Source organism: Perca fluviatilis, chromosome 18 (genome assembly GCF_010015445.1).
Source record: "Perca fluviatilis chromosome 18, GENO_Pfluv_1.0, whole genome shotgun sequence".
NCBI classification, from domain to species: domain Eukaryota; kingdom Metazoa; phylum Chordata; class Actinopteri; order Perciformes; family Percidae; genus Perca; species Perca fluviatilis.
Window position 1 is genome coordinate 18,981,907 of NC_053129.1, and position 144,179 is coordinate 19,126,085.

A 144,179-nucleotide genomic window follows, 5' to 3' on the forward strand; every position below is an offset into this window, starting at 1 on the left:
ATTATTTTCAAATAATGTTGTAAGCTACTAATGTAGGCCTATATTACCAAATTATTTTGATATTAATCAAATTACTACAAACTTACTGACACACATCACCTTAAATATTCGGGTCTGGGGCCCAGAGGCAGTTATACATAAATGTGTTAATAGCACGTAATTAATTACCTTGTCAAGTGGTTCATGCTGCAGAAGGTGGCGGTAATGCACCTAATACGATTATATTAAATAGAAAAGAAGAACGGCGCATGCGTTTCAGTTCCACTTCCATATTTGTAGTCAATCTGTGGATGCCCCCTAACTTGCCCTATGCTTTCTCCATGTTGAAGCTAACGGACAATAACATGAGGCGGACATTGACGTTGGTGCTGTCGCTTTAAACATATCTGAGAACCAGGAAGCAGCAGCTCCTGGAAAAACACCGCTGAATAAAAGCCTGCAGGTGGTGGATAACGTTACCGATACCGGGCCCGGCTCCCATTACAGCCAGAGGTGGTGTGACTGTAACACATCTTTAACGTTAGATGATGATGATAAAGGTTGTCGGGCATTACTGTACCTAACGTTAACGTTACATGTCTTGCTGTCAGTTGTCTGTTCCGTTGTGTCGGTTAAGGAGTCATTTACCGTTACATACCGTGAGCTAGCAGGTTAGCTCTATTCTGTAGCTAACGTTTACTTGTGTGGCAAAAAGCCATGTTTGTATCACATTTGGAACTGTGGAGAACATATTGGGAGTGTTCCAGACCTTACACGGTGTACATCTGCTCCGTCACGGCCGCACTGTACTATCTGTGGGGCCGCAAGTCTCAGGTCAGTCACTGGGTTAACATAACGTTAGCTAGCTAAATAATGACCGCAGTTACGTCACGCTTTCTTTTGTAATTTATCTTATATTTTTCTTATTTTATTGTATTGTTTATTGTATTTATTTAATCGTATTCTACTCGATTTTATTTTATTGTAGGCTTCTACTTTTTTAGCTTTTACTCTATTTGATAATTTTTTCTTTTACTTTATTTATTTATGTTTCTTATTTTTTATGTCTGTCGTAATTCGGCTAACGTTACTTAAATATATTTGTCTAGGTTACTTTTAAACTTTTATATTTATTTCCGTCTTTTTCAAACGTTTTTGGTGATCAGGCAGCACAAAGGTGAGTGTCTTTAAGATGACTTAAGTTTGCACAAGTTACTGTTATTTTACACACCAACAAAATCCTACTATGAGCTCTTATGAAAATAATAATGTTAAACAACTTGTATGGTTTGTATATCAAACTTCCCTAATGTTACTTTACTTTGTATTACAAAATTGAGGGCGCTATTATATTTGATATCAGGGGTGTTTGTCATGTACTTTTTACCACACCACTAAACACACCCTGCTTTTAAAGCTCCATATCTCTCGTGGTGGCAAAACTTTTTACCACACCACTTAAACACACCCTGCTTTTAAAGCTCCATATCTCTCGTGGTGGCTGTAGCAGTTCAACCCCTCACTCCTCCGGTGGCATATCAAAGTGTCCTTGAGCAAGACACTGAAGACACTGAACTGTCTTCCCAGACCCTGCTATGTGGCTGTCCACTGCTCCTAATTAGGATGGGTTAAATGCAGAGATTCAATTTCACTACAATGTACTGTATAATTATGTGACGAATAAATTAAATAAAGTTTCTAACCTGTGTTTTTCATTTTCATTTTGTCTCTTCTCCTCCCAGGCACCAGCCCTGGTTTCTAGCAAGGCTTTTAGCGCATTCCTCCACAAGCACTGTCCTGTTGTGGCTGAGCGCTTCAGTCCCACTCCGTGGTGCTGGGGAGGCCGGCTTCAAACCCTGGTCTGTGCCCTCCTCAAGTCCAGACCCCCCGTCACTTATCGCAAGTAGGATGAACCACCTGCACAAGTTCCCTTTGTTCTGTTCTGCTCCGTTTGCTGACCGACATTATCATCATCCTGTTATTTTTCTACACTATCTTTTATATTTGTATAGTATTACGTTTATTTGTTTCCAAACTAGCAGATCTTAACCTATAGAATGGTGAAAAGTAATTTTTGTGTTGTTAATGTACTAGTAATCCTCCCTTAATCCCCCAGTGAGCTGATCCGTACGGTTGACGGGGGTCAGATCTCTCTGGACTGGGTGGACAATTGGGAGAGTGCAAGCTACCCAGAATCCTCTACCCGCCCCACAGTATTGATCCTCCCAGGCCTGACCGGCAACAGCAAGCAGTCATATGTGCTCCATACCATTAGCCAGGCCACCCGCCGCGGCTACAGGTCAGTTGTGCTCCTCATCTGTTTGCCATCTTTCTTAAATGAGTGCCAAAATCACAAGTGAAATATTAACACCCTAATCATTTCTATTCAGTCATTTAATCAGAACTAAATTTATCTTTTAAGGAGTAACAGTGAAGTTTGAATTAAAGCAAGCAGGGAACGTCTGTGACATGACTGAGTGGAATGCATTTTATTTGCACTGAATTTTAGTGTCCAGTAGCGGCTGCAGTTGTTTACATGAACATTTCATTTTCTTTCTTAGATGTGTGGTTCAACAACAGAGGGCTTGGAGGGGAAGAGTTGTTGGTAAGTACAATGAATCGCTAATGAACTATGGTCACATTTAATTCTGCTGCTATTTCCAAAACATATTTACATATTTATTTATACATATTGGAATTTCCCCTTGCAGGATTAATAAAGTATACATTATTATTATTATTATTATTATTATTATTATGTATATATATATTTTTTAAGAATAAGACTGAAAAGACCAAAAACAATAATTAATTAAATTAAAAGAAAAAGTGTATCCAAAGCCTGATACAGCTTATATTGTACATCTGGTCCATAGATATCCATTGTTGTCCATAAACTATGAAAAACACATAAATGCACCGCACTGTTGTACTGGGTGGTGACGTGTTCCTTCATAAGGATGAACCTGGGCACTGTAGTTTATTTTAGTCAAACGTACACTGTCCTGCTGCTGTAAATACTCATTGCCGCACCAAATGTGTATTATTCCATGACTGAAAATTGTCCCCGACCAAAGGCAATTTTTACTCCTGTTTCAGTAACGTTTTCTAAAAAACTACAGTGCCTAGCTCTTCAAGAAAATCACTTGAACACAGCATGTAACACTCCTCCATTGTCCCTATGCTCGCTTCAGACGCCTGTCACCTACTGTGCAGCCAATACCTCAGATCTAGAGCGTGTGGTGCACCATGTCAAAGGACTTTACCCACATGCCCCTGTGCTTGGTGCTGGTGTGTCTATGGGAGGGTGAGTTGGTGCATGTAATGGTTTCCAACTGCTTGCTTTTTGTTATCAAAAACTTCTTTTATGGTGAATTGTATCCTATCTTTGTTTCCTTTCTCTACCTTCCCTTTACCTAGTTACCTTTTTTTTTGGGAAATTGCTGTTGTCTTTCCCTGTATTTTTTGTCTTCTTTCTCCCTTTTACAGCATGTTATTATTGAACTACCTGGCCCGTAAGCGTACAGAGTCAGGGATGGTAGCGGGTTTCACCATCTCTGTCCCCTGGAATGCACTGAAGTCCGCTGCCTCAATGGAAGAACCACTCAACTGGCTGCTCTTCAACAAATACCTCACGAGCGGCCTGTGTCATGCTGTTACCAGGTCAGATAAGTTGCCGTTTCATAACTTCCTGAGTTTAGTTTAACTATTCTGGGTTGTTGACCCTTTTGTCATTTTTTTAAATTTATTTTTTAAATAATAATAATAATTGTATTTTAAGGTTGTACCAGAATAGGTTTACATGGTTTAATTTTCAAAAAACACCATATTTTTTTTTGTACTGCACAGCTCTCTCTCACTGCTGCAGCTCCTCTTTTCACCTTGTGTTCAGGTCTCTGTTTTAGCTACAGAGTGAGACCTCTTTTCTTCTGTACTATCTTTGATTGCACTCGCACATGCGCAGTAGCTCAGATCGTAGCTCATGTCAGCTAGCTAACTCTAGAGACAGTAAAAGAAAGCCTGTTTCTCCAACTTCGGTCAGTTACAAGGCAGGATTAGCTGGGAGACTTTTAAACGAGGGCGCACATGTAAGTAATTCTTTTCTAGATTATAGTTAACTTGTGTGTGTTGTAGCAGTGCTTTGCTATTGAGAACGCTAGCGCTAGCATGCTAATGGTTGCGGTAAGCCAGCTCGTTTCAGCTAGTGACGTAGAAAGCCGTGCAGATTTTGACCAGCTCACCCGGAGACTGAAGGCAGGACACATTCAGAAACCCGTATCTCACTCAAAACAGCCTGGATGGATTTTTTTTTTAAGTTTGTATGCGTGTGGAAGCACCAGAGACACAAAATAACACCCCAAATCCCAGAAAAAGTGTTTTTTTTCATAATATGGGCACTTTAAACATCTGTTTCTTGCAGGCACAGGAAGGTTCTGGAGGAAGTAGCGGACATTGACTATGTCTTGAAGGTATGGCTTATTTTTTTTACATTGGCTTTTTTGTAGTTTCTCATACCCATTTACGTGTGATGACCTTTCCTGTTCATTTTCATTTCATCCCTCTCTTCTAGGCGCAGACTATCCGTGAGTTTGACGAACGCTTCACCTCTTTGCTGTTTGGTTATAAAACTTGTACGGACTATTACCTTGATGCCAGTCCAGACAATAAACTCCCCAATACAGCAGTACCCATCTTGTGTCTCAATGCTGCTGATGACCCCTTCTCCCCCCAACATGGTGAGTAGACAACAGGAGAAGATAGACGTTGTGTTCGGCTTACAGTATTTTTTTTTTCCCGCTTGTGGTGATGTTTCAGTATTAATCAGATGCACCAGATCCACCAGATATTTTTATACTGTGTACTAGGGATGCACCGATTGTTAAATTCTGGGCCGATACAAATCTTTATAATAAGAATTTGGCCTTTAGTCAATACCAATATTTTGTTGTAGTTGTTTACCCTTTTGTGACACGGAAACAACTGTTTTTGTGCGTTTTGTATAACACTGTAACACAGCTTTTTTCAAGTTAACATCTTCGTTAGTCCACTTTGCCGTGAGGCTAACCATACTCCCATAAAGCCAGTAGCTCATGAATGTGTATGGCCATAACGTTGTAGATTTCGGGGAGACAGACGTCAGCAAAATGACAATGGGGCTGTGTGTTGGCGTTAAACAGCTGGTCACTTCATGCAATGAACTTCATCACCTTGTTAGTAATCCCTTTAGCTTTGGCGCTGTCCGTGGGGAATTTTTTCACTTTCTCAAAAGCTGTGGTCATCAAGGACTGAGTATTGCCGGTGGCGGTTTATGTCACTGATCTCTGTGATGCTCCCTCACAGCCGACATTTTCTTTTACTTTAAGCAAACCACACGTGCGCATCTTTGACCTCTTGCGTCATGCCAGTGTTGTGTCCAGTCAGTGGCTTCTTCTGAGTCAGGAGCTGCTGTAGCAGCATATGTTAGCGGACTGTTGTCTGAGTTTGACTGCAACAAAACAACGCATAAATAAATGGCCACTGCCGTGTGTGTGTGTGTGTGTGTGTGTGTGTGTGTGTGTGTGTGTGTGTGTGTGTGTGTGTGTGTGTGTGTGTGTGTGTGTGTGTGTGTGTGTGTGTGTGTGTGTGTGTGTGTGTGTGTGTGTGTGTGTGTGTGTGTGTGTGTGTGTGTGTGTGTGTGTGTGTGTGTGTGTGTGTGTGTGTGTGGTCACTTGTTGAGCCGTTGCCAGCCAGTATTGACATCAAAACAAGAGTTACAATGCAACTACAGTTCTATGAATTCTGGGTGACCGCCAGATGTTATATTTAGGCAATAAAATGACTGAAAAGGTGGGTGCAGTGGTGTGTGAGTGGGTTTGAATGTATTTTTAAAAATGTGTGAAGGGGTTTCCACCTAAAAGGTGTGAAGTTGTCTTTAAGGTTTTCTTTTGTGCTGTGGTTAATATTTCTGTCTCCATGCTACAAAAGATGATTTATATCTTGTGTTTTAGCATGGCTAACTCACTAAATCTTTTTCACTGTATTTCTGTCTGCACAGCCTTCCCGTTGACCACAATCCAGAGCCTGCCGAACGTTGCTTTGTTGTTGACGGCCCACGGTGGACACATCGCCTTCATGGAGGGGTTTTTCCCCCGGGGTGAGAGCTACATGGAGCGCCTTTTTGGTCAGTTTGTTCAAGCTGTCTTTGAACACCCTAAGGACATCAAGAAAGCCTGCGGCATTAGGGAGGAGCATAAGAGCTGATCATCTTTCACCCCGTCACTTTGTTTGTTCTCTGAACCTGAGTGAATACAATAATGACTGCTAGCTGAGAAGAATTTAAAGGTCACTGGCGTCATAGCAGTAGAACAGCAATTTACAAAAATGATTGCCCCACTTTGCATGCTGTGATCTTACCACAGAAAATTGGTCCCCTCCATGTTTGCACAGGGAATGACCGACTGTATTTTACCATCATATTACCTCACTACAAATATGCTTATCTACCTCCTCATCGTCTCAGGTTCTCCTTTTATTGAGCAATCAACAAAGGTTTAAAGAAGTCTAGAACTCATTTTTTAAGTATTCAAGAAATCTTGCAGCCAACTAATAAGTGAATGTCTAATAATATTGTATCAACACAAAAAACAATATATACTAGTAGTACTAATATTAGTGTATGAATAAATGAATGTTTATTTAAAATAAAAAAGTCAATAGACTCTAAATAGCTTTTAATCATGTTGTTTTTCCCACAGGCCGTCCCAGTTGTACTTGGCGCACAATTAGAAAATGAGTGCTTGGATTTTAGGAAGTATTTGAAATTGTTATTTAAATTAGAACAGTTATACAGATATACTTTTTGTTTTGCCTCATAAGCTACTTTGGTTTGGTGTAACATTCCTTTAAGGACTATACTTCCCCACATTTTAGCCTTGCATGCATACTTTGCATACAATTTCTCAGTTTATACCATACAGTGAGGTAATCCTGCCAACAGTTCAGTTGTCAGAACTGTCGGTCTCAACCTGAAAACAGCCACACACCAGGAATGAACATATCTGCTATGAAGAAAAGACTTATGGAATTGTAATATAGAATTCTCATCTGAGTTTTTGATTTTAAAACAAAATCTAAAATGTAAAAGTATTGTATGCTTGTATATGCTTTTGAAGTGTACAGGTAAAATGTAAATTATGCAGTACATCAAATGCGACTGAGCAAAAAACAATGTAAAAAGTACTTGGGGTATTTGCACCTGCAGTCAATAATTTAATAGCGAGTGGTTCTGAATTTGTATGTGTTGTAATCTGCCTTTGTTTGTCACTGACGCACTTTTTTGTTAAGGTAATGAGTGATAGATAAAAGAATGTCTGTCACATCTGTATTGTGGCCACCTTCATTCCACATGATTATTTTTGATATGTACTTATAGAAGGTAATTGTGTATTTATAGAAGGTTGTGTGTGTGTGAATTAGTCAAGAATCTGTAGGTTTTTAATTATGTGTGTGTATCACCAGTAGGGCACTGATGATACACACACCATTTTATGATGCCAATACCAAGATATTTTCCCCCAGAAGCTACAGTTGTTTGACTCTAAATGTGACTCAAGATTATTGCAGCATATGTTGCTAATTGTGGGCTTATTGCGTTTTATTTGCTCTTCAGCTGCTTGCAGATGTTCACCACTTTCACTTGCCTTTGACTGCTGTGTGTTTTTTAATGGACAAATGTTTATTTTCTGTTTAAGTTTAACTTCTGTACTATATGAGCTATAACCACAATCACGGTGTGTTTGCACTGTCAGTTAAGATTCTTACCCTTCACCTGAAAGAACTTTGTGCATTATGAACTATCTATTTGTTTTTTTTGTGTATTGAATTACACTTGAATTAAAGAGTGACAATAACACAAATTGTTAATCTCAGTTTGTGATTTTACATCTGGAAATGATTGTAAGCTGAAGATGTCTGTAAAGGGAACTCATTCTCATCAGTGGCTGTGGTAGCAACAGGACTCCAGCCTGGGTTTCTTTTGATCGGCACGTATCACCGTGTTGGTCTTAATGGAAAAATGTTATAACGCATGCACTGCCTGCCAACGAGTTCGCTCCGGTTCCACAGAAATCCAAGATCCTTTTTTATCTCTGATCGGTGGGGTCGTTTATGTCGTTGATTAACCAGACAGAGTATCAATAATTAACTGCGACCAATAAAGGCCCACACCCTCTGTCACAATGCTAACCCTTCAGCCTCATTTAGAATCATTTAATGACGCTGCAGCCTGGAAAAACATCCAGTGGCATCTACTCTGTGGAAAATAGGAACTTAATGAAGTAGGCACTTTTCTAACTCTGGCAGATGTAATCAGCATTGTCCTGGTTGCCCTCAGCTTTGAGAACATTGTCCTGGTTGCCCTCAGCTTTTGAGAACTCCAGCTGTCAGTTAGTGAATGGACTTGGATTTATAAAGCACCTTTCTAGTCTTCAGACCACTCAAAACGATTTAAAATGCCACATTCACCCCATTCACACACAGTCATACACTGATGCAAGGTCCAATCTGCTCATCAAGATCTAATAATCTCATCGTTCGACACTTCGATACACCACAGCCGCCCCAGTTATGTGAATGTGTCTCTTAGAGAAAAAGCACTACCTGTGATCATATTGTAAAGACATATGGTGATCATATAAGAGTGATGGTAAAGAGAGTCTTTGAATTACTGTGGACCTTTTTCATTGGTTTACAAAAACATCAAGGTAGAAGAAGGTGGAAGAAAGGGTTTCAATTCCCTTTCCGCCATATTTTACAATGACTTTCTGATTGTCTTTTACGTCAGCATGAAATAACATCACTGCTTAATGTTTTAAAATAAAAGAAAACAACGTGGTACGCAGATTGATTTTGAGATAAAAATGCATTGAAATCACAAAAGAAAATCTCGTTTAAATGTGCATTTTGTATGATTTTTACACCTCAACTTCAGCTATCTCCCCATTCCATCCTCCTCCTCCTCCTGGGAGGAGCCTCAGGTTATCGTTAATAATTCAACACCAGAGCGGCTGAGATTGACAGATAGAGAAAAAGAGGAGGAAAGATTTAGAGTGAGAAAGAGAGAGAGAGAGAGACAGAGAGAAGTAAAAATAGTGAAAGCTGAAGAGCAGAAATGGCAATGTAAGCTGAGAAAGTGTGCAGTGGTAGAAGAAGTAATGCTAGAAAGGGTTGCAGACTGCATGCTTTTATCTGCTCAGGTGTGTCTGGGGGTCAGGCAGGTCTGAGATACTGAACACACAGGGTCTCTACAGCTGATAGTGGATCTTGTGAGCACTTCAGTGTGATTATTTAGCTCCTATGATCCATGCAGCCTCTATAGGCTGGACAGACATTCATCTACTCTCCTGATCCACACACAGCCTGCAGGTGAGTGTGACTCTGTCTACATATCACGTCATTGTGACTTTGAGAGTTGGATGTCACGATGTGTCAAATTCAGACTTATTCAGGCTTGTAAACAGCAAAATAAAAAGTTTTTGTGCCTTCCCTCACTGAGGCACTCAAGTTATTGCCATCGCAGTTTCATTAAATAAAAAGATGAGGATCTGCATGTTCCAAAAAAAAATAAAGACTAATATCCAGATAAAGAATCCATCTTAAACAAACCGCCAGACTAGACACATGCTGTCTCCAGGTTTCTATTACAGAGCACCTTATGAGAATTCAGCTGTAGTTACACTTTGCATGAATAAGTAATGAGACAGTATGGAGTGTACAGTTTGTATGAGTATAATGGTGATCAGTCCGGTATCATGTTCCTCCTGTGCAGCTGAAAAGCAGACTGAATTTTTGTTTTTAGCTCATTTCCCATTTCCCCCGGAATCATTTAATCACTACTTACATGAATGTTGTTGGTTCCTAAGTTTCATTGATCATTGTTAAAAATATGTATCAAAGTTTATCGTCTTTAAGAGAAAAAAATACCTAAAATATTTCAGTATTTCGTAGCCATTGCATCATCTAAATAAAAGAATAGAACAGCCAATACACAACCAGCAGCGTGCAGTTACTTATTGTCGCCCCGGGGCTAAGCGAGTTAACTGTGAGTGTTTTTTTCTTCAATAAATGTTGACCAGCAGGTAATTAAAGGTTATCATCCCAATCTGCCCCAGTTGTCTTTCTTTATAGCTGCAAGTTGCTAGAAAGCTTACAAATGTTGTTTGTCCACAGCTCTGTCTGTGCATGTTTGATGTGTGAAAAGTTAATGAAAATCCCTGAGGCAAATTTGAGTTGGTGGTATGTAGCGACGTGTTTTTTTATTGCCGTTTCTGTTCCCTGTACCATTTTAATGGCCATTAGGCCTTGTCATTCCTGCAACACAGGCGTGTGAACTCCTGCCACTACAGCTGCATTGTGTTATGCACTGGACTAGATGGTCACATTGTTGTTGATCGTGAATCATTGGTTTAATGGAAAAATATCACATCCAATTTAGGTGACTGCTGTCAAGATGTTTTTCAAGGGTCTAATGTTCTCATCTAACTCTTTGTCAGTATCACCTTCTGTCCAGACTTGCATCAAATAAACAATCATCTTTAATGGTGGAACAGGAGCCATTTCATATTTTTCCGTCACAGTTTCTTGGGACTTTATGATTCCCTTCAACATCATGTCTAATCTCATAGCTGTCCAATGTTCAGGGTGCGGCAGTAGTAATTGGGCCGGGGGGTCATGTGAGCACAGTGAGGCAAACAGCTCACCCACCTCTGGCTTTAAGGCAAGTGTGTTTAGGATATTGGCCCGGTAACCTTGTGCTTGTAATGATTGCGATGTTTGGCCTGTCAAAAGAAGTGTAAACATTTTTCTATTAAAAGCTAAATGAAAATGTTGGCGGAGCCTCTTATCAATGCTTTTGTGTACAGATCATCTGCATGACAAAAAGATAGTGGATCTGGTATGTGGTTAACCTATCTCATGCTGTGTCAATTCAGGGCTTTTTAATGTCACACATTATTGCAGAAGCACACAAGCAGAGAGAATAAATAAATACATTCACATACAACCTGAAATAAGTGAACTAATAAGGAAGGTTTTTGTACTATTTTGACAGCTTCTGCGCCTCGATCAGGTGCAGTATTAGATCAGTAGCACAAGCTGTCAGGGTGTGACAGCATTCAGAAAGCACCCTGTTGACTGTCCATCATTAGTCTGCATTATTCAGCGGAGCTCTTGCTGTGTGCAGGCAGCGCAGTAGAGTTCAGTGCCTTGTGAAAAAGCCATCAGTATACAAAACACACAGTCTCCCCACACATATCAGCATGTTTGGTTCTGTATTTTCTGTCTGTGTTCAGATGCATAATTTGAATTTACCTCTGATTGTGCTGCAGTTCATCTTGCCTCCCCTATATCTTTATTTCTTTGTATATCCCCCCCCCCTGTAGTCATGGAGAAGCAACTAGAAGAGCTGAAGCAGCAGCTAGAAAAACAATGTATGATTAACCAGGAGCTGCAGAGGCAAAACAAAGACCTGGGTGAGTACACTCATAACTATATCACATCAAAGAGGAACTTCACATTGAACCACACCCAATAAGGAATTGATCGCAGTAACAGACTTTTAAAAAAAAACATCTTGCCAAACACACAAATATCGGCTGATGTTAGCTCATCCTACATATATTGTATCTGTGTACGTTGGCACCAGAAAGCACTGACACATTTATTTTTTAACCATAAGATGCCCTGTTCAGTACATGTCTTAGTCACTTTAATAAATAACTTTTAGGGTTTGTCATAAAAACTTTTTATGTTAAGAAAATGAATGCACATGCTCTGTAGAAACATGTTCCTTGTGATGTTTTGTACATTGAATATGCTTCTCTGCTTTTATTCTTACAGAACAAAGACTGCAGGAGAAAGAAAAACTTTTGCAGAATCTGGACAGTCAATATCATAATCTGGGTAAGAGGACAACATGGGCACCAGGGGCGGGGACACACACACACACACACACACACACACACACACACACACACACACACACACACACACACACACACACACACACACACACACACACACACACACACATATATATACACACACACACACAGACACACACACACAAACTAGGTGACCTTTGATTCAGCATTCAGCTGCAGCTGTTTTACAGTAGTTAACCCTCTCTTTGCGTTCCTCTGTTTGTCTGTCTCAGAGTTTCCCTCTCAGAGCGGTAATGAGATTGAACCGGAGGTCAGGACGAGCCGTGCGGCTGTCATTGCCTCAGAACCGCTCCCTGAGACCCTGGAGATTACACGCATGAGGGTCAAGAAGACTGTCAGGTTGGTAATCAGTACTGATTACGACGACTGAATGACTTTTTTTATTTTATTTTTATTTGCCATTGTGACAAATCTGATGTAATTGCTGCACACGTCAAACACCCAAGTAATGTATGATGGGTTTACATGCTGCGTGGGAGGTCCCCTGAGATTTGAATGACCTTAGATCAAGATGACTTCTCTCACCTCCCATCATCAGCGAGACAAACCTGATCATCAAAGCCATCCAGAAGAATGACTTCCTGAGCCGCCTCGACGATGAGCAAACAGCCATGATGGTGGACCTCTTAGCGGTATTTAACTTCAAACCGGGAGATGACATCATTAAAGAGGGCTCTGAAGGAGACAGCATGTACATAGTAGCAGGTGGGGACACGCCCCTGTGGCTGCATGTAAATGATGTTCTAGGACTCTCTGGTTTGATTTGAAAACCCCTTATTTAAAAAAGAAAATCATCAATGCAATAGTATAGGTTGAACATATATTTAGAAAACATATTTCTCTATAAAGCAACTTTGTTTTTCTTCCACCTTTTCAGCTGGTGAGCTCCTCGTCACCCAGGCGGGCCGGAACCTCCGCAGCCTAACCACTGGTGATGTGTTTGGGGAACTGGCTATTTTGTACGACTGCAAACGGACAGCAACAGTCAAAGGTCAGCCCCTGTAATCATTACAGTGGGATTGTTTAGCTTACTATAGGTATAAATAGCATATGTGTTTTGTGTGGTACCTTGGGGTTAGTAGTGTTTCTAGCAGCTGTTTAAGAATCTGCATCTGTGTGTTTCAGTTTTCTTTAATTTAAGTCTATAACGGCCCCTTTTACTCTTTTCCAATGACAGGAAAGCCAGACTATACAGTCTTAACTTTTCATCACTGTCACTTGTTGCAGCAAAGACAGCAGTGCGTCTGTGGAGCATGGAGCGACAGACCTACAGGACGATCATAACCAACAAGTCCAAGAAGAAACGGGAGCAGCTCATGGGCTTCTTGAAGACGTGAGTTTATAAACTCAGCAGCGAGTAGAAATGATTTTGAATTTGATTTGGTTTCCTCTTGCGTCACACTGCCATAACAGTGCTTTTTCACGGCTTAATGAACCATACAACTATTTCTAACTCTGCTGCTATATTTTCTATATGCTGTCACAGGTCTCATACTCTAAAGGACCTGAATGATGTCCAGTTGTCCAAAATCCTTGACTCTATGGAGGAGGTGTGTACTTAGATGTCCCAATGTAAACTTTGAGTTTTACAAGTGGCTGTTTCTCGTGTGAAAACACAGTAGAAATACAGTTTTGGTGAGCTAATTAAACACATTTTTAAGCATCTGTTTTTTTTTAAGATAAACTCAAAAATAGACCGTCATTAAGCTAAATTCAAAGATGTTTTTTTAGTTCCTGAAATGCTGACATATTTGAAATCTCAGTAGCCTGGAAAGAAGGCATTTTCAAGGCACTCAAATCACATTTTTAGGTATTTTTAAAACAAACATATTTGATACGGTTTTGTCAATATATGGATATGACCCATATTACTCTGATCATGCTTGTTTTGTCGTCCCCAGGTGAAGTACCAGGATAAAGATGTTATAGTTCGAGAAGGAACAGAAGCGAACACATTCTACATCATCCTCAAAGGAGAGGTAGGCCTCCCGTGGTGTCATATGGTGTGCACAAACTCATATTTAAATGTTGGTTGTTATCCCTTCCTCCCTCTCATGTGTGTTCCCCTCCCTCAGGTCCTGGTGACTAAGAACGTGAATGGGCATCAGAAGCAGATCCGTAGAATGGGAAAAGGGGAGCATTTCGGGGAACAGGCCCTCATACGGTAACTATGGCAACACAGCTCATGCCTAAGGGCATTTGTTGGAGCCTTGTGCACTATCCACTGCTCTGTGCACCTAATTTTGGCTGGTTTGGCTGATCTCTGACATTATGGTTGTAGCACCTGACGATTATCTTCTAAATGTGAAAATCGTTGAGTGATGTAAAAACTTCTTCACCAAATTTAGAAGAACCTTTCCCTACATTACTCAGTGCTGTTGATGTGCAAATCAGCTAGTAGTAAAGAGTATAACATTAATTTAGTTTCTTAGTTTTCCGATTTCTTCTGTAGCAAACCTGTAGCTGGATGTTGTGAGTGTCTGTATAACTGCACAAAATCATATTCATATACAAACATGTTGTGTATAATCTACAGTACAGTCACATACTCATTGATTTGATAATATGAGAGTGATACTGGCTTTTTGTAAACATATGTTTATTGATTTTATATATTTAACAAGTTATATATAATAATGATAATAATAATACTAGTACTAAAAACAAAAACAAAATCCACATAGATAAAAACTCATTTCATGGCGTAATATGTCCCATTATTCACTGTGGTCATTTTAGAATGACATCAAAACGATGCTCATCACTTAGCTTTTTGTGCTAAATGTTCTGGGTTTATATACAATGTAAATTTACAATATCACACAAATATCAAAAATACGATGTTTTGTGATACAAGCACAACGCGACAAGCAAAACGTAGATGAACTCAACTGGTACAGAAAAAATTTTGGTAAAACTTTAAAAGTAAAATAGAAATGTTAATGTTTTTTTCTGAATGTGGTATTAAAGGTGCTGTAGGTAGGAGAAAAGAAAAGAATTGAATTTGAACATCGACAACTTCTCAGTCCCTCCCCGCTTTCCGCTAAAGCCCAAAACAGTCTCCTAAGCCCCTCCCCCCACAAGGGAGAATGAATGCGTGTGCATGAGCAGTGATTGACACGCAGTTAGACACCCCCCCTGGCCATGATTGGAGCATCTGAACAGGGAGCGGTGGCACTACAGGCTGTAGGTGGTGTCAGAGGAGCCGTTTTTTTTTTTTAATTACCTGCTTTATGTACTTCAGGTCTTACCTACTGCATCTTTAATGACTAAAAAAACAATTAGACATAAAGAAAGGAACATGAGACTAAAATATAGTAAAAATATGATCACACACATAAGATTGAGTACGGCAACCATTCCTCACAATAAAATTAGTTTGTGTCCTTTGCCTCACCCTTTCAGTTTTATCAAATTTTTGACACAAAAATCCGTTTGAGGTGTTGACAAATGTATATTTACGGTAATGACATTTTTCTGAGTTGACATTTCTTTTCCTCCTGCAGGGAAGTGTTGAGAACTGCCACCTGCAGTGCTGACGGGCCTGTTACCTGCTTCTCCATTGACAAGGAGTGAGTCTGGCTCAACACGAAACTCTGAGTGTAAATGAATGTGATGTTCCTGTTCAGTCAGGCTGTTGCTGCCTGAGAGAAAGAGAGATCCTTCAGCGAATTCCACCAGTGCATTAGTTCTCTGTCGCTGTCGCCTTGTTTGCACTGTGTGCTTTTCTAATAGAATGCAGTTTGTCTAACAATGCCTTTCTTTTAGGGTATTTGAAGAGACAATTCCTATAGAACACCTGGAGCTGTTTGACGAGTACGTACTGCAGAACGTTTTTTGTTTTATGACCATGAATCTATTTCCCCATCTTGGGGAGAATAGTGGGATGTGTAAATGACTAATACTGTCCTGATTCATTTGTTCATTACTCCCAGCTCCAAAGTGCTGCAGGAGGTACAAGTTCCAGAAAGGCCGAGGTGAGTAGTTGTGGAAGCTGATAAGACTTGCAGGCTGAAAGCTATAACACAAACATGTAAACCACACAAATGGGTTCCTTGAAATGAAATAGCATTAGTGAAAAGTTCTCTGTGTGTCTCGGTCAGTCCCAGCTCCACTCTGAGGTTTAAGGACCTGGTCCCTGTGCCATACCAGGAGGGTCGCTATCAAGGAGATCCCGTCACGCTTGGAGTTGGAGGGTTTGGTCGTGTTGCGCTGGTGAGTCCCAATATTCGCTGGAATGTAAAATGCATCACTTCTCTTATACAAACCATATTAGTATCAGTCATTTCTTTGAGTGAGTACAAAATCTTTTCATCATTTTTTTCGGGTTAAAATAAATTAGACTGAAGCCCAGTAACAACAATAGAAGGACTGGAGCTAGAATCCTAAGGGACTGTATGAAAATGATTGGGATGTGGAGAGGGGCTGAATCTAATATTTTATTTTATTGAAAAGCAAGGCCCTTCCATGTGACAATTCTATTTACCTTTGACCCTCCCCTTAACAAGTGAAGAAAATAATGTCTTAATTTTAAGGAAATAGCTTTTTACAAGGGAAGAATGAAATAAAACAATTAAATCAGAGATGAGAAAGAGACCCACTCCTATTTCCCCCAAAGTTTTCAACTACCCCCGCCCCTTTTTTAAAAAAAGATTATTTTTGGGGCATTTTTGGCCTTTATTCGATAGGACATCTGAAGACAGGAAAGAGAGGGGGAGAGAGGGGGAAGACATGCAGCAATGGGCCGCAGGTCAGAATTGAGCCTGGGCCGCTGTGGTAAGAACTCAGCCTTAGTACATGGGGCGCACGCTCAACCAGGTGAGCTACAACTCCCCCTCCACTTTAACAAAACATAAAAAAACAGATAACCCTCCCCCTATTCTGAGCCCTCTCCCCTTAATAATTTTCATACAGCCCCTAACAAATCCAAAGTATGCAGAAAGTCACAGAAAGAAAGTTCAAACTATAGTCTACAGTATGAATAGGAAAATATCAGGTAGCCTGTCGACCTTTCAAGATATTAATACCACATTCAGAAAATAACATTGACATTTCTATTTTACTTTTAAAGTTCTACCAAAATTTTCTCCGTACAAGTTGAGTTCATCTAAGTTTTGCTTGTCGTGTTGTGCTTGTATAACAAAACCTTGTATTTTTGTAAATTTACATTGTATATAAACCCAGGACATTTAGCACAAATAGCTAAGTGATGATCATCGTTTTGATGTCATTCTAAGATGACCACAGTGAATCATGGGACATATTACGCCATGAAACGAGTCAGCAAGAAGCTCATTGTTGCCAAGAGACAGGAGGAGCACATGTTGTTTGAGAAAAAGATCCTCAAAGCCACCCAGTGTGACTTCATCGTCAGGTATCTATGATCATGCACGCACGCACACGCACACACACACACACACACACACACACACACACACACACACACACACACACACACACACACACACACACACACACACACACACACACACACACACACACACACACTTTAATCCTGCTTTTCCATTCTTTCCCTGCAGGCTTCATGCTGCTTTTAAGGACAAACGATACATCTACATGGTCATGGAGTTCTGTGCTGGAGGAGAGATCTGGACCAAACTAAAAGAAGTGTAAGAAAACACAGACAACGACTAATTTCCTCATTTAGATGTTTGTTTGTTCAAGCAGAATATTGGGTGCGCTGTTACTCAGGGAGATCAACGCTCAAAGTACAGTGAAGTTGCACCTATAGTACAGTAGGGTGTTTGAACTTTCCATGTCTCTGTGATTTCAGAGGGCGTTTTGACGAGCCCATGGCTGTGTTCTGCACTGCCTGTGTGGTGGAGGCCTACGCCTACCTCCATAAGAAGAACATCATGTACAGAGACCTGAAGCCTGAGAACCTGATGCTGAACATAAAGGGCTACGTTAAACTGGTGAGTACCAATCTGTGTACAGTATGCATGTTCGTTCCTTCAAGCTCGCTAGTGTTTTCACATGCAGGTGCTTACCTAGCTGCTGGTATGATAATGTGCCTGTGTGCATGTGCATGTGTGTGTTTCTGCAGGTGGACTTTGGTTTTGCAAAGGAGTTGGTGCGTGGTGAGAAAACCTACTCATTTGTGGGTACTCCTGAGTACATGCCCCCAGAGATCATCAAGAACCAGGGACATGACTTTGCAGTTGACTTTTGGTCCCTCGGCATCCTGATCTATGAGCTATTGGTGGGAAGGTATTACATATTCACCTGCCCTTATTTGGAAGCAAGCATTTCTTCTGTCTCGTATGGTTCATATTTGACAAGCTTGTTTTATTACATGACCTAAGATTTTTCATTTTTAAGTAAAAGAATGATTTTATGTCACAAGAGGGTCACAACACAAATGTTAACCAGTAGATGGCAGCAGGGAAATATGACATCTGCACAATCCAGTATCTGCAGTCACAGGTTCAGGTTTTTTTTTTTATGTCAGACTGTCAAAACATTAAAACATCACTCTTCTCTCTTTTTAACTTGTCAGCCCTCCATTTTCAAGTTCAGAGCCTCAGAAGATTTATGCCAAGATTTTGGACGGGGTGCTTAAGTATCCACCTTACATGAGCGAGTCAGCCAAGTCCATTATCAGCAAATTATGCAGGTGAGAAGATTATATTGACTGCATGTTGATTAAGATGTAATTTACTTGTAATCCCTTATGAATGAATATGAACTTAATGTGTTGCCTGATAACTTTCTAATAAAATAGAGATCATATAATATGTATGTGAAGATTATGGATGTTTGAGTATATCATACAGTTACACCCAGTGTGAATTATGAATTATGGAACATATCTTTCACTGTATCACAATATGCACTTGTATTTGAATGTTTTTTAGATGCAAATCCCTTGAAAAGTGGAAATAATTAAATAAATGTCTTGTGTTTTCGTATGCAGACCTCGGCCAGGTCAGAGGTTAGGAAACACCAAGAATGGAATCAAAGATGTCCGGCATCACAGGTAACCATGGCAACATGTCACATGTTAGTGATTCCTCATAACCCTTGGGGTGAAAAGGCACAGAAAGCATTGACCAGTTGGCCTTTTTTATTTTTTTTTATTAAAGGTCCCATGGCACGACAATTTCACTTTATGAGGTTTTTTAACATTAATATGAGTTCCCCCAGCCTGCCTATGGTCCCCCAGTGGATAGAAATGGTGATAGGTGTAAACCGAGCCCTGGGTATCCTGCTCTGCCTTTGAGAAAATGAAAGCTCAGATCTGGAATCTGCTCCTTATGAGGTCATAAGGAGCAAGGTTACCTCCCCTTTCTCTGCTTTGCCAACCCAGAGAATTTGGCCCACCCATGAGAGAGAGACATCATGGCTTTCAAACGAGGCAAAGTGGCAGTTGGTCAAGGCCACACCCCCACTCTCCAACTTGCCCCCCCTTCTCTCCTCCTCAATAGCTACAGACACAGAAATGGCACATATTAAGGAAAGCTCATTGTGGGACTGGCTCTAGTGGCTATAATTCTGCACCAAGGCTGAATTTTGGGAAAGAGACTTCAGATACATTATTAGGGGACCACTAAGGTCTATATAAAAGAGACTTCAGATACAGTATTAGGGGACCACTAAGGGCTATATAAAAGACTTCCAAAGAGCACCATGTCATGGGACCTTCAAACTATGTTTGTTTTTGCTCGTATATTTCTCCACTGTTGACTGAGCTTTTTGATTGTAGTTATTTCTCACTCTCAGTATGTTTGACCTGTAATGCCCCTCATCTTTCCCTTCAGGTGGTTCAGCAGTATGAACTGGCACAAGCTGCGAGTAGGTCAGCTTGACGCCCCCACAGTCCGGCTCATACGCAAGGCAAGTCAAACCTAGCGGAGTTTCTTTTACTATTGTATCAAAAGTGACTTATACCATTTGTTTTGGTTAAGGAAAACAGAGCCAAAGAACAGCTGGTTTACTTCCAGAGATGATTTTGTACAGTCACTTTTAGGATTTTTAAAGCCCTTTAAAACATGGTTTCAAATCATTCCCTATTTATTTATAACATTGGCTATGCATTACTAAATGTGCAACAATCAAAGTTACATTTTGAAAAAAAAACGTTAGATATTATTTATCACTAGCAATACTGTTAACAGAAATGTCTCATGTCAAATAAGCCAAACTGTTAAGACTTTGGCAGAAATGTCAAATAAATTGTGTGCTGATATTTTCAGGGCCTTTGACTTTAATTTAAATCAGAAGAAACAGGCTGGGAGGGACTGACTAATAAGTCACGGTTAAACAGGACTGTGTGCATCTAATACATCCTCAATATTCAATGAACTAGAATCTTTTCCTCTTTCAGGGCCCCTGCTACATCAACTTTGATCGTTTCCCTCTGGATCAGACTAAAGCAGAGGAGGAGTTCTCTGGTTGGGACCGTGACTTCTGATATTTGACTCCTGATATTAAAGGTTCAAAGGCCTCAAGTGTTCAGGATAACCTCAGTTTAAAAGAAAACATGATGGTAGTATCATATTGAAATAAACATAACCCATTTCCTACTAATTGGATTATTAAATTAGTGTGGAACAGCAGGGAATCACCTCTTCCAAAGTATTTATTGAAGCTTCTATTGAACCATCTAGGTGGCAAAGAGCCAGACATATGAGGAGGTGTTGAGACAGCACAGGACATTCTGTTTCCAAATTCTGTGCAGGGAGATTTGGTGCCTGATGAAGTAGTGTGAATAACATCATGCATATGACACTCTTCACTGATTAGAATAAAACACCTGTCCATGTGCTTGCTAGCTGAGAAAAAAAGAAATCGCTTAAGTGCTTTTGTACAATCTGTACAAACGGTAAACAATAAAATTGATACTGATGTCATATCTGTATTGTACTCCATAGTTTATTGTTCTTTTTGATCTGTGTTAGTTTGAGTGATGACACATGCTTAACGGCTTTTAGCAAAGCTTGTAAATGCTTTAGTATTGTTAAAGTTGGTTTTTTTTATTGTTAACTGTCACTTTCTTGAGGAGTTTCTCCTATGTTTTTGGATAATCTGACCCTTTTTGTGGATTATTTTGTGGATTATTTCATGCACCTTGATTGGATCTTAAAAAGATCATAGAAGCATTTCTATGTTACTCAAGTTTACTAAATAAAAGTGCTCTTATTTGAGTTAGTAGTGTTTGTTTCATATATTTCCCCACCATTTTATTACAATAAAATCCCAAATGTGAAACGTTGCACATTTATTTTGCTGTTTTGGGCAAATTGCATAAGCAATGGATGAGTGAACAATGCAAAAGGGGAAATACTGTGCTTATAAAAATATTATTAGAGAGGGAAACTATGTGGAACAGAGTGCAGCGTTTACGGGTTTAATCTAGTTGGTTGCATCTGTTTGTTTGGCTCTGAAGGGGTACACCTGTCTTTAATGGCAGCAGGATTTAAGTCAGGAGGAAGGAATCCTTTTTTCCTTCCTGTTAGTGCCTGTAAATGTCCTACTGAGACTATTTTTCCACACCAGAAAAAGAAAACTGACATGAAAGCAATCATATCTTCCAAAGGGGAAAGCTACACTACCAGATGTTTCCCTCCTGCAGAAAAATAGAAAACATTTTGACGTCTAGTGGTTCACGTATTGACAGCAATGGCTCAGAGGATGTACAGTGTAGTACAAAATGATCTCTCCACAGTAGTGAACGGTGGTGTCCTGCTCCCCCTGCATGTATCAACATTTGTTTGTGGACAACCTTGTTATACCTGTAGTGCCTGTGACATGAATGAAACCAGAGGAAACAGGATTAAAGGATAAAGCTTGTGTACATCTATTCCACAGGTTTCTTGCGGTTAACAAATCCTGTGAAAACACCAAACAAACAAACAAATTGTTAATCCCTTTATCAATCTCTGACTTCCCTTCTCTGTATGTGACACTGGTAAAGTAATTTCCTAACAGCTGGCAACAGTTACTCAAGCAGTAAATTGTGTATTTGTTGAGGACTATTTTCAGCCACGGATGAGTACACATTTGGTGCTTTTTTGTGAGCACCAGGATGTTGAGTGTGGGATTAACTCAAAATAAAGTGCCTAGGTTCATTATAATGAAACATCAACCAACATTCATCATACAACAATGGAGCTCTACGGCACAGAAGAACAAGATATATCAGGCTTGGATACTTGTTGGGAGGATGAATTCATTGTTGGTTTTGGTGTTATAATGGGATTTATTGACAATAAGAAAAACATTGACTATCGCCTGGCTTTGGCATCTGCCTTGCTGAACACAAACAAGATTTAGGTGGTAGCTTATGTAGTGCTGTCAGCCCAAGAAGACAGCCCTGCCTACCAATTACATGTACCTGCAAGAGTAAAGCAGACAAGGTGCAACCAAACAGGGTAGAGGGGCGTCACAATGAAAATAATGTGATTTTAAGTAAATTTCAACCAATGAAACTAAAATTTGAAGTAGGGATAGTGCATTAATCCATGGATAAATTACCATATGGGCAAAGCATGCTGTGCAAACGCTCAATGTCATTTGAAGATCCCCAACATCATTAGCAAGGTTTCCATCCAAAGGTAGCACAAATTTTCCGAAAATTTGCTAAATAAAATGCAAATGTATGCGCGTTATGAAAATGTTTACTGAGGTATTAAAATAAGAAGTAGGTGAATTTTCTCATAAACGTCTATACAAGCTGACTTCTTTTTGGAGCAAGTGGAGTCGCCCCCCTGCTGGAAATTAAATAGAATGCAGTTTCAAGGCACTTCCGCATTAGCTTCACTTTTCAGGCCTGGAAGCTTTGTCTATCATTTTTTACAGTCTATGGTTGTATCATATATATCATGCTAGCTGCTATTACCTTTGGCTTGTATCTATTGTTATATATAATCAGTGTAAAAGCCTCCTGGTCATTTGAATCAACCTAATAGTGAATGTGTTGACTAGACTGGGTCCAAATAAACATTTTCACTCACAGAACAACAATTCAATTAAGGTTTGATGGTGTTTGCTCCTGGCTTTCTTACTCTCTGTGTGGGACGTTTCTGCTAAGCCCAGTGTGAAAGGATTGACATCCACAGCCTGAGGTTTGGTTTAGACCACCAGATAATTTGGAACACAGCTGGGCTTCCTTGACTTTTCTTCCTATTTGTTTTGTCACTATACTGTAGATGGTCTTTCTGGTTGAGGTTTCTCTGCTGAACAGTCTGGAGTTAATTAGACTCAGTGTTTTCTGTTGTTTAATGTGTTGATTAATTATTGGTTGCACTTAAGCTCAGCTGTTTGCTCTCTGCCTGGGGCTGCCTCTAATGTTCGAGAGGTCTGAGTGGGCGTCTGTCCGTCCTTATAAACGATTAGCTAGGCTGCTGAGCTGCAGTGATTTTATTTCCCACAATTTCTGTCATTTGCTCAGCGTTGTGAGAAAGACTACAGTACTGGCCATCGTTTCTGGTCGGTCGAGTCTTCACAACACATCCTACGCCAACACCATTCATCTTTCTACAATCTTTTCAAATGTCTCTTTTTGCTCTTATGCTGAATTTTGTCTTTAAGCTGAGCATTTCCTTTCCTCCTCAATTTCCAGCTCTGCATCATCACATTGCTTGTTTGTTTCCCCCATGTGGATTGGCATTTTATAACCAGGGTCTGCAGGGAAGCTGACATGTTTTGTTATGCTCATGTGCCCAAACATGCATTTTAATGTATCATTACATTGCTTGTGATATGCAATGAGCCTTATGTGTGAAGAGTGCACAAACTTGTTTGTGCTAAGCATCTCATATAAATGTGCTTATGTAACCTCTTCAATCAACAGTCTGAATCTGCATTCACATTCTATAGGACTCAAGCATAGCAAAATATAATTTTCCTCTTCACACAGATGATTGAGTGCAAGCTGTGGGAGCAGTAAGAAACCACCATGTTCGATGACTACATTACAAACAACCCTTGTAACCCTTTTTTCTGGCGACTTGGGCACAGCGGAACACAACCTACTAACATAAAGGGAGGTTTTCCGGTTCTTCCCAACTTGCTAATACTGCGTGAATGCAGCAAAAGTCCAATACAGTAACTACTCTATACATTTAGCTCTTTTTTTGGCCTCATGAGGAAAAGATTTGGCTCTAGCAGCTAAATACTCCACTATGTTCACCAGCTAGTCCCTAACTTTATCTTTCTGCTATTTTGTGCTAGCCAGTTAATCAGAGCTTTGTCGCTGATAAAAGTTGCCTGCTGCGGCTAAAAACTAAGTTGATGAGATTGACCCAAAACAAACATGTTAGCTAAAAGATGCTAAAACACTTGCAACATCTTTCACATCACAGAGTAATTCGATCATTGTTAATATAAAAACATCAATGTAGCTTTACTGTGAGAGAGCACTCCCAAGTTTTTTCATCCAGTAAGTGGGCATGTTCAGGAAAGGTAGTAAAATAATACTAGAAGGGCACTCCAAGAGTGCAGACAACCGCCTAGGCCAATAGTCCAGTCTTCTATGATATGCAAATCTGCAAGCGCAACCACAATATATTTCTGGATATATTTCCAAAATTATTAGAATTATGTCCAGAATTATGCCCCATGATGATCGCCTTCTGTTTGAAATTCGGGTAGCCCCAGAGGATTACTGGTACCCATGAATTTGGATTGTGATATAAAGTCATTTTATTTCTACAATTGGCTATGTTTTGTCGCTGTTGAACTTTACGACCATCTACTGGATTTTAAGATGTATGGCATTTATTCTGCCAAGGCCAAATATCCTATCTCGCAATGTTAACGAAAGTGAAAAATATGTGTATCTGAACCTGTGATTCGGATCGACTCCAATAATTCAGGCCAATAGCTTTTTTCGTTATCCTGCTGACAAACAGACAAACAAACAAACTAAACAGAAACATAACCTCCTTGGCGGAGGTAAAAATAGCACTTGAAAGATACATTTTGTTGTAATGCTGTCTGTGGATGCTCTTCCCCGCTGCTCGCTTCCCTTCTGTGTTTAACTGTGTAAAAGCACCTGTTCCATTTTACAGTTAGAACGCTCATCTTGTGTCAATTCATGTGTGAGATTACCTTAGAGAGTTCTCTCTCTGTTTTTCTTATCACGTCTCTCTCCTGAGTGTTTGTGCTGATGTTGCTGAAAGAATTGGCAAATATTCTTTATTCTTTTCCCACCTGTTGTAATGGGCCTGTAATAGTGTGACTTTACTGTGATGTCAAATTTTATTACCTTCTAAACTATTTGCTTCGCACTGGTATTATAGCCTTTTGCCAATTGGTTATCAGTTGTTAAATACATTTTGATCACTGGTCTCAGGGGTGAAACTGAAAGTTTTCCTTCCAAACAAATACACAGTAGTATATCTGCTGTGCTGCCTATAATTTGCAATGGCTTGTGTATGCAAAGTAAAAAAACTTACCTGCAGCATAAATATTTTGTATGCAGTGCCACAACATACTTTGCTTTCCCGCCAGTAATCATTGTATAACAGTAGTTTGAGGTTTGAGTATTGAAATAATTGCAGTCTTGACTTAAACTGCTTTTGTTTTGTGCGTGTCCTACTTTTGAATAAATGGCTCATTTAAGCTCTTCAGACACTGGTCACAATAATTGAGTTGCTCATCAGTGTATGTTTTTTGAGTCACTGTGTTTGCTGATTGACCTTCTTCTCTCTTGGTAGGTCTGGTGTGATTGTATGAATAATGCTAGCGTTTTGCTTGCTTCTGTTTTCCCAGAGGACAGAGAACAGTTGTTTCAAATTTCCCAACAGGCTAAACCTTTTTGCACACCAATCAAAGTTACAGGAGTTTGGTCATGCTTGAATTCTCTGCGTAGGAAGATGGATCTAAAGCTGCTTTCTCATTTGGCCTCAGTGATTGGTTTCCCTCTGGAACAGCTGCACTTATCAGTCTCTTACAATGTCTTATTTCTATTCTTCAGCACAAACAAATTGGTTTACATACATGGGCTGAGGAGGTATATATAGAGAGTTAGAAGGACAGGAAAGAATAGGTCTTTTAATCATCCCAGGCTATAAAGGGCAGCTGCACATCAACAGCTCATAATGGGCCTTGACGTGTCATCACAGGAAATCACAGGTGTAACTAATATCATTAATGATGGCTGTAAGGTCACAAGTAATCGCCATGCTGCTGTTGTGGTTTGCTTGGGCATCTAAATGTTTTGGAGCTGTCATTTATAATTTATATTATTAGCAGGCCCACATCTGCGGCCACACAATTCCGATGACAACTCCTCAGATTTCAACTAAGAGATAACAAATTTATATTAAAGCTCAAAATTGTTAATACATCTCCACACCAAGCAAAATAAAGGGGACATAAGCATGAGAAAAAGGGAGCACTTTAAAGATAGTAAATAGTTTGACATGTTAGGAAATATAGAAAAAAAATCTGATTCTTCCATTTTTTACTAAAAGTGAGATGAGAAGATAGTTACCGCTGTCATGTGTGTGCATTGAGTGCAGCCCTGGAGCCAGGAGGTGCTTAGGTTAAAGGCTGGAAGCGGGGGGGAAACGGCTAGCCTGGCTCTGCTCAAATTTAATTATACAGTATGCCTACCAGCATTTAGCTATAATTAACACATTGTTTGAATATGTGCTGTGACTATTTCTTGGCGAACAGTGTCCGGGTACCAGATGAAGTCAGTTTATTCCTGATCTATCATGTATGAATATGTCATATTGTTTTATTCTTTATAATTCATTACAGTCTATATGACATTTCTAGCTTAAATGTTTCCTGATCATTAGTTAATAAGCTCTGTGTTCATGAACTGATACCAAACTTTTTTGGGTATTTGATTTTTGAATTGAATTGGTGACCAATATCTAAGCATTTTCCTTCACTTCAAGTCCAAACCAAGCAACCCTAATTATCCCTTACAAACTATTTTTATGATAAAATGAATGCAATCAACTTAGGACCCCTGGTAAGAAATCAATCGTCAAAATTTTTAAGAGATCTGTCCCAAGAGCACTTTTATGAATTGTTTAAAGAAGGAAGAACTGGAACTACCTATTAATTTAACTTATCTCAAAGAGATAGTGAGAGCAGCAAATAGCAAGTTCCTAGTCCATATCCTCGCCGTTCCACTTAAGGGATTGCGCTGGATCCGCAGAAAATTTGGCTGGATGTATGTCTTTTCGTTTCCTTCTGCTTTCTTTGTGTTGGAATTTTAAACTCCGGTGGATTTATGAGAACTATGGTTAACTGCTCCTCAGCTCTCTGCATGGTAAATTGAGACAGCTAGCTAGAATATCTGTCCAATCTTGTTTTCTCCAGCACAACTTAAACAACTTTTGAATGTACATTTTCCACCAAAGCAAGTTCCTTCCCTTTACAGTTCGGACGCTCATCTTGTGTCAATTCATGTGTGAGATTACCATGTAAGGTAATCTCACACATGAATGTAATGGAAAAATGCCATTCTCTCGTTTTTCTTATCACATGTCTCTCTCCTGAGTGTTGCTGATGTGGCTGAAAGAATTGGCAAATATTCTTTATTTTTTCTTCTGTTCCCACCTGTAATAGTGTGACTTTACTGTGATGTCAGATTTTATATCCTTCTAAACTATTTGCTTCGCACTGGTAGTATAGCCTTTTGCCAATTGGTTATCAGTTGTTAAATACATTTTGATCACTGAAAGGGTGAAACTGAAAGTTTTCCTTCCACACAAATACACAGTAGTATATCTGCTGTGCTGCCTATAATTTGCAAAGGCTTGTGTATGCCAAGTATAAAGTACCTGCAGCATAAATATTTTGTATGCAGGGTTTGAGATAATTATTGAAATAATTGCAGTCTTGAATTAAACTACCTTTGTTTTGTGCTTGTGCTACTTTTGAATAAATGGCTCATTTAAGCTCTTCAGACACTGAATTATTTTGCAGCAGCCCCGTGCTGAGCTTAGCGCCGCCCAAGGGTTATTGCTTTAAAGAAATGGCAATAAACCAGAGCACGTTTGTCTCCCATCCCGGAATACTGTGTGGACTAGCCAGACCCTCCTATGCAGCGCTGTGGAGGAAGGTCTGGCAAAGCGAGACTAGCAAGTTCCCAATAAATGTCAAGGGCACAGAAGCACCCTGACATCTGTACTGTGCTATCAAATTGCAAATTGCCTAAATATGCAAATTAGTATTCAAGGTATGTTAAAAGTCACATGGTTGGGTTGCTACCATTACTATTTATCAAGGACGCCTTCTCTAACTATATATATATATATATATATATATATATATATATATACACACTACAGGCCAAACGTTTGGACACACCTTCTCATTCAATGTGTTTTCTTTATTTGCATGACTATTTACAGTGTAGATTCTCACTGAAGGCATCAAAACTATGAATGAACACATATGGAATTATGTACTTAACATAAAAGTGTGAAATAACTGAAAACATGTCTTATATTTTAGATTCCTCCAAGTAGCCACCCTTTGCTTTTTTTGATAACTCTGCAAACCCTTGGTGTTCTCTCAATGAGCTTCATGAGGTAGTCACTTGAAATGGTTTTCACTTCACAGGTGTGCTTTGTCAGGGTTAATTAGTGGAATTTTTTCCCTTATTAATGGGGTTGGGACCATCAGTTGTGTTGTGCAGAAGTCAGGTTGATACACAGCCGACAGCCCTATTGGACAACTGTTAGAATTCATATTATGGCAAGAACCAATCAGCTAAGTAAAGAGAAACGAGTGGCCATCATTACTTTAACAAATGAAGGTCAGTCAGTCCGGAAAATTGCGAAAACTTTGAATGTGTCCCCAAGTGCAGTCGCAAAAACCATCAAGCGCTACAACGAAACTGACTCACATGAGGAAAGACCAAGAGTCACCTCTGCTGCTGAGGATAAGTTCATCCGGGTCACCAGCCTCAGAAATCGCAAGTTAACAGCAGCTAAGATTAGAGACCAGATGAATGCCACACAGAGTTCTAGCAGCAGACACATCTCTAGAACAACTGTTAAGAGGAGACGCGAATCAGGCCTTCATGGTCAAATAGCTGCTAGGAAACCACTGCTAAGGAGAGGCAACAAGCAGAGGAGATTTGTTTGGACCAAGAAACACAAGGAATGGACATTAGACCAGAGGAAATCTGTGCTTTGGTCTGATGAGTCCAAATTTGAGATCTTTGGTTCCAACCGCCGTGTCTTTGTGCGACCCAGAAAAATATATATTCATGCTCCACGGGGAGAATTAATGCAGGAAAGGTCAGGATGTCACTTATCCTCTTAGTGTGAGAGGATATCCTATCCTATCCTATCTGGACATGACAGGAAAATGCTGTTATATCCAGGGTAAGGTTGAAGTTCAAATCATTCCCCTCTGGATTGTAGAGTTGGTCTTTGCTGTCAGGTTAACTTTTAGACTAGAATTTCTGATATGATTGAAGGGTCAATCGTTATAATGGGGCTTGTTTAATACAGGTTTTACTTTTCTTTTTTGTTAGAAGAAGCAGAGCTGACTACCAAACTGATTATTGTTTAGTTGTATTATTGTTTGGATTGTAGATGTTTCTTTACAGTAAAAAAAAAAAAGTACTCTAACTTCTAAAAATAATTCCACTAGTACTTGATGAATTTTTAAGGAATAGTTCAACATTTTGAGCAATATGCTTCTTTGCTTTCTTGGAGTTAGATGAGAAAATTGATATACCACTGTTATGTCTGTGCATTCGGTGTGGAGCTGAAGCCAGGAGGCGATTAGCTTACAGTAGTTAGCATAAACACCAGAAGCGAGGGGAAATAGTTAATTTGGCTCGCTCCAAAGTAAAGGAAATATGCCTACCAATACCTCTACAGCTCACTAATCAGCACACATTGTATCTCATTTTTTTTATGTGTATTTAAACAGAAATGTAAAAACAGCGACAGTTTTAGAGGGGGCTAAGCTAATGATGAAGGATCTCAATAAATATTACAGTAGATGGATTGGCATGACATTTTGTAGACATTCATTCATGGACAGTGTCTCTGCATCAGGGCCAATCACATGGAGGGGACCACACATTCCAATTTACATCCATGCATGAAATGTTGACCAAACAAGGCTAACACAGGGAACCAGCTGCCCTTAAACTGACGTTAGGATTTAGCACAAAGCTAGTACAGTTTACAGAGCCACTAGCATGGCATAGTCTTGTCTACATTTGGACGGAGCCAGGCTGGCTGTTTCCCCCTGATTCCAATGTTTATGCTGAGCTAAGCTAATTGACACAAGAGTCGTGTCATTCTTCCAATCCAACTGTCTTCAATAAAGTGTTTTAGGGTATGTCTCAAAATGTTGCACTATTCCTTAAAAGCTTTATTGTCTAGACAAGACAGATATCAGTAAGCACTGATTGAATTACAAATAACCTGCCTTTTCATGTTTCTGCAGTTACACACGTCCTATTCAGCTGAGGTCAATACATTAGCTGGGTTCCACATACTAACAAGGCAGTAAATGGGTGCCACAATGGGTGTCTCGCAATGGAGGCAATCGAACAGTATTTTCAAAATCAAAATTTTAAATGTAATCAATAGTGTGTTTTGTGGTGACGGAAGCCTGGCACAGGAGTCTATGCAAAGAAACAAAATCAAAAAAAAAAGCTAAGCAAAGGAAAAGACATTATGAGGCCAATTATAAGCTGAATAATACTGTTGAACTTGACAGTGTGCAAAGGACCTGTCACATTGAGCCATCACACACACACACACACACACACACACACACACACACACACACACACACACACACACACACACACACACACACACACACACACACACACACACACACACACACACAGTTCCAGCTCCCTCTCAAAGTGTGAGGTAACCGCCACTCTCATCATGTACCTCTTTAGCTCACGAGGGTATTGGTTGGTGGCTGAGTCACCGTTTTTATCTGATGCCACTGCAGACAGAATCTCTTATTATCCAACCAATTTCCAACAGGTTCTGTGGTCGCCTGTCTACAGGATACAAAATACTCTCTCTTTGCATCCACGTATGGCTCAAACAGCCATTTGACTGCATGGGTTCACTAATACAGTTATACATAGTAAAAGTCTACTCCCTGCTATATGTACAACAAAACTTTTAAGGGTTTCACAAAACTCTACCCAAAATGAATACCTATGCTTTTTTAATTTACCATATGAAATGAGTCTGTAGTTACAGCATATTTAAATGCTCAAAAACCAAGAGCTCAAATGTTTTTTTGTGTGTCTACAGTATATAAAGCCAGTCTACAATCAACTCAGCAGTGAATCATACTGGCTCCCATTTGAAGGGCAAAGAGTCGTGGCTCGTGTCCTCTCGGTGTAATGCAGCATCTGGGGATGTGCTTATGGTCCTGTCTGTCTGTTGACAAGGCAGAGGCTGCGAGGTGACGCACAATGTCACTCTCTATCTTCAGCGTCATTAAGTAACCTGTCAGTTTGCATTAAGGAAAACCGTCACAGACCCTGATCAGAATGGGATAGTCTAATGGTTGCAGAAATAGGAATGCCATCCTATACTGTTCAAAGGGTTCAAAGAGAAATCCTCAAAACATATGAAATAAAGACATACAAATTAAGTGGTGTCAATGCAGAGACTCCTGAAGGCGAGCCTTCTTGGTCCACGCTGTGCTTTTGAGCCATGAAGAACATTTTGTAACTTCTGACTCAGATCAGTTTGTCAGCCCTGATTCATTGTCATGTCTGTCATTGTGTTCATGCAACACCATTGTCTTTTTTTATTATCACTGAGCTGCACAGAACAGCCGGCTACAGGTTGTTTATCTGGGACAAGTGCTGTTTATTTCTTATGAAAAATAAGAGTCTTATGTGGGAACCCATCATTACAAATTACTTAAAACATGACAGCGTAGGAATGCAATATGCAAGTACAAAACAAAACAGTTATGAAAGGATTTTTGTACATTTTAGTCCCCACACACATTTTCTTTTTAAATGAGTAAGCCTTTGAGGATGAAGCTAGTGATATTATATAGCTTTCGTATTGCCAACGAACTCTACTGAAAGATCAAAACTAACATGGCCATTTTGAACTTGCAACTGTAACACGGGACTGGGATGGCAGTTTTTATCATGTGACAGTTCTGTTTAAGGTAGGCTAACGGTCGCACTTTTAAACGTGTAGTTAACGTTGTGAAAAGGAACAAAAAATATTTATGGTTAGCAAAACGTCCAGGATTGGCTTAAAATGACTTAAGTAAAACTAGTAAAAGGAGGATGTAATGTGAAGTCAGGGACTAACGTCTGTAAAATTCGGTTAATTTCAAAAAGTGAAAGTTGACAGTAGGACACGAACCCTGGCACCCGGACTCCTTATACTTTGTCACATCACTTTCTTATTTGGTCTCGTAATAATTACTACAGATACGAGAGTTCACTGCCTAATAACAATCGTAAATATGAATCGCTATGAGCTGCTTGCAGAATCGACGCCAGTTATCTGGGTGAGGATGGTCTTGATTTAGGTTATTGTTCTGTGCAATAGGCATACAACTATTAAAAAAGATAAATGTACCACATTGTTGCACTGGGTTACATGCATCTTTATAACCATAAACAGCACTGTTGTTTTGAGTCAATCCCTGATAAACTGTCCTGCTACTAGAAATACTCACAAGAGCACCAAATGTGTATTATTCACTGTTGAAAATGGTCCTCAACAAATAAACTATTTATGCCTGTTTAAGTAACATTTGTTAAAATCCACTTACAATCTTACTCATCCTTTTTTAGAACTGAAACAATAAATATGTGAACCATTTGTACCGATTTATATCTTCAGTAGGAACCTCTGGAGTGCCACAGGCAGGCTGGGAATGTCACAAAGTATTGACAGATGATCTTACACATTGTCTTTTTGGTCTTTCCATGGTATTTACATGGTTCATAGGGTTACTGGTTCAAGTCCCTGTGCCCCTTTCCATGGGCAGCTCCCTCACTCATGAACATGTGTGTGTAATTCAGGCCTGTGTGTAATAACAACACAGTGAGAACAATGTAATTTCCCCTTGTGGGATTAATAAAGTAAGCATTATTTGTTGACACTAAGTAGAATTATGCCATATTTGTCCAAGAGTTGAAAGAAAACAGTGACCTTCAGTTTTTTGCATATAAATATTTTATTCTAAATCTTCTGAAAAGTTTGTGAGGTGACATACCCACATTAACATATTAACATACTGGAAACACAAGGTTGTCATACAGTTATCAAAAGCAAAGCCTGCTATTAAAGACACATCTGATCTATAAACACTGGAAGTAGCATTTGAAGTGGCATGCAAAACTTGTTGAAATCGTGTTTTATTTATTTTTAGAAAATGTGCATGTTTTTACAGATTGGTTTATTGGGAATTTAAAAATTACAAAGTAAACTGTTTATTTTGTTTGCCTTGACATAAGGGTCTTATTAAAAATATTTTCATGCATACATTTTAGAGTGTTTACCAAATCTAGAATTAAAGTTGCGGTTTATAAAAAATTGGAGCTTGATGTCACTGATGCACATTTTCATTTATGATTCTCTGAAACCAGATAACCCTGTAATGTATTATGAGCATTAAGATGATTTATACATAATCATGTTTTTATGGCATTGTGTTTTTTTTATAAAATGAGGGCCAATGGCTGTGAAAAGCCTGTAGTTGTTTTCACAGTATACCCACTGTATACCCACTGAGCTAATTGAACTCTACTTTGCATACATAAATCACAATGTTAAATCATGAATGTGCTTACATTCATAATGAGGCTCATCTCTGAGCTCTCAATGGACATTCAACATGCTTGAACTGGGATTTTAATGCAGCCGCAGATTTAATTAAAAACTGTTACCCGGGGAAAAGAAGAGGATGCCACAATGCTGTGGGTGGAAATTAAATGAGTTTTGTCAATGCACATTCACACGTTCATTCATACACACAGAGCTAAACACAATCATGCACAGGTATCCTCACATGTGTCCTAGCATGGCCTGACATATTACATAACGCTCCATCCACAGCACTCCTTCACTTTCTTCAGCACTGACAGCTCGCCTCTCAGTGGCTGCCAATCACAGGGCCAACTGGGAAAAAGCAACAGGACGACTTCTCTTTGAGCAGCTGCACTAAGGCAAACAGTGCTTTTCCCCAGGCATTAATGCACTCATAGTATTTATTTCAGTGTATTGAAAGTCAGTACAACATACATATATGTCTTGATATTTGTGATTGCTTTTTAGAAAATTATAGTATTTTTTAGAACATGTTTGAAAGAGTCTCTTATCCTTATCTTATTTTCTTCATAATCTCTTTGTGACTCCTGTTTGACTTGATTACGCATGGTAGCTGGTGACCTTACAGTACAGTCAGTGAGTGCTCACGGATAGGACAACCTTTTTAAGAAAACCCAGAGATTTAGAACAGAAAAAGAGAGCAAACTTGAACCGACTAACACTATCGTAGACTGGTTTGCAACAGATTTGTAAATTTAGCTTGTGTGTAAAGTCTTTCCTTATTTCCTAGTAACTGCTCGCTAATTTCACACTTGAGTTGGAGTAAAGTCTTAGCTAGTAAAGACTGTAGTAATGTGCAAATCAGTTGCTAAGAAACATCAGTGATGCTTTCTAATCAAAAATTACAGTTAAATAAGCGATATTAAACTTAGCTACCGATCTTTTGTTAATGTAGGTATTACTTTGTTTTATTTATATATGCATGCATGAGGAAATGTGTTTCAGAATTAATGAAAAAAAATGTTAATGCGGTTTAGAATGAGTGGGGATAAACATCTGGCTATGCTAACCTAGCTGTTGTTGTTGCCAGATGTACAGAGCTGGGGTAAAGCCTGGCATCTAGCGCGTCTCTCACAATCAATCAATCAATGAATTCAATCTATCCCTTTTTTTTTTGTCACATGAAATCGTACGAGGTACAATTGCAGTCAAATCCATTTGATGTATCTGCTTCCGCTATCTATTTTGCAAGGGCACCGTCGCTGCATCCAGGGCTTAGAGCTGCTCAGGATTTTGTGATTGGCTTAAAGAAATACAAACAAGCCAAAAAGTTTTTTTCCCTGGATCCCACAATAGATAAGCGGTGTAGCCAGACCATACTCCAGTGCTGACACAGCACTGTGGTCTGTCAGTGTGAGACTACAGTATAATAAGTTTAAGTTTTTTTTTTTTTTTTACTTACAAAGAGCTGGTGCAACTGGTTCCTCCTGCTACACAAAACAACACTCTTTTCTACCTGATAACCCATACATTATATACATTTGGTAAAGCAGATGAGTAGGCTTGGTTTGACACATACTGTATGGCACTCTGTTTTGTAAATCACATTTCTACTCTTCTTGTAAATATACTGTATTTTAATGCTACAAACTGTAAATAGCACTATCTAATGTATTAAGAACATTACAGCATATCGTGCTGGATAAAAGCATGAAATAACACTATAAGACACACAATCCAAACCATTCAAGTGCGAGACACAAGAACCCAAAATATCCTTGCATGATGTCATCAAAAGCAGTCCATCCTGATTTTTAAAAAGGGCCTGTTTAAAATTTGAAATAAAAATGTATAATGCTGTATAAAAAATCAAAGTGAGATACTAACTTTGCCATGACATTCCTACGTTTTTTAAATAATCTTTTATTTTCAATAATCAACACTAAATCAGCCACAGGGAGGCATTTATTTAATTAAACTAATAGATCTCTAAAGTCTTAATAATTTTGTCACTGCAGTGTATACAGCAAATAGAGCTTTCTGGTGGTGTACATTCAAAATTGGCGAGGATCTCATCTTAATCCGCTGACTTTATATCTGAAGGTAGAGATGAGAGAGCTGCAACATAAACAGCAGTAAGGGGAAAGATGCAGCTTTCATTGCTACAGTACTATACATGCCGGGTTAAAATATCAGCTGCTACCCCTTTTCTGTGGTATGTACTATTGGGAAAAAAGACAGTGTTGACGCACCAAGCTTTATGTTTCAGTCTCATGAAGAAGAAAAAAACACAACAGTGGGTTTAATTTCTAAAAATAACAGAAAGCACTCCTGGTCCTTTGATCACACAGAAGAACTCTCTGATTCTTCTGTCAGAATCATGGATCATTACTTTGGTATAAGGGAGAATGGGGTCTGATCAGTGAGCCTGGCACTGTGTGGTTAATGTAACTCTCTCAACACATTAAGACTGATAGGCAATGGCTAAATCACACTGGAGACAGAAAGCTGACTTTTTCCCAGTTGTTAAGAAATTGTTTCTCCACTCGGTTGCCATGCATATTGTAGATTCCTCTTGAAATGAGTTAAATAAAAATCTCCATGTCCTCTCTATCCATTTGCTTCCTCTTCATACTATTTTTATTCCAAGATGCCCTCCTGAATATATGGATTTTTTTTTTTTACTGTGCTTATATATAACAAGTCTGAGAGCGTAAGTGGACAGACAAAGCATATCTCAGTCCTTCATGCGTCACCATCCTCACATGTTCAGTGGGGTTTTCAGTAAGGCACAAGTGGATTATTCCTTAGGGTGAAAAGCCAAATGTCAGTCTTTAGCGAGGGCAGACTGACCGGCGAATGCAAGGCATACAAATTCATACTGGAAGAAGTGTAAACTAAAAAGAAAAAGCCCCATTTCTTTGTATTAGCACAGGACTGCTGCCTCGTCAAGAAAAAGCATTCATTGTTGATTATGGAGTGTTTTTAGCAGTGAGGATCCTCTTTTTCTGATGCAGATTTCCGGGCCTCTGGAAATTCAACAAGAAATGAGCACAGATACATCTATTGCTTTCTAAGTTTGATGAATGTATTTATTTCTGTGCGTTCACAGGCTTGTTTGTGGGTATATGTGAAGAAGAGGTGTTGCTACCTCAAGTGGGCTTTCATTTCCTTCCTGCTCATGAGATACGTTTGTTGAACGCATGCCTCTGATACAATAATTTGTTCCATTCTGGAGCAGGCTTCTAATTTGGCTCAATCGCTTGCACAGCTGTCGATCACGTTGGCACAGACACAAAAAAAGGAAGTTGGCTTCCTCCTCTGATTTGATGAGACCTGTGAGAGAGCACTTCAAATGTGTTTATTTGAGTTTTTGACAATTGATCTGTTTAAGTCAAGCTTTTCAAGGTTTTCAATCAATGATTGGAACACAATCCACTTAACGAATGCACAGGTACCTTACCACAGATGCTCAGACAATAAGCACAAAAGTAGGCATGTATTTGTAAGCTCTGTCCGCTAACAGATGAGTTTCATTCAGTTTCCTGAATCTCATTTTCATGCCGCGTCTTATTTTAGATTTTCGATGATGGCAATCTCCTGCCGGTCAGCGTAATCTGGGCTGAGGCCGTTCAGGTAGAAGCTGCCATTCCTTGCCAGGGTCCCCGTGATGGGACTGAGGGAGAGAGTCGAGTTGGGGCAGGCCTCTCTGTCCTCATACAGGTTGACGGACAGCGCTCTTTTGCCAGGGGTCAATTCCTGGTTGAGGGTCGTGTTTATACCCAGCTCGGATGACAGCTTGCGCTTGATGGATGCAGCACGTTGAAACTTGTCATAGATGTCAACGCTGAGTCGCCGCCGGGTCTCTTTGAACTCTGCCGACACGTTTGCTGTCCACTCGGCTGCGTGAGCTCGAAACTCTCCAACCTGCAGGGAGATACTTAATGTTAATGCCTGCCGGTCGATCAAGCACAACATGCTCTTACATTACCGGACAATATGAGAGTGGTATCACTCTTCTCATCTTACTCTCGGCCAGAAAGCAAATATGCTTATTTCCCAAAATGTCTAAATCTATAAATTTAAGAAAGTATGCAGATTCTGTTCTCTTGCATTGCCAGACCTATCTCCACAGCGCTGTGTCAGCGCTGGAGTATGGTCTCGCTGCAGGAGTTTACATTCTGGTTGTTTGTATTTTTTTAAACCAATCACAATCGTCTGGGGCGGCACTAAGCCCCGGATGGAGCAATGGTGCCCCTTGCAAAGTAGGTAGAGGGGATAGCGGAAGGGGAGGATAAAGTCTGACCTCCGGTAAACCAGACTAGTTCCCACATAACTTTCATACAGTCTCATCCTTCAGGAACTACTTGCACTGTCATAAGAAGTTTGACTTACCCACCCATCGCTTTTGAAGTTTATTCTAAAATTGACTGCAGAAGCCTCAAGCAATAAAAAGACTAAATAAAATAAATAAAAAGACTATGTAGTGTATCTGGTTTGGTCTGTTTTTTTATGGTCCTTGAGAGGCAACGGAGGGGAGAGGAATGATCACTTAACAGTTTCTGTCCTAGTTAAAGGTCATATGACATGCTGCTTTTTGGATGCTTTTATATAGACCTTAGTGGTCCCCTAATACTGTATCTGAAGTCTATTTCCCGAAATTCAACCTTGGTGCAGAATTACAGCCACTAGAGCCAGTCTTATGACCTCATAAGGAGCAAGATTCCAGATCGGCCCATCTGAGCTTTCATTTTCTCAAAGGCAGAGCAGGATACCCAGGGCTCAGTTTACACCTATCACCATTTCTAGCCACTGGGGGACCATAGGCAGGCTGGGGGAACTCATATTAATGTTAAAAAACCTCATAAAGTGAAATTTAAATTTTCTTAATTTTTTTCATGTTTTGGGTGTGCATTTATATAAACTGGGTTTTAGTTTTGGTTGATTTAGTGTTCATGTTGCTCAACATTTATTGTTGCACCATGACCGAGACCCGGAGATTTGTCTACTGCATCAACTTGCAGCTCTGTGTTAATACAACTTCACCTGTTAAGTTTCACCTTGTGTAAAAACTTAAACGGTTTAAAGGCCCTGACACAACAACCCGACAGCTGCGGGCGGCAGAAAAGGCAGTCGGACTGATCAGTCGGCTCCCCGAGGTCCAAAAAGTGCCTTGGAAAACACACCAAAGCGACACCGACTTGAGCGTACGTTCTGCGCGTGCGCAAGACGTAATACAAAAAATTTAAACCGGAAATGACGAACGCATCACATGGGTCTAGCTTCTCCAACTGACCGATATTGGTAGCTTGTTCGAAATACAATCTTGTATTTTACCAAAATAGTTCACTGAAACGTGTTTATGAAAACATTTTAAGCGAGAAATCAAATCAAATCGACAAAGGTCAGTTTAAAAGATTTTCGTCACATTTTGAGAGGCTTTCGTCACTCAACCCCGCTCGCCATTTCTGGGTTAGCACTCCACCAATCGGATTGGTCATTGCGTCCGACTGCCCGCCCTCCAACCCGCCCTCCAACCCAGCAAGTCAGGTCGGCCAAAATGAAGGCAGACGGCCCCTCCAACGGCCCCTCCGATGGATGACGGCACGGGACACACCAAACAGACTTGAGTCACCGACCTCGCCAGACTGTCCAACGGCTGATTATCAGGTTGGTGTGTCAGGGCCTTAAGGCAACGGGTTTCCACGCAAATTTCTCGTAAAGTAATTCGATAGTCTGGATATCACCAGACCAAGCTCAATCTTTTAAGATTGAACATTAGTCTGGGGAGTCTGCTCTGTATTTTCTCTGCACAAGAGGCGTGATCAACGGGCATAGTTCAAATGACTCTGTACGCAATTGGATAGTTCTTCAACCAATCAGACCAACGATCCGGGTGACGTACTTTGCAGAGTGAGGCAGAGCAAAATCCGGTCGGTAGTAAGGCAAACACATCCTTCTTTTGTAGGAATTGTTCCAGGGCAAATTTCTGTTCCGTTTTCAGAGAAAACTTGCCTTTGAAATCTTTTAAAAAAGCAGCGACAGCAGCATGCTGCGTTTTGGTGGCCGCCATGTTGAATGTAAACAAAAAGCTGCTTGCCTTCGCTTCTATATCGTCATCGTGTTAAACCCACCAATAGCGCACCAGGTGGATAAGCCAGTTTGTGATTGGTTCCCTCAAATGTGTAACGGAAGCAGGATAGATAATCGTACAGGTTTCCAGCCTGAGCTGCAGGGCAAAATCAAATCGCCGGCAGATCGGGCTGGGTTTACCCAGTCCACTAATTCAGGATGGAACAGTGTAGGTTTCTTTCTCCAGGCTGTTGAATTGTCTATGAGGCTCTGTTTAAGTTTAAGTTAAAATTGGAGGTGTGTTTCTGTATGTAGCACATTAGACACACACAAACACTAGAGCACAAACACTTAAGTATGTGCTTTCCTGCCAATACCGATTTTAGCCGATTCCGATTAAATTTTTCCTAACCACTTTACAGCACACACAAATATTTATTTTCTATCTTTTCTTTAATAGAAGATTTTACATTTTGCATAGAACATACAACTTTTCAACAGATAATCGATCGTTATAAAATAGAACTATATAAATTACTCCTGGTGTGGGAAATTCACACACATCTAAAGTGCAATGTTATGGAAGAACCAATTCCTTCTTTTCACATCCAATATCCAACAAAAAAAATTTGATATATTTAGCAAACTAAACTTCTGTATGAAAACAGGTAGTAGCCAAATCCAGTTATTAAACTAGGCATGATGGATAATGGACGCGAGCAGACCTGTGGGACTGCGCCCGCCCATGCCACCCTGCACTGCGCATGGTCATATGACGGATGTATGGATGTATGTATGCAGTTAACATAACCATAGTTAACCATAATTCTCACATTCACATTCATCTCATTGACCGGAGTTTAGAATGCCAACACAAACAAAGCGGAACGTGAGGGACATCCGGCGGAATTACCGGCGCCACCTGAACAATCTCGGAAATGCAACGTCATAGACTACCTCTGGTGTGACATACACCCACATCACAACGTACCTCCTCTTTAGTTTTTTTGGAGATGACTCGGAACCAGTCTCCAATCATACTGAGCACAGCGGCAAAGTAGGCAAGGCCCACCAGGATCCAGAACCACACCACGGGCTTGTAGTAGTTCAGAAACTCTGAGCTGTCTGACCCACCTGCAGAACCAAAGACACAAGTGAGTTATACAAGTCTGTTACATGACCCTGGGTTATATGCGTTACTTACCAAACTGTATCATTCTGAGAGGAAGAACAAAAAATGGCTGGATTGATTTTAAGTGTAAGAAGACCTGATGCAGTCAGTTAAGTCAGGTGAGTAAAATGGGCCTTTAACTTTCATACTTTATCATTTAATGAGCCTTGGTCTCTCCATTGTAGAGTCTGTAGATGTCTTTCTGCTGTAGTGCTGCCTTGTATTGCCCCTGGGCATTTGACTCAGTCCTGACTCTAAGTAGGACCATTTTGTAAGAATATATAGAATATAAAGAGGGAGAGAAATTGAGACTAAGTATAAAATGTCCCATATAAAATAAAATATTCACTTATCTTTTCCTGTAAATCCATTAGTGTGATCTTGATGCTCTAATGGATATTAAGCAACAATCTGACAATCTGCGAAAACTGTAAGTGCATAAATACTGTACATTACATTATAAATACTAGACAGTGGATGTGTTCCATGTGCCATCTGAGTGATAAAGAAAATAAGTTCCATTTAGTATTATCTTTTCTTTGTAACAGGGGATATTTTGTTCAGTGAGATAAAAATAAAGACACAGGTTCTTTAAAATGAGATTGAATAGGCTATTAAAATATGAAACAAATGAAGTCAGTCACTTAAAGAAAGTCTTGTTGAGGGAAGAAAGCCATTCATCAGGATAAACGTTCAAGGATCCCTGTGGAGGTTTTAACCCTGAGTACTGCATGGACTTACCCAGCCTTACCTTAATAATATAAGTCCTATCCACGTGCAAACACATTTAAATGCCATTTTGGCTCCGACATGTATCAGCTGTGTCTTTGGATGATAAATGAACTGGTATGACGCAGCGCAGTCCACTCACTGTGCAGTTACTATAGATAACTGCCCATTACAGCACTAGTTTCACTAACAGTCCAGGTTTACTTTACGCCACCTGTGCAAACCCCAGTAGATAGTAATTTATAATCATTAGGCCTGCTCAGGGAAGTTTAATCTAGCAGCTAAGTGTTTATGATTTTTCCCATCTGCCTCTCCCTTTTTGTTTGCCAAGCAGGTCAAATCAAGCTAATACCACCTGTCAAACTATTCTTTTAAATGTACGGGCTGGGTGTTTCAGTTTTTTTCAGTCACACAAAAGAGGATTTATGTCTGTAATTTATACATTTATCGCATTAGTATTAATTGCCCAAGATCATTATGATTGTTTTAAGGATGCCAATTCTAATGTGCTATTGTAATTAGTGAGTAAAAAAAATCTGTTTTTGTTTTGGAAGTATTGAGTATAGATTTCTGGGTCAACAGATGGGAGCACTTAACATATTGCAGGGATTCAAATGCATAAAAAAAAACGGTATCACACATGGATCATAATGTGAAGCACAGAATGAAAAAGCAGGCCTATTGCTGCGGTGCACATGTGTTGAGTCAGCCTGGCAGAGGAACAACTATAAACACACTGATTCGAAACTGGGTGTCTGACATAAAAATGAAAGACGGCCGGTAAATCAGAAAGAAAATCAAGTGACCTTTTTCACCGGCGACAAAGTCTCCAAAGCCGATTGTGGTGAGGGTTATGACGACAAAATAGATGGACTCTAGCGTGCTCCAGCCCTCGATGTGCTTGAAGATGATGACTGGCAGAGCCACGAAGATGAGGCACCCGAACAGAATGAAGATCAGCGTGGAGATGACGCGGATCTTCGTCTGGCTGACTTTCCACTTCTGGTGGGAGAGAAAAGAATTGTTAATACAGGAATACACAACTTCCACATACAGAAATATTCAACAGAGCAGGGGCAGAGAATATGTTTGATGGTTTTATGTTACCATGCAATGTGATTAGTGGTGTAACTTGTTTGTTAATTCACCAACATGAACATTTTTTTTTTTTTGTCTACAGCTATAAGCAATTTCTTGCAGACCTTTCCTGAAATGATTGTGAAGGAAATTGACATGCTGCCGAATGTCCCACAGGCTTTTCTGTTTCTTGCTCCCTTCACATTGACCTCCTTCGAGGAATACATTTGCTGATTTTTTTTTTTAACATCTCAAACATCACCCTGCCAAGCTCATGTGACATAATGTTTGCTGTCAGATGGCACGCCCACCTGAGCTGCAGAGAAGTAGCACTTGACATGCCTGACATGCTGTAATGTTATTGAATTCTGAAATATTCCACATGCAGTCATAGCAGCAGCTATCATAATGGATTCATAGCAGTTCCAGCCTGTGCTATCAACTGTAACTATGAGAGTTTAAATGTGAGGAGCCCCGCAGTCGCTCCTTTGCATCACAGTTACAGACCGTTAGAATATATTCTGCATGCTGCTTATTTCTCTGCTTCCTTTCCACTGGAGGTGACTGCTTTCAGCTGGTTCCCTGTGTATCGTGCCCTTTTCCCTTCCAGTTATGTAAGCCCAAAGCACAGTGCCTCTGAGGGGAAGCATAAAGAGCCGGCAGACCTCAGATCACTGAGTCTGTGATGTCTAAATGTCCTTGCTACACTAAGCAAAGTACAGTACAGTAGTATACAGTTTGAAGAGACCTACAGTAAGACATACTAGACCAAATTAGCTGAAAACAAAGCATTCATATATTCCAAAGGAACTTTTGAAGCTGAAGTGCTTCCTCAAACAGCATCTTCACCGTATTGCTGCTATTTCAGCAGCTGCTACAGTCCATTGTTTGAAGTCAGCTGCCAACATCTCTCCTCCTCCCCAGGGATGGAAGCCACAGAGCCAGCGATGAATCAAAATCATAATTAACCTGTTGCTACCAAGTACCTGGTGTCTTGGAGAAATGGCAATGGTTTGTGCTTTTATACTGAAAACGAAGGCTCTTTTAACTGAAATCAGAGACTGTTTTTGTGGACTTTAATTAGAATTAGATTTTTATCACAGCATTACAGGTGTTACATCAACAAATGACAAACATGACTGCACGCAGATACAAAAGAACATCCTATGAAAATGAAATGATTTGGGGATTCTCTACCATTGCTACTGCCTAGCTGACTCTCCGCATGTAATTGTTATTTGCAACAGCAAATAGGGAAACAAAATGCCACCCAGGTTATGTATTTATTTATTAACATAATTAGGACTCAATGTTAACTGACATATTGTGAAATGTTTACTGACAAAGTATTTAATTTGTTTTCCTAAAATATCTGCTCTTGCAAAACCATGCCTGCTCATAGCAACAAAAGCACATCACAATACGGTAACTGTTGCTCACTTCAGGACTAAAAGCCTAACTTTATGATGCAATCATGTCATACTGCAACATCCTCCCTCCCCATCGTTTTATGGCTGTGTATAAATATACCTTTAAAATAGAATCACATATTTTCCTTGCTTGTACTTAGGATATTTTATCTTTAGTCACCAAACTATATTTATTTAACATCTGTAATTGGTACTCGTTTCCATTTTTTCATCTACGGTCTTTTTCTTTATCAGCTTTTATTTTTGTGAACACGTTGTATTGCATCTATCTGTATGATTAAGTCTATTATGGATTTTTGTTATTACGATTAATTATTATCCTTCCAGTAGCTGCACAGTCCTTTTGTTAAATGATGTAGATTATATGAAGCACATTTTATTCTGGTACAAGGACAAGTAAAAACAACAGCTATTAGTTTTTTACTGTGAGCAGCAGATAAAATAAACTGCTGCAATTAATCTGTTTTAGTTGTGGAAACTATAATCATCCTAACTGGCGTGTGGATTCTGTAGCTGTTTGATTGCTGTTGTTTTTCAGGGGGAACCTTTGAGTTTCCAGGAGAAACTTAATGACTGTCCAGCACAGTCCATTTATACTCTCGGTGTCCAACGTGATTAATGGTGCCTTTAAACTGCTCTGGCACAACTGCTACATGTATTTTTGCAAGCGTGCGTGTACTGTACGTGCTTGTAAATGGACAGAAGTCAATGTGTGACTTAATGTGGTAACTAAGCCTACCATCATTATTTCAAAGTGATCGATCTGTTTGCTGCTGATTTATTCCACTGCCACAAGAAATAAGATGGGAACACAAACAACGTTTTTCTTTGCTGAATTTTGAAATATTGAAAAACAACTGCAATTTACTGTTCTGGGCTTTCAGTACTGAAAAAAAAATGCCTGCATTTTAGATTGGTTTCCAGGAGTTTGTTGACATGGCAACCCAAAGTCTTCCACACCGTGGACTGACTGCTGAAGTCTGAGTAAAAAATTAATCCTGCACTTTTGAATGTGAACCTTCAGCTGTGTTGTTTAGGGGTGTTTATGTTGCAGTTCTAACTTTGACATTGTACTGTACATATTGCAGCTCTTTCTAGGAACAGCTTAGGCAATATCATTTTACAGCTGTTTGTGTGTTACCTGTATAATTAAGTCGCCAAATGTGACTGCATTAAATGGCTCATTGCACACAAGCAAACATACAGGTGATTCAGAAACAAAAAAACAAGCTCATATAAATGATGTAGCTCACCACAATCATCTTCTCTACTTTGGCGATGCCCTTCCCAAAAATGGTCCCCAACTGGTCCCCGACACCAGCCAATAAGAATCCAAATAGGGGAATCCCAAGCAGAGCGTAAATTATACAGAAGATCCGCCCACCTTCTGTGTGAGGAGAGATGTTCCCAAATCCTGACAGAGAGGAGACACAGATTGTGCATTAGCTCAACAGCAGCATTTAATTCAAAATGTCTGTATAGATTAGCTGCAACATAGCAAGGCAGTAGTGTTGTTGCCTATTGAACAGGACATTGTAAATTCCTGTAAGACTGTTATATTAAAGTGTACAGGTTGACACTTCCTGGGGTGTCATATTCCCTGAAATTGTTGGTACTGTTTTATAATGTAGAATGTGTACACTTTCCTATAAAAAAGGGGATGTTCTGTGTGTGTGTGTTTCATTTTAGAACTGTATGTGCGTACTAGACCTTTCCCTGAGAAGGTAAACATCTTCTTCACTCTATTAGTCTTCTGTGTTTTTGCTTTATATGTGAGTTTGGTTATTTAAAACAAATGTAAAGTGAATGAAATAATAATTTTACATTTTAATTTACTTTTATGCATACATCTGTGGATTAGAGGAGAAGTTTGCATGTGTGTGGCAACCTGCAGCACTAAAGTGTTCTGTTGAAACCATGTTGGCTTGCACGGAGCATTTTGTAACTTGTTGCACCGACATAGAGAGCATTTACACAATTGCAAGTACGTGGGTTTATGTGTAGGTTTTTATTGCATTACATTGTTGAAAGGAATGTGTTTTTGGTTATTTATATATATTATGAGAACTTAATTTATCTTTTTGTATTATTAATTTGCATATAATGCTCTCTTCAGCACTTTTTTGTTTTGGACTTTTCCCTGGGAAACAACAGAAAGCATTTATGCTAGATGAACCTGTACATGTTACTTTTTCTGCAGAGAACTTATGCTAGTGCCTTAAAGCGATCAAAGACAGCCCTGGGAAGTGTGATAACTTTTCTGTGTTGCACATTCTGTATCATAGTACATCGTATTTCATCAAAGCTGGCAGAAAAAGTCATATGAGTTCAAACTAAAGTACAAGAAAACTTTCCACAAAGCCTGACTGTGCTATAACATCACTGCAGGCAGGCGCAGCAGAATAGTTTGTAGCTTTGAGAAATGTCAGTAGTTAGATGTAAGTCGTGCTAAAGCACTGACTCAGACTACAGTCTATGATTCACACCCTCAGTCCTTCAAACTAATCTGATATGAATGAAAAATGAAAGGAACACCAAAAATGAAAACACGTACAGTACGCTGTAGGTAGGCCTTTAATCACACACACACACACACACACACACACACATACACACACACACACTCTCTAATGTGAGTCCATCACTGGTTCGCCTTTCATCTTCTCTCTAAACTCATCATCATGTGCAGCAGCTAGAAAAGCAGGTGGGACTTATAGAAGTCCGGGTATGGATAATGAACATTTACATCCACTTTTCTCTATAAATGCAGTCATCTGTCTCAGTTTACGAGCTGCAGGGTACCCTCTAATGAATTTTCAGTCTCACTTTGGAGTGGGGTGATACTAAATCAGAGAAAAATTGTCAGTCAAGTCTCATTAATCTCTAGATTAGTTCAATGGGAAACCTGATGCCAGATTAGATTTATTTACCAGCTCTGGATGCCCCTGCAGAACAAACGAGACACAGCAGCTCTCTTATTTGAAGCTGCACTCACTTCTTCTTTTCTTCTTTTTATATACTGAATTAAACAGATTCTTGTTTTCATGCTCACCTCATCTTTGAATGCAATCACAATAGCAGAGGTGAAAAGCAGCTTTGCAATCTCAAAGAGTTAGTGTCATGCACTAGAATAAAATGAAAATTTACTTTCCTTTTTTTTCAAATATAATGAAATAGCAAAAAACTGAGCATTTCAGCATTTAAAAGTTGTTATAAATTGTATATTTTGAGAAAAAATGAGGGTTTGTATGTAATATGTAATAAAAAAATATGGCTACCAGCATTTAGATGATATATATTTGTCTAAAACATTTTTTTTCATACAGGACTTAAATCAAAGGTTAAACACCAAATTCAGTTAAATACCAATAAGTCATTCAATTAGTTTTACACTTAACTTCAACATATATATATATATATATATATATATATGCCTGCATATATAATACATGACACTTTAGATTTCCACTTTATAATTCGCTAAAGCCTTGAAATTGACAAACCCATTTGCCAGTATGGGCCTCAACTCATTGCATTCGTAACACTACTGACTCTGTTATTTAAATTTTCAATGTCTGTCTCTTATGAAGGAACGAATCTAATTGCAGTGGACAATAAAAGCTCAATGACTTCCTTCTAAATTCATTCAGTGATGCTAAGAGAGAAAATGGCAGCACGACATTTAACTGAGGGACTTAATTAGCTTCTGTCAAAGACACAGTGTTGCTTTTGTTGTTTTGGGGATCATTTGATTGCGAAAAAAGACACAGCAGTTAAACTCTGGCATGGTGGTTTTTAGGTGGTATTAAAGTAAGCTGATTGGGGAAACATTGTCTCATTGGTATCACTGTAACTATACTCATATTTCCCATGTTGATTCAGAGTAAAGAGTAAGAAAAGGACATTTTTTCATGGTGACGTGTACATCACATTAAATGTTGAAATAAAATAAATATCAGGACTCCTGTGCTCCACTGGAAACAGCTTTATTTGCAGTATTATATTTAACAGAGTCCAATAGGGAAAAGTTGGTGAAAAAAAAATCATCATGACTTTTCTTTTACGTGCAAGTGACTATATACTATATAAGGATTATTCATTTGAGATTAATTTGATCTACTATATACACTATGGGAAATGTGAATTTCAGCAGGTATATAACAGTAAGAGAGACTAAGGAATCCCACAGGTGAAGAAATACTGGACGATTAATGGTTACTGCACCTCTTTTACTCCCGGGAGAAGGGAGGAACTTCATTTCCTCTACAGGCTATAGAAGGAAAATAAGTGGGGGGAAAGATCATTCTTACTGCTATCCAATTAAAGGCAAACAATTCAATATGTGGGTATGAATCCTTGCTCATCTCCCTCAAGCTGAGGTAAAGCCAGAAGAATAGAAGAAAGCTGAGACAGGGAGAAAACTGTATGTCTGTTTTCCTTTCTGGACTCTATTGTAATCCTTCATAGGCTGGTCCATGACAAAGAACTTACACAATAGCTTTAGGAATAGCTTCTCTGAGCAGCAACAGCCACAGAACATTTTGTACCAATCAGGCAAAATGAGAAAAAGCCAACAGACAGCGCAGCAATTATGGGCTGTTTACACTAACAAGCATCAAAGGTGATAGTTTCTGCTGCATAATCAAAGCTTTAAAAAGCACTGTGCTATGTACCTTCACCTTGCAACCTTTTCTAGAGGTGTGAGTTAAAAAACAAACAAATCTATGCACCCAAAACTAAATTAAAGCCACAGAGCTCTCTGTTGTCTCTCTGACAGCAATCAAACTACCGTGCCTCATTTTATGAGAAAACACCACTTCATCTTAAAGGCAATCATCAGTAACCCTGCCATTTGTAAAGAGCAAGCTCGATTAAATCACTGCAGCGCCTGAGTAAAAAAAACAGAAAGTCAACATAGTGAGTCTAAGGTGAGCAAATGCTTTAATGAAAAGCACAAATTTTCCAACCAGAGGGCAGAATCAAGTTATTGCACAATTGTAACTTTTTTTGATTGAGGATTGAGCTTTGACAGGATCCTGGAGACGTGAAGTGAAGCTCAATAGCTGGCCAAACAGACACGCTGATATGTTAAGGTCTGCTTAGATGAGCTAGATAAGACTAGCTGTGTGTGGGTGTGTGTGTATGTGTGCTGTGCTGTGGCCAATATAATTTTGCAACTTTGGGGAGAAGAGGTGCAAGCAGAAGCCTGGTGCAGTGCAGCAAAATGTGGAAATGGGAGCAGGAGTTAGCAGTTTGCAAGTGTAATGTCAGGCCAAAATATTGACCAAGATTGCACTTACATGTATTTTAACTCAAGGTATTGGAGAATTAGCTCTGATAGGATGCTAGAGATGAGAAATGGAGCCAACAGCCCACTGAACAGATGCACTGAACTGTCAAGATCCGCTTGAAAGAGCAAGACTAGCTGTCAGATTAGCAGTGTGCGTGTGTGTGTGTGTGTGTGTGTGTGTGTGTGTGTGTGTGTCTGTGTGTGTGTGTGTTCTGTTTTACTGATTAATAAGCACTTACAGATGGAGGTGACAGAGAATGTGCTACAGGCTAATACAGTTGACAGATCCTAGATTATATAGTACAGTAACTAAGAGCAAATTAGCACAGGCTCTTAAAAATCAGATCAGTGTCCGATTAGTTTAAGTTCTTTGAGCTACAGTTCTTGTTCAGTTAACCTTTTTTAGAAGAAGAAAAAAAAGTCCCCATTGTCTCCAACAGACACACATACGGTTGTGAATTAACAGCAGATTGCAGAGAAACGTACCCAACCGAGGCAACACAGCTTGTGAATGAGGCCCTATAATTTTGTGTAGACACGGTTTACACAACTCTTATGGTCCAAGGCTGGCAAGAGCCTGCCCAAGTGTTCAAACAAACAAGTAGGAAACCACCTGTTTAAGCTAAACCTGTTTGAGTCGTGACTCACTCAGATCTTTAACCTGACTCTTTAAATTAACTCACGAGTCGAGAGTCTCTAGTATCATTAACTCGGATCAGTTGAGTCCTACTACAATCAGGGCTTTCAAGTGTCACGCATTGAGCGTGACAGTCACTCATTGAGCGTGACAGTCACTCATTTCGGTCTTTTGTCACGCACTCCCGCCACACATTGTATTTCTCACGCGTAAAAATTATTTATAATAAATTCAACGGAGTGTCTATTTGCACCCCCGGTACGAATAGCCTCGGCCACACAGCTGAGCTATTTACACCCTGTGACGTAACAACAAAAAAACGTTGCTCGCGTGCACCGAAATCATGGCGGACGTTCATCTTCCATGACCGCAGAAACTGGCATATTAGGGAAGTTTTGTCTCTAAAGTTTATAACAATTGAATTTCTAGCGGAAAATGGATACTACAGTTGCGCTTTCTGTCTTCAGTGAAAGCATACAACCGTTAGTTTGTTAGTTAGTACCTATTTTTTTGTATACAGTATGGTTACCTAGCAACCAAGGTTTGAAGAAACCAAGTGGTAAAAAGTTGTTCAACTTCCTGAAAGAACTGCTAGGTGATTGGTTAGTGCGCTTTCCTCTGGTATGGGAGTTTGGAGTTCGATTCTCTTGTGTGGTGATCTTATTTTTAAAAATTTGGATTGGATAATTTGCATGCAATTGCGGTCAGGTTACGCGGATTCATGCATTTTCATTTTTTTTTGCGGGGAGGGAGGGTAGGCGAGCCCATGAATATGCCTGCTCTGGTTGGGTTGGTTAGGTTTAGGCAAGAGGAGTGGGATGGTTATGGTTAGGGTAAGAATGTCAGGGCGATAATATTCCAAAAAGGTGTAATATATGAGTAGTATGGATAACTGTGTGTAAATATATGCCAAGGTACTGTAAATGCACAGGGGTGCAAATAGCATACACTTCTAATTGTACCAGGGGTGCAAATAGCATACACTTCTAATTGCACCAGGGTACAAGCATACTGCTAATTGTACCAGGGGTGCAAATAGCATACACTGCTAATTGTACCAGGGGTGCAAATAGCCTCACCCTAAATTCAATATGCCGCAGCGCCCAAAATGTCTCTGGCTGCGACGGTCTCACTATGGAACCGGCAGGAATCAAACGCGTCTGGCCGTTTTACAGTTGTGCGGAGGCTCCACGCAGAGCTCTTGCAGTAGTCTACATAAGTGGCCTGATGTTTATGCTTGTGAGCTGGTGTGTGCGTCGAGCCACATGTGTGTGTGGGGGGAGTGTGTGGTAGAGGGAGAAGTGAGAGAGTGACGGCGATTATCTTTGGAGCAAGTAGCGACTCTAGAGTCATAGTGAGAGAAACAAAGTGTCTCCTCCTGTTCTTTCTGACCATGGTGGGAAATGTGTAGCAGGAAAAGTTAACCCTCTCCTTGATTTCACGTTGTTCATGGAGAAATAGAACCAGGAAACGAGTCAGGGGAAATGCAACGCTACCAAGCCCATAGACCGTGACCAAGCCACGGTAGCTTACATTTTTAATGTCTAAATCGAGCCTGCCACTTATCAGCCAAACAAAAAAAAGAAAGGGGCTACACAATAGCCAATCAGAAAATAGCACTATTTTATCTGGGTAAGATTTAATGCAGCAACCAATGACCTAAACATTCGCTCATTCAGAGACCAGAGACCCAAACGGGGCTCTGTGTCTGTCAGACGGTCTGAGATCTATCGTATCAGCAGAGCACTCACATAATGCACAGCAGACTATGGTGCAGGTAGATTATTTTCTGAAATATATTGACTATTATAACTTTATTTTTCTCAAAGTATCACGACTCCTCCAAAACTCAGATAAAAGATATATTTTGAATGTGCACAAAGTTTTGAACATGAGCAGAAATCTTGCTCTAACAAATCATATTACAGTCCAGGGGTTTATTAATTCATTAAAATGAATTAATGTATCATTGAGGTGAATAATTGTCATATGCACATTTAAGGAGGTTACTTCCTCAACAAAAGATGCAAAAGGGAAGAGTAAATGATGCTAGGCTACATGTGTGCTGACTCAGATATAATTAGAAAAGTCGACCTACAGGAGAATAAATAGATGAAAGCAATACAGAATGCCTGAGCCTAACTGCCATATATTCCATTATGTTTTTATATTTGGATTTTAATCTATGGTTACCTTTACATAAAGATTTCCAGCATAAATTGATTCAGAAAAAGGTATAAATAGGTGCATACAAATTCACCAGAATGCAGGAAATGAAGAGTTTAATGCTCAAAATTTTCTGGGGGAGGACCCCCAGACCCCCCCATTATCATAAGTAACCATGCAGAAATTGAATAAATACTTTGTATTTGGTTGAATTGTCAGTGCCATGTGTCAAATCTTTTCTTGTGTAAATCTGAGCAATTATTAATAATAACAACAAAAACACTAATAATAATAATATTAATGAAATACCCCTATTCCTGTGACTTGTCCAACCCGCCACCAATCTATTATCTTTTTTTTGGTGAGGGGGAGGTGTCACTCTTGCCTGTCTTCAAAACTTGAGAGCCCTGTACAATTCAATCTAAAATGATAACAGCGCCACACACATACCTCTTGCAACATTAGCTACTACTATTCCTAGCCATCTTAGCTGTCAAAAGCTTCATAACTATAAATTCCGTAGGCAACAACAACTCCACAACTCACCTCAAGCAACTGAGTGAGCAGAGAGACAGTCCGAGACATGTTATAGGAACTTCCCGACCCGCAGACTCAGAGCCGGAAACAGTGCAAGCTCGCAGACCACTCAAGAACCCATGACTTCTCGATGACTCACGAGTCCTCGACGACCCACGAGCTGACTTGTCAGTCAGTCGCGCGAATCAGCCAGCTACATTGTCATGAGTGGACCATTCTGTAGCAGACCAGCGAGCGAACTTCACTCGAGCTCAGAGTAAAGCAAATCAACAACAAAAGCCATTCTTTCACTTCTGAAATAACATACAATGTTCTGGACGTAGCCTAGCTAGGCCTACTGTAGGTTTGGTGTATAAATGTAGTATATTAAAATGCAATTAGGTTGAGCAGACAGTCCGAAACATTGCAAGCTCGCCTCGGCTCGCATATGACTCAAGTGACTCAAGTGACTCGCACAACCCGGATCAGTTTAATGAGTGACTCAGAATAACCCAAATCCTTAAAAGGAATCGAATTTGCCAGGCCTAGTTTAAGCCCCATTCAGCAATCGGTACACCTTCAGGTTTGACTTGCGTCGAGTACTTTGACCCTGGTATTCCTGCTTGCAGGTCGATATATTTTGTAGCTCTCAGACTTACTTTCTGTTGTTTTGAATTGCTAGTAGAAAAACAACATCTTTTGCTTTGATGCTGAGAAATAGTTTAGTTTTTGTGAAACTGTAAAAACTTAGGGTGCAAGCGAGAGTGGCCAACTAATTTTGGCAATTTTGGGGACCAGTCAAAGCGCAATCCTGGTGCAATGAAGTACAATCTGAAAAAGGAGCGTACTGTATGCAGGTTTGAGGTTAGCAAGTGTAATTCTGCTATGCAACTGCAACTTCATGCTACAATGGTCATCAACATTGCATTGTGCCCCTAACAGCTTTGTGATGAATGGACTGTGCTTATAAAGCAAAACATTTTTTCACATTTCTTGTAAAAGTCACATTTTGTACACAGATCAAAGCATTGCATGCAGCTAGAGTGAAGTATTGTCGGATGCTTCTGCAAAGAGAAAGGAATGAGGACTGAGTTGTTAAAGAGTGAGAAACGTACCGATTGTGGTGATAACAGTCCCAGCAAAGAAAAAGGAGGAGCTGATGTCCCAGAGGCTCATGTGGTTGGATGAATTTCCTGAAGGGTTCACACCTGCTCGGACTGCTGAAACCACTTGCTGGAGAGGAGGAAAAAACAGTTAGCACATAATGCACTGTCTCCCAGTGGGAGTGTGGTATGAGGTGGTCTGAGGAACATCAGAAAATTTGCGGTGTGCATCAATTATCTTGGGGAATAGATGACAGCGATGATACATATTTTACTAAAACCAATTAAAGGTGCCCTGCCACACGTATTTCATTACTTTATGTCAATGTCTGAAGTTCTACCATGGACTCTGTAACAATTTTTGTGGAAAAAAATGCCTTGGTTACCTTGTTTCAAGCCATTCTAGTGTGGTATAGAAAGCCTGCAGGAAGACTCAGCTGGATTTGTGCCAGCTCTCATTAAAGGGGAACTATGCAGTTTTTTTTAGCTTAATTTACCTTAACTGAACAGCTTCGGCGTCATTGGAATGGTTATATAACTTTTTTTCGGGTTGAATAGTGGTCGTCTCGCTTCCCCCTAGCGCCTGTGAGCGGAAAAACCGCCCTTGCAACTTGTAGCATCAGGAAGTATTGCGTGATATCAGGTCTCGTGATGTAACAAATTTCTTCACGGCACTGCACACATACAGGAACCGGCTAGCTATAAGAACAAGGTAGCGATGGAGTTTTTCACACTTTTGTCATGGCTGAAAAAAAAAGAAGCAGAAAGCTAGGAAAGCATTATCGGAGGAAAAGAGAAAGAAGAAACGGCAGACTGACCGAGCGAGGAGTCAGACACGAGTAAACATCGGACCTGCGTTTTCAGAATGGCGACAAACAGAAACCTGCAAATCCAATGCAGATCTGGCATTCTTGCTGTTGCACGTCTAAGTATCTTTGGGATAAACTCTGTTTAATCTTTGTGACCTCAGGATGTTTGTTATTGTCTGTAAAGGTTTTTATTACGATCGCTGTCTGTTACGGGCTTACCAGCTAGCTTACTAGCTGTCTAGCTCAGTGGACATGGCTCTGTGCGTTCGCCGGCTTCTATGAAAACAAATGCACATGACCAGAGGGAGAAGATGGGAGGGGGGAGAATCGCCAATGAGTTTTTACAACAGTTTTGCCAAATATCTATTCCAAAGCTGTATGGGGAGCTCTATAGAGAAACCTGCGAGCAGCTGCAGGGTCTGGATCGAAACATTTTGAAATCTGATGAAATCTGTTTGCAACATTTGTCATTTTCCCTACCTCTGTCTAAAACCAAGGACCCATTGTTTCAAACATCACTAAGAATTTTGAGGAGTAATTTATTATTGTTATGATTATTACATTATTATTGTAAACTGCATATCTGCTGTGCCAACATGGAAAGTTAAATAGCTAATGAATGTGAGGCTTAGAAACGCTTTGAGACCTTCGGGAAAAAGCAGACACTGCAACAGAGCTGTTGCTAATAAATTATAGAAGAATGATTTACTTGAGTAAAGCTTATTATTATCAAAATCATGTACAGCATATAACACAGTCCCTGTGAACTAGCACTGTCAGTTTTTACTGTACACACACACACACACACACACACACACACAGAGTTTAGGGTCACTGCAATGTCAGGGTATTGCGATTAATTATGATAGTAAAACTAAGATAGCTTCCATTAACCTATGACTGTTGAGTGTTATTGAGGCAGTAAAGGTTGAGTGTGTGAGAGATGAAATGGATGAATAATGGATAGGAAGGTAATAACTAATGTAATGACATGAGTTATGATAGGTCAAAAAAGAACTGAGTGTTGCTTAATATCCACACAAGCTGCTGATGATTAAAGGGTTGGTTCAATCAAATTGGTTTATTTAAATTATACTTACTGGATGTCAGCGTTATTTATTAATTAAATAAAATAGTGTCCTATATGTACTGAAGCAATGTAGAATATAAGAGTGTTAGAGTTTGCACCCAGTCACAGACCTGAAACTATCCTTAATCTTTTTATTAACTATAACCATGATCTTTCCCTAAACCTTTACCATACCATAGTTGACATGCATAGATTAATTGTAGGAAGTCGGACATTTAAAAATGTTGGCATTGGATATTAGCCAGGTTTTTGCAGGATTGCCTAACATCAACGTCCTGGTGTGTGGAGTTGAACTACCTCTGATGGTATCTAGCCATTTTGATAGTTTTATTTGCAAATATTTGGAGGTATCCTCCAACCCAATACAATGTAGATGAAAGCATTTTTTTGCATGGCTCTTAAAGAATCAAAAGACCTTACTGCCAATAGTTTTCATAAGGACCATTTCTTTGGTTGAAAGTATTTCCCATAAAAGAGTATAAAGAAATCCAAAACTATGAACATGGATGAATAACAATAGAGGGAAGTGAGCAAAATAGATCAGAGGACTAACCTAAAGCACAAATTATGCTTCTGTGTTACATGTAATACACATATTAAAAGTTGTGGCGAACTTTCTATAACTGTGGGTCTCAACAATGCAGGCTGATTGGTTGATCCAACATCATCCTGTTGTGAAGTTTTCTTTCAGAGTTTGGGCGTACTTTTCAGCATAGTACTGCCACTGCACACAATATTGTAGATAAACAGATTTGATCCAAGTTCTTTCACGTTGTGTCACTGCAGTGAAATTGATTTCCATTTCCTGATTTTCTTCTGTTCTTTTTTTTACATTGTGGATTGCTTAACAAGACACAGCTTCCTAATAAATGCATACATTATACCACCAATTCATTACAGCTCGTTTCTCTGCTCCTAAGTGGAAAAAATCCCAAACAAAACTAAAATATATTTTTTTTAAAAGCCCAGAATGAGACAACTAAAAGACAACACTGATTTGGTTACACACATGCAGAGGATACAAATTTACTGACATAAACATAATGAACAAAGGTGAACAGTTTTTTATCTTTTCTATCTTACCATCATTTCCAAATCCTAACAAAGGACATAGTTTAAAAAAATTGAAATTCTGAAACCCTACATCCATTGTACCTCTAAAAACATAATTTATCAAATTACACAATCAGATAGGCTTGGCTTAGTCAGCCCCTTTGTTTTCCAGCCAAAGCAACCACATTAATTCACTGTCTTGGCAAAATCCAACCATGGCCATTGGAAATGATAAGACAGAATAATGTGAACACACACTGGCTGTGCCAAACTGCCAGGAGAGATTGAATCGTCTGAGCTTTTTGACATCACTCACTTTTTAATTACTCCCTCTGAGAGCACATCTACTCAGTCCTCTGCTGACTGGCTTTTGATCAGTGGGAGCCTACAAAGGTGTGTGTGTGTGTGTGTTTGTGTGTGTGTGTGTGTGTGTGTGTGTGTGTGTGTGTGTGTGTGTGTGTGTGTGTGTGTGTGTGTGTGTGTGTGTGTGTGTGTGTGTGTGTGTGTGTGTACATAATTAAGTAAAAATGAGTGGGGGACACCTGTATTGAAGCTTTTTATCAATAAATCATCAGACGAGAAAGAGTTGCTTGCAAGGCTGCTGCACTCTTGAGGCTACTGTCTGATAGATGATGGGCAGAGCTGTTTAGTTAGGAGTGTTGTCTTGTAGAAGCACTAAGATGGCAAGATCTGTGTCAGGTATGTACTGTACAAACTGGCACACAATCAGCCTTATACCATTATGAAAGGATAAAGTGCTCTTAAATGCCTCCTACAGGCAATTTGCCCAGTTTTTGTGAGCCAATAATTAATTTTGTTCATTTTGCAGTGCGCAGTTTGTTTCTGAGGCCCAGGACTTTGCCTCAAAACAAACATTTAATTGACTAAAAAGACATTTTTGAGGACAGAAGACAGTTTGCCCTCAATTGACTTTTAGCTTTTCTTAGAGAGAAACCTGAGAGGGATTTTGAATGTTATAGGGGCCATAGAGTACAGGAGACATGGTTGCTGGCAAAGGTAAGCAACACCCTTAGGCTAACACTAAAGGGCGTACCACACTATTGTTCATCAGTTTTACAGCAGAATTTTTAAAAACACCCCAGGGTTTGTTACAAACTGATTTAATATCATAGATAGAGGAACTTGTTCATAGATAATTTATTTTTTACCCTAGCTAGCATGCATGTTTGAGACTACTTCAGCACAGCAGTGCTTTGAGCTAAATGCTACATGGAACATAAATAAAAGGGGGGGGAGGGGTTGGATTCAGGAGCTTGCTGCCTTCCTTCGTCCAGGGCTCCACATTCATTAGGTAAGTCCATTCCTGACACAAGATCATTATCTAACAGTCAATCTGATAGATGATCTCAGGACAGAACACATCACCATCTTTGAATATTAACTCAGCATGTTAAAGCCAAATAACTGCCATCTGTAACCAGCCTTTCTTAATCGAAAACAGTCTCATTTAAATACAAGCTGTGGTAAACATTATTCAATAGTAAATCCTGTCAGCTGCAGTCAGTTTTAACATGGTCAGAGCTTATACTGTAAATGTCACAGAATGCCAACACAGTGGGCAACAACTCCTGAAGTAACATGGTAGAAGAGATTCAACATCAGCAATGAAACTACAGTACCTACTTCATATTAAATTCAAACATGACTGAAACATCTAATTCGTAAATATTTAACCGAGTCACTGTATCTCTAGCAGCAAACCCAAAAGGTGGAAGGTTATTATTGAAAAACTACACCAATGCTCTGCCATAAGGAATAATGCAACGTCTTTAATAAATGTGAATATCAGGGCTCTACTGTGGTCTGAGTCGACTTAATCCCATCCCTTGCTATGCTATTGACTAACAACAGCAATTTCATTGCATGTTTTTAGTCTTAAAAGGAAATGTTTTAGACATAGTCACTCTTGAGGTTTTCTCATCATTATGAGAATTATTTTTGTTATAATGAGATCTTTCTCACTTTGTTAGAACAAGAGAGATGCTTTGTGATGACAACGAGATACCACTCCATAAAAAATATGGCTGCTCTGCACTGCTACAGTGAGAAAGTTGTGAGAAAAGATTGTTGGATCCTTGTTCATCCAAAAAATTTGACGTCCAAGTGTGACTGTTACAGGTAAATTAATGTGGGAGCAAAAAAAAAAAACAATTATTGAAATACTTGCTGGTTTACTAGTCAAATAGTCTTCAGCAGCTTTGTAGTTTGTGAACATGCATATTTTCATATAAGAGCCAATCATTAATCCTTTTGACCATATATATTACATTGTATATAATAAAAGTGTTTGACTTACATACTGTACTTACATACTGTAAAAAAATATAAGTATAATATTAAAATAAATAAATAATTTTTGTACTTCTCGGATCCCTTATGCAGTGAGCTTAAAATACTTTTTTTGTTAGAAGGCATTTTTGGTAGGAAAGGGTTCAGCTATTAATAGAGGCCAAAATTCAAAGAGGTGGACAAAATCAGTTTCCCCCAGGATTTAAAGATCTCTTAGCTCTGGTACAATAGAGGAGAAAATAATGATCCACAAGTCCAATATGCCAGCTAGAATTCCCTAAGAGGGAATTCTTTTCAGCAACCCTGACAAGTTTGGTTGATGGTGAGATCAACTAATCAATAAAGGAGGGGGTCATGACATTTTCAGGCTTGATTTGTAGCAGCATTTCTGAATTAGTTTCCAGCATGGAGGGATCACCAAACAGGCCAACGATGCACAGGTCCAGGGGACCCCTAAATGAAGTGGCTGTTATTCATTTTTGTTGTTGGAAAGTCAAATAGCACAGTCAAAATTAGAGATGTTGTGACTTGACTTTGATTTTTTTTTTCCTTGTCCCTTAATATTATTTGTAAACCCAGATTTAGTTGTAATTAAACTTTTTAGTGGTCACTACTTATTCTTTCATGTTTTGTTAAAAAACATATTGATACTAAATCAAATTAGTTGTTTGTAATAATCAGCTTAAGTATGCAGTGCACAGATCATATTAAGCAGAGATAACTAAGGATGTTAAAGGTGCCCTGCCACACATATTTCATGACTTTGTGGTGATGTCTGAAGTTCTACCATGGACTCTGTAACATTTTTTGTGGAAAAATGCCTTGGTTACCTTGTTTCAAGCCATTCTAGCGTGGTATAGAAAGCCTACAGGAAGACTCAGCTCGATTTCTGCCAGTTCTCATTAATATTCAACAAGCTAAGCTGTTTGAATCTGATTGGCTAACAGCTAGCCAATGAGAGCCTGGCTGTCAGAATCCTTTACCCAGCCCAACTGGGCGAGCTAATGAATAGTAATGAGCTCAGGCAACATGATGTCAGACTGACCAGCTTTTGTAATTGGCCTGATTTCTCTGCTTAATTCTTTTCAGTGGCTAGAGCTGACAGAGGAGGTAGCAGTTCAGTATTGATAAGTAGCCTGATGTATATATTTGTAATATTTCTTTCCATGTTTAAAGCTATAGTGCGTAGTTTCTGTCTCACCTATGAGGAATTTTAAGTAATGACAACAAAACTGTCGACACATCCACATGATCTAAGCCTTCCGTAATCGCACACCACTCCCACCCCTCCTCCACGCTGTTGCTAGTTGCCAAGGAGGACACGGAGGATAAAAAAACCATGTTGAACTCTTCAGAAGAGGTAATTATCTTCACTCGATTTTCTGTGTGTGAAAGTCACTGGAAGACACAGTTTCTAAACATAGCCATACTAAAAAATACAGAGAGAGTTTTGTGGAGTCGATAGTCTTAATTAGCTTTGTAGCAACTCATTTGGTAATGGCTTGAACGTTCATTAATATAAACAAGTTACGCACTAAAGCTTTAACTTAACATACTTATTTTTGACAACAATTTTTCTTACATACAACTGCACAGGTTATCATATGGTTACTGTAAGCCTACATTAAAAGTATGTAGCCTCGCTCTAAGAAACGACTTGATTTGATTGTTTCCTATAATCGTTCATTTAGTGTCCTATAGTATTTTGTAAAATATTTATGGAGGGAAATGTAAGTGTATATCTGCTGTGGAAGGCAGCTTAGGATAAAACTAATCCTCCAAATGAAACATTAAACGCTATTGTTAAGGTTTTGTTTTGTTGATGAGAAACATCATGGTTTGGCTTAAAATGGCTACTTCGTTAAAGTTAGGGGACCGTCATCGTCATGGTGACAATACTAAACACGTGGTTAAGGTTAGGGAACGATCACAGTCATGCTTAACAGTGAAATGAACAGTGGTTTCTTGGGTTTAAATCTAAAGCGCAGTGTTTACTCCCAATCATTGTTTCCACCATTGGCCACAATCCTCAAACAAACTACGTAGAGCTGTCAAATACCAGTAATACCCTCAGTATGTATTCAAAAGAGAAAATCTGTACCTACAGTGTATTTTCAGGTCCTGCCGAAGAGGAAAGATTTGAATTATTAATATGCAGTTGATGCTTCCACCCACCTTCACCAAATCCTCCAGCTCAGAGGAGTTTACGCAGGAGTGCATGGCCAAGAAGTCCAGTTTTTCTGCGAGGATGGCCAGCTTCTGGGAGCTCTCGTGCGGCTGCTCCAGCGCTCTGAACACCGTCGCCCCAATAATGAGGTAAAGCACCACTAAGAAGAAGATGGCTGATACAGTTTTCCACCTCATGACTGTAGTCCGGGTGTCACACTCGTCCTCTGGAGTGTTCAGCAGCACCGGGCTGACCGAGAATGACAGGCGAGGTTTGGAGTTGTGGGCAGCAGATTTTGGGTCAAGAAGGTCAGGTGCGGCCACTGTGAGGATGGAAGTGATAAACAAGAGACTGAGTTTAGGCATACTAATCAATCCATCCATCCATCCATCCGTCCATCCATCCGTCCATCCATCCATCCATCCATCCATCCATCCATCCATCCATCCATCCATCCATCCATCTATCCATCTATCCATCCATCCATCCATCCATCCATCCAATATAGACATACAACATGAACCATGTGTTTCATTCAATGTAAGAGTAGGGCTGCAACAAACGATTATTTTCAACACTGATTATGTTGGCGGTTATTTTCATGATGAATCGATTAAACGTTTGGCCTATTATGAGACAACCTGTAGGGGGACCGAAGCGGGAAATGTTACATAGTGTTGCTTTAAATGTATGAAAACACTGAAAAATAAGCATAGAAAAGTCCCAGAAAACAAACAAAACCATTCATCTTGCAATGACAATAAAGCAGAAAATCCTCACATCGAAGAAGATGGAACCACAGAATGTTTGACGAATGTCGATTATCAAAATTGTTGATCATTTTTCAGTCACTTGACTAATTGATTAATCCACTAATTGTTTCAGCTTTATTTAACAGAATGATGAATGCAAATAGGTTGTGAGGCAATAACCATCTGGAGAAAGTTGTTTGAGTACTGAACTTTAGGCCTACTTAAACTTGATCATTAAATATCGTCACGATACTGTCAATATGTCACGGATATTAAACTCATACGAAGTGTTCCAGGCCAGATCTAACACCTGATCACTATTGAAAAAGATTCTTTATAATAACCTTCAAATACCTTTACCATTACTTTAAAAGACCAATCAACAGCAGGTTTTCAGGTAATTCAGAAGTATTTGACACATGGGAACTTAATACTCTCTCCTGTGTCATTACTGTATAGCCAATAAGCCCTTATGGTACTCTAATTCTGTTTTTGTTTGTTACTATAATAAACCAGTAGAACAAATTATAATAATCTGCAGCACTTTTCATTCAATTCACTGTGGCAACATATAATTCTCCAACAGCAGCATTTACAGTTATATCTGGACTTAAATGCATCTATTTCTATATCTTAGCTTCCTCTTCTGAGATGGATCTAATGAGGGGAATCATGATTTCCACCTGGAATCAACTCATTAAGGCTTCTTAATAATAGAGTGTTCAAATATTTATTATTATATATTATATATATTAAGTTTGTACATTCAGTGTAATGAAAATGAATAAGGCTAGACAATGTTGCAACAATGAGACAGGTTATATCTCCCTGCAGGAATCATAACTAAAATTATATTTTTGATGTTGCTTTTTGGTCCCACACTACAAATACAACGACTGAATGGAAGCTCATTAAAAATTAAACACTCTTTGTCACAGTCCAGTTTCCCCAACAGCTTGCTGAAGTAGACACAATTACATAACCACACCGTGAGCTCCTAATAGCCATCATTGTACAGTAAACAACTCATGGAGAGGATCTGCTAAGCTGAAACCATGTAAAATTAACCCAGAAATAGGCTTTATAAATATTTTGTTTCTTATAATTATATTTATAGTAGGCTATTAAAGAACTGCACGATCGTGTTCTTCATTCCTGTCGTTTGAATGGGGTTTCACACGCAGAAACATTGATAAAAAGCTGCAATAAAAGTATCACACAGAGATGAGATCAAATATGAATAATATTGGCTGCAAAAGATGCCACAACTGCACTAGAAACTCACTAATAAAAAACACAGAAACCTCTATTTCTCCTCAGCCATCACTCTGTATGTGCACAGTCATGCAGACTATTTGTAAAATTTTCATCATTCAATCACTGAATTTCAACTAGTTGTTAGAGCACTTACTTCTCTACCATCTCGTCTCTATTTGTTTCCTCATCGACGGATCTTTTTCCTCCAAGAAGACGCAAATAATGATCTCCTGTTAGTGGGGCTTTATGCCTCCGGTGCTCCCACCAAGGGACGTGGCCGCTCTCCACATGGCTTCTTCGGCGAGCTGTGCTTCCCTCCACTTTACAATCTCCGGAGAAAATACATCCAGGACATCGCGTTCCCACCAGAAGACGCGCTAGGACGGAGCGTAAAAGGAACTAGTGGAACAAATCGCTTCAATAAAAGCCATGCGGGTGTTTGGAGACATTGTTGCCCAGTGAGGCGCCTTTATAGGAGTACGAAGATGGATTGTACCGGGCGGTCACAGGAGCTGTTCAACAGTGTGACCCGCTGGATGCGCTGCCCTGCACTCCCACTGCTCTGGTGTGGACAGTGTTGCTCCTGCTGTAAAAAATAAAATTAAAACAAGAGAGGAGCTTCAGCGTGCTGTCCAACACTTCAGTAGCTTCCACTCAATCCCATGCTGCAACATTTCACACAACAGATGACCATAACGTTAAAGCTGCTCCTCGCAGTTGAGATTGTGCAAAACAGGGTTGTAATAGTTTAGCATTAAATGTCCCATGACATGGTGCTCTTTGGATGCTTTTATATAGGCCTTAGTGGTCCCCTAATACTGTATCTGAAGTCTCTTTCCCAAAATTCAGCCTTGGTGCAGAATTACAGCCACTAGAGCCAGTCCCACAATGAGCTTTCTTAGTATGTGCCATTTCTGTGTCTGTAGCTATTGAGGAGGAGAGAGTGGGGGGGCAAGGGTGGAGGGTGGGGGTGTGGCACATCTCACATCTAGCCAGTAAGTACAGTAGTAGCAGACAGATGTTGCAGTGGCTAAATGAAGGGCAGTTGTCAGTGCATTAATTAAATTCATCTGAATTAGTGAGGCAGTCTGTACAGTTGATGTCCCTGTAACTTATTATTCATCATGGCATGCAGGTGTGACCAATATATGAATACACAAAACTAAGGTGGACAAGGGTTCTCATTGATTTGCTTGCAAGTTGCAATTCAGCTAATTTCTCTTTCTGTGTGTGTGTGTGTGTGTGTGTGTGTGTGTGTGTGTGTGTGTGTGTGTGTGTGTGTGTGTGTGTGTGTGTGTGTGTGTGTGTGTGTGTGTGTGTGTGTGTGTGTGTGTGTGTGTGTGTGTGTGTGTGTGTGTGTGTGTGTGTGTGTGTGTGTGTGTGTGTCAGAGCACCAAACAGCACAGCTGTGTAAGTCTTTCAATTTAATTAGCAGTAGTAGCTCATGCAAATCAATATTGAGGACACATCTGCACACACACCTTTTCTTTGACACACACACACACACACACACACACACACACACACACACACACACACACACACACACAATGACACACACACACACACACACACACACACGTAAAATCCTCCCTGGATGAATGAAGCTATCTGAGTGCAAAGTTATAAATAATTGTAGGAATAACCTATCCATAATTCCCACTTCTGCTGACATTTAAGTCTTCCAGTAGCTGAGTTTGCTGAGGAAAGAATGCTTCTTCTGCAAAAGAAAGAAGTAATAAATTGTACTCTGCAGTATGTACACGTGTAAACAATTCCACACGCGCTTGTTGCTCCACCTCTTAAAAAGGCTTTCTGTGGCTTTTGTCCAGATTTCAACAAAGCACTTGTTCCATGATAAACCATCAGAAATAATCATTTTCTACTTTGTCTTTTCCTATTCATCTCATTCATTTCCTTTTCTGCCCATCTATCTTACTCGCTTCCACTTTGAATCAGTGAAGCATCCAACCTGCACTCGCATGCTCAAAGAATGGCAGATTCATTTTGATAGTCTCACACATTGGGTGTAAGCAGCGTTTGATGCAATAGTTATATAACAATGCTGAATTATTTCTGTAATCAGTTTCAAGTCTTCGTTTTACTTCTTTATTCTTTTTATAGACACACATTATTAATCAAAGGGCTAAAATGCGTTGACACTGGGTTGTTGAATCTCCCACTCCAGCCTCTGTCACATCATGTCACTGTGTACTCAAGAAGTCTAGTAGATACTAAAGATTTGTTCAATATTAACTTTAATGTCATCCAAAGAACTAAAATACTTGATAAATGGTTTGAGTGCTGGATTTGCTTATGTTGCTATGGTTACAGTTCTGCTGTAATTATAGCAATGGATGCTGTACCTACATATTTTTAGCTACATATATTTGTTGTTGTTTGCAGTCCTGCAAAGCTTTTGCTGTTGGTTTGTAAATTTCTTGAGATTGTTATAAAGATTATAAATATTTTAGGATGCTTCTCTGGCAGCAGCATTTAATAAGATTGAGAGCGAGAGAAAAATGGAAATGTCTCTCGAGCAGCACATAACAATACTATCAATACTATCATTTTATACATATGAGCCCCTAATAATCCTCTGAGATAGAATCATTTTTTTTTATTTTTATGTCCTCAGTCCTCAGTTTATGCCTTTAACAGGGCCTCTGCTGCTGGGACTAATGGCTTCCTACCGTTAATGCTGACATGTTTTTCCAGCAAAACTACAACACTTCTGCAATACCCGCGCTGTGGAAATGTGAAAGTCAGTGTTTCTTTGCTTTAGGGCTGTTTTGTAACTTTTGCTCTACTTCAGTGAGACACTTCAGATCAGTTTTTTCTTACTCATACCATTTGAATATGAAGTGTGTTCTTTTAAACCATAGTGGATAAAGATGCTGGAAATTCATAAATATGAAATATTCTGTCCTTTACAGCAGTTTCTGTTTCTTCTTGCTCCTAATTATTTCCCAGCTTTAGTGGAATTTTAAGTGAGACAACACAATTGTATTTCTCATTAAAATCAAAGGAGAAAAAAATCAAATTAAAAGCATCTACTTCTTTTGAAGAAACTATTACAGCTTGAGACATATATGCTATATAATGACACACCAGGCGTATCTCTGAATTACCTTCCAGTCCACTTTTGTTTGCTATCTATTACACTGTGTGGTGAAGTCACACATAATGAAGTGGAGTGTAATTTGCATACATAGATAGTTACAAGATAAATGACCTGAATTCCCATTGACTTTGAAAGCGTCTTATCTATGATAATGATGTAGCTGTGCAAAATTAAATCATAGTTGACTCAACATGACTGCTCTGAAGAAATAAGCCTGAGTCAGGCTAAACTTTGTTACCCATTCAGATGACACAGTTTCATTGTTGTGTCATCAACTTTATGTGAAGAAGTAGATCAGGAGGACTTCTATGTAGGTGTTTGTGGACAGAAAACCGCTTTTATAAAAAAATAAACGCTTTTGTCTTTTTGTCCCCTCATAAATGGTCTCCTCATGAGGTATAAACTCATGCTTCAGCATCTCTCATTCTAATTTGCAGACTGTTTCCCTCGCACAGGACGTCCCCTGGAGCAGGGACATATGGCTTTTGTTACATGACTGTAATCATATTATCGGTGACATTGTTGGTTAATGGCCTCTATTACCATAATCTCTCCTAATGTAACAGCAAAATGCCAGACACTGGTAAGGTAAGCCATTTTACAGTTCCCCTGTCACCTGTTTGATAAAAGGTGGTTTTCTTACAGAAATCTGATGTTAATTAGAATTTAAAATTCTAAGCTTTGTGACTTCATCTATGAATATATTATTTAAAAAAACCACAACCTTCAATTTAAATGTTTTGCATCATATTACTGGATAATTTGAGGATGTTGTGCTTGTTATTGTGGATATTTTCTTTCAAAACCCCCCACAAAATATATATTGTATCTCATGAATAAGTACTGTAGTTTCTAAATGTTTTCATTCTCAATCTAGTGCCCGACCTGTTTATAAATGCAGAGCCATAAAAACATACTTTGACAGAAGAAGCTCAGAACACAGATAATCCACGACATCAGCAAACAGAACTGCTGAAAGTTGAATGTGTCTAATGTGATTAAACATGTATATTTTATACTCTTGTCTGCAAGCTTGCATTGTAAAGACACAGAGGGTCCAAGGTACTACAAACAAATTGCATCTCAACACCAAATCCTGCTGAATCTACCTGAATCATTTCCTCTGAGGTTGCAGTTTACTCATCCTGCAGAGAATTATCAGCAGTATTTACAGCAGAAGGGACCTTTACTGAATAAAAAAAATGATTACTTTTAGATTGGTCTATCATCTGTAATCAAATTGACATACTATATGACAATGGTGTACAAATCCACACAGGTAACTGTGTCATAAAAAAGCAGATAAATCTGTGAGGCAAGATTCATATATAAAAAAAAGTCTCTCTCCTCGGAGTGTTGAAACTTTGCTAAAGAAACAAACTAACCTACTGAGTTTAAGGTTAGTGAGTGAGACCATAAATTTAAGAAAATCCATCCAAAACATTTTTTTTTATGGTGTCCAGTTAACTGTAGCCATTTTTCCACAAAATCAGTGTGAGTGGGATCAGTGGTGAGAGCAGATAATACATTGTTTTATTCGCAGTAAACACTCATGTGGAAACAGTCTTTATAAATAATGCTGGTCTCAAGCTTCTCCCTCATTAAGTTGTGTTTAACACTGTGTGCATGTTCCATTGTTAAGCCGCTGGTTCTTGATAGATGACAGAGCTCAAAAAGAATAATTGTGGTTTCAAGAGTCTTTCATCTCCAACTCATTCGACTGAGCCCTGCGAAAATCAATCAACTGAGCGAACTGAACATGTGCAATGTGTATGTACCCTGCAAACGCACACACACACACACACACACACACACACACACACACAACACACACGGACAATAAATTAACACACAGAATATGAAGTTGCTCTGGTGCCTTTGGTCGGGGAGGAAAACCAGCAATGTGTGCTGCAACCGTATTTACTTGACAGTCTTCAGAAGATTTTCAATCAGGCATTCAAGGGGAACCTTTTGCACATGAGCATCTATCAAAGAAAATAAATGAGAGGTTGAGGTCAACAGTATGTCACTCGATTATTAAAAGTGTTACATTATCCTCTCCTGACAAACCAACATTAGTGCTAAGTGGCCAACACTTTGCTCAAATGCTTCTCTATAATAGATGCAGTATCATGTAGAACTCAGTACTCGTGTCTACATGGTTGAATGGTTGTGTAAATTGATTTTCAGTTATGCTTAAAGTGACAATTTAACATAATGATAAGCTGTAACAATAGACTGTATAAAATATAAACGTAGTCTCAGTGACGGCACCCAAACTGTAGGTTTCTGAAGAGCCAAAATGAAGCTCAAAGTGGGCGGCTCTGGCCGTCGCCATCTCGGCAGTGACTGACGTCCCTTAACTCCCGGGTAATCCAAATATGAGCAACGAGGTGGAGCGTGGATGGAGCTGAGGCGGGACGAATGAAGCCTACAGCCTCCTGTGACGGCAGCCACCTGTCAGAACTTTAAATAATTTAAACAGGTGAGTTATAAAAAAAACAATCACCCACAGCTGCCATAAAGGGGAGAATTAGCTAAAACAGACAAAACTTTTTTTGTTTCAGTGTCCAAAGTGTAACACTGTCTATTTTTGTATGTTCTGTAAATAAAAAATAAATTTCAAATAACACAGTCCCAATTGTGAGACCAATGCATTTAGGTTTGTGGCATTTATCTTCATCATCATGATAAAACACATTAAAAAGAACATTTAAATGGAATGAGCATGACAGAAAGACATTTTAAAATGTAATATATATATATATATATATATATATATATATATATATATATATATATATATATATATATATATATATAAAGACACCCACTCATATAGACACAGATATAAATACATATCTGCCATTTGGGCACTCACACAGGGCTTAGTTTTGCTCATGTGGTATAGACCAATCATATTCTGGCAAAGAGCCAAGGAGGTGGGCCTAATAATGGATATGGTAACCAAATGTTGGTCCATTAACTAGAGAAATGCATCTATGCGGCGCCTGGTTAGCTCACCTGGTAAAGCGCCCGCCCATGTTCAGAGGTTTTCTCCTTGACGCAACGGCCGCAACTCCGACCTTTGCTGCATGTCATTCCCCCTCTCTCTCCCCTTTTATGTCTTCAGCTGTCCTATAAAAATAAAGATAAAAAGAGAACCTGTGATGAGAAACATTATAAAAGCGCAAACTGGTGAAAATAGTCATTTGTTTCATTTCCTTTAACAGCGATACTTACTGTGGCAGCGAAGACAGGCAGTCGAATGTCACAGTTGGAGGCTAACCCCATCAATGGGTTTAGACATGCTGTGGGCCTTAAAAGGAATAGAGAAAATGGAAATATTACTTTGGTCTTTGGCTAAAAAGGCTACCTAGTGCCAGAGATGAAAATTGCACGGAAATAGATAATCACCCTGTACAGCAGGTTTCTATTGTCTGGGCATGTTTGAAGGTTTTCCTAGTGACTCTCACATTTTCTCTCCACTCCTTTTATTACATCAGACTTTGACAGTGTCCCAGTGTTCTTCACCCATCTCACCCACTGAGATGTCAGGGTCACCTATCCCACCAGTACACCTCAGCCACGTGGGAGGGGTGGGGTGGGGGTGGGGGGTAATAAAGATTAATGTAGAGGCTAACAAGGGTATTGCTGACTAAGCTGACACACACACACACACACACACACACACACACACACACACACACACACACACACACACACACACACACACACACACATATACCTCTACACACATTTTACTATGCAAATGAGAGGAGATAACTGCTGGGCTGTGAGCGAGAAATGTCTACGTGAGGTCTACTTAACACAAAGAGAGAGACTAATAATGTTAGTTTATTGTGCTGTTGATCACAGTGAAGGAGTGAATACCAGTACAAATCGTTTTGTTTACTGTTCGCTTGCATTTAAAATTGTTATCCAATATCTCACTTTTGATATTAGTGATATACTTACTTGTTTACTTGGCTTTGGTCTCTTCAGGGGAATTATTTATATTAGACAACATGATGTCACACAGTCACATAATTCACTTTCCCACAGAAAACGGCCGCTCTACAATAATATTAACCACATGTTTCATGTGTTGTTCTATTCATGATGATAGCAGACAGTATAGGCTCTTCCTGTGCTCTTTCCAGCCTTTTCTTCCTTCTGCAGGATCCAAGATTATTATAGGATCAGTGTGCCATCCTGTCAAAAAGGGGTTGATTGTTTGACAGGGAGGTTTGCAGAGTGCAAGACATGCGCGCACACACACACACACACACACACACACACACACACACACACACACACACACACACACACACACACACACACACACACACACACACACACACACACACACACAAACCACATCATTTTGTGGTTTCTTTAGTGTGAGTGTGCTGTAGCATGTGAATGGGGTTTTGCACCTTGCATAACAAGCTCTAGCCCAAAGACATTATTATGTGGTAGGCTTTGATGAGAAAGCACCCACAGAAGTCCTCTGTCTCCCCCCATCACAATGACTTTGTGGTTACCCATTTCCCTTTGGAGTTTTCAACCCACAGCATCCCAACAGCTCGTTATCTGGATAACACACTCATCGCGGTGGCACATACTGTACTTGGAAGGCGGCTTATGTATGAATGTTTGTGCAATATGCACGACCCAATCTTGTGATTAGGTTCTTTCTCCAACAACACCATCACTGCATCTTAAAAAAAAAAAAACTCTGTGAAAGTTAAGTTGATTTGGGTAAAAACTCATAACATATTTACTATTTTACTATTTACTAGTCCTACACCTCTCTTATAAAAATGAGTTGAAAGTGCTACAGCATTGACCAGCCAGTTTTATTGCTGCTTTTATAACACTCATTGTGCTACACATCAGATGAATAGCGTGGGTGTAAGATCACATTGCTCCCTGCCATGTACGTCACAGCAGATATAGCTTACTCTGTCGCTCACAGACACAAGGAATAGGAATGGACGAGGCGGCTCAGCAGTGTTTGCGGTTCATCTCCAGGTGCTGTCTCATTTTGTTGTGTACTTTCTACAGTCTCGCCAGGTGCCATCTGTACGGAAATTGTACTGGCAGGGAACGGATATGGGCTAACCAGATGTTAATCCATCGCCTTCTGTTTACCTGCATCAGGCAACATGTTAGACTAGTCTACAATTATCTCTTCTTTGACACGGCCACTACAGTGACACTGTTGTCTTGCTGCCAGTGGATCAAGTAGCTGCTCATAATATAAATTAAAAGATCAGTCTGGTGATATTGTGAATTTTTCAAATGTTTCCAACTTTATATTAATCCTATTAACAAGTACTATGTAGTCTGATATAGTATAGTATACTTTAAATACTTTAAATCTCCATTAATGCCCAAAAACACTGCCGTTGCACACGTTGACATGTCATTTCATTATAACAAACATGGGCAGTGTACATTTCTTTTGAGTAAAATAAATAATTTTCTGCAGTGTAGTGTACATGCTCATTTTTTTTTTTAAATGAAAGTATGTATTCATGACCTGTTTACGTCTCCAGTAGAGACTGATGGGCTAAGTGCCACAGAGAGAATAGGGAAGTCAGAAAAGTATTGAAAGACAGACTATCACATTGTTAGTTTTGGTCTTTTCAGGGGATTTGTTGACAATAAGAAAAATAGTTTACATCACATGGCTTATCCTACAAAATCAAAGGGCTAAAAATGTTGTTAGGGCGGACACAGGTTTACTATATAAGGATTGTATATCATGTTTCTGAGACTTATAATATTTGGGATAATTCACAAAACATTTTTCATGAAAGCAAACTGGTAAACAAATTATCGCTAGTAGCTAGCATAACAATTGAAAAATGCACCGAAAGTAATGGGATGACTCGGCTTACACCCTAAATCCCCCCACAACTAGAAAATTATTTGAGCTGGTGATGAAATATGTGTGTCCCAAGACCAGTGTTGGGATCCATGGAACTCAAAAGATCAACTTGTTCAGTTTTGCAACTTTAACTAGTAATTATTAATTACTTTTGATAGTCATTTTTGATACTCTGACCCCAACATTTGGTGGAGTGAGGATACCAGTATCACTATATGCTTAGTGTTAAGAAGGCATCCATAAATAGTTGTCGTGTTGAGTGTGAAATAAGGACACGTCAGACTGTTGAGCCAAAGCCTTTCCCCATAAAACACAGAGATCGGTATAACCCCTGCCGTTACCAGACCTTTCTCTAATATGGCGTGTCTGTGATATAGTTGGCAAAAAAATATGGATATCCCCCTCTCTATTTTTTTCCTCAAAACTCATCATTCTTTTTTAAGTGGATCATTTTTTACATCCCAGAAATGTATTGCAATCTGTTATGCTCCTTTGTGTCCATGTGTCTCCCCGCTCGTAGCAGCTCAGTAATCTTTCTCATGCTGTTGAACTTGAATGTTTAGGTGCAGACAGTTCAAAGAGAGAACTACAGAGTTCTTTTTTTACAGTGAAATCTTAGTCATCATATTCAAGTGACTGACAGACCTAAGAAAAGGTCCTGGTGGTTTGACACTGAGTCGGATGGGGGGGAGCATACAAAAGAAAAAAAAGGAGCTCTGCTGCTAAACTTACTTACCTACATTATTTGACATGTTGGGTGTGGTGTACAGTAGGATGTCTGTAAGGCAGGCACAGTAGCAAAAAGACAGCAATAATTTCCACCTCTTTGGCTCATGGTATTATCTACCTACGGCTACACGTGAAGAGGAAAGAATATTTGCCCTGGACCTTTTGGTGGAAGTATACTGTCATACGGTGAGGACACGAAAAGCTTTTCACATTTTGATAAGGTTGCCTAGAAAGAAGACCTAGTGGTGCACACAATATAGGAATTCAATATTCAGTGACTGAAAATGAGTATGATCTTCTCAGGGATGATGGTCAAGTTTGCTCTAAGGAAAGCTTTTATCATTCTGCCTCTACCCCTACAGAAAACATCTTCTTCTGATTGCTGCGGTTCAAAGACCAAAAATACAGTTTTTCTGAACAACCACTGTCTGCAGATCCCACAATCTCCTCACACTGCTGTGAAACATAAGTGCTGTCGGCTGTTCATTCTTTTGAAGCGTAGTTGACAACCTGGAGAGCAGCTAGAGACCAGATGGCTACAGGAATATATATTTCAGGGCCGGATGAACTTCGTAATTCCCAGAAGGGCTTCTTCTTTATTTATCTTCTTTTAAAGTGTTGCGTGATGAGTACACAACATTTTCTCACAGTGAGACTTGGATGTTATTTCACTGTGAGACTTGGATGTTATTTAAAGCTCTGCAGCTAATGTAGCTGTCTTGCCAATTACCTATGTCAATTTCCAGGAAAGAACATGGTTTGGACTGTAATTGCAAATGGTTCCTCCCCAGACACTGCAGGGATCTCAAGCCCCATTAGCTGAGCCAGTGCGTGATGTGAGATTGAAAAATAACGTGCAATATTGTAAGGGAACTACAAGGCACTCTGGTTAATGAGTTTACACTTGTGGTTACTCATAAAAAGTCATTTAATACAAGTAATCTCCAATCCATTCTGCTTATATGAGTTTGTCTTCTTTCTTTCTTGTTTCTTTTTTTAAATATACACATTTTAAACATATTAGGAGTTGAAAGGCATTTTAACATAATGTGTATCATCTTGCAGAGACTACACAGTGTTCAAAGTGATATGCTATATATTTTTTTTAAGTCAACCAATCCCATGAAAAGACCAAAACCAACACTGAATTTATACCACTAACAACTAATTCATAATAATAATAATAATAATAATTCCTATATCCACAGCGCTGTGGAGTAAGTTCTGGCTACACCACAGATACATTCTGGGATAAAAAAGAAAAAAACTGCTCTGGGTTGTTAGCATTTCTTTAAACCAATCACAATAATTTTGGGAGGCGTTAAGTTCCAGACACAGTGATGGTGCCTCTGCAAAATAGTCAGGAAGCGTGGTGGAACATTTGCAACCTGCAAAAGAAAATGCCACATAGAATATTAAATGAAGTTAACTGTTCACACAAAACAGTAACATGAGCTATTTAAATTATCTGGATACATGGTTAAACGTAATATGCTCTTACCAGTGTATCGCTGTGTGAACTTCGTCCACAGCAATCCCCACCAATCGGCCCCAAAACGCTTGGTTAAATACTTGGTAAATGCTGTAAACATATTCTATTGTAAATTTTTACAATCATTCCCCGAAAGAACCAAGCTGGCATGTTTTTTGCACGATCCAAATTTTCTTCAAAACTTGCCATTTTCAGCATGTGCTTGCTAGCTCGAAGTTTGTTGTTGTTTCCCGCAGCAAAGGGATTTTGAGAACAGCAACACACCGAGAGCAGAAGGTGAGAGGCAAAACCTTTCTCCTGGAAATGTACTTACGTTGATCCAGACTACATTTGACACCACGTTACGTTCTCATTTTAGTAGTTCTAAGTGACTCATTTTAAGCCAATCCCGGCTGTTTTGCTAATCCTAAGTATTTCTGTTGCCTAAACTTAACATGACTACGTGGACAAATAATTAAACTGCTACCGTGCGGCAATAAATAGAAAATGTGTAGTTTTAGGAGTTTTTGGAAATCGACTTATAATGTTTTGGTATGAGGATGTGTTGGACCTGCTGCCGTAAAGACTCACTAGAGCACCAAAAGTCTGCTGCTAAATATATATATATATATATATATATATATATATATATATATATATATATATATATATATATATATCATAGTGGGGGCCTGGATATATATCATAGTGGGGGCCTGGGTGTCCTCCCCCAAGGAAGTTTTGAGCATCAACGACTTCATTTCCTGTATTCGGATAAACTTTTATGCACCAATTTACAGTGGAAATACCTTTATTTAGCTTATGTGAAGAAGGGAAACACAGATGAAAATTCTAAATATATCAAAAATATAATGGAAAGTATGTTGTTGCGTGTCATTGGGCATTTTTAAGTGGGTAAATGGAAATCCTGGAGCTTTCTTAGTGGGTATACCTGCGTATACCTGCGTATCACGTAGATTACACCACTGGTGATGGACACAGATTTTCAACTCTGGATTGTCTAATGTCAAAATCATACACTCCGTCTATATTTCACACATGTATTCAGCATCTTTCTCAGGATTATTTGTGGACCGTGACAAAAAAATAAATCAGTAAAAGAAAAATCACAACCTCCTACTGCAATTTGTCAGCCACTGATTTGCCACCAAGAACAGGAGTGTGTGGTAGCAGTATACTGATTTGTTAAAAAACAAATATTACCAAAATAATATGGACTTGTCTTGTTTATTAAATTAATCTCATCATTTAAAAAAAGGGTGAAGGAATCTGGCATTACAACACATATTGGAGTAAACATGCACACACACGTTATATAAAAAAAAACATGCCGAGGCAGCACTAAAACATGCTACATTTTACTTTATTTGTTACATAATCTTCTCCACATACACACACTGTTCTCGAAACAGCCACTGCAATGTAGAAGAGAGAAAGCCTGTCACACCGACAGTAGAAATAAAAGTATGGATAATTAATAAAGCTATCCTTTATTAAAATCAAACTGAGAACACTTGTAATTATTTTATCTGTTATATAATGGTCTGTCATGCTGATAAACACAGAGATCACAGAGAGATGACAGCCTTGCCCTGAGTCGAGGCTCCTGTATTTGTTACCACGAATGACCCCTGAATTTGGAGAAATTAAATTACCCTTCTCATTTGGCTGAAATACAATTCTTGATTTAATTCAAGAATGTGATTTTCATTATCTTTGTCTCATGCCTGTAAGCAGCGGCACAGGTCTTGGGCTTTCTCAAACAAAGAGGGAGACTCCCAGTCTCATAGAATTTGGAGAAAGAGAAATGAGCATGAACTCTGAAACTGACTGACAACACAAATTATTTTAATCCAATTGTCTCCTAAGTCACTTTTGATCTCTTCCATTCTGGCTGCAGGCTAGACATCAGATGATGCTGTTGCTGTTGTGGAAGGTTACATTTGTCCTGCTTTAATGTAAAGTTGTTTCACATAACAAAGTGACAAAGCAAAGTGGATTCATGGTTTACATATACTGTATCATTTCATATATATATAATCAACTAGATGAGAACAGTTCAGTGATCTTGACCTTCTACATGTTAGATAAACGTCTTCTATATGAGTTACATTAATGCACATCTTTTGGACTATTATATTGTACATTGCATATTCTTTTTATTCTTAGTACTGTACACCTTTGCACATCCCCTAGAAAGTATTGCACATTCCTAAGTAGCTCTTTCAATTTAAACAGTTACATTGTACACATTTTTAAATTTCTAAATAGTATTTTTTTAATTTTCATTGTAATCCTTTATATTTTGTTTCTTGTCTATGCACTGAATACACCAAAGCAAATTTGTTGTTTGTGAAAACCTACTTGGCAATAAATCAGAGAGGCACATGTCAGACCCATAAGTTAATCATAAAAAAAAAGTTCATTAGTCATTTCATTTAGCCTATATTACCTAGGCCCTATAGCTAGCTAAGGTTTTCTCACATTTATTTGCAGCCAGTGTAACGTTAGTAAAAGTAATGTAATAATTCACATTAAAATGAACATTTCCGTTGATGGTGACGTAAGACGAGGTGAATAAGACTTCTTTGGGACTATTTATGTTGACGTTTCTGTCCTCATTCATCTCGTTTCCTGATTGCCCAGGCGCTACAGTTGACACCCCTGTAAACACAATGTTGCAATGTAGCTTACCATTATTGTCCCTACTTCTGAAGTTACTGCGTAGTGATCATAGACTGTATATAAAGATGTAGCGATAGGCGCTCCCCAGATCTGCTGCAGTCGCCTGGTTTGGAGGACAGGATCTTGCTCCACTTTTACACACTTTCTGACACAGCTGATAAATTAAGTGGACTTCTTTCTGCGGATTGATGGATGTCCATCCAGAGTGATCAGAACTGCGTCCGTGGCAACGCTCTGCTATACATGGCAACGCTCTGTTATGCTTATCACCGGTCTTTTATAAAGAATTAGCAGACCGCAGAATGCTGTGATTGACCAATCAGAATCAAGTATTTAACCAAGCTGTGTAATTAACACCTATAATGTTAATTATGGGACCGTCTATGCATCTCTTTTCCCCTGATGTATGAAGCAGCAGCTATTGTAAAATTACTTTGATTTAAGTAAATTCTTTCAGTTTGTGTGCGTAAAGTGTAAGTATTGTCATTACAAAGTGGCTTATTTGGCTAATGTTAACGTATGCTAGAAAGGCAATTTATTGTTAGCCATTAGCTTTAACAGTTAATCTAGTTAGAAGTTGGGTTTCAATGATGTTGTACAGCTGAAGAAGTCAGAGCTCATTCACAATGTATGAAATGTTGTTATAAGTTATTTACCTATTCTCTGTCTAATGCATTTGTAAAATGGTTTACTGTCCTTTATTAAACCACACAAAGATGTGTTTGCATTAAACAAGAATGATTTAGGGACTAAACTGCATACATGAGTGGAGTAACATAACGAATGCAGATTAATGCACAAGGGGTCATATCCAAATCATATCCTATGCACCAGATCTTAACCCAGTTAAGGGGAATTATATAATAGAAGACTGACTAGAGACTTGTATGAAGGCTACCTAAAATGCTCAACGTGTGTTTTTTTCCTTATGTCTCAGTTGAAGCCGTGACAGTAACTGTGCTTGGTACTTAACTGTGCTTAGAGGAAAAGGTGCCCACATTTAACTCATCACCTCATGTCTCATCTGGTTTTCTTGCTGCACCAGAAGCTTAAAATATATCCATAAAAATCCCTGTCAGTGCTCAAAGTTCTTTAAGCTCAACAAGGCACTATTTGTTTCCCAGTGTGGCACTCAGCCAAAGAACAGCAAGATCAACTTGCTGAATAAGGTATGAAAAATTATGAACATTGTGTAGACTGAGGAGACGACCTGTGACCTTGCTCCATATAGACCCAAACTGGAAACCGGCTAACCCTGGTCTACCATACTGCAAAATAAATCACTTTAACAGTTTCATACTGCATAATGTGTTTGTCGGTAGTATGTAGGTGGTTTCGACTACAGCCTAGTCTTCTTTTATTTGACTGTACTGAAAAGCACTATACAAATAACTTGCATGACTGGCATTGGTGTTAGTATTGACTTTGCATTATTTAAGTGGACCTGAACCAAAATGACCATCTTTCAAATATTCCTCCTTTTCTCTTTATTTTAACAACACATTTTTGATTCATACAATTATGTATCCCTGGTTATTTGTTATGCTAGTTATATATTCATTCTGACAACCAGATAAAGTATGATCTCATTTCATCATGTTTTACTTTAAATATATGATTTAACATGACCTCAATGTATGATGAGTCATTTATAGGATTCCCAGCTATTACTGTAAGCAGTAATTAGTCTTGTTGCTAGGAATGGGGATACCCAGTAAAAACAGTGTAATAGTCCTAATGGTTAGAGGCAGCAGAATCCTCTAATTACATTGCCAAACATGAGCGTGCACACACACACACACACACACCTTCCTCTTCATTATTGTTATGCAAATGAAAAAGAAAGCATGCCACTGTGATTAGCACACAAAGTGGGCAGAGAGAGAGCTATGGTTTGATGTTCAGTCTGACGGATTATGGAAATTCATCAGTCACTGTTAGTCAGGAAGGACAGCATGCATCATCTGTAACCTGATGTAAATATCCATCCTCTGTTTTTCATTGCTTTATTTCAAATTCTTTTTTACCTTCATCCGAGCAGGAGGGAGACTCTTTTGTCTCCACAAATGACCATGCGTCGTTGCCATGGTTACTAGGTCATAACAGGCAAAATGACATTTGTGGATGGGTATTGCCATAGAAAGTCAAATGTGATTCATTTAATCCATTTTGTTTCTATCGGTATTGCATTTATAGACTCATGGCATATGTTCATATACTCACTGAAATGTTTGTTACAATTGGAGTTTATCTAAGTTTATTTAACAGGTTCTTTTAAGCCCAGTGAATTGTTCAAAAATATAGTCAACTGTGATGTAAATAAAAACTGCAGATCCATTTTCCAAAGCTATTAATGTGTCAGATATCTTAATTGTGGCAATAAATCATTAAACTCTCCCACACTGCCTATATTGTTTTGGTCCAGTCCTGCATTACCAAAGTCATGACAACATGTGTTTGTGACGAACACAATAAAAGAATAAGAAGGGAATCCATATTAGGTTCTCATTCATTTTAGAGTCTGTATACAAATTAATTTTGAATGGTGTGAACTCAAGCAATGCTTTTCTTGTGTAGTGAAAAGTGCATGGTAACTGAAAATGAGGAGAAATGGCCATTCCTCTTTACATGTAACTACAAACTGTCATTGTCTGCACTGAGAAAATCTGTTGATCATTTTGAAAAGAGAACTACTTTAAAACCCACTGCATCAATCATCAAATGCACACTGGTCAATCTGCCCCACCCCCCCTTTAAGTTATGAAATCTGACATCTGGGAAAGACAAGGTTTTCACATTTCTACAATGTCATGCTAATAAGCAGGATGTTCAATGCAATGCTCGGCGCCTGCAGAGAATCCACTTCTGCTAATACAGCTGCTCTAATTCAGTGTGAAAAACACTGAAGTGTGATTTAGCACGTTCAGTGTGTGATTCAGCATTTTCATTCACAATAAATACAATTACTTGACACTTGATTAAATAAGCCTCTTCAAGTGGGAGTCATCGTCACAGCTCTGCGGGGCTCAAGAACATAACAAAAAGTAGACAAACAACACCAAGCATATCAAGTAACCAAACAGAAACTCAATGAGGTCAGTGTGACATCAGCAAGATAGAAATCTGCACAGGAAAGACAGTGGAACAGAGCACACAGATTCATGATGAATTTACAATTATTGGACAATTTGTGAGTGTTCACAAATTTATACCAATAAAGTAGAAACAATTTTACACATAAATGCAACCCAACTAGAATAATATAGATTAACAATTTCAAGCTCATTAACCCATTAACATTTGCTTTTGAAAATCTTCTTGTGCACATTTCTATAAGTTTTTAATACCTATAAATTACTCAAAATCACCACACACATTTGTAAATCTTGTTTTTATTTGTGGATCTTGAAACAATTGAAATCAATATTGAGACTCATTTTATCAAAAAACTAAAAACTGTGACACAGTGATCTTTTTTTAATCATACATCATTGGTTTACTTTCCCCACCATCAGTGAATGTGTGTGTGTGCGTTGCTGTGATTGACCATTATATTTTCTCCATAATCAGGAGAATCAGTTAAAGAGTCAGAATAATTAAATCAATTGACGGAAAACCACAGTCCCTTTTTACGTCATCAGCAGGGAGAGAGGAAGGACGCAGAGAGGCTCCACATTCATAAAACATTCATTCAGCACTTCCTTCTGCTGGAAACTAGCTTCACGTGCTGTGAATACATGAAAAAATGTCAAATACAGCATATGTTACTGTGGCTCGAAAATATTCAGGCCAATTATTTTGAGTTCAGCTGAGTATAAGCGCATGACACTATGGAGTAACATCATTTTACAACAACAGGTGGCTAATTTGTTGTGACTCAACAGTTCAACCGCTGTAGTTCAAACCTTGAGGAGCCTGAGGTCTAACATAATCGTTTATACAATTATCAAATCAATAATATTATCTGTCTTTGTGATCCGGGCCATACAAAGTGTGTGTGTGTGTTTTAGAGTCCCTTGCAGGCAGAATATGTGTGCGTGTGTGTTTTTGTGTGTGTGGTGTTGCTCATGTTTTGCTGTTAGATCTTTAAGTGTCCCCATGCTACAGCTGGCCAGAGGGTACGAGGACACAAGGGGAATCAAGTAGCGACAAAAACAACAGTTGTTTTATTCAATCAGTAGTCTTTATCTAATTTTAGATTAGAGTTTGTAATAGCCGGAGTTAAAAATAACTAATTTGTAAGAGAACAAGGTATGGTTGTTCAGGACCAATTGGTGCTGTATTTTTAGCTATGCTAGCCACGTGGCTATGGGAATAGCAATGTCTGTCTATCATTTTGGTCTGTGCACCACTATGGTCCAGACTGAAATCTCAACAACTATTGGATGGATTGCAATGACATTTTGTACAGACATTCATGGTCCCCAGAGGATGAAACCTACTAAATCTTGTGATACCTTGACTTTTTCTTAAGCGCCACCATGAGGTCAAGATTTGTGGTTTTGAGTTTAATATCTCAACAATTAATTGATGGATTTCCTTGACATTTGGTACAGACGTTCATATGTCAGGATTAACTGTAATCATTTTGGGGATCCCTTTTTTCAATATATATTCAGTACTTTGTTTTATTACCAAATACCAATTAGCCATTTCCATCAGCCTCCGCTATACTTTGTGTTGAGTGCAAATAAGCAAACGTTAGCATGCTAAAATGCTAAACTAAGACAATGAACATAGTAAACAATATACGTGCCAAACACCAGAATGTTAGCTTTCTAACATTACAGTTTAGCTCAAAGCGCATTGCCTTATTATAGTCTCACAGAGCTGCTATCATGGCTGTACACTCTTAGTCTCGTTTTGCTTTGCCTCCGTGAGCTGCTGCTTTCTAAATCTGTGTAAAAATGTCTTTCTTGTCCTGTTTCTCTTGATTTGCACTTCTTCCAGAGAACTCCAAAGAAAGAACAAAAAGACTTATTGAGGTAGTTTCTTTGTAAGAGATGCAACTGCTAAACTAAATTATGTGTAAGTTCTTTGTTTTTTTGTGCTTCGGTGCATGTCAGAGCAAATTGCATGGCTAAACAGGAACAATATGATGATGAACATCTGGAATAAGGATGAAAAACAGCTGGAGGAGTGTTACCTGCTATCTCGTCAGAACTTTGGAGCTTTGTTCACTGAACACGTTAGGATAAAATGAGTTTACTGTAATCAACAAATAAATTTGAAAAATTTCGCAGTGAAAAAAAAGAATATTCTCTCCTTTCTATGTTTGAGAAGTGATAGGGAAAACATTGCTAAATTACTTTGCAAACAGTAATTAATCAAAGGAAATTCAGACTCTTTAAATAGTCATCAATGATAGTCATCTATTCATTTTGACAGCGGTAAATAGAATCTGACCCCCTTTGATGATCTTTATTTATTATGTAGTAATTTTTGTTTTGTGTTACTTTTTTCTTTTCTCAGAGAGATTTCAAGAGTGCTTTGCAAAACACATTGATTTTAATGCTAAAAATAAAACTCAATTAATCTTAAGGACCCATCTCTTACTCCAGGGAGATACCAGTCCAAGTTAAACAACTTAACATGTAACAGGAAAATCAAATACATTTGATTAGTTATTTGTCTGTACCGAATTTTGCCAGTGTTTTTCTCTACTCAGTGCACTCAATCACTGTGGATGCTGAGTTAAAATGACTGTGTTGACATGATGTGTAAAGCCAGTGTTGCTTGCCCACACTGTTTGTCAAACCTGTCCACACAAACACACACACACACTCACATACTTTATACTCCCCCGTCGTCTGGCAGATCAGCATGAGCACTATGTGTGAAATGCTGTTTCTGTCCTGTGAAGCAGAGGTCAAGGCGGCTGTGTCCTCTGGAGACAGGAACAGCACAACTATAAGTGGAAGGAGGGATAGAGCAGGAGGAAGTCCTGCTGGGTTTATGATACATCTGTCACCCTAATGTAAAACACAACAGACTACAGTAGCTTTTACCCTAAGATGTCCGGCTGACTTTACAGCTTTATGATTTTTGCTCTTTAAAGTCTTTGACAATAAAATTCAAATTAGTTATATGTTTTGTGTTTAAAGCTGCTCTAATCAATATTTTTGTATTAACAATGGATCAAATGACTATGCGCAGTATGTTTAAGTCATAGTGACAACCTACAACGAATTATTACTGAACTTTCCCATTTACTTATTGAACGTTTAATCTTGTTTATTTTTTACTGTTTTGACTCACGCTGTCAAAACTCTCTAAAAATCGACCGACTGCTACCTGCCCAGCATCAGATGACACCCAGCAAAGAGAGCTTTTTGAACATAGTGGAGCATTTAGCAGCTAAAGAGAAAGATATTTTCATCAGGAGCTGGTGGAGACCAAAAAACAGAGCTAAAAGAGTGAATATTGGACCACATAGCTAGCCTGAAAAGCCAGACCCACATCAAGATGTTGGGTCTGGGAACTCACCATTGGCAGGGCTCAATCCGAGGGGCGGGATAAACGGTTGTCTTTCAAATTCCCACTTCGCCAGCAGCAGCAGCCATCTTCTTTGTTTTCAAGTAGCAGGGAATTCACACGGAACCATCGCAACTCTGCCGTCCTTATGTTAAGCCCGCCCACCGACTCTATACATGATGTGATTGGCCTGACCAAAATTTGGTTTTTCCAGCTCGCAAGCCAACAGAGAGTTGCTAGACTGACCCTGGCTGCAAATTACATTTGCTGCCGCTAGGGTGCGTCTAGATTTCTAGGCTACCACATAGCTAGAGTCATGAATCAAAATGAATAATGTTGCTCCGTATCTGCTGGAATGCGTAAATAGGCTGTTTAAAGAGAACTGTTTCAACTGTCTTGGCAACAAGTTTGCCAATTCAACTTCATAAGGCATGTCAGTGTTGTGTTTACAGCTTGTGCCCACTGCCTCCAGTGGCCAGAAAAACAATTAAAGCAGGTTTAAATTTGCGGTCATCTTAAAAAGGTGTTAACAAGAATAATTGACATAGGCTAGTTGTTATGCATATGTCCAATACAATAAATAATTATGTATCATGTTATAAGAAAAGGTTAATTTCCAAGATGTTAGAAGTGTTTTGATGACATATTTTGACATATCTGACAAAACATTGCTCTGTAAATACATGAATTGATTATAGCCAGAGTTCAATGCATAGTGCATTCTGTATAATTCAAAAGACATGAGTTTACATACTTCTCCACGCTGCAAATGTGAAGCAAAAGGTTAGGTCACCCTTCAGGCAAGGCAATGAGACAAGCAGCCGTGTGCTTGATGAATCTGCCAACACGCCATTAACATGGTAAATGAGGGCCTGTGATGTTTCTGAAGTGCACTGTAATTAGTGCTTACTGCAGAGGAAGGTGAAGCCCTCAGGTTTTTCTTCTAAATCATTCAGAGAGGCATTGGAGGAGAATATAATGTAGAAAAGGAAGTCATTGATGCATTGTTATGTTTAAATGATCTATATTATCTGTAAAATAAAACAAGCATGGCAGAAAGAGATATTGCATTTACAGTAAGCTTGGTTAGAAAAATGGCAGGTCATGACTTTCCTGTATTCGACTTGTCAGTAACAGAAAAAAGTACCACATTAAGTTACCAAATAAAATGCACCAGCACCACCACAAACTGACTCATCCATTGGCCCCCGTCAACCTCAGGAGACGATACTAAAGCTGCTGAACTTTAGTTCAAGGCTAGCAAGTCCCTGTAGTGCATTCAGGTAATAAGGTTGCCATAATACATTATACAAAGAGGAGTACAGTGATGAAGTCTGGTGTCTCCTCAAATTTATTACAGCCAGAAGCTTCAAGCTAGACCTTGAAATGTATGTTTTTTCCGTGCGTGTGTGTGTGTGTATATGTGTGTGTGTGTGTGTGTTTAGTATGAGGGAGACTAAAAGCACAGTGCTGTTGGCTCTTGGAAACAATGCATTTTCTGTAAACATTAATGTAATCTCAATAAGTCCTCCAAACCATGCGACCACATAGGTAGAGAGAATTTTATAAATTAGCGCCCCTAGCATTGGCAGGAAATATGACCCACAGGCTTCCTCATACCTAAATGTAATGTTTAAACACATTGTGTTTAGGCACAAAAAAATACTTGGTTGGGTTTAAAAAGGTTTGTGGTTTGGGTTAAAATCAGTACATTTGTTGGGTTAATTCATCTTCCATGCATACGGAGATGACTTAATAATGCAGGTGACATAGAACATCACAAAGTTCCGTTTGTTACGTAAAATTAAAATAACTCCGTTTATTTTTATTTTCAAAAGGGATACGAACGCCAGTCTCCTGGGTAAAAGTCCTGTGTTTGTTTGACCCAACCACCACACCAACCTGCCTTTTTACGCGGTTTGGCGCTCTTACACTTCGTCATCTTAGTTCCTGATTTGCTCCATCATAATTACTACGGCCACTAGAGGGCATAACAATAAACGTAAATATACTATGTGTAATTACTGCTTGTGCAGACTTCTGGGGTCTTTTTTTTCGGGAAAGGACGTCTCATTCATCTGGTTTTCTGTAATATTGAACAGATATGAAGCATTTTCTGGCATTGATCAGAGGCTGAAATCATACATCCGTCTAGTAACATGTATGTATATGTTCAGTATTTTGAACCTAGTGTCTAACTGACAAAAACACCTTTTCTCTTTGTGTTGGTAATGAGGAAGTTAAGTTGTTTCTTTCAAGAATGTCATGTCATGACATTTAAAAATAACAAATGTCAAAAAAGCCTACAGCTCTGAACACTGACTCAATTATTTACCGACGTTAGCATAAAGTGAACTTTATTTCTGTAAGTGCCCCAAAGAAGCCCATTCATTTAATGTTCATAAAAAGAAAGAAAAGATATTGGCTTACAGTATCTCTAGTTTTATTGGTATTTTATTGCTTTAGGCTCAGATGTTCAATTAGCTGTTGAATTTATGCACATGCAAATTAAACTTTACATAAAGAGTACACACGCTGTATGCATAATTATATGACTTTTGGTCTCTAATTTCCTAAATTTGTTCAGAAGTGTGGCTGGGTTGGATCAGTGGGTAGAGCAGGCGCACATATACTGAGAGGTTTATACCTTGACGCAGAGGTCCAGGGTTTGAATCTGACCTGTGATGATTTCTTGCATGTCTTCCCCCTCTTTCTCCCTTTTCTCACCTAGCTTTCCTATTAAAATAAAGGCCTCCTCATAATTATCACAAAATGACATAGTTCTTTCCAGGAAGAAATCATTAAATTATAATTTTGGACTTTTAAAACTAGCTGCAAATAACGATGCAAATAAAGACTGGTGACGATGCGTTGACTGCGGAGGCATCATTATGACTCACATTATTTTCATACTAATCAAGCCATCCAGTGACCCGTGCCCTGTAAGGAAGCATCTGCATTCCTTATGTTTCTTTGCTCATTTATTTTTATTTTTAACATGTCACCCATCTGTATGTACACACTCACACACACACACACACACACACACACACACACACACACACACACACACATACACACATATACTGTATATGGATAAAGTAGTTCATTTTTCTAGGAAACAGACATATTTCTCAGAACTTATTTACATTCAAATTCAGTCAGTAACTACAACATCCTCATTTCAGGTCAGCGTAGAGCAACAGCTGCTTTCCCCTTTAGTAACAATTATTTCACTCTGCCTGGTGGACATTTGTCTCTTAGTTGAAATACCACTTTTTTTTTCAAATGTGAAGTTGAATTCATGAATAAATAAAGGCATCCTTGTTCAATTCAAAATGCTGGCAGGTTTTCCTGCTTTAATTGGTCTGATACGACCAGTAGAGTTTGTTAGCAAGCTTTAGATAGCTGCTGTGTAAGTGACATTAATAAGTTAGTTTGCTTACTTTAGAGCTTCTACACTTCCTGTGCTACTATTACAAGCCTTTAAAGGGGAATCTGTTGCTGCAGAGAAAGTACACTGTCAGGGGTAACAGTAGTTTATCAAACACAATGTCCATGAATGTGAATCACCACTGAAAATCAGTGAGTTTATTGATGAAATGTTTTATGATGAATGGCTGTAATATGGGCTCAAATTGATCATGATTTCTTTTCTGACACAAAAATGCCTAATTAGCACCTTAACGTTGTGTAAATTGAGTTTTCTTATAGAATAAGAACTGAACTAAAACTTAGTGAGGACTTGAGGATAGCTCTTTCTCTCTTTAAATGCACCATATGTCTGAACAGCCTTGGGGTGCTTGGCTCTGGCACCAAGATTCCACTTCCAATCAGGTTAGCAGACTTTAAGCCTCCTGCTCTTTTCTGGCTTTAATGTCTTCTGTCAGAAATCAGCAGCAGCTCTTCTTGTCTTTTAATTCTGTCCACTTATGTGTTGTCTGTATTGTCTCTCTTTTGCACTTCAGTAGGGAAGCTTATTCTCACCATAGTCAAGTGCCAGCAGGTAATTAAGTTGTTACATGGTGCCACCATGTGGCAACAGCAAAACATTTCTTTTGAGGGATATATCACATTTCTGAGAGTTTATATGTGGACATTGTATGCATTATATTTGGAATGCTTTAGCCAGGTAAAACATTGCCCTTTTTTCCTTAGTGATGTGCAGAGTCCTTTGAGAACAGCAGGAAGATGGCTGCCCAGACTTTCTTCTCTGCAGAGATAGATGCGGGAGAGTTCCCTGAGGCAGTGTTTTGTGTGAGTGTGAATTGATATAGTACAGTTAGATAGATAGTTGTTTTAGGAAATGCATTTGAATTTTATAACAGTTTATTGAATAGCTGTTACATTATAATTCTATAAAAACAAATAATTTGGTTTTCAATAACATTTCGCTTTTTTCTTCTTTTAACAAAGAGACCATGTATGCTGAGCCATATTCCAGAGTATAAAGATGTAAAGAGCAGCTTGGCTACTGTAATAGGATCAGCAGCCCTCATACTTCCACTCACATCAGCCTTCACTACAACTAGCTTTGAGCAGGATTATTGTGCCTGTAGGTGATGCTTATTTATGTGCTGATGTGTGTTGGTAATTTGCTGATGTGTGCATTCCATTTCAATTAAAATTAAATGAACTGCACTGACTCTGTTTAAGTTTAAGTTTAAGTTTAATATATATTTAATTATTGTTTTTAGAACTCTGTATGTCTATAATATAATCAGGTTATTCCTCACAATATTACAAATATTACCATGAAATACAATTCAGTATATTTTGCAACAGCATTTGATGTCAAGATGTTTTGTGCTCAAGTTGAATCTTGAAAGAATAATGGATATTGCTAGTAAATTAGAGCTTTTTGTAGCAGATTGTGTGGCCTTTTCTCTTATTTCTCTTTTACCAATAATTTTATTCTGCTTCCCTATTTGCCTGCCTTCCTTCATCCCTCAGGCGTTGTGAATCCTCTTAGAGGTGGATTATGGGACTAAGATGTCTACACTGAGGGGGAGAGAGAGAGAGAGAGGGAGGGACAGAAGAAGAGCATGAGGCACACAGAGTGAGAGGGAGCGATACAGGAGGAGCTATAGAGAAGGATAGGAAGACAATGGAGAGGACCCCTCGGCCTGAAATGGGCCGAGAATGGGATAGAAGATGGTCTGTAACTGGGGTGAGTACACCACCTTATCTACATTTGCTACAAGACGAAAGTAACTCAAGAAATCTATTTTCTCCTAAAGGACAGTACAATGGTACAGTACATGTCATGATATCATGATATGTGTGTATGTTTTTGAGCGAGACTTAGACAGAATACACCATATAACTATTACCTGCCTTCTAATTAAGCTTAATTAAATCCAAACCTTGGTTTGGCTTTAAGAGCAGGTGACGTGCGCAAGCTTGTGTGTGTTTAAGTTACCTGAGGACAAACTAATGTAATAGACTGACGGGATCACCTTCCTCTTCATTAATCTCACTTTCGTTTATGTCCTATTAGTTGTACTGAGACAAAGGTGGTGTACTGTAAGAGATAGAGAGAACATTGTGTGCCAAAATTCATCTTGGTGGCTTAATGAATTAGACAAAACTCTATTGTAGGAGCATAATACACTGATTTTTCTCAGTTTCCCTCCTGGTAGGAAGAGCCAGCAGAGCCTCACATGGTGAAGCACACACTCCCGTGTCCCGTCGCTCTCACTGACAAGGCAGGGACAGACTAACTGGGCGGCACAAATGTCTCTCCTGTCCTTAATCAACCCTCCCGGCTGGAGCGTGTGCTCTGCTCTCTGTATCCTCATCGTGTTGCTCCCAGAGGCCCAAGCAGACGACCTGAACACTACCACTCAGCGCAATGGCGGGGGATCCCAGTGTGGGGAGTACACTAACCAGGTAATTACTGTAAACATACCTGAATATAGGCTACAAGCCAAAGTGATGTTCTCGAGCTTGTTTCCTCCTTTTACTCCAGAGATGTGTCAGCTGTGTGAAAGAGTAGCTCAGCTCTGCTGGAATCAGAAAGAAATTCATGAATGTAATGCTCTGCCAGAAATACATAAATAAACATGCAGGACAGCGGTGGGAGAAGGCATCATACTGTATTTTATAAACTGATCATACGTTTTTATTTAAAATCGTAATCTGAAAATCACCTAGAATGATAATGATGACCATCAACTAGTCCAGAATGATGTCTTTAAATACTGTCCCTGTATTAGTATGATCAGCTGCCAAAAACCAGAGGCATCCATGTTTTTATTGTAGACAGGGTTAGGTGATATGGATATCCTGGAAATCCTCTGTCATGGTATATGCAGTTGCCACATTTTTGAAATATATCAGGATTACAACTTTCTGGAAAATCAGTTTAGAAACAGTTTATGAATGGAATAACCAGATAGGAATGTATGTTTTTGTCTAATACAGTGGATTTAATAATAAAATCAAGGTATTTCAATACAACATTGCCATTAAAAAAGCCCTGTTTATAGACTTGTAACATTGTACACTTGCCTCATACACACAGGGATATCAAAGGGATATCTACCACGGTACAAACAGTAAAGATCTCTGACCGTTGAGAAATGTACCAAGATGTATATAGTCATGACATAACACGTGATATCAACACTAATTTGGCTGCAAAATAAAGTATTTGACCTGCAAAAGGTTTGAAAGCATGAAATCAGCTTGTGGCTGGTTTGTGGGGACATTGAAAATAAAAACTGACTCTGCTATTGGCAGGACTCAATATACTGCAGTTAAACCTTGAATCCGACACGTGGAAATAATTGATTTGCCAGAGGAAAACATCCCTGTCACAACTGGGCTATTGGAGGCTGTAGTTACATTATTTATTAACAGATATTATGACACTGTTGAGCAACAGCAGGTTTGGAAGTTAGAAGTTGTTTGTCATCTAACAGGTGATGAGGGATGGGATGTGTCGGCTTGTGGCCACGCTGCCTCAGCTGGACGAGCAGAAATGCCCGGATATGTTTCGCTGCACGGACGAGGTTTCCTACTGGCTGCATGAGAACGAGGAGAGGAAGCAGCAGATCGTGGCGCTGAAGGAAACCATCTCTGAGCTTCAGGAGGAGCTGAGGAACCACCGGCACCGCATCAGAGTCCTCGAGCTGCAGGTGAGAGCTCCATATCGACTTAGCAGAGCTGGGTCAACTATCAGCAACAATCCTTTCAACTGCTTTGAGCGCTTGCTTTAGTCCACCTGCAGCTCACCGGATGTTGTGACAATGTGACTGCTCCTTTTTTTTTACAGACTAGACATGTGACAGAACTCACTTTTTTACTCATTTGGAAAGTAAACTTATTCTGTTCTTCTATGTGTGTGTGATTATAGGCCTATCTTTTCAGAGCCAGACTTTTTGTTAAATATGAACTTCTTTTTTTTTTATTCTCTCTGCTCAGGGCCTTATCGGTTGAGAGACAGTTCAGACATAAATATTTCAAATATCAAGGTCAAATAAGTTTTTTACATGTGTTCTGTGTATACTCTGAGTAGCTGTTAAATATCATGGTTTGCAATTTGGTGAAACTGTCACTACGATTATAAATACTATCCTGAGCTGTATTTTAGCACTGTACAGGAAACAGTTCTGCACTGTAACATGGTGCCTGATCATCAAGCTGGCTTCTCCCCCCCCCCCCCGCCAGCATGTCCTTGACCTTAGTCACTAACAGGATTGGCCTACTCTTCCACGTGTTGCTTCATGCGTCTCAGGCAGAGAGCCTATACAAACTCTCAGCTGGACCGGTCAGTGGCCAAAGGTGGTGGACAGGGTTCATGTGTTGTGTGTGTTGTACATGAGAACTGGGCACGGCAGAGAGGGCTCCAGGGTTTGTGGTAATGGGAGTTAGTGTTATCCTCCATGTCCAGGCTAGGAATAGACCACACACTGAAGTGTCTGGCTTTAAGTTTATAAGAGAGGGCTCATGCTTTTTGTCTATACGGCACAGGGAGAAAAATTTCACGTATAGGCCTAGTGGCTGTCAAGTTCTAAGATCTTTTACACCATTTTAAAGGGTTCCTTACACAGTTCTCAGTTATTGCCTATGTTTTTGTATGTGTGTATAATTGGATATTATTCATGTACGGTGTCAGAGTGAAGGGAAGAACCACTTGAATAACTCCTTGGAGCAGCGTTTTCACGAGTTGGAGCATCACTATGCTGAAGCCACCACCCTGCTGCACCTACAGGGCACTCTGATCTTAGACCTCCAGGTATACCCATGAGTGGTACTATTTCACTTTCAGTGTTTAAGGCACAGAAACATTAGAACATCACTATGTGCACTGCTTGTTTTAATTTTTACTGTATTTCTGTTAAGAACCAACTCCATAATGTGACACTTTTGGTGGATAAAGTAAAAAGAAGCCCCGGGTGCTCGGTCAACATCGTCCGTCCCAGCCCACTGATGAGTGCTCAAGAAGCTCTGCACCCAGGTACACTCTCTCAGAAACATACAGTAGATGTAGTCTCACCTGCGATGATCTCCCAGCAGAGGGCGCCAATCTCCCCTTGTCGATTTACTCCTAATCCATCCTGTCTCACATTTTCTTCCCTCAGAGATTCAGCATGTGAGGAACTGTCCCATAGACTGTGCTTCCATCCACTACAATGGAGTGAGGAGATCAGGTCTCTACACAGTGGTGCCATCAATGGCCGGCATGCCTGTGGAGGTCTACTGTGATATGGACACAGATGGTGAGTTGCATACACAATCATACATGGGTAGAAAGTTGGCAAGCTGCCGCTGTATTCCATCTGAATTTCAATCCAGTTCAATCAATGTACAAAACACAACCTGTATCAACTCCAAGTTTGATGTGTTGCACTCTACCTGTATTCCTCCTTTTGCCAGATAGGAACAAGTATAATAACCCATTAGACATCACATATGCTTTCCCTTCCAATAGCCATACCTTCTTTATACCTCAGGTGGTGGCTGGACTGTGATTCAGCGGCGTGCTGATGGCTCATTGAGCTTTGACCGTAACTGGAGGGACTACAGGGACGGCTTTGGTGACCTGCACTCAGAGTTCTGGCTGGGCAATAACCACATACATGACCTGAGCACCCAGGGAGACTACAGCCTCCGCATTGACCTGGAGGACTGGAGCAACAACCACAAACACGCCCTCTACCAGAGCTTCAGGTCGGTGGCACGCACAAGTGCACAAACAGTTGACAAACACATGCACTTACTTGTGTGTTATTGGAAAACATGCCCAAGCATCTCTACCTCTTGCATCATTTCCCTACTGTTCCTCTGCATGTATGTGTATGTGTGTGTGTGTGGGCAGTGTGGAAGATGAGGAGCATCAGTACCGGCTCCATGTGTCAGGCTTCAGTGGGACAGTGCAGGACTCTTTCAGCTGGTACCATGACAAGCAGGGCTTCAGCACGCCAGACAGTGGCAACATCTGTGCTGAGATCTCCCACGGCGGTTGGTGGTACAACCAGTGCTTCTACGCCAACCTTAATGGCGTCTACTACAGGGTAAGTATAGGGTATACACAGATAGCCATGACTTCCATGACTTTCAGCTTTAGTGCGTGACTTTTTCATATTAATGAACGTCCGTTACATTCAAGCCATAGCCAAATGAGTTGAAATAAAGCTAATTAAGACTATCAGCTTCACAAAACTCTCTCTGTATTTCTCGGTATGGCTATGTTCAGAAACTGGTGTCGTCCGGCGACTTTCGCGCGTAGAAAAACGAGAGAAGATATTATTACCTCTTCTGAAGAGTCCATGTTTTTTTAATCCTCTGTGTCCTCCTTGGCTAAAAGCAGCTGCATCATTACTTAGAATTCCTCACAGGGGAGATAGAAACTACGCACTATAGCTTTAAAGTTGTGAGATTGTTTACTACTTCCTGATCCTGCAGGGAGGCCATTACACCCCTAAAGGCCAGGGGCCGCTGGGTCCTGATGGGATTGTTTGGTACTCCTGGAGAGACTCTGACTATTACTCCCTACGCAAAGTCAGCATGATGATCCGACCACGCTCTTTCCGAACTCGGGTGTCACCATGACCCAATGTAACCATGACATTGGTTAGAACACAGGAAGATTCCCAACAGTAGCCCACATGGGCCTCTCACTGGGACACCAGGGTGATGATGACATCCAGTGATGTTTTTATTGACAGAGCTCATCAAGAAGGACTGAATGCTGTCTCTTATGTCAACAACAATGGCCTCTCTCCTGCTATTTTTGAACCACTGTATGTGCAAATGTGGCCGGTAAGCTCGATATCCTCAATACTCTGGACTCATTATCTGCTGTATATTTTTGAAAAAACAAACTTCGTACTGTGGAGTTCTTTTTGGGACACGGACATTTTTCATTCAGTCACAGGGAAGAGAGTTTTTCCATATTTTCTACTTCTATTTTGTACCTTTAGTTTGTTACACTTACAGTACACACTATTAGCAACCCAGCCAAAAACAAGGTACATTCGTATGGGTTGACAGACGAGTGTATGGGGCTCACAGAAGAGGCTTGTGCAACTGGCAGGAAGATCATGTGATGATCAAGAATGTGTGCTTATTGCATATTTATGATTACTCTGTTATCCAATTTTGTTCATTTTGAATTGCAGCCAACTATGAGTTTAATCCACTGTGTAAAAGTTTTATTGAAATAAAAAGGGGTTTTATTAATATAACAAGTCAGAACATAAGAACACAGAATTATATTAGATATAATAACCCTTTGATTTAAAAAGTGCTACTGTATCACAGTCTAGGGTCAGGCAGAGAAGATGTGTGTACATACATACTGTATGGACTGTACAATAAACACTATATATACAAAATGTGACAAAAAAATTTGACACTACTTGATATGAAATGAAATGTTTAAGTTCTGAAAGAGCACTCTTGAAAAGTAAGAACATTTCTGACAGATAGAAATAAGAGATAACTCTCTACAAAGTACACACACACTTACTTTTTATCTGTGGCATCCAGTAAGTGTTACTTACATTCAAATAACTTCACGCATGGGTTTCCACAGACCTTTAGCCTATTGGCAAGTTTGTGTCAATATAGCAGGCATGTGTTGAGCATAGGTAAAGTCTGTAGGCCAAAGGATACAGAAAGTTTGTAATCAGTTCACTTTAAACTCCTATACAACTTTAAAAAAAATTATAAATGTTTTACGAGATTTTACAGAGAATGAATATTTTAAAACTGGAATGAGTGCTCCAAGCTCCAATGAACATTAAACACCCTAAAACACATACACTCAAAAATAACATGAGAATGCCTGTACTGTGTGGTGCATAAGATCTATACTTTATGTGGCCTGCACATCCAGCTGCACCTGATGGGGGCCGTGAGCTGAATGTGGGGAAAAAAGGGCTCTTTCACTTCCTCTGCTACAAGACTGCACAAACACACTCTTTGACCCTTCGCACAGGCGGCCGACTCATTCTCATTCCTATCCATCTCTACGCATGAATCTGCTGAAACGAATAAGGGCTTTACTGTGAGTAAATCTGAGTGTGTCGTGTGTTGTGCAGAGAAGAAACACACAGACACACACAGACAAAGAAACAAACTCCCAATGAGTACAAATTATTGTTTAATAAATCAAAATGAAACTTTGCTTCTCTTTGAGTTACACTTTATTGCAAATACTCCTATACATAAAATTGTATCTCAATGACAAGAAGCACCTGATAGGTTAGATAGAATATATATATATATATATATTTTTTTTTTTTCATGTATCAAGTGATAAGAAAACAAAGAGTGAACAAGATTAGAGACTGATTGAAAAGTGGGTGGTGAAAAGCAAAAGCAAAACTGCATACATGACATACTCCATGGCTCTGTCCCAAACTCTTTTTATAGTACAGATTCTTACAGATAACATTGTTGTTACACCTTCAAATAAAACACTATATTCCGGTAAAAATATGGGACAAATATTCTTCGGGAGAACTGGGAGAGAGAAGGAGGAAGGTATTATTTAATAGATTTTTGGCTTTAATGTCCAACTCTTAATATAATGAACCCAAATTGAAAATCATTTATCCCCCACTTCATCTTTCCAGAAATGTAAACTGCAGTGTCATGGGACGCACGCTGGGGTCAACATTTCTATTTTCCTCAAAGGGGGAAGTCAGGAAGGAGGTGGAGCTTCCTGTTAGCTCTTGAGGAAGAGCAGGGTGAAAGGGGGCTAAGGACTGCCAGCAGTGGACATGCAGAGGAGACACACTCTGCCTTTGACAACTCTTCCAAGACTTGGATTCATAAAAAGGAATGCTCCACTGCTTTTCATGAAGATGTTAGGACTCTCTCAAATGTTAACGGTACTATTACAAGGCAAAAATTCTCAAAATATTGGCTGAGAGAAAAACAGTAAAGCTCTGATTTGTTGTAAATGCTGCATTCAAAAATCAACATCCCTTGCTGTCCCCTTGACAGAAGGGACGGTGGCTTTGGTTTTTCGGTTTCAGTATATCACTACATCACTGTGCAGACAACATGTGTAAATCGTATCCTTTACCATTTCTAACCCGGAAAAAATGAAAAACTGCAGAGTATTGCTTTAAAATACGGAGATGTAATGTGAGCAAAGGCACGTTGGCACCTATAGCTGTACAAAACCTGCACCACATTAGAGAAACTCAATGCAATATAGCAATTCATGGGGTTTACTTATGTGTCACAGGCTGCAGACCTTGGACAGAGGAAAGGGTGTGTGTAACAAGTGTGTCTTGTTCGGCTATCATTGCTGGCCCTAAAAGACTTTTCAGCTGCTGCACATGCTCATTAACTGTTCATAAACTTCTGAGAGCGGCGAACAAAAGTAACTCCATGAGCTGGGACTGTTGGCATGAGCAGTAAAGAAAGAAGAGATGAGGTAAGAGCAAGAGAAAGAGAAGTGAAATTTAAATTAAAGGGAGGGAAGAGAATGCAGTGTAAGAAAGAATATTTTGGATGTTTTGCTGGTTTAACTTCTTCTTGTCTTGTAGTGCGAGACTGAAGGCAATTATTTTCACATTGTAGTGAACTGACTGTGTGCTTGTCTCAGCTTTGCAGCAATCTGTAGATTCAGAAGAGGAAAAACTGGCATGAATACAAAAGCAGAGGCTCACCAGGTAATAAGGCAACAAAAAGAACAGGCTGTTACAGACTCCAATGTACGTTGATAGATGGTCGATAAAAATGCTTTACCGTCTCATAAAACTTGACTTGCTCTTCCAAGTACAACTGCATGACCCTGTTGTAGTCGTAGATACGGTTGCTATGGAAGTGGTTCATCTCAGCTGTGGGAGACGAAAGGGGAAACCAGATATCAGATTTAATACGTAGATACGTAAGATAAACGCAACCGCTTAAATGTTTCCTGAGTGAGTGTGCTACCTTGTAATGCGTACGACATGGTGCTGACTCGTTTAGCCATGGTGACTTTGTCCTGAGGGGTAATTTTACTGGTGGCCACCAGCTTGTCGGCCTCCTTCACCTTGTCTATGGCTGCCTGCACGAATTTGAAAAATAGGCAGACGACGCAAGGTCTTCAGTGACATTGTATGAAGACAAAATACCATTTAACTTACCTGCATCCAGATAAGGTGGTGGACAGTTTTACAGTCATGTGAAAAAATTTACTAAAAAGAGGAATAAAAAAAAAAAAAAAATCATCTTTTGCAAATTGATCTTAATGCCGTAATAAAAAAAAATGAGGAAAAATCCAATCTTTAAGGACACCAATTTTTTTGTGAATGAATAATGTCAGTAAATAAATAAATGTTTTCTTTAATACAGGGGGCATAAGTAAGTACATCCCTATGTTAAATTCCCATAGAGGCAGGCAGATTTTTATTTTTAAAGGCCAGTTATTTCATGGATCCAGGATACTATGCATCCTCATAAAGTTCCCTTGGCCTTTGGAATTAAAATAGCCTCACATCATCACATACCCTTCACCATACCTAGAGAATGGCATGGGGTACTTTCCATAAAATCATCTCTCAATGCAAATCAAACCAGCTATTAGGCTAACTGAAATAAAACCATGGTCTAGGTATCTCTAGGTATGGTGAACAGTATGTGATGATGTGGGGCTATTTTAATTCCAAAGGCCAAGGGAACTTTATGAGGATGCATAGTATTCTGGATCCATGAAATAACTGGCCTTTTAAAAATAAAAATCTGCCTGCCTCTATGGGAATTTAACATTAAGGGGTGTACTTACTTATGCCCCCTGTATTTTAAGGAAGAACATTTATTTATTTACGATACATTATTCATTCACAAACAAAATTGGTGTCCTTAAAGGTTGGATTTTTCCTCATTTTTTTAATTAAGGCATTAAGATCAATTTCCAAAAGATGATTTTTTTATTCCTCTTTTTAGTCAACTTTAGCATGGTGTCCTAATTTTTTCACATGACTATACATGTTCACTATATTTTGACTCCTCTGGACTCTGGCTTACTGAGTTCTAAACAACTACTAGGTACTTTCTAAACTAGTGATTCACTAAATTGAGTTGCACTATTAGGCTTTAGGAATGTCTTAGATAGTACAGACTTTAATAACGTGTGTTATTAATCGGCTGCTAGGAAACATCTGTAACGCTGTCTAATCAAAAGCAATCAACTATGTAAATAGAAAGTAACTGTAGCATCATTAGCTGTAACATATCTTCCAAATCTATAATATATTAAACTGTCATTGCTTCGTAAAAGTAGGTATGGTTTTTATTGAATTTACTGCATACGTAGAGAATTATATGTCTTTCAGAGTTAGTATCCAAGCAGGTTCTCTACCTAGTAAAAACTACTAAGGCTGAGCTTGAATTTAGGAGCAGCTGGTGCAACCGGCTCCGGCTGCAGAAACAGTTGCCCCCTGAAGAAAATTTGCTTTCTTATAAAGCTTTGTGTAACTATTTCCCAGTGTACCTTATGGACTCCGATGGTGTCCGGGAAGCATCCAAGAAGACCCTTATATTCATTGTTGGTCTCCATGACGAAGTGGAGGTCCTTCTTGGGCTGCAAAGGGAGCACAGACAGAGACAAAAACATATCAATGTAACCTGAAATCAAAAACAGGAAATTACACAGATCTGAAAGTGATAAGAACACAGGGAAACATTACGTCACAGGAGTAACTTCTCAAAGTTACATTTTAACACATATGCCTAATGGCCTAAAAAAGGGAGTTTTGCAGATTCTGACCACGGATTCAGCTGAGCATCCAGCAGAACTAGACACTAAACAAAGAGTTGCTGTAGTACTACTAAAAACAAGTACAGTAATAAAAGAGGCAATAATATTTAGCTGATAGATCCACGTATCCTGCAGTACATCTGGTAAAATGCTTGAATTTATCAATGGAACGCTGTATGCAGCCTTAATGCAATAGATACACTGCATTGTTTTAGACTTTTGGCTCTTAAGATGAATCCATGTCCAAAATATAGCTATAGCTAAACTAAAACCAACAATTCCACAGTACCACTGACAAAAAGTGTCTGGAGCAGCATAAGCTTACCAGATGAATCGTCCCTCTGGAAGCTGCTGGGACATCAAAAAAGGCCCAAATTTCATTTTATTACAGACCACACCAATCAGACTACATAGTACGGTCAGAAAAGCCACAAATACTGGTAGTGGGTTAAGACAAACTTTATGTAATAATAGATATAGGTTTGCCTGTGGCCTCTTCCTTTACAGATACAGATTTCACGAACAGGACGCTGGGTTAAAGGGGTCAATAAAAACGCCACAACCAGGATGTAAACTGACTGCGAGCAGGAAATGTTCACAGACATTGTGAGATACTGAGATATTATTGAGAGAGTGAACCCTGAACACTGCGGTTGATAAACAGGTCTAAAATAAACTCAAAGACATTTGAGGAAACAGAGGCCTTTAAGTTCTGCTCCACTGCTTTGTTCGTGAACAAAAAACAAGTGTAGTATATTTAACAGCCCTGCCAGGACCGTTGGTGAACAGTTAAAGTAAAGATTGTTTGGGTGAGAATATGAACACATGAAGGAAACACTAAAGATTTCTTAACAACAGTACCAACCTGTTCTGCCACCATCTGAGCTATCTCCTCATATGTCTTGCCTGCTGCCGTCATGGCATCAGTCAGAGTTGACTCACCTACAGCAGAGAAGGGGTTGAAACATGTCGTCACCGTGTTTCTTAACCGTATCTGTGTGCCAATTTGTTTTTAAAAACAGACTTCCACATAATGAATGGCTGCATAGTAAATTGCATCTACTTCGGCTATTATGATGATTACATGTGTTGAGGTTTTGAAGGTGTCCCTCAAATTAACATTTGACCTCATATTTGTATTCATTGTTGTACCTTGGTATCCACTGCTGTTGAAGACAGCAGAGAGGTTTTGGAAGGCTTTGCCGATTCTCTGGTACTCTTTAGGCAAAGCTGTGGAGGGGAAGAAATGAAACTTGAAGACACACACACACACACACACACACACTGTGTGAATGAATTTTGTCTTGAGTTGACAAAATACTCAGCACAAAGAACCATTCTTTAATATAAACAGTAATTACAGCACAGTAAAGGTGTGGCCTGTGTGTGGTAAAACATGTATTTAGTGCCGTGTGTACGTACGGCCTGTACATCTCTTCCAGTGCTCGTTGCCCACTGTGAGGATTTCCTTTACTCCGTCATCCATGGCTTTAGTGAACCTGTTAAACTGCTCACATTTCTGCTCTCTGTGGACAAGAGACACATTTTACATACAATAAACCGTAAGCAGGCTAACATACAGTCAGCCACACGCTTGATGTTGGTGCTTTTTGAGCCAGGTTCTATTTGTAGCAATTTAGAGTAAAGTTTGAGGAAACTCACACTTCCACAAGATCCAGGTCCGCAGCTTCAGGCTCTATCGTGGTGAAGACCATCACTCCCACTGTCTCGTCCTTTTCTGCTTTTCTTTTCCCAGTCTTCCAGTCCTGTACCAATGAACCATTTTAATTAAGCAATAATAATAATAATAACAACAACAACAACAACAACAACAACAACAACAACAACAACAACAACAACAACAAAAGACTTGTCTATCCTTCAGCAATAAAGGGAGAGTGGAGAAGAAGTGGAGGAGGAATAGCACACCTTCTCATCCTTATAGGTGAGGAAAATCTGGAATACTTCACTGCTGGAAACAACAGGGTGCCTGCACATCCTGGTCATCCAGCCCTGCAACCGCTCCATACGCATCTTAATAAACTCTTCCTCAAATCGTCCTGGAGTAGAAGGGAGGATGCACAGAAAAGATTTTATATAATCATGTTTTTGTCAGCAGTGTTCATCTTTTTTTTGTATGTCTTGTTCACAGAGTCAGGCACTTGCCTGTCACCTGCTTGTCTGGTAAAGAGGGGATGGGGATGGCTGACCCAAATTTGTCTAGCAGCCTCTCATACAGCCAATCAAAGTGCTTGTATCTGTGATTGACTGGTCGGTTTGTGGTCTGCGAACCAATAACATGGAATTATAGGCACTGCAAGTCATATAAACTTGAGGAAAACATTTATCACTATTTTAACCATATTATATCATATTTATTTTACTGAATATGACAAAAAAAAAATGTTTTAGATGGTACTGAATATTTACGTTGGGTGTGATTTGGTACTCGATGTAGCTCTTGAGGCCGTACATCTTTGAGCCTTTCTTGGGATCAGCCACCACACAGTCCAGCTGAGTTTCTGGGTAAGACCACACCGGACCAACTTCTCCAATCTGAAAACACAAGGTTTAGAAACCTGTTGTTCTGCATTTTATGGCATATAAACATAGATTCACACTGGCAATAAGAGGAAACCATGCAATAATACTAGTGAATATACCATTAGTATAACATCTGTTACTGCAATAATCAACCTTGTTTTTTTGTGTTTCTTTTGTTATGATACAGCATATTGTGTTTAGTTTAGTTATATAGGTTAAATTGATTTACCACAACCACTGATATAACAAGGAAAGACATCTAATGATAATCTGTGAACAATTTGGGTGGATATTTAGAGATAACCTACATAGATTGGCAGCTTTTCTTTGCCCTTAGCGATCTGCTTGCAAAGGAGGTAGAGCTCTGGGCCAGACTTGGAGAAGCCAGGAAACCTGCTCAAAGAGAAAGAGAAGTTTGAAAATTCACCATGATGTTGTGTATGAAACTCTGGGAGCGACAGAGAGCCATAAACCAATCTCTAAAAGGCCCATTTCATCTTAAGCACATTGTTCAGCACCAACTCCGATCAGCTCAATCTAATTGCAAACCATTTGCATCATTTTTTCCTTTCAGACACAGTGATGTGCTGTATTGTACCCTGTGCTTCATTTTGTTATGACAATCAAGAAATCAAAGCCTTGTGTCTTACTGCCTTATTAGGTCTTACTTGTTGAGGGAGATTTTCATTGAAGACGCATGAGCTCCTCTCTGTATCGCTCCGGCGTCTCCAGATTCTGACTCGGCGTAACCTCCAGTGGACTTCATGTCATCCCACTCATCATCCCACTCATCATCCTCCGCTCCTAAGGGGAAGACACATGCACACACGGTTGTGTTTTAGGCACAGAAAGTACATATTCTATGTTCAACAACCTACTGTATGACATGTAAATGTACAGGAAGCCAACTGAAAATGTAAAGCTGCTGGGGAAGATACAAACCAATCTATTATATCAATTAACCACTAGCAGGGACTGACATTAAAATGATGTTCATTAAACCAATTCTTAATTGCTTCCATTATCGATCACTGTTGTGTTGGATAGAGAGCCAAATACATGTTGCAGCATAAGCCTGAGTGATGTTATCTAAAGTAGACGAACTAGAGTAATATTTGAGTGAAATTAAGGTTTCTTACTCTTATTTTATGAGTGGAAAAATCTGTTTAGTCTTACTCTGTGGTCCTTAACTTTAGATTATAAAGAGACTTTTACAGAGGTAACTGATGTAGTTGAACTTGCTTGAGGGCATGCAGCACTCGCCTATACTGTACAGTAAGCCATCAGAGACATTGCATTTCTGTAATTTAATAGTGTGTACTGTGTAAATATATACACAACAGTTGCAAACATTGCACTTTGCCATTTTTATGATGTTTAGTTAAATATCTTCAAGGATTCAACATGAAAACTGAGAGCATGCACCCAGGTGTAAAATAAGCTTGGTACAGCTAAAGACACATAAATAGCCAACAATTTGAACCTGGTTCTAAATGGGAACCAATTCTCACTTTCTGTCCCTAAATGAGACTAAAAATATGAATACAGAACTCGCACAGCATGATTTTCTCAACAGCCATGCACTCTCAAAATGAGTCGTGAAAACACATAAATACTGTATATAGAGTGTGATTAAGACACTGTGGTGCTAGGCAAATCTTGAGGCTGGAACGTGGCCTCAAGCTATTAGAGAAAACATTCCCACACAAATACACAACAGGCAAGTTAGGAAGTGCACTGCTGCATTACACCTGCCCCACAAAGCTAAGATGCAATCACTACATATTTGGTCAAAATTCAGTTAAGACCAGAATCTGATTTTCTGACATTTGTTTTACCATATACTTTATAATGACATAGAAACATTTCAGAGAAACAAACATGACATGCTAATGAGAAAGCCACAGCTAGCCTGAGCTAAAGCTAAATGTAACTACTCTTTTCTACCAGTTTCCTGTAACTGAAGAATCAATGATGATCCAACATCAATTCAGTATGTTATCCAAGATAAAATGAGGGCAAAGCTAAATCCAACCATGATGGATAAACCAAAGAGTTCATTTACCACTGCTAAACTAAAAGTCCTGCTAAAAGATTACTAGCCTAGCTAGAGTTGTACCCGTCATCTGTTACAAAGTTTGGCTAACCAGCCTGAAAACTTTAAACCTCCTTTTGTCAACTTCATTCTGTTTTTAGTTTCTACTCTGTGTCTTCTGTAGGGCAGACATGCTGTGAAACTCATCAACTGCAGAAATACATTGCAAGTATCAGATGTACAATATAATCCAGTCACAATCCTCAGGTCAGTTACAACTGACACTTTCCCACATCACAATAAAGTTAATATAGTGTTAATATCAAGATACAAACGGAATGCCTCACACACATGCTTTTTAGTCTGTAAATCATTCCTAAAACTATTTGCTGGTCTTGATGATCATGAGCATTTATTGCCAGCCCACACACACAAAAATAAGGAAAAAGCTTCCACCAGGCAATGCACGGGATACCTGTGTTATCGATAAGGTAAGGATACGGGTAGATGTCTTTGGCAAAAGAAAAAGAAAGAAAAAGTCTGTTAATTATTCTCCTTGCCATTTATTCAACCAGTTCTCTTTCTACAATAACAACTGGAGAATTAAAAAAATGATAAGTCAAGTCACTTTTTCATGACTTGATTGATGCTGCAGTGTCTCTGTGAAGGGACTGGCCAGAGATGGCGAGTGAGCAGAACCATATCTAGGAGTTAAAATCAATGCAAATCTGTAAAGGCCAGGACAAAATAGAATTTGCAAATAATAAACACTAGATCAAACTACCTCGTTCCAGATTAGAGAGTTTGCTCACGGTATTTCACTTAGTATCAGGAAACAGCACTCTGTTCTGAGTAAAAAGAGTATTCTTTCCTATATTGTTCTATGATGCGAAACCCATCTGGTACTCCAAAGAAGTTGATTTTCAGTATTGTTTGCCATGACTACTTGGCCTAGCTTTCATTCTGTGAAACATGGGTTTTGTAATCTTCCTGGTGAACATAAAATATAATTTTATACATATAAAGTAAAAATAAGGGGGAAAATCAAAACATTAAGCACATTTCAAAAATCCCTAAATCATCTTCTGTCTTAAGACCAAGACATGTTTTATAGTTGCAGATAATCTTACTCTTCTGAAACATTTAGGAAGTCGTCCTTTTCTACCCAAACAGAGAACTTTTACCACATGCCTGAAGAAGTGGATTGTAGGGAAAAAAAAGAAAAGAAAACATTTATGTGGGATGTAACAACCTCTATCATAATAATACAAAACATGCATCCCAACAGAAAGCTGATTCTGACAACAGTCTGACTAGGCTGTTATAAATGTACAACACGATTCACCAGCCACATAACCTAACTGGGATGCAGTGTAGTGTTACACCAAGCTTGCTTATTACTACAAACTTTGATTATTTGATGAATTAAGCTCACACCTCCAGAGGGATCCGCAGGAAGTCTTGGCTTTCCAGAACCTCATCCAATGCAGCCATATATTTTATCCTGTCCCCACAATTACAGTTTAAAAAGAAAACCATCTGCAAACAGTAAGTTTAACTAAAGATTCCCATGCGTGGAATCATGATGTAGAGGTTTTAATCTCTGTTTTTAGCCCCAACCATTTCTGGATCATTATGTTTGTTCCTTCAGAAATCTTGGATTCAAATAAACTTAAATGATCCTGTTAAACATTAGACAGGAAACAAAAATAATCACTTGAAAAGAAAGCAGAAGCACTTCAGAATGACATATGCAGCATAGTCTTTGTTTCCTAACTTTGATTATCATAAGGTTTTTAATAGCAGTACTACTGAGTAGTGTAAGTACAACTAGGGCTGTAGCGATACACTAATCTCACGATACGATACACGATATTCAGCTCACGATACTATATACATCACGGTATTCAGCCAACGATACGATTCGATATAATTCGATACACTTACATAATTTTCTGAAAGATTTAAAGGGGACAGAGTGATTTTGGTGACATCTTGTGAGTGTTCCATTTACTTGGATTTAATTAATTGAACTGAAAACATCAATTACACAATATATGTCTCTGACTGGACAGAGAGTCTACAGCAGGGATCATCAACTACAATTTTTCTAAGCACTCTGGCGGCCGGACTTTCAAATAAAATTAATTTATACCTAAAACGCCTATTCTTGTTCAAAATTTTCACTTTCTTACTGAATTAATGCTATATATATATATATTTTTTTTTTTTACATGTATTAGTGGGAGCAAACTCCTAAAAAACATGGAAACTCCATAATGATAACTGGCTCTTTAACTAGAAAAAGATCTCAGACTAGGAGGCAGTTCACTGAGGAGTGATGGTTAAAGTCTGTGATTATGGAAACATTATTGTAGTATGCAGCATCCTGATTGGTGGAAAATGCTTGCAATGAAACGATGTTGTTGCAAAATAATACAACCAGCATTATCATCATCACTCGAACATAACGATCGCGTCATTCACGTGCATATTAGCTCCAGATTGTCCGCTCTAGCGGAGAGTTTGGTTTGTTCAGCCAGCAGTGAGGTTTACAAGAATTTGTCAAAATTTCCAGATTCCCGGCAACCTAAGATAAACAGTTAGACTACAAACCGACAGCTTTTGTTTTAGCTTGTTTGTAAAAATTCGCTATTTGCAGAGTAGAGCTGTGTTTGCGTAAAACAGCGCGGTGGACTGAGCAGATTGAAATTTCGCTTTCTACATGTTTATGCCGGTCTACACAGGTGAGTGCGTTGATAAGTATTGACTTTTTACTCACGAAGGTTTAATTGTAGCCTATTTACAGAAAAGAGACTAGCGTGAGTTCATCTGCCCCAGCGGCCGTATCGTTCCCAGTCAGGTGCTGCGTGTTTTAACCTTTAACGCACACACATCTCGGCTTAGCTGTGTATGTGTTTTAACGCACACACATCTCGGCTCAGCTGTGTGTGTGTTTTAACGCACACACATCTCGGCTCAGCTGTGTGTGTGGAGCTCGGGCATCGCTGTACAGAATCCCGGCATGTGAATAGAGATGTAAATACAGGGGGCTGGGTTTTTGCTCTAAATGCTTGAAATGATAAATAACAGAACATATTTTTTCATCTTTACATTTTGTGAATTCATGATTATTCTGCGGGCCAGACTAAAAGCTTTGGCGACGGGCCGCCAGTTGACGTCGGCTGCTCTACAGCGACACTAGCGGCTGGCTGACCAAATCGCTCTTCCTGCAACGTGAACGGGGGTAAACACGGGGGATTTGAATGGGACTTATGTATCGATACTCGCGGCTTAAAAATCGATACTTTCTTGGGGAAAAAAATATCGATTTATATCGCAGAATCGATCAAATTGCTCAGCCTTAAGTACAACCACAAGAATTAATTATAATATAATCAAATTTATAAATTGCATAAGATCATAGGCATTAATTTTACTGTAACATCTTGTGTTTCAAACATCAGGCCAACCACAGTTGCTAAGTTAAGCTGATCTTACCTGGGCCCTGGTAAGCCTGAGGGTGACCCTGTGATACGGAGCCCCAGGGGTCAGCAGGACTCTTCCCAGTCTGGGTGCCCTCTGGATTGGACGCCCAGTTATTGTTCGAGCCCCCCGAGGGGTCTGCGTTCCACACCGACCAGGGATCATTACCGTTACTAGCCTGGAAGAGACAGAGAGAGAAAAAATGTGAGGGACGAAAGAATGACAGATCAAGTATAGAGAGGAAGGGAAGAGAGAGAGAGAGAACACAGAGTCCAGTCTAGTTTGGAGTCTGTTTAATGAAAAGCTGACAGTAGTCTTTAAACAATGCTTTTTCAAACACAGGATGCAGACCTGGCCCCTAACAGGGAATATATGTTAAGATATTTAACTTGACAGTGTAGTTTGTAAACACATGCAGTAGCTACAAATATCACATTAATATAAAATGCAGACACTTGCTTACAATGATGAATGTGCTTTTTAAGGATCTTACAAGCTGAAAATGCAACTGCATGCCATGCTTGCAAGGCAGACATACTGTAAACCACTATGACAACTTGTGGGCATAGCCATGCAATAGAGGGAATGTGTGCCTCTTGTACGTTGCAGTTAGCTTAATGCTAACCAGGTACCTGAACACAGAACTAGTGCAGGGTCTCTTAAAACACCACGTAATGCACACAGACTTAGTTTCACAAACAATTCCCGCAATGACAAATAATCACAGCAGTGCAACGCAGAACAACACTCCAACAGCATTTCCCAGATTTAGCACCCCCTTTTAACTGTACATGAATAGATAACATTTTAAACAACAGTCAGTCCAAATGGCATTAAATACATTTTGAAGGTTATTTATGAGATTCTGATAATCATTGAGTAAATGCTTGTGTTCTGGTCTGATGATTTGTCTGTGTGATTAGTCAATTCTATGTGAGATACAAGGATCACTGACTCTGATCTTTAAGCTTTTAAAGTTTTGCTGTAGTGCTGATTCATACAATTGAGATAAGGGTGTGGGAGTTGATTGGTGACGTGCGAGTGTGCACTGTAGTGCAAGGTGTACGGAGAGGGTGAGATCATGCTTTCTGCAGGCAGTGGGAGTACTGTAGGAGGGGGAATTTGCCAAAGCAGACCAATCAGAGAGGAGGGGGCTTGGGGCAGAGAATGGGTTTCATGCCACTGGCCTCATCCACCACCCCTACGTGGCGGTTACCTCATCAGGGGACGAAAGGTAGGGGGAAACTGGGGTGTCGGGGGTGTCCGGCTGGGGACTTAAGCCCCCAGCATCCACCTTAAGGGGAAAAGAAGGTGACATCATCACAAAGCGGCAGCAGTGAAGGTTTACATTCAGCACGGCATGGGTTAAAGTGATGCTGGACATGGATGCGTTTGTGTGTGTGTGTGTGTGTGTGTGTGTGTGTGTGTGTGTGTGTGTGTGTGTGTGTGTGTGTGTGTGTGTGTGAGAGAGTGTGGGTGAAAGGAAAAAGAGCATTAGGGATAACGGCTGACACATTTCCGGCCTTGACTCAACCCATTTCTGTGCCTAAATTTCTACTGATCCAGCAGTACGCTCATACTTGAGTGAGCTCCTGCCCTGAAACAGATTACACTGAGCTTATTTCCTCTTGGTTCTATTTTACTAGGGCAAAAACATGTGTCTGTTATAAATGACTTGACCACAATGAATATCCTTCACAGCAGCTGCTCTCACTTCTGCATCTCTGGGGATCACACGGGCTGCACGGACGTCAGTAAAACTCTGTCATCGCTCACTTCTGCTTCTTCTTCAACATCACCGCATCACACATACTATTGAGTGGACAAATGGGAACACGGCAGGTGCTCTGTGCATGGCAATATTGTAGGTATTTACGCTTGCGTCTTCTCCAGCACTGGTCTGGGCTGGTGCATTTAGAGAAGTTAAGTATGTACATGAATCTACAACTCTGACTAAAGGTTCGTGAATAGCCAAAAAAGGCAGGCATTTGATATGACACTAGTATGAATTTAATATACCCAAAACCATCATTAGGTGAGTGCATTACCTGGTTTTGTGCAGGTGCTGCTGCAGGAGCGTAGGAATCAAAGATGGAGAGGTCTGGAATTGCAACATTTCCTACACTTATAGCAGGTGCTGCGGTTCCTGCTCCTGGGAACGATGGTACCGGCTTACTGAACTACAAATGAAAACATAAAAGACAGAGGGAGAGACAGAAAACAGTCCCGTTAGGAGAGCAAATCCAAATATTCCAGGGTGAGTTAATGACTTTTAAAGGTACATTCTTCTGTGGTAATGTGATCATGTCTGCTTGGCATTCCCTGGCTTTGCAAACTGGGTTTTAAAACGTTCTCAGTTTATCCAAAGTGTGATAGCACTGGCTGGGTATACTTACAGTATATTTACACATTTAAAATCTGCTCTACCACTTGTCAATACGAAGATACCACACTTAATTATTCTGGCTTATTTCTGTTTTTGCAGATCTTATTCCTACCAGTAGAGTGCACTGAAATAGAAAGTAGTTGCTTGAGAAACAGGCTGTGTCCTGATGTTTTTCATTAGATGTTACATAAGCTACAAGTGCAATTGTCATCAGTGGGTTTATATGATTTGAAGAAAAAAAAGAAGAAGAAAGTAAAACAGTCTGGAGGCAGCTGGGGAGGTAACTTAAGGTCAGACAAACACATCCACATGAGCTTGCTTGTTTGCTAAGTAAAACGGACGGATAATATCAATCTCTCGTACACACAGAAACCACATTGTTAGATGTTGCAGTGAGGGTTGTTTAGTTTACTTTTAATCAAACTCTCTCTGTGTCTCTTTCTGGATGTCTTTAGAGTGAATCATATCCCTATGATGAGGTCAGAGTTACTGGACACACACAAAAAAACTGAATCAGCAAAACCCTGAAGGAGCCATATCCTGTTGTGATTTTAGAGACAGCTCCACATTCAACAGTCAAAGAAGAAACCTATCCTTGACTATAATGGCACATATCTAACTGATAGAGCCATTAAACGGTTGAAATGTTAAATGTTTGGTTGTACTCTGGTATAGACAGTACATAGTGTGCATCTTGACCTCAAAGTGTGATAGCAGATGGCTTTCCGGCTTGATTTTCTGTTGTGAAATCACCATCATACACTGAGCGACTGTCTATCTTACCTCGATGTAGTCTTCTGGCACCAGTCCAACCTCCCCTCTGGAGTTCTGTGCTTCAATCCAGCCTCCTCCAATACTCTGAAAGAGAGTGAGACCAAAAAACAACATCAGTCAGGCCTGCAGAGATTAGGTGTCTGCATCACATGCAAACAAAAGACCAGCGTGCTGGGAGAAAAAAAAACACATTAAAAGGAACCTGATTACTCTAAAACCCACATTTACATGCAGCTGGTCAGTAATCAGATTTCTCCTCTCATTTCTAAAGGATGTGTGAATGCTGCTGCAGCCTTGACATTTTTGAAGAATTTGGGTGATAGCGAGAGGACAGTAAAAACGAGAGAGCTAACCCTGTATTGATGCCGTGGAATTAATCATCCACTGACACCAACTCAGTTTCAGTTAAGGTCACACTATGGATCTCATTTACACATTGCTACGAGTAAACGATGCCCCCTTTGATCCCTGCTGCCACAGCAATAGTTACTTACACTGTATGAAGTATTTGAAAGGCACATGCACTTGTGCAAAAAATAAATAAATAAATAAATAAATAAAATAAAGTGGAGAAATCAAGTTTCTCCAGAAAAACGTAGCTGGGTTACTGTAACTGTGTTTCTCTTGATTCACTACTGCAATTACAGAAACCAGGTTTCCCATGTATATGTTATTTAGCTAGTTGACAATAACCAGTTTTCCCAAGTATCTGTAAACACACTGAAAGCTCCAGGACAAATTCCTCCACAGACAGGCGATTTAGAGAAGAAGAAAAAAAAGCCTGTTTTCCTTATAGTTCCTGATTGGCTTAAACCAAAAAACAATGTAGATCAGCACACGGTGAGTGACCTTTGAACTGTTGGCGACTGGGGAAACTGGCTGTGACATCATGTTTACTCCCTTCTTTCCTTCCTTTGTACGCGTTTTTAACACTCCTTGTTTATATACAACCTGAGATCATGTGAGTTGGGCCTTTATAGGGCCGTTGGTTTGGAATACGAGTGTTCGGAAAAGTCACATGAACATTAATATGTTGAGGCTACAACACACAAAGCTATTATAGCCAACTAATACCTAACTTTTAGGCAGAAAATACGACCACTTAAATAATGATTTACTGAAAAACTAAATGTGTTCCTCTTCCAGTGTCAGTGGTGACAAACAATTAGGTCCAGATTCATTCTTCATAATCAGATGAGATAATACAAACTACATCAAACCCAATACAAATTGTACATGATGTACACAGAACAGGAACCACCAACAAACCCACACATTAAAACTTAATGTAAACAAGCTGAATAAATAATAAAGAAGACAACTGCCATTGCAGCAGTAGGCAGTGGGATCCTGCACCCAGTGTCTACTGGGCATAGGGGAGATAGAAGGAAGATACAGACGTGCTGGTATAGATTTACCTGATTGGTGATAATAAGTGTCTCGCCTTCTTTCACCGTCAACTCGTTGTTTCCAGCCTCAGCAATGAAGTCATATAAAGCTTGTGCCTGAACACAATCAAGAAAAAACACACAAGACGTGCATATTTGATGAACACTGTTATGTCTAACAATATTTTGTTTTTACGTCGGTGTGCGTGTACGCACATATACCAACACACCCAATATTACCCTCAGGATTATAATTCTTGTGGAGTTAGTTAAATTAGGGGATGTGAAACAGGCCAAACTAGTTCTTCTGGGCATGTTATGCTGACTCAAGGCACCAGTATCAACCAAAAACAAGACCAGAACCATTACATTACCTGCTTCAGTTACCCCCCCCCCACACACACACACACACACACACACACACACACACACACACACACACACACACACACACACACACACACACACACACACACACACACACACACACGCGCGATAACGGTGTGAAAATTATGCTAAATATGACTCGCTTTTCACAGTTCACGTCATTGCTGATTTTAAGGCCCACCCACTCATTTATTTTCATCAATTTTACTATCCAAATTCACTTGGATTGTCAGTTCTTATCTATACTAAAAAAGTATGCATGCCATATGTTATCAAAACAGTATTAACTTCACAGACTATCTAACTAACTTGTTCATTAACCAATGACATGGAATTCAAGGCTATTTGCTCTTGGCTGAACAGAGATCTATTTTAGTGTTAGCCTGCCACCTCCCAGGATGATGTTTTTAAAGAGGGACTACAAAAGTGAAAGAGTCATGAATGTTTCTGACCTCAGCCTCAGGTATTATTTTAATGTAACTAATGTTTTACTTTACTTGGATGTTTGACACTAGAAAGCTTTCACATGCAGCTGTAGAAGGGGGAAGTTTCTCTTTAACATGTGTGCCACCAGTAAAGTTTAGTTTCCAACTAGTTGGAAACCAATAATGGTCCAATACGCCACTTTAACAAAAGTGATGTGGAAACCTAACTCCTTTCAGTGTAGTAGGAGTCATCTTGTGTGGAGCAGTAACATTTTTTAAATTAAGAATATTTGCATATTTATAGATTCTGGACAGTAGACTTAATTTCTTTTTTATTTCTTTAATTTATATCTATTGTTTGGAGGGATTATTACCTATATAATGGGTGGTTATCTGGAACCACAAACACAAAACTGTAATCACAATAAACCTCAGACCCAACCATCTATTATAGTAACACTCATAAGCTGCTAATACTATTAATACTCACAGTAACTCAATAATTAATACTAATACTACAACTAACTGTATTAATGATGATTATATACAGTAGTCTAGGGTGAAGATTAGTGAACAAAACACACACACACACACACACACACACACACACACACACACACACACACACACACACACACACACACACACACACACACACACACACACAAAAAAAAACACACACACACACACACACACACACACACACACACACACACACACACACACACACACACACACACACACTAAAGACTCCATTTCCCAGAATTCCACGGAGGTAGACATGACCCGCACTGGGAAGGTAGTAAAATGTCACAAGACACTTTCTTAATGAGACATATTTTCCATGTATAGCAAAAACATTCTTGTCACATCTACTGAATACAAACGTGTCGTAAGCGTCCATTACACGCTTTTTAACCAGAGTATTAAGTTTTGACTTTTAATATGTAGCTTATCGAGTGAAGTGTTCACTATAAACCTAATGCGAGAAACTACAACTCTGTGTTTGTACAAGTCCACAGCCCGCATTATTGGTAAAAAATAAAATAAAATACAACTGGAAGAGACAATACACCCGGGTTGACGTTAAAACAGCCTAGAAAAGTTGTCCGACTAACCTTTAGCGCCATTGTCGAAGCATTGATCAATCATTACAAAAACGGGCCCTGCGGTTTTCAGGATTTCGAATCCTCAGCTGGACATTTTCCCCGCTGCTTTTCAACTAAAAGCGAAGACAAAACGGTAATTCCTCCCGGTGAAGAGCCGCCGCACCATAGACTTTTAACACATTACGAATAACAGTTTGTTACTTTAAAACTCAAAACCTGGAAAAAGAAAACGGTAGGAATCGATTACTTCAATGTGGCTTCAAGTTTGAACCGCTCAGAGAGCTGCTGCTGACAGTAGGGAGGGAGTGACCCGCTACGGAGAGAAACCGGAAAGGTAGTCTCGGTCCGACATATGGCCCAAGAAGACATGACTATATAAAAAAAAATTTTTTAAACCGGCTCACAAACGTAAATAAACGTAACATAAACATAAATATTATACATTGAAAATGGTCAATGTTAAAATCAGAAAAAGAAAAACGAATAGGCCTAGTAATAATAATAATAATAATAATAATAATAATAATAATAATAATAATAATAATATAACCACTATACATGTAAATAATAATATCATCAGCAAATTGGAAATCTGCCTAATAAAACAAGTCATCTAAATGTTTCCTTTTTAAAATATATTCTAAGTCCAATTCGTGTTTCATTGGTTAATATAGGCTATTCTATTTTCCAAAATAGGCTACATAAACAATGCTCAGAGGTTCCGACAACATTAGGCTTAGTTGGTTTTATTCTGAGTCCAAGCAATGGCCAAAGTGGTGTATTATTGCAGTCTCAAGAAGGCTACTGTTAGTGTGTTTACTGTTGTTGACAGCTCACAGCTGGCTCAACGGCTGAAAGGGAGTGACCTAAACGTTTTTCTTATGCTGAAGTCGGCCTCTGCTGGGCTCAATGTGCTATTACATTATATCTCTGTGGTCAGAATTGGCCATCAAGTTAAAACACAAAAACAAAACAACAATAGCAGTAATAATATTGTTGTCTGGTTATTTTGTCCAGCTCACATCTTTATAATCATTCTTTGCCCTAAAACTAAACTTTTTAAAGGAAATTCCAGCCTTAGGCTGAAATTTGCAAGTGCAAACACTGTTATCAGATTAAAATGTCTTAAAATCCTAATTATTTGCATCTGAGATGTTGAATGGGAATTGAAGTTGAAGCACTGAACGGGTTGAAAGCCATTGAAATCAGTTAAAGTACAATTGCTGAAATTATTTAACATGTAAAGTTTTAGCCCTGTAGGCAGTTGAATTTTCAGTATGTAGCTTACTTTATGTAAGCACTGAAAGAAGTGGAACTGTCAGTTGAGGTGCGAAAAAAGGGTTGGCCTTTCATTTTGGCCAGAGACTCTGGCCAAAATGAAAGGCCTGCAACTTTTATTGCTGCTCCCTCCCTCACCTCCTTATACTGTATATCAAACACCTGAGTGGTCTCATTTGTCTGTCAATTTGAAAGAACCGGTGGACCGGGTTGATATCGATGAAAGAGGAGCTGTGAGGCGGTTGTAAGTAGGTGAAGTCTGCAGCCCACCTGTCCAAAGACTTGACTTCAAAGCAGAATATTTTCTCAGCTATGACATCAAAGACAGTGATCTTGCAGATTTGTAATTTGATCGAGGCCGCAGCCAATGTGATATACAGTTATGTCGAATGAGAAATGACTTAGCATTTTTCACCTGTAGCCTATCACTTGAGTTCATCGAGCAAAGCAGGTGTGCCGGAGGAGGGTGGGAGGGTGTTTGGCAGCTCCACAGACAGTGGGTTCAGTTTGAAAAACGCCAACTTCACAGAGACATCATGCGCTCTCTGCTTCCTTTCCTCTACCTGTTCTCGGTCTGGACAAAAGGAGCCAGGGCGGCGGACCCCACCTTGCCCTTCATGGAGTATCTGGACCAGAACCATTTGGTCTGCCTGAAGTGGGGCTTTGATAACCCGCAAGGAAACATTACATTCAAGCTGGTAGTCAACACAACAGGCTGGGTGGGCTTTGGCTTCAGTCCGAACGGAGGCATGAAGGGGTCAGACATGGTCATAGGGGGAGTTGGACCCAGTGGAATCTACTTCACAGTAAGCCATCACCAGAACTTTAACATGTGTAGCAGTTTGTTTTATGTTTCCTCCAAAATCTTTGAATATGACAGGCAAAATGTCTTGCATTTAATTGTTTCATGCTCAATAGCAAACATAACACAGTGTTAGGCCAATATCTTTCTGCTGTGTGAAAGTTGTGTCTTTTTTTCCATTAGGATGGATATGCCACAGGGAACTCCAAGCCCTTGGTAGACGAGCAGCAGAGCTACACTCTCCTCTCTATGACTGAAAGCGACGGTCAAACCATCATGACCTTTTGGAGGTCAATTCAGTCGTGTGACCGCCAAGACTTCCATATCACTGTAAGACATTCAGATATATATCTATTTGTGGTATTAGACAGATAGCTGACGAGCACCTGCAGCAATATTGCATGCTTAAAATATCAACTTCAGTTACTGTTAATATAGAAAATAGATGATTCATCCATTATTTGGTTTTAATAGTGTTTAATTTCTAGTCAAGTTTCATTGTTAAATCACACTGAAGAAGTGGTAAGATTGGATATGTCCTCATGTCAGACTGGTTGAAACTTTATACAGTGTGAAAGAATTGATTATTGAGCCATTTCTTTTTGGGTTACCCATTGTAAGAGGCTGCTGATGAATGGGAACAATACAATGCCAAAAGGTCAACATCCCTCATTAACTCATTAGAGCTCACTTAACTTAAACTTTGGTTGTTGTTTTACAACATGGAGCTGTAATCTGAACCACCTTCTTTTCACTTTTTCTCTGTGGCTCATTTTTCTTAATGCTATAGGCTTTTGTATTGCTGAACTAATTCTTCTATGTAGAGCTCAAGTTTCCTGATGGTATCCATGTAAAAGTACATTATACAATTTCTTTTGTGTTGAGTGTTCTTACCATGCATCGAATTGGGTGTTTTCAGATATAAAGACAATAGCAACAAAAGGGAGAGTATTTTTTTTTTGCAGCGAGCACATTGAAAGCTATACAATTTTGGTAATGACACCTTGCTGTGTGTGTTGACATTTGTGGTAGCCAGAGTATTAAACTTTTGCTGTTTATCACTTGAATTTTAAAATTAAGTTGTTTTGTAAGGTAGACTTGATTTAATTTGAGTGTTTTGAGAACACAGGAACACTCCACATCCCTTTTCTTCCCCCCGATGAAAGCCCTCTCATGTTGCTGCTGATGTATTGTATTATATTAGTTGTCTAAAATTGCCATCTCTTTTACAGGATAAACCCATTAAACTAATCTATGCCTATGGAATAACAGATGAGATTGCTTACCATGGGGATCGTACGGGCACCAAGGAAGTGAACCTGTTGAACTATAAGCCCAGGACGACCTCAACCAAACTCAACTATCTCAATGCAACAGTGGACAATGTAGGAATAATTAAACAACCATTATGACAATGATAGACAAGGCATGTTTGTGGGTATTATGGGAAAATTTGTAAATTGGGCTCAAAGTTTTCAATATAGTTTGGATGAATGGATGGAAAACACTTCAAAAATACAAGCAAATTAAAATAATTCTAAGACGAGTAGTCGTCCAAACTAAGACAAAGACAAACTGTGTTGTTTTTACTTTTATCATTATTTCTTTGCAGATCACTATCCCTCAGAGTCGTACCTACTACCACTGCAAGGTCATGCAGTTTCCAAACTTAAAAACAAAACATCATATATATCAGGTAATCAGCCTTTTTTCATGTTACCGTCATCTCTCTTCAGTCACCTGTTATCGAAATCAGCAATTTAATGTTGTTCTTTACACAAGATGTTGGATTTACACATCAAACTGTCAGCTTTTGAGTGGATTGGGTTTTCAAATGCACACCTGGAAACAAAAGTAGTTAGTTACAATGAAAATACTCTGAAAATTACTTTGATACTATATATAACATTAATGAATTCCTAACTATGGAAGAGTAATACATTTTAAGATTTATGTCTTCATTTATTCACCATTTTTTAAACCTTCTGTACCCAATCTCTTCTAACTTTACCTCAGATTGAACCAGTGATTGAGAACGATGACATGGTGCATCACATGCTGCTGCACCGCTGCCCCACCTTTGTGACGAAGCCCTACGACAAGCCGTGCTTCATGGGCGACATGGGGGATGCCTGCTTCGGGGTGGTGGCTGCATGGGGCGTGGGAGCAGGGGTGAGGGAGAATCAAGTGTCTGTCTGTGAATGCTGAGATTAATTTTGTTGTCTGTATTCTTGTGTGTATATCCTTGTCAGTGTTGTGCTGGTGCAAGCTAATCCACAGTTTTTTATTCCTGAAACCTAAGGCATATGATCTTCCAGAAAATGTGGGTATTCCTGTTGGAGGTGAAGACACATTCTATCGGCTTGAAATCCACTACAATAATCAAAACAGTAAAGCCGGTAAATACTGTAGATCCTTTTCCCTGTTTTTACAGGCTGTGTAGTTCTCACTATGATCAGTAAATTTACCTTTATGTGTAAAATTGGTGGAATTTCCCTTTCCCTTTAAAATGCTACCAGTGCGTTTTAACACAACGTGAAAAACGTGTGCTTTGGTTGCCTTCTGGACAATAATACACATATAGAGTCATACTATCACAGTGTTACAGACTGTATAAACAAAGTAGTGGAGCATGTCGTCCTTATTCTATACTCTCTCTCATTCACACCAAGATGCAACATTTTTGAACTTCTGTATCTCTGTAAAGATAGGACAGACAGCTCAGGAATGAAACTGCACTATACAGCCCAACTCCGGCAGCATGATGCGGGCATCCTGACCACAGGTATGCTGCCACTTGAGCATATCCACTACCACATCCCTCCAAAAGCCACTCAATTCCACACCTACGGCGTCTGTAATACCACCCTCTTTTCACAGGTCTGTATTGCTTCAGTATGGATTTCAAAAGTTAAGAGCTTATTTTTGTGGGTTGTTTATGACTGTGTTCCTAATAGTGTTAACTTGCCACCTCTAGCTTTTGAATCCTGTGCCTGAATTGCAAGTGTTCGCTATGATACTGCACACTCACTTGGCTGGGAGGAAGGTCAGAGTTGGCCACTACAGGTAAGAACGAGAGAATGGGGATTTGCTTTATGTCAGTCAATATCAAAGCTGAAGAATAAAAAAAGAGATAATTTGACTGGTTTTGCAAAAACACAATAACAAATTGTTGGTAATTGTTTTGGAAAATAATCAAATTTCGATGCTGATTATCATTGTGCCATTGTTTTCTTGTAAACGTAGTGTTATTTCATACGTCTCTGTAGAAATGGAGAGCAGATAGACTTCTTGGGTTTGGATGAAAACTTCAACTTTGAGTTTCAGCAGGTCATCAGTTTGGGAAACATCAAGACCATTAAGCAGGTAAATCTCCATTGCTTCCATGACCAAATATTATGCCCATATGTTACACCGCAGTTTTTTTATTAAGTTATTAGTTGTTTGGGCTTTTAAAAACTATACTATAATATTAACAGTTCTCTATAATTTATCGGATTACTTGTCTCCCATTACAGAGTGATGAGATTGCAGTGGAGTGCACCTACAGTACTACCAATCGCACCAATGTCACGATGGTGGGTAAATACTGTATGACCTCATGTCATTTCACATACAGTGTACTTTAAATGAAATCAGTGTTGTCCAAGAAACATAAAAAGAAACACAAGTAACATGATTGATGAAACAAATGAGCAGTTTAATATTGTATGTATCTGACCTGAAAGATTGGTGAAATATGTATTGGTCAAACTGTGTGGAATTATAACCTAATGACGTGGGCATGTTAACATCCTGTACAAATGAAAAATATAACTCATAACACTATTAGAGTAAAAATCCATCCGCATGTATAAAGTGTAAAAAATGTATAAAATGTCTTTAATCACATTGTCCTCCTTCAGATGGGATTAGCAACTACTGATGAGATGTGCCTGGCCTTCCTTTTCTACTACCCTGCAATCAAGATCAACACATGTGTTAGCCACCCAAATACAAGGTATCTATCGACGAAACACAAGCTAACAATAAGACCCAATGCAGTCCTTCACATAATATTTCTGCTGAGACTGAATCATCAGCAGCAGTGCTGGTTAACAAACAGCTTACAGGTTACATACATGTATACATTACATAAAAATTATTTCAAGCAGCTGTATCTTGATATGCTCTGATGAACTCTATACTTATTTCTGACAGCATGTCTAAGGACAAGAATGACATAGCTGCACAGGAGAGTTTACTAAAGACACTTCCACAAATTCAGTACATCTCTGATGACAATGTAAGTCTGAATTGTTTGATAGTGTATTTTCTTCTCTGCCTACAATCTAATAAATACATATTTGTTGATAATTGAGGTCATTGCTTCCACCAAGTATCATAAAAGAGGTATTTCTATATAATATTTTCTTTTTCCACAGAGAAACTCATCATTTAACTTATATGGCACAGTCAGGGAGATGATGAAGACACCGACTGACACTTGTGAGAATAAAAACGCGGCAAGCAGACGCAGCACTTCCTGGATTATGAACCCAGCAGGAATCATGCTACTGCTACTCTGGATTGCAATGATGTAGCGTGGTTGTATGAGCAACAGCTCCAAACCATTGCAATCTTGATTTTAAAAAAAAGGCACAGTTGATAAAATATTATTCTAATCAACTAGCTATATTAAACTTTACAGGACAGGGTGTATAACATTTTCTATGATTTATTTTTCTCCATGCATAGAACATCTTTTGTCTTTGGTATTGATTATTAATCACAGATTGAGTCATAGTATTAGTTACTTTCAAATGTATACATATACAAAATTACATTCATTAGGGTAGAAGGTTTTATCCATATTGCCTAACAATTTCTCATTTAGTCTATGCATACGCCGTGGCTATATGGCACTAACACTATATGCACTTATCACTGTTTGTGTACATGTTGTATGTTGTGTGTATTTCATGCACACACATTATTTCTCACTTAATAAAATACATACACCCCAAATAATATATAAGACTGGTGTTATGACAATCTTAAAAAAAAAATAGAAGAAGAAGAAGAAAAAAAAAAGATTGGATGCAAGTGTAGTGTTCATGGGCTTTCCTCCAGGAGGCGCTCTAATTAATTTGCCTCCTGTCACTGTGCTGTCAGGGAATGAATGTGAATGGCTAGCCGACTGGTAGCTTTGGCAATGTTGTCACTATCAGAATGATCTCGCAGCGGGACAGAGGAGAACTGGCTCGGTTTTATACTGTCACAGATCCCAAAAAGCATCTGAAAGGCTATACTGTGTACAAAGTCACCGCAAGGGTAAGTAAAGGGAGGATGGGCACTCTGACAACAAGGCTAATGCTAGCTGGGTGTTGTTAGCTAGCTGTCTAGCTTGAGCTGTGCTAACCAAGCTAATATGATGCAAACACAAGTAACGTTACTTTAACCTTTTAAGGAATCGCTGGCAATGGTAACAGCTTTTGTGAACACCGTAGATGTAGCTAATATGCACATTCAGACTTGCTTATGTTATAAATGTGGCGGTTTTACCCTCAGTGGCAGTGGATTGTCTAGTTACTAACTTACATTAGCAATATTAGCCAGACTGATTGAGTCCGACCTTAACGCTGTGTTGTCTAGCTATGTGTTAGCTAACCCAGTGTTAACCGCTAACGTTAGATAGCTAACTAGCTAGCTTATTTAGTGTTATAGAGTAGCGTTACAATGGACGAACAATAAAGAGATAATGTTAAGCAGAAAAAAAGCATGTTTAGACTCTAACATCAACAAGATAGCTGGTTCATATTGCCATTATATTTGTATATCCCAGAGAAATGCCTTAAAAGAAGTAATTAACGTTTTGAGTTATTCTGATTGACCTGGATGGTGAAATGTCAAAGCCTGGGTTAACTTCACCCACATGTTAATTAAGCTCCCTGTAAGGTGCTGCTATACTCTGACACAATTTCAGGTTAGGAGAAAAACCCTAGACAAAATGCACTTATACTTTTGAAAAATCAGGCTTTCATTTGTAAGAATGGGCTCATGTCGCCATTGATAATATACTGCAACTCACAGATCAAGTGCTTGTATAGAGAAGTAAGTCCTCTAATGTTACAATGAATAGACAAGTATCCTAAATATTCATCCAAACTTCTGCCAGATCTCCAGTCACCAGATTGTGCAGTGGTTTTACATATGCATGGGCACACTCCCAGTTCAATAAGTTAGAATAAGGACAGGCTGAGTTTCTTTGTCTCTGCCTGCCTGCTATTCTGCTTGTTATGGTTGTTGGGGATGTCTCGTTTCTACACTCAAGACTTCCGTCATTCGCTATATAATGTACTCATTGTCACACTCAGAGCCGTGTCCCAGTTCATACTTGTGCCAGCCTCACGAGAAAGTCTTAAACCAGCACTGGCATCTTATAGGAATCACTCAAATGAAGTATTTAAATTCTTGAGTTCTCATATCTCATTTCCACATAGATAATCTCCAGGAAGAACCCAGAAGATGTCCAAGAGGTAAGCCATTATTTTTATATTGTGACTTTGTGAGTGTGCAAAGCATTTGCAGAGAGTTGACTTTCTTGAAAGACATAAGCTTGATGGAATATTTTGGAGGGAATTTCCCCTGCAGGGTTGGAAGATAAGCACTGCTTCTGTATATAGCTAGTATAAGCGGTTTGTTATCTCAGACTAAGTTGGTTGAGGTCTTCCAAAACCAATATAAAAACACATCTCAACATTTGCAGTTTTACAGTATTTAGAAGTTATAAAAATGTACAAAAAATACAAGTTGAAAGTGACGGATGCATTTGTGTTAAGAGATTTTAAAAAGGCAAACAACTGCCTCTCTGAAATGGAGATAATTCTGCTGGAAGAATGTGTGATACGCCTTGTGATATACCAGGTCAGAGAAAAAAAAAAAATGCATGAGCCTCTACTTGCTGGAGACAATGTGGTTTTGTGAATTCAATCGTTTATATATTATATTTTTTGGGACCGCAATGTAAATTCATTCCTTTTAGCAGGACAAACATAATGTTATAGAGAGGGTACTTCATATTAAGATGAACTGAACTTACCAGACTGTTGTAACTATTCTTTTATTTACCTTTACCCACTTAGTCATTATATCCACATTACTGATGATTATTTATCAAAAATCTCATTGTGTAAATATTTTGTGAAAGCACCAATAGTCAACACTACAATATCGTTGCGGTATAGATATTAAGGTAGTTTAGTAAAAAATATCGTGATTTTCTCCATATCGCCAAGCCCTATATACATAGAATTTGTTTAAAATAATTTTGGCGGCAAGTAAGAAAAGCCTGCAGCCCAGTCTTTATCCATGACGTTCCACTTTCGGGATTGCTCTGGTGCCACAGGAAATTCCACCGGATGCACGTCTTTTCACCGATGTCCGTTTCCTTCCTTGTGTTGGAATTTTAAACTCCGGTTGATTTATGAAGACTATGGTTAACTGCTCCTCAGATCTCTGCATGGTAAATTTAGACAGCTAGCTAGACTGTCTGTCCAATCTGAGTTTTCTCTCACATGACTAAACCAACTTTTGAATGTACACGTTCCACCAAATCAAGTTCCTTCCTGAGGCTATTTTGCAGTGGCTCCGTGTGGAGCTTAGCACCGCCCAAGACGATTGTGATCGGTTTAAAGAAATGCCAATAAACCAGAGCACGTTTTTCTCCCATCCCGGAATGCTGTGTGGACTAGCCAGACCCTCCTCCGCAGCGCCGTGGAGGAAGGTCTGGCAAAGAGACTACCTGCAGCCTGAAATGCCTATATTACAAGACTTTATTGAAATTATGAAGGATAGCTATGTAATAGAGTAATTGACATTTTCTTCAAAGCTGCAAGTTAGCAGATTTCAGTCATACTGGGTTAAATGGATACAATACTTTAATGCCATTGAACCCAGATATTTTGTTGTATACTTTTAGGGTGTAAATAATGAACTAAATAATTTCCCTACCATTGTCATACAAAGGAAATCAATGAATGTAAGGTTTTCTGTGCTGTAAACAAGTTGTCTTTTTTTCCAATCTGTTTTGTTCCTTTTGAATTTTTTCTTGCTTGTTTGATTGTATTTTGTTTTGTTTGTTTCTATGTATTATTTTGCTTTATACTATTTCCTTTTCAGTTTGTGCTTATATATTTGCAAAACATCAGGATCATTTCCTTTACCTTTTTAACTCCCTGTCTTTGTTTTAGAATACTGACATTCAGGCTTTTTTTGTCAACAGTCTAAATATTATGGACACACACGGTCACATCTTCAGGGTGACCATTTTAAGAATTTTTGCCCAAGAAAACGGTTCTTTATTTTAAAAGGTTTTAGAGAACATTTAAGTGTTCCCGTATCTCATAATGTATCTACGAACATGCTGTAGAGACACACATGCATGCTGTCTTACGTTTGTCACACACTGAGGAATGCAGTCTAGCCTGAAACCAGCGCTAATGCAGCAGGCATGATGTTGATTACTGCATGTGTGTATGGGACAGAGTGAAAACATTAACATTAAGCAGTGATCCTGTTTGGGAGTGGTGTTTCCCACACTAGCAGGCTGTCCAGAACTCTCATCTCAACATTAGGCAACATTATGTTTTGCTTTATGCCACAGAGTAAGGAAATACTTCATCCATGTTTGTGTGTGAATGTTGTTACTTGTGTTTTAAGATTTTTTTAAGATGAGTAATTTAACTTGTCATATGTGTTAGATTGTTTAATGTGTTGGCGGAGGAGCAATAGCTGCATAGCATGCATGTCGTCTTTAACAAGACCTAATGAATATTTTAATTATTCAGAACTTTTAAAATAAAAAGGGATAGTGAGATTACTTTTAACAGACAAGTACAACATCAGATTACTTCTTCAAGCAGTGTTTGATAAACACAATTGATGTAATCCATTTGGGGAAGCTGCACATGTCATTAAGCAGAAAATGATTCATTCCCAACTCCTCCTCCCTATCTTCATCCATCTGTTGTCTTGATCTTTCTGTAGATAACAGTATGGAAGAGATACAGTGATTTCCGGAAGCTTCATCAGAACCTCTGGCAGCTGCACAAGAATGTATGTAGACAGTCGGAGCTGTTTCCTCCATTTGCCAAGGCTAAAGTCTTTGGTAAGAAACTTGATGTTAGTGACCTTCTCTAAAGTGTCTTAAGAAAAACTGTTTAAAGGACAATTCCGGTGCAAAATGAACCTAGGGGTTAATAACACGTGTACTGAGTTGACCATTCTCTGGGATATGTTTTCATGGTAATCGAATGTGTCTCTGGCGCGAACCGCTGATTAGCTTAATGCGAGGCTTTCGGGGCACTGGTAGAGTAAAAATAAATCGCTATTTCTATACCACTAACAAGGCTCAAAATAGCAGCACACTTCTACGGTAGCATAATGAGGGTCCCTACATGTAAACCGAAGCATTGAGAACTTTGTAAGTGTACAGACAGTTTATTAAAAAGATAGTTTATAAAGACATTACCTTCACGTATACAGCCAGGCGCCGTCTTGGGAAAAACAGTCATGACCAGTCGAACCACGAACGCCGTGCAACCAGTAACCAGTAACATAGCTCAAGCTGAGTCTGATGTGTGTGTATCCTTCTATCCATGTATGCATGTACAGGTCGTTTTGATGACTCAGTAGTTGAGGAAAGAAGACAGTGCTCCGAGGATCTGCTGCAGTTCTCTGCTAATATCCCTGCTCTTTATAGCAGTCAGCATATCCAAGATTTTTTCAAGGTACCCAAACACACACACATGCAAATACAAACATACTCCCAGACTGTGGACTGCAATGTTTTTAATTCTTTTCAAGGGAGGGGAGGTCCACGACGGCTCGGAGCTCATTGGACCAGCTGAGCCTTTTTCTGACTTCCTGGCAGACAGTTTATCAGACTGCAGCTCTGACGGTAGGCTTACACACAATTACTATTCCTCAGAATGAATCTTCCTCTTAATTAACAATGACTGTTAATGCACACTTGCTCAGAGATGTGTGGACGTATTTTTCAGTTCAAAGAGACATCAGTGGTGCAGATGATTTGACTATCACATCTGAGTATGGAGGTAAGGTTTGTTTATGCATCAAAATAACACCCACCTACATAAAGCTCATACATAGACACATTATCAGGGCTTTTCCTGGCTCAGAATGAGCCTTTGGGGGTTGACTACGCACGGCAGTAAGCATGATCGGTCTGCGTACAGTATAGGCAATTAATTTGTGTGACCTTATTTGACAGAAATCTATGCATTTTCCTATTATTTCTGACAATTTGATAAAAATATATATTATGCTTGAATTAATGAAACCCCAGTTAACAAAACCGGTACAGACTGACTCTGGACGATAAAACTGAGCTTAGCTTTCATATTCAAGTTTATGTTCTGCATGTTCAATGGTTGTTTGGTAAATTGCTCGTAAACACATTTGGAGAGGATTTTAATTGCTATTTTTATTCCCAATTTTTTTTATCATTTTGGTCTTTTGGGGGCTGGCTGAAACCTCTTTGGGGGGTGCCAAAAATTCCTCTATGCAGGAAAAACCCTGATCATGAAGTGTGTGTGTATGTATGTGTCTGTCTGTAATGACCCCAGCATTGTTCTCCTCCCTAGGCCCGTCCAGTGACAGCGACCTGACCTCCCTGGCTGTGGATACAGACTCTTTGGCTGGGCTAGATGATGGCATGGCCTCAGGCCGCACCTCCCCAAACCAGCCACAGGGGGGAGCCACCAACATTGGCAGCAGTTGCAGCCCTCGCTTGCCCTCCCTGCACGGTCGCCGCACTCCATCGCCTGCTCCAGTCCCTGCCTCCTCAGCCCCGAACCCAGAGGTCAGCTGGTCAGGCCGAACGCCACTCTTTTCCAGCAGTCTGAAGAAAGCCAGTGGTGGCAACCCAAAGGAGGTGAAGTCAGACTACCTAGACAGAGCCAGTGAGCTCATCTGTTTGGCTGTACAGAAGGAGAAAGAGCAGGACTTCCAGGCAGCTTTCTCCTGCTATCGTAGCGGAGTGGACCTGCTGCTGCAAGGAGTGCAAGGTGTGTTTGGGAGAGAGCTGGGTATCTACATGTGCAGCAGTGACACGACACGACGATACAGAAGGAGAGAAGTGTTAAACTGAAACTCAAGTGTATTTAGATATTCAAAATTGAACTCACCACTCGATGAGAAATTTGGTTATATTCACAACTAACTCATCATAGTGTGACACAGTGGAGAAACCAATACTAACTCCGGACATCCTGTTGTTACTAATCCAAAGTAACATGAATTGATATAGTTACCTAAGCTCGTTACTTAAAGCTTTAGTGCGTACCTTTTTGATATTAATGAACGTCCGTTACATTCAGGCCATTGCCAAATGAGTTGCTACAAGGCTAATTAAGACTATCAGCTCCACACAACACTCTCTGTATTTCTCAGTATGGCTATCTTCAGAAGATTGTGTCGTCCGGCGACTTTTGCGCGCAGAAACTCGAGTGAAGATGATTACCTCTTCTGAAGAGTCCATGTTTTTTTTATCCTCCGTGTCCTCCTTGGCTACTAGCAACTGCGTGGAGGAGGGGGGTGGGGCTGTGTGCGATCACGGAAGGCTTGGATTATGTGGATGCGGCGACAGTGTTGTTGTCATTACTTAAAATTCCTCATGGGGGCGACACAAACTAGGCACTATAGCTTTATTACCAAGTGGTAACCATGGATGTCTATCTGCTCGGATGGTTGGCCTTGGGTTTATGAAGACTGTGATTCTGTCAGCATCCACCCTGCTGAAGTGTCCGTAAGCCAGATACTGACCGTACCAGCAGCAGGGTTGCTGTTCTTTAGTTTGCCTTGACATTGCAATATAGACATTACTTTTACTTTGTGGTTTATTAGCTTGTCACAGTAATACTGTGCTGCTTTTTTAGTAAAATAAATAAATAAATAAATGCTTTACAGAAAATTTTAACCCTGCACTTTAAAAACTGCTTCGTAAAAAAAACTGTTTGATCCCCCCCCCTCACCCGTTTTCAGGTGAGCCCAGTCCCACGCGGCGAGAGGCAGTGAAGAAGAAGACTGCAGAGTATCTAATGCGTGCAGAACAGATATCCAGTCAGCATCTGAGAAGCAACATGGGTCAAGGGTCAACACAGACAGTGGTGAGTGGGAGGGAGTCTATGTTGGATTATGCAAATGTGCTTTATGTGTCCATCCACCAAGGTCCTCAAACCCCTTGAGGCAGTATATCAGAGTACAGTTGGGTTTATTACAGACGAAAACATCACAGAAAGTCAGTTTTGAAAAATATCTTTAACACATCATCATAATAATGCATATTGACCAGAATAATCAATAATAAATCATACATTTTGGCCACAGAAGGCAGCAACAGCAGCTGTTTTCAAAAAGCTCTAAAAACCCACTGTACGCTACCTTTATCTGATGATCACAGTCCAGAACCTGGAGTATTTTTGGCTGAGACACTGACTGTTGCTTTCCTTCTCATATTACTTGGGTCACATGTTGCAAGAGGTTAAGATGCCTAATGAATGTGACCACGTTTTAATGATAAATAGCACAACATTAAAGCACTATGAAATGTTTTTTTGTCCAAGGCTTTGGGGGCACAGTGCTGCCCATCCACCAGCAGAGGAGGCCAGCAGAGTCCGTCCGAGGAGCTGAGAGCTTACAGGGTGTTGGGGGTGATAGATAAGGTCAGTTTACTATTGACAAGTATTGCAACTTGCAGCTGCATTTTGTGAGTTTACTATGGTTTTGTTTCTTTCATAATCACAATCAATAATTTTTCTTTTTTTTTTTCTACCAAGACAGTGAGTAAAAGACACAAAAAGTTTTACTTTGTTTGATCTGATGTCAGAATTTTCTCCTTGAATATTATAGTAAATATGGAAGAGGACACTTCGTATGGTGAAAACAAAATAATAATTGAGGTCCTTACAAAATAATTACACATATTTATTTATTATTTCCCCGGCCCAGATAAATTTGGATGTGTCAAATTTCTCCTCCTTGTGTCCTTTCCTTCTTCGACCATCTCTTTTATCCAAAGCAATAAAGCGTAATAGATTTACTGAATGGTACAGCAAGGGCTGAGTGTGTGTATGTTCAGCGTCAGTTATGAGTACCACAAGGTCAGTTTAGGTTGCTGGTCCTCTCAACCAGCTGCCGGCGAAGCAACTTCACCACTCAGCCATGAAATGACTTGGCAAGCAGCTCAGAGAGCGGTACACAACATTGAATCAATGATGCTCGTCCTCCACACACACAAAACCCCAAGGAAAATGTTGACACAATACTAACATGTGTTACTCTACAGAGGTGCATGCAAAATCCACAATATGTCAGAAACAAATCAGACAAAAAAAAAAAAAAAGATACGCCATAAGTGGAAACTACGCTATCCAAAAATGACCTGGCTTTTCTCTCCTCTTTCTCCTCCTCCTTCCTCCTTTCACTTTTAATGGGGACAGAGGGGACAGATGGAGAGAGCTCCTCACCCTCCTGCCCCTTCTCTCCACCTCCCCCCTTCCCTGATGTTTGTGTCTTAATTATATTAGCGCCCTGGCTAGCACTGCCACTCTGTTTACTTACAGCTCCATTCATATCCATTTAGCCTGCACCTGTTTGGTCCCAGCCAGGGTCACATGGAGAGAACGCACCCACAAAACATACGCACTGCACTGCACTACGCACGAACACAGACCGGGTCACACACACATGCTCAAGCTCTCCCCTGAGATGATAAGGGAGCAGAAGAGCAATGAAGATGTCGGCGATAAAGAAGGGAGAAAATAAAGAAAAGTGAAATTATAGATAGTAGGAGCTCCTTTTTTGTGGGAATTTGGGTACAGATGGAAAGAAAGGTAGGGATTTGAAGACGGCACTGCTAGCAAGCGTGTCTGCCGTGAAGAATTGCATGGATCTGTAGTGAGATATTTCATGTGCTCCAAAATAATAATAACAAATGTAGGAGCACAGGAACGAAATGTGTGCATCCGATATATGAACATAAATGTGAATAACCACACTGGCTTGCAGGTTGCTCATATGTTTTTTTTGGGGGGGGGGTATATTAGCAACTAACGATTATTTTTCAATAATTATTAATCTGCCAGTTATTTTTTCTGTTGTACAATCTATAAAATGAATAGAAAAAAAAAAAATTTAAAAAGGGAAAGACATGATAGTTTTATATAACATTTTTGATTGTTAAATTACTTATTGATGAATTTATCAAAAATTGTTTTCATGGATTTTTTTTCTGTCAATCGATTAATTGATTCAAGTATAATGTATTGCTAAAGATATGTGTTAATTCTATCACATTTACATTCTTCTTTGTTTTGGGGGTTCTTTAGCAGCTAGTATTGCAATTGGTTCCCTTTTTTTGCTCTTACACTACAGAACTCGATAGATTCCTTTTAGTCATTGTTGTGGCTGGTACTTGGTTTGGTCGACACAGCAGGATTCATTGTGTAATGCCAATTTTTCTAGTATAATTTAGGGACCTCCATTTATCTTACAGGGACCCTCATGTGTGCCCTGACCCAGTCATTGAAAAACACTGCACTAGAGGACACCACCACTACATCATCTTAGACTGTGTATGTCTGTTCATATATGGCAATTAATGGCACTCTTTCATCACAGGTTCTTTTGGTCATGGACAAGAGAACACAAGAGACGTTCATCCTGAAAGTAAGTTTTTTTTTTTTGTGTGCGTGTGCACCCCACATCCTCGTTGTCCTGACTGTAAGTGTGCCAGAAGCCCCTGTGTGTGACCGGTGTAATTGATTCTAATGGGCCTGTCCCTGTCAGCTCCTCTGCTCTCAGGTGTGAGACGTGTGCCAGATGCCAACGCACAGCGCAAGCACAGATGAATACACACATGTGCGCGCACAAACACGCATACTTGCACGCAGCCAATGTGAACTTTATGTGTAGCGCTGATAGATTTGTGTGGCTCTTTTAAAAAGTCACGCGCTGTATGTGGCTTGATGAATCCAGTGACTTTGGGTTGCCAAGGGGCAAAGCTGGCTCCTCGTTAATAGGAGGTTTCTCCTTTGCCACACTCCGTTTCTGATCTTCTTTTTATTTATTTTTTTACACACCTTATTCTTCACAAAAACTAAACTCACCTTCCTTTACCTCATCCCATTCATGCCCTCCAAATTGGGGTACATTTTTCTTTTCTCCTCTCGTTTTTAAATTCAGATTTCCTTGCTTACTTCACCTTTAACTACTCACCTCCTCTTCCTCTCACTTCTTTTTGCAGGGTCTGAGAAAGAGCAGTGACTGTGGGCAGACTAAGAGGACAATTATGCCTCACTCAGTGCCGCACATGGTGCAGCTGAGAAAGTTCATTGTCTCTGAAGACACAGTTTTCCTTTTGCTGCAGTATGCTGAAGGTAAGACACACACATCTCATGCTTCCTAGTTTCATCTTCCCTCTTTTGTCTTTTTTTACCTCCAACTGTCTTTTCCCCTCCTTCTTCTGATTCCTCCTCCTCTCTTCTCCCACCCCTCTCTCTGCCCTTGTTCTAGACAGATGTTTGATAGAGATGGGTGTGTGTCACAGGTCATTATTCTGAATACCAGGTGGCGCCATGCTTCATTAGCTATGCCAACACCTGGGCCTCCTTACATCCCACTCACTCTCCGATGTGTGTGTAGCTCGTGTGTGTGGGTGAGTGCGTACAATGAAATGCAGCCATATTTTTTTAATGCCCTATAACCTATTCAATCTGGTGCACTCTATAACCACCCTTCACTAATATTAGTGGACAGTATTAAATATCATATGAACATGATCTAATAAAGCTAATCAAATGCCAGCAAAGGCATAGTTTCACCACAGTTACATCTGTTTCACAAAATACAGGCTTGCTCCTTTTGCTTCTTAAGTATGCTGTTAGCAGCTGATGGGTTGAATGACGATAGGCAGGCAGACTGAGGGAGGCAGTGACCTGAGTGACATTGGACAAAATAACATGTGGATGGTTTTACTTTCTAAGCCATCGAGCTGTCCCGCTATCATTATCATCACTGTGAACTCCCTATTCATTCTCATCACACACAACAGATGCTGGCTTCCAATTGCTCACACTACAGCTGTGTGTGTGTGTGTGTGTGTGTGTGTGTGTGTGTGTGTGTGTGTGTGTGTGTGTGTGTGTGTGTGTGTGTGTGTGAGTGTGAGTGTGAGTGTGTGAGAGACAGCGATGTCAAAATGCTAACATTACACTGGGAACCTAAAACACACACACAGACCTCTCCATTTAGCCAGATTGGGTTCAATCCTAACTGTTCTTGTTTGCCCTGGTTACTCATTCCTAAGTGGAAACTAATGACCATTTTTACCAAATAGTCTCAGAAACTAAGGAGCCCCAGAAGCCAAAGTCAGGAACTAAAAAGCTCTTTTGCGCATTTCTTTTTGCGTTTTCACAGAATCTGAAGAACTGTGAATATTAGGTAAATTAGATAGATGGCAGAGAGTGATATATATATATATTTTATATGCAATGTAATCATGCACAGAAAAGTGAAACGGACGCCTCTGAAATAGTGACGAAGTTTCTGGTTATTTTTCCCAAATGGGCAAAACAAGCAATAGGCAGGGACCCCGAGGGGCGCTGCAGGTCATTTTTGCCACGGGCCTCACAGCGGATTACTTTAGCCTTGTTTCTGCTGTAGAAGGTAAGTCCATTGAATCAACTTACTCGAGTGGTTTATAAGTCTACCGCATAATCAATAAATCATCCATATGTTGATACTACTGGCACTCAGTAAGTGCTTACTGTATGAATGAAAATTATTTAGGCCTTGGGGCTAGTGTTTGACCAGTCAGTAACTTTGTGCTGCTACCTAGGGACTTTTTGGAAGATCTATGGCCTAGGAACTAACTTTAGACCAAGGTTCCCCCCGGTTGAAGCACAGGTGGCTAGAAATATTCCTGAAAAAGTTAATGTGGTGAAAAATCTGTAATTATCCAGACATTGCACAGCTTTCTCCCTTAACTCCTCATTCGTCCTCTTTATACCTCTGCTTACCACTGTGATAAATACACCACAATACATTGTCTTTAATGCCCTGTTTTTCTTCATCTCTAGGTGGTAAGCTGTGGTCTCACATTGGAAAGTACCTGCGTAATTCCAGCCCAGAAGAGAGCTTTGACATTCCTTTCATCCAGAAGAGCCACACAGTGGCTGTACACTCTCCACAACATGCTGTACCACAGCTGGATGTAGGTTCAGCCAGTTCTGGTTCTGGGCCGGTTGCTTGTTCTGATTCTGTCTCAGGGCTTCAGAACAAAGGGGAGAAACTCATTGTGTCTCCTAAGAAAAGCGTTCTCCCTCCCAGGCTTATCGAACAAATTGGTGCCCAGTCAGACTCTGGAGCCACGTCTGAGGAAGAGTGCACCAACAGTTATTTGACACTTTGCAATGAGTATGAACAAGACAAAGTAGAACCAGATGCACTAGAAGAAGAGAAGGAGGAGGAGGAAAAGAGTGAACATGAAATGCTGTCCCTGGAAGTGCCCGTTGCGACGACCACTACTTCCTCGCGTAGCCGCTCCCTGCTTAGCAATGACAGCCTATCACCTATCAGCTCTCAAGAACTTGGCTTTTTTACCGAGTCGTCCGACAAAAGTGGCCACACCCTTGACAATGACCAATACCGCGTCGAGGGACAGGACCACAGTGAAGTGTTCAGTCCTTTGCCCTCACCTGCTGTGCCTCTGTCTTTGGATCAGTCCAAGCACACGCCAATGGAGTTTTTCCGTATTGACAGCAAAGACAGTGCAAGTGAGGTGACCTGTCTGGACTCTCATAAGCCGGTTCCCCTCTTTTCTACATCAGACCTGGGCTCTGAGGATCTTCCAGAGCTGGCTCAGGAGGTCAAGTACCACAGCTCGGAGCTTTGGGAATTGGACTGTAGCGATAAAGGCTCCAATGAGTCAGTGCCAGTCATCTCTTTTAAAGAGGCAGTAGTGGAGGATGAGGGACACCCACCAGACCTTTTGGTCAACCTGCCTATAACGGGTGGGACTGTAGACTCTTTACAGGAAGAATTAGACACTTCGGGGGGGGTTGTGGGACTCGAGGCCACAGCCTCTCCTCAGAAGTTCATTCAGCCTGATGTTTTACAGCTTCCCGTTCACCCTGAGGAAGAGGAGGAGCAGCTGCTGGAGCAGGACCTTTCATCTTTATGTACAGCCTCTGCAACATATGACACCAGTGTTGCATCTTCCTCTCCCTTCAACTCACTGTGGGATGACTGCAGCGTGGCGTTTGGGCAAGAAGCCTCTGACAAAATGGTGGTTCATTCTCCATGCCAAAATAATGAACTTCCCCTTGACCTTCCAGTTACTGATCTTCTAAATGAGAAACCAGAGGCCAGTACAAGAGTAAATACAGACTTAGTTCCAGACCCCAGTAGCAACAGCACAGGCTCTATCCCCGCCACAAATGGGACTAAGGCATGCACAGTGGTTGAGAGTTTATTAGGTCTTGATGGTGAATCAAGAGTTATTAGCACTACAGGTGGCAGCGAATTTGATAAAGAAGTATCGCGGCTGTTTGCAGAGCTGGATGAGCTGTCGTTGGCTGCATCCCAAGCTCGTATCCCGGAGGAGTTTGTCCGATGCTGCGCGGTAGAGATGGTTAAAGCCCTGGATTGTCTGCACCAAGAGGGCGTCATCTGTCGAGACCTTAACCCCAACAACATCCTGCTCAACCACCAAGGTTAGACATCCTTTATTACCACAGCTCATTATGTAGTTTTGTTCAGCAAGATCCCATTATCTTGTCATTTATCTCACAGCTCTCTTAAATCTTGTACTAGATTGTTACACACAGGGATGCCAGTATATGTCTTTAAAATGTAGTGAAAATGAGCTAAAAAAACAACCTTTTAGACTATGTTCTAACAATATTAGCTTTAATACTGCTAAACTTATACAACTGCCTATGAGCAGTAATATCCGGACAGCATTACAATGAAGTTTAGTTACAGAAAGTTTTGAAAAAGATGTAGATTATCTTAGTGCAAGATACATCTGCAAGTAAGATCAAACTTGAATGGGCTGAGAGAATGCAAACATCTACTTGCTGTTAAACCCCAACACATGATTCCTGTCACTTCATGATGGGGATAACAAGCCATCTAGATTACTTTTAAAGCAAAGATGGACAACAATGCACCAAATCAATATACAGTACTGGCCAAAAGTTTGGACACACCTTCTCATTCAATGCGTTTCCTTTTTATTTTCATGACTATTTACATTGTAGATTTTCACAGAAGGCATCAAAACTATGAATGAACTCATATGTGATGATATGATATGGAATAATGTACTTAACAAAAAAGTGTGAAATAACTGAAAACATGTCTTATATTTTAGATTCTTCAAAGTAGCCACCCTTTGCTTTTTTATTAATAATGGAAAAAATTCCACTAATTAACCCTGACAAAGCACACCTGTGAAGTGAAAACCATTTCAGGTGACTACCTCATGAAGCTCATTGAGAGAACACCAAGCGTTTGCAGAGTTATCAAAAAAAGCAAAGGGTGGCTACTTTGAAGAATCTAAAATATAAGACATATTTTCAGTTATTTCACACTTTTTTGTTAAGTACATTATTCCATATGTGTTCATTCATAGTTTTGATGCCTTCAGTGAGAATCTACAATGTAAATAGTCATGAAAATAAAGAAACACTTTGAATGACAAGGTGTGTCCAGAGCCTGTCTATGGAGAGCCTGTTCACTCCCTATCTCACTCCCTATTAGCCCCATTGTACCAACCCGGAATTTTCCAGAGAGTGGAAGTTCTCCCCTTATTAGACATTCTCTGGTGTGTCCAAACTTTTGGCCTGTACTGTACCAGGGAAGAAAATTAAAATGTCAACTTCCAAGAAACATGAATTAGACAATCCACGCACTGAACAGAGGCTGCAGCAGGACTAATACTTTACTACTATTAGGTGGCCTAGTAAGAGTTTCATCACAGATATTTCAGACGTAAATAGTTCAATAAAGACCTAGTCTATATCTACAACGTTCCACTTCCGGGATTCACAGGAAATTCCGCTGGATGCATGTCTTTTCGCCGATGTCCGTTACCTTCCGCTTTCTTTTGTGTTGGAATTTTAAACTCCGGATCGATTTATGAGAACTATGGTTAACCGCTCCTCAGATCTCTGCATGGTAAATTGAAATAGCTAGCTAGACTGTCTGTCCATTCTGAGTTTTCTCTCGCACGACTAAAACAACTTTTGAACGTACACGTTCTACCAAAACAAGTTCCTTCCCGAGGCTATTTTGCAGAGGCTCTGTGCGGAGCTTAGCGCCGCCCAAGACGATTTATGATTGCTTTAAAGAAATGCCAATAAACCAGAGCACGATTTTCAATGCAAGACTAATATAGACCTAATGAAAATCCCATAGGCTCTTGTTGACATCTGCTCATATTTCTCATACAGCAAGCATAAAATCACATTCTTCTGAAGCTGCTTTCCTATAATATATTGCTTGTTTCCTTAAGCAAAAAAACAAACAAAAAACTTGTATGAAGTCGAGATCTCTGCTTATTCCTCTCTTAGACCAGATAATATTTGACTAAGGGACTGTCTCTGTCAGTCAGCCAATCTATTTACTAAAATGAAGGCTCTTCCAGAAGCGAAAGTGTTGTTTTACCAGGAGGTTACAGATTCCCTATCAACTTCTTCTTTTGTCGTCCTACAATCATCTCTCTCCACCTCGTTATCAACAAGCGTCTAATTAGCTGAGTGGCTGTTTTCGTCTCCCTGGTGGTAATTATTGTTCTAAAGGGCCCATCAACGGCGTAGTGTGGTGCATCAGTCTGGCTAGCCCAGGCTAATGGCCACGGCTACCTAATGACACCATTAGTTCTAATGATAGCGTTAACGGGTAGCCGCTAAACAGGAGTAATCGCTGGGGCTGTGTGCTTGAAAAGCTCGCAGAGAGATGTAGAGAGGCATAAAGGAATGGAGGAAGGAAGTGCTGTATGTGAGTAAACAGTTTGAAAAGTACCGAGTCAGAGTGATACTTGACTGTGTGAGGTTAAGCATTAGATGAATGTTTCTACTGAGACTTTGAGCTAAATACTTTCCCCCTCTTCCTGTCTCCTTAGGTCATGTTCAGCTTACCTACTTTTGTAGCTGGAATGATGTGGAGGAGTCCTGTGACAAAGAGGCCATTGCCAATATGTACTGTGCACCAGGTGAGACATACATATACATGCTAAAAAAAAACTTTATCTCTCTGGTTTCTCTTGTGTACTCATTTTATGCCTGGGAGCCTTTGTGTTTCAGGAGGTTTTATGTGGGGTTAATTCTATGCAGGCATGAAGGGCCATAAGTAGGCCACTTTCCCATGGTCACAGAACCTTCATTCAAAGCCAGACATGAATAAACAATATAGAGTAGAAACAGATTCTTCTCGACTTTGAAATCAACAGAAATCCATATGCAAAGGTACTCTTTCCATTCAGTTCTTTTGCTTCTTCTTTTTTGCCATTAAGGGCACTGCATCTAAAGGCTACTACATATAGTATGTCATCATGGCAGTGTTATTTTACATTTGAATTATACTTATATTGGTCCATAGCTGGGGGATACTTTAGAAATATCTATGTGTTTTTTACTCTTGCGGTCACAATTTTGAGAGGCTGCCTCTTCTAGTTGTTCACTTATTGTCCTCTAGAGTGTGTTGTTGTGCAACAGTGAGCCAGCAGTGCGGTAACCCCATGTGTTGCCTTCAGCAGGCTTGTGGCGGCTCTGGCATGCTGTTTACAAGCTGCCTAAAACAAACTGCTGCTAGACTACAGCACCATGTCCCTACTTAGCACTTCTGTGTGTGTGTGTGTGTGTGTGTGTGTGTGTGTGTGTGTGTGTGTGTGTGTGTGTGGGTGGGGGTGGGGGGGCACATGCATCAGACAGCTATGGGCGGATACTTTTTCCAATATGTTGCTGCTTTAAGTGTATTGCTTCACACTTAGGCTGCTGGATAGATTTCTGTGTGATGTGTTTGATTACATCTTTCTTAAATATGCAAGATGAATAACTATTAGCTGAAAACACCGGACGCACTCCGAGACACAATGACCCTCGCACCCATTCACTCTCCCACTTACTTATATTAAGCTATTCTCTCATATTCATCCTCTCTCTCAAGCCAGCAAGGTCACTTCAGATTTAAATCCTCCTTGTGACGAGAACATACAGTATGCCACTGTTGTAATAAATCTGAAAGCAACAAATGCTCCATCTAATATCTAAAGTGTGCATTTTTATTCCCTTAGCAACAGCTCGTTTAAAAGCCTACTAATGGAAATAGAAGCACGTAGAGGCATATGTTCAGTGGCCAGCAGTAGATGACCTAAAGACACACAGGAGTGAAGCTCAGCACACAGAGCTTTATGCATAATGTAGCATAAAATCTAAGTGCCAAGCTGAGACTTGTTTGCCACTTAAGTCATTGTGAAATAATTGTCATTTTTTTTGTTAATATAAGCAGCGTGATATTTTTATACCTGTCTAAGAGTGTGGTAGGTTTGAAAGGACACCTGCTGAACAAACAAAAATGTATTTGCTATTCAAATTAAAAAAAATATTAAAATGTAGATTTTGACTAAATGTACACTTGACTTACAGTTAGTTATAACGGCACTGTTAAGCCCCTTCTGGTTCAGTAAAAGAAAAATGTTTAGGGCTTCCACCAATGATTATGTTCACCATCAAATTATTTATTGATTATTTTTTTTAAAGTGCTGTACATAAACATCATATTTTCTCTTACCAGCAGTCAACAACTGGAAGGTATTCATTTTAAAATTACATGAAACTGGGATAATTAAACAAATATTCAGACTTGAGAGGCTGTAAGCAGTTTGTGGTTTCTTTACTTGACAAATTATGTAAATGATTAATTGACTTTCGTCATTGAATACATCCATAAGTTAATAGACTAGTCGTTTCAGCACTGTAGAATGTAAATGTAGTTTAGTTTGAAGACAAATCAAAGTCTAACCAGCTAATACAAAAAAAAAATATTTTAAGAAAAGAGATTCATGCCATGACATGCACTGGAATTAAACTGACCTCAGCCCAGGTGTGAAATGTCTTAGTTAAGCGACTGTTAATCCCATGTGGATCAATGGATGTAATACATATTGGCAGCCAGCAGGGGGTGTGTTATGCTTTTGTTGAGCGATAATATCACTTCCACATCCATTGTCCTGCTCAAACACTGATAACTTTTTCCTCTTTCTTTTCTGTGTCTCTTCTGTCTACCTTTCTTTGTTGTTGTTGTTGTCAATTTCAGTATACACACACTACTAAATAATGGCTATCAACTGTTTTACATGCTTTTATTTCATACCTGCAAACCCCTACATTTGGTACATGCATGCATCTGTAGATGTATGTGCTTGTTAACACACACACACACACACACACACACACACACACACACACACACACACACACACACACACACACACAAACGCAGAGGTTAGTGAGTGTGTGTCTCTCCTGCCCTTGTTATGTATTGCTGTTTATCCAGACAGGGTCAGCTCTAGCGATGGCTTCATTCCTGATGACAGATTTATGACTGTTTAGGGGCCAGGAAACCTAGCAGCTTTAGCGGGGGGTGGTTGTGTGTGTGTGTGTGTGTGTGTGTGTGTGTGTGTGTGTGTGTGTGTGTGTGTGTGTGTGTGTGTGTGTGTGTGTGTGTGTGTGTGTGTGTGAGTGTGTGAGTGTGTGAGCGGTGTAAGACGGAGGGAAACATGTTTTTAAAATGCACACATTCACACCCAAAAAACACGGGAGTGGACTCGGAAAAATACAGTGGCAGCCGGGTATTAATCTATTTATTCTGCACTTCTGCTTATTTACTTTCTCACCATTTTATCATTATTGATAAACATCAGATGGTTAATGTTTTGTTCTCTACTAAAAAAAAAAAAAAAAAAAAAAAAGCTGTTGAGTGACTGATTTTAACAGGATTGGGAGTTGTTTATTGTTCTACTGAGAGGGAAGCAAGGCCAAAACCGATTGTCTTCAATGTCTAAGAAAAGGGAAATTCGATGTTCTTCCCCTCTGAGGTATTAAGTCAGTTACTGATGACTCCATCATCATACTCACTATTTTGTTGTTTTACCTGCTCACAGTATGATGATCTAATGAAAGATAAAGTTCAGTTCCCCTTTTGATAAAGAGCTGTCATCTCATTGTTTTGAAAAGCTTTTCAAGTAAGACATTTTACCGAGGGGGGGTGGGGGTACTTCTGCTTTATTATTTGAATATGTTCAGATATTCTGTCCTCATAGTGAAGATGTGTCCTATAATGATATGACACATTGATACTGCATTTTGTTTTTGAAACAATAACAGCTGTTCTTTAGCAACGATTGGCACCATTTCAACAGAGCTTCCCCAGCTCATACAGTAAGACACGCATTCAGTCTTGGAACATTGTACACCGTCCCTCCTTACTTCCTACCTGCATACACTTTACTTCCCCTTTCAACAATGACTGTGTGTTAAGTTTTTAGGGAAGTCGGTCTAAGAGGAGAAGAGAGAAAGTTCCTTATGGCCCCCAGGAGAGAGGAGATGGAGTGTGATTAAGATACAAAGCAAGAGGGAACCTGATTGTTGAGGGGAAAGGGAAGAAGAGGAGGTCATGAGGTGAACACACTGTATTGTTTTATCAGTGTATCTGAACTCCTCCCTTTTGTTTTCTTTAAATTCTTATGATTCATTTTTAAAGTGCTTTATATTTTGTTCAAGAAAGAAAAATGCCAGCTTAGTGGAAGTATGGTCAATTTTGAAAATGTACACATCCTACAGTGTAACAGAAGGGTTTGAATGACCCATGGCCTGTGGATGCAGTTAATTCTCCCCTCCCATCCTCTTTCTCTCTATCTCTCTTTCTTCCTGCCTCGCTCTGACAGAGCAGTAAGTGTAGCCAGCTCCACTGTACTCTCCCTGCAGCTCCTTAGACATTAATCCATTGTGATGACATCGACCTTGCTCTGAGACGTGTGCTTGTGTGTGTGTCCAGTATCTCCCCTACAGCTCATAACTACGCAGGTATCACTAGTCCGTTCAATGACGATCTTCTCTCCTTGGCTGTCAAAACAGTAGTCCTGGGGAGCCCTGAAGACTGGTTGCTCAGTTGGCTGTGTGTGTGTGTGTGTGTGTGTGTGTTGTGTGTGTGTGTGCGTGCACGTGTGTGTGTGTGTGCGTGCACGTGTGTGTGTGTAAACGTGCAAGTCGTATCATAGCCCTCTGTAACCTTTGCTGCAAGAGAGGCGCGCAGGCCCCTGGAGTTCCAGGCAGCCTCCGGGAGATGAGGGGTCTTTGTCTCTTACACTCCCCCAGCCGAGAAGCCTGGTCTCTGGGCACACGCAGCCGTGACCCTGGGTGCGGCCCTCTGGAGAGAGCCCAGCAGAGGGAAGCTGAGCGGCACAAGAGGCCATCTGGTACCCAGTGGAGCTAGAACACCCACACACTCTCACACATACACTTTTGACTTTAGCAAACGAGTGTCATTCTTGGTTTATGTGTTTTACTGAAACACATACTGTGGAGTCCCAACAGCCCCACATCAAGCTGACTGTCGGACTGGTTGTGGATCAGAATCTCACAGAACGTGGCCATGATTTGGACAGTGGACAGACTTCCCATGAAATGTTCATCTTGAGAGGGTTTTGCGACATGTGTAGATGAAAGTGTTTGTGTTTATTAAAAATTGACTCCATTAAAGACTAACACAAGACCAAATGGGGAGAATTTTAGAAAAGGAAGAGATGGTAAATGAGGTCTTTAATTATTGAGAGCCTTTAATTAGTTGTCAAGACAACAACCTTAATGACAGACAGGGTCTGTGGTAAGGCTGCAACGATTTGCCGATATGGTGATGGATTAATTGTTATTTTTCAAGCAAAAGATTTTCTGCTTTTTATTTTTTTATTGTAAACTGGAAATCTTTTTGGAGTTTGGACTGTTAAATCAAGAATTTGGGCTTCTGGGCTTCATAATTGTTATTTACTAATTTGCCACTATTTCCTGACATTTTACAAACCCAATAGCTGAAAATGGTGCAGGGGGGGTAGTAAAGAAAACTGAACAAAAATGTTATACTATTTGTTCTCAGTTCCTGCTTTGCATTTCTTGCTGTGCGTGTGTTGTATGAGTGTATGTGTGTTTGAGGTCAGGTCATGCAGATGGTGTGAAGTTGCAGCAGACGGTTTCCTCAATTTAACTGCTTTTTTATTATGCAAATCACCCTTTTATGAGACACACACTTGTTTGTGTGTGTCTGTGTGGGACTGTGTCCATGTTTTTGTGCTCATTTTGAATTGATTATAACAATTCAATGAAATATTAAGTAATCAAAGATGTCAGTCTCAAACACTGTTGAGTTTTTAATGTAATCATTAAAGGGGTTTTATGCACTAAAATGAGCTTAAGATAAAATAATTGTGTGTGTGTATATATATATTATATATATATATATATATATATATATATATATATATATATATATATATATATATATATATATATATATAATATATATATATATAATATATAAATATATATATATATATAAACACATAAACACATATTTGGTTATTTTCCATCACTAGATGATAATTCTTCTCCAACACATAAGCTATTTCTCTGCTTGTTGATTTATTGATGAATTCAGTGTCTTCCCTCCGTTTCAGAGGTGGGAGGTATCAGTGAGGGGACCGCAGCATGCGATTGGTGGAGTTTGGGCGCCGTCCTGTTTGAGCTCCTGACAGGCATGGTGAGTCAAAAAGCATGAAAACTGTTATCTTTGTTGCGAAGGTGTTGTGGGATGTCTGTAGGTGTCTTGGCTTTCAACTCTCTCACACTCTTTATGGTTGTGCCAGGTTGTGTATGATTGTGCGCGCGTGTCTGTATGTGTTTGTAGGTGGAATTTGCTGTTTTGGTGTGTATGTGTGTGAGGTGCGTCTTGGCTGCCATCTCTTACTCTGGTTCTCGGGGAGTGCCAGGGGTGTCGGTGTGACTTTCTCCCACAGCCTGAGCTCCATCTGCTGGGCCATAGGGTCAGCCCTCCCTGGGCCCCCTTGCTGGCTCCTGGAGCAGCGCTGGGCTTGGAGCACGCCGACCCGAGGTCAGCGTGGAAGGTGAAGACCAGGGCAGCTCTCAAGGTGCTGCAACTCGGCTGGTCCAGGATCAGGGCCGTCTAAGACAGGCTTGGGAGGAAGGGGAGCATCTGATGGCCTTTTTAAGTTTGGAAGACAAAAGATACATATTCAACTGTTATACATGTATACAAACAAGTGCACATGATAATTATAACTTGCTGCTCTCTTGAAGGACAAATTCACACACAGGTGAACGCACAGACACCCAGTGCAGGTGCAGAGCGTCCCTTCAATTTTTTATTGTTTATTAAATTTGAATAAATGCTAACTGATCGCCAGTGGGCATATTTTCATATCAGCTATCAGTGGTTTCCATCAGTGGTCCCAAACATGAGTCGGGGTGTTAGGTTAGTGTTTCTATGTTGAACAATACACACCCGCTTACCTGGAAAAAACAACAACTCAGTCACACAGATGTCTCCTTTGATGATTATGTCTGGGTACAGCCCTGGCAAAGATACACAGGCACACATAGTGTCTCTTGATCCTTGCAGGATAAGATCTTGCCTGGAGCAGTCTTGACTGCGGCTAGGAACCCAGCCAGAACTCCTGCAGCACGTAGAGAGAGAGAGAGAGAGATGACCTAAGTGATAGAAAAAAAACACAGGGTCCCCTAACACAAACAGTTAACGGGCTTTCTCTTGCTGAACACGTTCTGTTCTAGCATTTTCAATTTGTAGGTGTAGATGCACTGAAAGATGTGCTGTTGCAACATACAGTGATTACGGTCATTATTGTCAATTATTTTAACAATGGGACTACATTCTGTGGTCGGAAAAGCATTTGCAGGTCTTGGCTTCTGAGATTATTTCTTTTTTTCATTTTTTTCCCCGTGAGTGCAACAATTCCTTGTAATTGACAGTTTGACCTGGTAACGTTTTTACTCTAAAAACAAATAAAAAGCTTTTATGTGTACTGCTTCGTAACTGTCGGTTCTTCCAGTAAAATTGCTCTGTATACATGAAGAACAAAATAACCAAAAACAATAAGTTTTTCCCTGTCATTCTTTCTGTGACACACGCAGCAGTTCTAAGAAAAAGCAACAGTAGTCAAAACGTAACCTTGTTGTAGTTGGTGTGATCAGTGTTGTTTCAGGTGCTCTAGCTCTTTGGTCTCCTCCTATTTGTCCAGTCCTCTGGTGCTTTCACATTGACTTGGCTCTGCAGGTGTCATTATATCTCCCTTTAGCTCTGTCTGTTAGGTTTTCTTTGTTTTGATTGATAGTTATCTATTCTTTCCATCCCTCCTTCCCTCTGCACAGTCTCTGCTGCGGTGCCATCCAGCGGGAATTGGTCGCCACACTGCTCTCAACATCCCAGCTGTCTATTTAGGGGGGGGGGGGGTTTTTTTTTTTTTTTGTTAG

General features: G+C 39.6%; 7 protein-coding genes across 13 annotated transcripts in view; 5 read left to right on the forward strand and 2 right to left on the reverse strand.

Moving 5' to 3' along the window:
- Window positions 1–270: 270 nt before the first annotated feature.
- On the forward strand, window positions 271–7,868 carry LOC120546316 (phospholipase ABHD3-like). The gene is made up of 9 exons (XM_039781179.1): window positions 271–813; window positions 1,722–1,882; window positions 2,096–2,298; window positions 2,541–2,584; window positions 3,174–3,286; window positions 3,469–3,642; window positions 4,400–4,448; window positions 4,550–4,715; window positions 6,014–7,868. Exons 1-9 carry the CDS (start codon window positions 697–699, stop codon window positions 6,217–6,219), a joined length of 1,233 nt encoding a protein of 410 aa, XP_039637113.1. The 5' UTR covers window positions 271–696; the 3' UTR covers window positions 6,220–7,868.
- A 1,171-nt stretch (window positions 7,869–9,039) lies between these two features.
- prkg3 (protein kinase cGMP-dependent 3) lies at window positions 9,040–21,124 on the forward strand. Its single transcript, XM_039781180.1, has 22 exons — window positions 9,040–9,381; window positions 11,397–11,486; window positions 11,854–11,916; window positions 12,170–12,296; window positions 12,496–12,662; window positions 12,835–12,948; window positions 13,185–13,290; window positions 13,444–13,507; window positions 13,859–13,936; window positions 14,033–14,121; window positions 15,464–15,529; window positions 15,726–15,773; window positions 15,893–15,934; window positions 16,061–16,172; window positions 17,195–17,331; window positions 17,498–17,587; window positions 17,752–17,893; window positions 18,025–18,188; window positions 18,478–18,594; window positions 18,895–18,957; window positions 19,739–19,814; window positions 20,305–21,124. The coding sequence occupies exons 2-22, from the start codon at window positions 11,399–11,401 to the stop codon at window positions 20,389–20,391; spliced, it is 2,040 nt and encodes a 679-aa protein (XP_039637114.1). The 5' UTR covers window positions 9,040–9,381; window positions 11,397–11,398; the 3' UTR covers window positions 20,392–21,124.
- An 11,964-nt stretch (window positions 21,125–33,088) lies between these two features.
- On the reverse strand, window positions 33,089–64,157 carry LOC120547184 (potassium channel subfamily K member 2-like). The gene is made up of 7 exons (XM_039782660.1): window positions 63,484–64,157; window positions 61,329–61,642; window positions 53,904–54,021; window positions 45,433–45,593; window positions 42,479–42,674; window positions 40,764–40,906; window positions 33,089–37,627 (listed from the first exon to the last, which is right to left on the reverse strand). Coding segments are annotated over exons 1-7 (1,290 nt in total). The 5' UTR covers window positions 63,485–64,157; the 3' UTR covers window positions 33,089–37,270.
- Window positions 64,158–88,762: 24,605 nt separating this feature from the next.
- Window positions 88,763–94,576, forward strand: si:ch211-203k16.3 (angiopoietin-related protein 7). Of its 2 annotated transcripts, none has more exons than XM_039781706.1 (9): window positions 88,763–88,902; window positions 89,360–89,624; window positions 90,659–90,874; window positions 91,855–91,974; window positions 92,082–92,196; window positions 92,321–92,458; window positions 92,693–92,909; window positions 93,058–93,253; window positions 93,645–94,576. In XM_039781706.1, exons 2-9 carry the CDS (start codon window positions 89,469–89,471, stop codon window positions 93,789–93,791), a joined length of 1,305 nt encoding a protein of 434 aa, XP_039637640.1. In that variant the 5' UTR covers window positions 88,763–88,902; window positions 89,360–89,468; the 3' UTR covers window positions 93,792–94,576. The 2 variants fall into 2 exon arrangements, with proteins under 2 accessions (XP_039637640.1, XP_039637639.1); XM_039781705.1 differs by having other exon boundaries at window positions 89,375–89,624.
- A 795-nt stretch (window positions 94,577–95,371) lies between these two features.
- snx9b (sorting nexin 9b) lies at window positions 95,372–113,799 on the reverse strand. Of its 6 annotated transcripts, none has more exons than XM_039781700.1 (20): window positions 113,487–113,799; window positions 111,587–111,673; window positions 110,178–110,252; window positions 109,057–109,188; window positions 108,225–108,302; window positions 107,024–107,186; window positions 103,998–104,033; window positions 102,156–102,291; window positions 101,796–101,880; window positions 101,374–101,499; window positions 101,110–101,227; window positions 100,873–101,003; window positions 100,606–100,709; window positions 100,366–100,469; window positions 100,096–100,173; window positions 99,809–99,885; window positions 98,677–98,766; window positions 97,137–97,251; window positions 96,948–97,039; window positions 95,372–96,816 (listed from the first exon to the last, which is right to left on the reverse strand). In XM_039781700.1, exons 1-20 carry the CDS (start codon window positions 113,496–113,498, stop codon window positions 96,769–96,771), a joined length of 1,887 nt encoding a protein of 628 aa, XP_039637634.1. In that variant the 5' UTR covers window positions 113,499–113,799; the 3' UTR covers window positions 95,372–96,768. The 6 variants fall into 6 exon arrangements, with proteins under 6 accessions (XP_039637634.1, XP_039637633.1, XP_039637637.1 ...); XM_039781699.1 differs by having other exon boundaries at window positions 101,796–101,883; XM_039781703.1 differs by lacking the exon at window positions 108,225–108,302 and having other exon boundaries at window positions 101,796–101,883.
- A 1,353-nt stretch (window positions 113,800–115,152) lies between these two features.
- Window positions 115,153–120,514, forward strand: moxd1l (monooxygenase, DBH-like 1, like). The gene is made up of 13 exons (XM_039782387.1): window positions 115,153–115,561; window positions 115,741–115,887; window positions 116,790–116,942; window positions 117,170–117,253; window positions 117,574–117,729; window positions 117,860–117,956; window positions 118,265–118,437; window positions 118,535–118,623; window positions 118,827–118,923; window positions 119,076–119,135; window positions 119,463–119,557; window positions 119,758–119,842; window positions 119,982–120,514. The coding sequence occupies exons 1-13, from the start codon at window positions 115,292–115,294 to the stop codon at window positions 120,138–120,140; spliced, it is 1,665 nt and encodes a 554-aa protein (XP_039638321.1). The 5' UTR covers window positions 115,153–115,291; the 3' UTR covers window positions 120,141–120,514.
- A 162-nt stretch (window positions 120,515–120,676) lies between these two features.
- Window positions 120,677–144,179, forward strand: part of rps6kc1 (ribosomal protein S6 kinase polypeptide 1) — a 24,077-nt gene continuing 574 nt past the window's right edge. The window contains exons 1-15 of the mRNA XM_039781341.1: window positions 120,677–120,870; window positions 122,040–122,075; window positions 124,585–124,705; window positions 125,212–125,327; window positions 125,404–125,497; window positions 125,601–125,654; window positions 126,204–126,626; window positions 127,603–127,727; window positions 128,184–128,282; window positions 130,240–130,287; window positions 130,865–130,997; window positions 132,696–134,330; window positions 136,745–136,834; window positions 142,349–142,431; window positions 144,078–144,158. Coding sequence (XP_039637275.1) covers window positions 120,769–120,870; window positions 122,040–122,075; window positions 124,585–124,705; window positions 125,212–125,327; window positions 125,404–125,497; window positions 125,601–125,654; window positions 126,204–126,626; window positions 127,603–127,727; window positions 128,184–128,282; window positions 130,240–130,287; window positions 130,865–130,997; window positions 132,696–134,330; window positions 136,745–136,834; window positions 142,349–142,431; window positions 144,078–144,158 — 3,240 coding nt within the window. The 5' untranslated portion in view covers window positions 120,677–120,768. The remainder of the gene's footprint in view (window positions 120,871–122,039; window positions 122,076–124,584; window positions 124,706–125,211; window positions 125,328–125,403; window positions 125,498–125,600; window positions 125,655–126,203; window positions 126,627–127,602; window positions 127,728–128,183; window positions 128,283–130,239; window positions 130,288–130,864; window positions 130,998–132,695; window positions 134,331–136,744; window positions 136,835–142,348; window positions 142,432–144,077; window positions 144,159–144,179) is intronic.

Excerpts from the sequence above, each read along its gene's own strand:
- moxd1l (XM_039782387.1), top strand. The coding sequence starts at position 115,292 with ATGCGCTCTCTGCTTCCTTTCCTCTACCTGTTCTCGGTCTGGACAAAA. Across the intron at positions 117,730-117,859 it reads CATGGGGCGTGGGAGCAGGG|GCATATGATCTTCCAGAAAA; the intron begins GTGAGGGAGAAT and ends CTGAAACCTAAG. Across the intron at positions 117,957-118,264 it reads TAATCAAAACAGTAAAGCCG|ATAGGACAGACAGCTCAGGA; the intron begins GTAAATACTGTA and ends ATCTCTGTAAAG.
- LOC120547184 (XM_039782660.1), bottom strand. Across the intron at positions 42,675-45,432 it reads AAGTAGAGAAGATGATTGTG|AAGTGGAAAGTCAGCCAGAC; the intron begins GTGAGCTACATC and ends CTCTCCCACCAG. Across the intron at positions 40,907-42,478 it reads CTTTGTCGCCGGTGAAAAAG|GTGGGTCAGACAGCTCAGAG; the intron begins GTCACTTGATTT and ends TTGGTTCTGCAG.
- snx9b (XM_039781699.1), bottom strand. Across the intron at positions 101,500-101,795 it reads AAGAAAAGCTGCCAATCTAT|ATTGGAGAAGTTGGTCCGGT; the intron begins GTAGGTTATCTC and ends TTGTGTTTTCAG. Across the intron at positions 97,252-98,676 it reads ACACCATCGGAGTCCATAAG|GCAGCCATAGACAAGGTGAA; the intron begins GTACACTGGGAA and ends AAATTCGTGCAG.
- prkg3 (XM_039781180.1), top strand. The coding sequence starts at position 11,399 with ATGGAGAAGCAACTAGAAGAGCTGAAGCAGCAGCTAGAAAAACAATGT. Across the intron at positions 11,487-11,853 it reads GAGGCAAAACAAAGACCTGG|AACAAAGACTGCAGGAGAAA; the intron begins GTGAGTACACTC and ends TTATTCTTACAG. Across the intron at positions 18,595-18,894 it reads ATTATCAGCAAATTATGCAG|ACCTCGGCCAGGTCAGAGGT; the intron begins GTGAGAAGATTA and ends TTTCGTATGCAG.
- si:ch211-203k16.3 (XM_039781706.1), top strand. The coding sequence starts at position 89,469 with ATGTCTCTCCTGTCCTTAATCAACCCTCCCGGCTGGAGCGTGTGCTCT. Across the intron at positions 92,459-92,692 it reads CTGTGATATGGACACAGATG|GTGGTGGCTGGACTGTGATT; the intron begins GTGAGTTGCATA and ends TTTATACCTCAG. Across the intron at positions 93,254-93,644 it reads TTAATGGCGTCTACTACAGG|GGAGGCCATTACACCCCTAA; the intron begins GTAAGTATAGGG and ends CTGATCCTGCAG.
- LOC120546316 (XM_039781179.1), top strand. The coding sequence starts at position 697 with ATGTTTGTATCACATTTGGAACTGTGGAGAACATATTGGGAGTGTTCC. Across the intron at positions 1,883-2,095 it reads CCCCCCGTCACTTATCGCAA|TGAGCTGATCCGTACGGTTG; the intron begins GTAGGATGAACC and ends TTAATCCCCCAG. Across the intron at positions 2,585-3,173 it reads TTGGAGGGGAAGAGTTGTTG|ACGCCTGTCACCTACTGTGC; the intron begins GTAAGTACAATG and ends TGCTCGCTTCAG.